Genomic DNA, 144,179 nt, shown 5'->3' with positions numbered 1-144,179 from the left:
GATATCACTAAGTTGTAAAGGGCCTCACTAAATAGCTGAGGCTGACCAAGAACCTGTGATCCTCTGTCTCAGCCTCCCAGGAACAAGAAATACAAGTGTTTGCCACTATGCTCAGCTTGAAGTGAGAATATTAAAACTCCTTTCTACTATTTGAGATATATATTATTTTTAACTATGGGTCATAGGTTACACTTTCCCTCTCTTACTCCCCAGTAAACTTCTAGCAATTGTCTTTTTTTCTCTATTTTCATGAGCTTCATTTTTTTATATTCTCCATGTAAATGAGATAATATATTGTTTCTCTGTGCTTCAATTATTTCATTTGGTATAATGTCTTCCAAATTAGTCTATGTTGTCACAAATTACATTCTTAACAGTTAAATAATATTCCACTGTTTATAAAAGCCACATTTTTAAATTCATGAGTCCTTTGCTAGGCATGTTGGTTGTTTCTATGTTGTGACGTGCTGCCATGAACATTAAAGTGCTGACCTCTCTAGCATACAGCTTTTATCTTCTTCAGACTTATGATCTAGCAATCTCATGTCAGGTGTATGGTAAATTTATTTCCAGGTTGTGAGACACTTCTATACCAATTTTAAAAGTTATCTACTAAGTTACAATATCACCAATTCAGTAAAATAGTTTATTTTACTTAATACATTTTCTTAATACTTGTTGTCTCTTGTATTATTATAAAAGTTAGTCTAACAGTCTTGAGGTGCTTTTTATAATTTTGATATGTATTTCTCTAATGCTTAGAAATAATAAACATTTTCCACATGATTCTTCGTCATTTGTATGTTTTCCTTTAAGAAATATCTATTCAATTTATTTACTCATTTTTTCTAAAAAATTGATTATTGTAATGGAGCAGTTTCAGTTACTTATATACTTTGTATAAGGACTATTCTATATATAAAATGCAAATATTTTTCTCAATCTGTTGGCTGCCTAATTTCTTTTTTTGTTTTCTTTGCAGTCCAAATACGTTTTTGTTTTTATAAAATATTATTTGTCTGTTTTTTTCTTTCATTACTTGTGCTTTTATTTTTTTTCCAAAAAAATAATTGCCAAGAAAAGGACATGACATTTTTCTCAATGTTTTATCCTAATAGTTTCACAGTTTCAGTCCTTACATTGAAGTCTTGAATCCATTTTCAGTTTATTCTCATATAATGTGTGAAATTGGGTCTAGTTTATTTCCTCTGTATGTATTATACAGTTTCTTCCCTAGACCTCATGTAGACAAGGCAGCCATGTGGAAAGCAGGGCTTTGATACTGAGAGTTATAATCACATCAGTGGATAAATACATTGTAATATATTCATTAGGTGGTAGCCTAAGCATGTAAAGTATGGCTGAAAGAAGTGTGTAACTGGTGGTGTGGCCTTGGGGACAATGGCTGTGTCCTTGAACAATCATCATTAGTCATTAGTTCTTTTGGTTTCTTTGTCTGCCTCTCCCTCTCCCTCTCCCTCTCCCTCTCCCTCTCCCTCTCCCTCTCCCTCTCCCTCTCCCTCTCCCTCTCTTTCTCTTTCTCCTTCTCTTTCTCTTTCTCTTTCTCTTTCTCTTTCTCTTTCTCTTTCTCTTTCTCTTTCTCTTTCTCTTTCTCTCCCTCTCTCCCCCTCTCCCCCCTCTCTGTGTCTCCCTCTCTTTCTCTCTCTTTTCTTCCAGTCTCTGTGATGTGAGAACATAAAATTTGTTCTTTCTTTGTTTCCCTCTGCTTCCTGCCGTCATACACTGAACTCCACAGATTTAACCTGGCCTAACATAGACTGAACCTATGAAGTCTCCAGAACTCTGAACAAATAGAACTCACTTCCTCCAAATTATAATGGTTAAGTGTTTTGGATCACAAAGATGAGAATATTGGTTGAAACAATGTCTTACATAGTTCCACTGCCCTTAAAATACTCTGTGTTCCTTTGGTTTATAGCCGTCTCCACCCTAGCATATGCAAACACTCATTTTTACTGTCCTTTCTACAATATCATATAGTTGGGTTTGCAAAACCTTTGAAGATCAGCTTCTATTACTTAATGATAATCATTTAAATTTATTTATTTTATTTTCATGGCCTGCTAACTCATACATTTTTAGTGCTGAATGATAGTATTGCATTGTTTGGATGTATAAGAGTTTACTTACATATTCATTAATCTACAAAAACATTTTGAAGTAACAGATTTTGAAAAATAAAAAAAATTGTTATAGATATATGTGTGTGGATTTTTGTGTAGGCATAAGTTTTTTGTGTAGGCATAAGTTTTCAATTTTTTAGTTTAAATACAAATTAATACAATATTACAATTCTAGAATATATATATATATATATATATATATATATATATATGCTTTATTGTGTAAGAAACTGTCAATTGTATTCTAAAGCATCTTTTTTCTTTTGCATTATCAGCAGCAATTAATAAGAGTTTCTTTTGCTTTATAGTCTTGTCAGCATTTGCTGTGGTCCATGCTCTGTATTTTGTCCATTCTCAATGATTTGTACTGGTATCTCATTGTTTTGATTATAACACATTATGTGTAGCATCTTGGCACATTTATTTCTATAATTTAGATATTTTAGTGAGATTTTTGACCCATTTATAATAGTGTTTTTTTGTATTCTTGAGTTTTAAGAGATGTTTATATAGTTTGCTAATTAGTATGTCAGATATTTTTTTTCAAATACTTCTCTCATTGTGTTGCTTAACTTTTCATTCTCCTGAAGATATCACTTGTTTTTTGTTTGATTTTATAAAGAATGTTTTAGTTTTAATCAAGCCAATGTTATCAATTATTTGTTTCATGGATTATACCTCTGTCAGTGCATTGAAATACATTATCAGCAAGCCCCCAAAACCTAGATTTTTCTCCTGCTATCTTCTACAATTTTTATAGTTATATATTTTTATTTAGGTTTGTGATTATCTTGGTTAATCTTAGATTTTTTTTAATTTATTTTGTGTGACCAAATGTTTATCCTGGGCATAAGGCCTTATGACATCACTCATAATATATTTGACTTTAGATAATGTATTTTCTATATTTATTTATTAAACTAAACACACTAGTTTAGGCATTTTTCTGTGTTAATATGATAGCTATACACTGACATAAAGTTGGAAAATTATTTATCAAAATAGCAGCAGGAAGCCAGGCATACTGGCACACACTTTTAATCCCAGCATTTGGGAGGTTGAGACAGAAGGATTATGGTTCTTGGACAGCCATAGGTACTTTGTGAGGTCCTTTGCAATTCAGTGAGGGCCTGTTTCAAAAAAAAAAATAAAAAAAAATAGATCTGGGGTGTAGCTCAGATGTAGAATGCCCCTGGATTCTACTCCCAATACTGCAAAAAGGAAAAAAAAATAGTACCAGAAAAGTTTTGGAGTAATCTATTTGAAATAATATTCTCATAATGTAAATCTAGTTATATGCTACATTTCACAACAAAATATTATATTCCACATGGATAAATTTATTTTAGTTTTTCTTCACCTTTTAAGATAAAGCAGTAAAATGCTACTCACACAAAGAAATGTAAGAAAGTTAAGAAAAAAGTTTCTACGTGGCTCTCTGAAAGATACTAATCAACCCACTTTCTGTTTCCTCAAATATTAGTTCAGTGATTTTTCTAAAAATCTGTTGATTACTCAACATATTACTATTAATTTATTACTACTGGAATTTATATGCAAAACACAATGACCACATTATAAAATCTATTTTCTTTTTGTTTTGGTGGTACTGGGGTTCCTGGAAACCCTTCTATCTCCAGGCTACACTCCCAGACCTATTTTTATATATTTTTTATTATTTGGAAACAGAGTCTCTTAAAACATCGAGGCTGGCTTCAAACCTGCATGATCCTCCTGTCTCTGCCTCCCAAGAGCGGGAATTACAAGCGTACGCCACCACGCCCAGCATAAAGTCTATTTTTATGTCATTTAAAATTTTGCTTTATGAATTTGTCTTAAAATATTCAAAAATTAAAGTACATTTTATTTAAGTAGGTTAAAATACTGATAATTTAGAAGGTTCTAACATATATGCTTAAATAATAGTTTATAAATAACAATTATTTTCTTGTGAAACTAAATTATCAATCAAGAATAAATAAGTAAAAAATTATTATCTTTGAATTTATAAGTGGAACAACTGTGGTTGTATCTAAATTAGTATAGATGGGGTCTCAAGCAGACTTTATCTATGGAAACACTGTAGACAGACTTCTAATTAAATGCATGAGATTTTGTCAGGAAGTCACTTTCATGTAAAATTCTATACATTTTTTGAAGTTAGTTGCGTGTACATAGTATCTGTCAATAGGAATAGAAAGAAAAGACTAATAAGAGCAAATTATTTATTTCAGGAAATTTTGATGAAATTGTGGGGTTTTTATCTCAAAGAAAACATCATTGAAGACAATGTACTGTGTTTTAAAACACTCTAAGCTTGAAAACTATAAACAAGTTCATTTTGCCATTTTCAGCTGAAGATTTTTTTATGAGGGAACTTTATAACCATAGAAAATAATACACTGTCTTTTTTTATTGACTCAGGAGTCCAAAGTGTGGCCCCATCTCACATCTGTGTGTCATGCTATTCTTTGAACTCCTGGTAATCCAGAAGGCATTGCAGGACTAGAAATAATCACCTAGTCCATGTCAGTAGTGTCCCTAGAGTAATTAATGTCCACAGTAGTAATAATGTTTAAATTATAGTGTATGCAAGTGCTATGTGTTATCAAGAACAATTTTTAAAAGAAAAAATGAGCCGGGCGTGGTGGCGCACGCTTGTAATCCCCGCGCTTGGGAGGCAGAGACAGGAGGATCGCGCAGGTTCGAAGCCAGCCGTGCACGCTAGCTTAGGAGACCCTGTTTCCAAATAAAAATGTAAAAATAGGTCTGGGAGTGTAGCCCGGAGGTAGAAGTGCTTCCAGGAACCCCAGTACCACCACCAAAAAAAAAAAAAAAAAGAAAAGAAAAAATGACAAAGTTAAAAACCAAAAATGTTGATTTAAATATACTTTCATATTATGCAGATCTGCAAAGATAAATTTTATAGTCTGAATTTCTAACTCTGTGTTTAAATGTACTACAGCCATATAAAAAGTAGGTCATGTTTTTATACTAACAAAGTCATTCATTATTTTATACTAAGATGCATTCCCTGTAATAAACAAAATTGCCTGGGCTCACATCTCAGTTCTTCTGCTTGCTAATAATATGGTATCTAATGATTCACTTAACTCCTCTATACTTCAATCTCTTTCTCTAGTAAAGAGAGAACAAAGATAACAACGCACTTTATAAATCTGCAATGTACAGAACAAACCCGGATACTTTTAAAGCACTTAGAATATTAATTGATGCTCGGGATTCACTATATGTGTTTAATAATTAAAATTAACATGATGAAACTTGTACTTTATCATTGAGGATGTTACTTATCCATTTCAGCACACAAAAATCTACTTGATTTTTTAAAATGACTCTTTAGTATTCTAGGGCATTTATAAATTTATTTAATGGCACTTCTGATAAACAGTGAGGTTATTTTTAATACTTTCATTATAATTGAAAATGCTGTTATCAGGGTCCCTGTATAAACATCTTGCTGTAGATTGAGAGTATTTCTGTAAATTAGATTATCATGGAGTGTTTGTTTTTAATTTTGATAGAAATTGCCAAATTATTCTGGCAATAAGCTGAAGAATCACAAATTGCCAAAGAGTGAATAAGTCTTCCTATTTTCTCAATTGTTTCCAGTGCTAAAAAGTATTTCCTACACTACAAATTGTATTTTGGTAGCTTCTCTCAATGTTAATACCTTCAGTGTACAAAAACTGATATTTTTTGAAATAAGAATTCAGGGAAGTATGTTTTAACAAAAATATTGTAATCACATTATATACTATATTTGTTTTCCTGTTTAATACATAAGAATGTGTATTACTGATACATGTTTTTGCTACATGCGAGATTTTATATTGAAAGCAGAATATAAGAAGTGATGAATTCAGATATAGTAAAGTATGAATGAAAAAGAGAGAGGGGACAATTTTATTTCATAAACTCTAAAATTCTGATATTTTAATTTCAAAAACTGTATCACTCATGAAGAAGAATCTTGAACTATAAGGAAAAAGAGACTTTGCAAGATATTTTGAAAATTATGTTACCTTATTATTATTATTAGTAGTAGTATTATTATTTGTGTGTGTGTGTGTGTGTGTGTGTGTGTGTGTGTGTGTGTGTGTGTGGTGGTGGTGGTGGTGGTGGTGGTGGTACTGGGAGTGGAACCCAGAGGCTTTCTACCTCTGGGCTATACTCCCAGACCTATTTTATATTTTATTTGGAAACAGGGTCTCACTAAATTGCTGAGAGCCTCACTAAGTAGCTGAGGCTGGCTTTGAACCTGTGTGATCCTCCTGTCTCAGCCTCCCAAGTGCAGGGATTACAAGTGTGTGCTACCACGCCCAGCAATGTTATGTTATTTTATCTAACCAAAGAAAACTTTGTAAGACTTCATATCATATCCATCATTCTCATATAAAAGTGATTTCATGTTAATTATAACTGAGAAAATAATGGTAGAAAAATATCTTTGAAACATTTTAGAAAAACGTATTAGACATTAATCAGCATGATTCAGAGAAATCCTTACAGGCCGACCCATTTGCCTAATGACAGTGTGATAATTCACTAGGCTGAGAGGTCAATAACAGAATTGGTGTTCTGAGAGACTTGAAGGAAAAACATTTATACAATAAACTTCCCAAAACTGAGGATCTGATTATAAAAGTCAGTATGAAAATCTTGTACTTTAACCATTTGCCTAAAATATGCTAATAATTTTATAAAAGATTTATTAGCCTACATATAAGAATTTAAAAGAAACATTTAAGATATTAAGAATCATAGTCCTTTTTATTTATAAGTCTAAAATGTCCATAAAAGTAAAATTATTGTACTTACATAGTGGGAGGAGAAGAGGAAGGCACCAGGGCAATGCTGTTAGTAATGATTCTTTAATTTAGATCAAATCAGAAAATTAAGATCAAATTGCCTACATTGAGTAGGAGATTAATTTCAATACTGAGTAGTTTATGAAGACAGAATTGTCACAAATGAAAATATGTTTTAGTGAAAATTTCTATTATTTGTAATGTAATCTGTACATTTTATAAAGATTAGTTTTTAAATTATTTTATTTTTATTGGTATATTGTAGTCATACATCTTAATGGAGTGCAAGATGGTAAGACATACATGCACACATCAGCCAATGAGCCCTTACCAATTCTCACTGCATTCCCTCCTCCCACCCTCCTTCTCATGTTTGGGTGAGTGATTGACTTTGATAATTTGGGAATGTACATCGTGTACATTAGAAAAATTTCCTCTTTCCCCTTGTCATCCCTCTCAGGTTGCATTAATTACTCATCTCCAGCATTTTCTTCTTTGTTTGAGATTTTACTATGAGCCATTTTCTCCCTAGATTCCCCATATTAGAAAGATCATCTGATTTCTTATTTTTTGCAGCTGACTAATCTCACTTTGCATGTTTTTCAGTTCTATTCATTTCCCTGTAAATGATATAATTGTGTTTTTCTTTATGGCTAAGTAAAATGCCATTGTGTACATATCCCATAGCATGAAAAACTGAAAGAGAATAAGTATAATATTCTTGTTAGAATAATATCATTTGGCCAGGTGTGGTGGTGTACGCTTGTAATCCCTGTGCTTGGGAGGCTGAGACAGGACGATCACATAGGTTCAAAACCAGCCTCAGCTACGTAGAGTCTCTCAGCAACTTAGTGAGACCCTCTTTCCAAATAAAATATAAAATAGATCTGAACAGGTAGCCCGGAGGTAGAAGGCCACTGGGTTCCATCCCCAGTACCAAAAAAAAAAAAAAAAAAAACCCAGAATATCATCTTTTTTACTTTTTTTATTGGTGCATTTTGATCATACATCTTAATGGAATACAAAGTGATAGAGGCATACATGCACACATTAATCATTTAGTTCTTTTCCAATTCCCATAGTATTATGATCCCCCTCCCTCCTTCTCATGTATGGCTTAGTTATTGAATTTGATATGTTTGTGAATGTACATCATGTACATTAAGAAATTTTTCTTCTCCCATCACCCTCATTTAGATTGCCTTCTTTGCTCATCTATGGTTTCTCCTTCTTTATTTAGAGTTTCTCCTATGAGATTTTTTTTCCTAACATCCACATAATAGGGAGAACATACAATTTTTTACTTTTTGTGATGGACTAATCTCACTTAGCATAATGTTCTCCTGTTCCATCCATTTTCCAAAAAATGACATAACCTTGTTTTTCTTTATGGCTGAGTAAAATTTTATTGTGTAAATATTCCATAGTTTTGTAATCTATTCATCCATTGACAGGCATATTGGCTGGCTGTATAGTTTGGCAATTGTGAATTGTTCAGCTATGAACATAAATATGCATGCATTATTTTGGTAGCATGGCTTTCATTCTTTTGGGTAGATATCCAGAAATGATATTGCTGGATTAAATTGTAGGTTTGTTCTTATCCTTCTGAGGATCTTCCATACTGTTTTCTAAAGTGGCTACACTAATTTGCAATCCCACCAACAATGTATTAGAGTTTCCATTTCTTCACATTCTTGCCAACATTTGTTGTTGTTTGTGTTTTTAATGATTGTCATTCTAGTTGACGTTAGTTACCTGCAATCTCAGGGTAGTTTTGATTTGCATCTCTCTGATTGCTAATATGTTTAGCATTTTTTTCATACATTTATTGGCCATTTGAATTTCTTTTTTTGTGAAGTGTCTATGCAGTTCACTTGCACATTTTTAATTGGGTTATTTGTTTTCTCAAGTTGAGTTTTTTAAATTCTTTGTATATTCTAGATATTAGTCTGCTATTGAAGGAGTAGGGGGCAAAAATGTTCCACTTTGTCAGATCTCTGTTGAGGTTTTTGATAATTTACTTTGCTGTAGAGAAGCTCTTCAGTATAATTAAATCCCACATATTGATCCTCCTTTTAATTTCTTGTGTCTTTGGGTTGTTGTTGAGAAAGATTTTACTTGTTCTTATGTGTTGAACTGTTGGGCCTATGATCTATTAAGGAACTTCAAGATCTCTGGTCTGATTTCCAAGTCTTTGATCTCTCTTGAACTGACTCTTGTGCAGGATGAGAAAGTGATGTTTATGTTCACTTGTTGGCATATGTTTAACATGTTTTGCCGACATAGGTTTTTGATGAGACTATCTTTTTTTCAGTGCATATTTTTGGCCTCTTCATTAAAAATACATTGGCTGTAAGTCTGCAGATTTGTTTCTGAGTCTTCTACTCTTCTCCATTGGTCTATGTGTCTGTTTTTGTGTCAATACCATGCTCTTTTTATTACTATGGCTTTTTAGTATAGTTTGAAGTCAAATACTGTGATGCTTCTTGCATGGTTCTTGTTGCTGATAACTACTTTGGTTATTCTGTTTTTTGTTTTGTTTTGTTTTGTCTTGTTTTGTTTCAAATGAATTTAAAGACTGATCTGTTTGTGAGGAATGACCTTGGTAATGTAGTGAGTATTGTGTTGAATCTGTAGATTACTTTTGGAAGAATGGGCATTATTAATGGATTAATATTTGAATATGGATTTTTTTTAGCAAAATAGAATAATACCTTTCAACCACGTGCAAGAAAAACAGGAATTATCCCTGATATCATTTTCGCTTTATCACACTATTTTTCTAAATATGAGTATTTTACATTATGACCCCATAAAGAAGAGCACTATATTTCAAATCTCATTTGAAATTAAGTTGCTTCTCACATGTGTAACACTATGGAGAATGCTCTGAGTTGATTAGTAGACAGGACTCCTTAATTTTATTATTCTTTCATCTATTCTTGAATTAATTTATTCAGCAGGTATTTATTAAATGATATCATTGCAAATACATTTTTAGTTTTTAATTATATAATATTAAACTAAATAATTGTTTATCTCATCATCTGTTCTCTGTAACCTGAAGAAAATGGAAAGCCAGTGTAATGTAATCCCAATGAATAGGCCTGTGAATAGAAGAAAAAAGGGTTGAGGGACCAAACCCCTGAATCTGAAAGCCAGAGCATCAGGACAAGATGAATATCTCAGTTCAAAGAGAAAGAAAGAACTTGCCCTTCTTCCACATATTTGTTGTTTCTGGCCTTCAGTGAATTGAATCATACTTACTTGTATTGGTGTAGGTTGATTTTTATTTAGTGTATCAATTCAAATGTTAAGCACTAACATCTAGAAATACCCTAATAGACACTTAAAAAATAATATTTTACCAGCTATTTGGATATCCCTTAACTTAGTCAAATTGGGACATATTAGTCACTAGAATAGTGATTTATCTCAATGAGTGATGATATTTTAAAATATTCATAATATTTTCATTTGGTATAATAGAAAAAAATTAAAGAAATAAAGTCATCAATTGATGCAATACTAAAGGCTCATTATTGAATTAATTTCTTTAAAAAAACGTTTAATTGAATTATTAGTTTATTTACCTAGGTAATTTAGACCAAAGTATAAAATTGAATATGCCTATATACCCATTCAAAAGCAAGGTTAAAAATAAATATTTGCCCTTTAATATAGTTATAAAGATGCTAAATAGAAAAATGTACAACTAATACTATAGTTACATGAACCAAGAATATGGCACTCATTGTTGGAGTAATTTCACAAAGTGACCAAGCAAAAAATCTTAGGAAGATATGTGTGCGTTTTTAAAAACTACTACACAATAATACTTCTGACAATTTTAGTCACTGATAAAATATACTATCTTACATACAGCCATTGGAATATGACTGGTGCCTCCTTTTAAATGTGTTGAAAAATTTATGTGTTTCTTGAACAGTGCTCAATCAAAAATACTTTATATAAAACAAAACAAAAGAAAGAAAACCAAAGTCAGAAACTAGACTTATATTCTCTTTAGTAACTATAAGTGCATGGCCATTTAACTTCCCTATACCTCAATTTGTGTCCCTTTAAATAATTATATCATAGCCGGGCGTGGTGGCGCACGCTTGTAATCCCCGCGCTTGGGAGGCAGAGACAGGAGGATCGCGCAGGTTTGAAGCCAGTCGCGTGCTCTGGCTTAAGAGACCCTGTTTCCAAATAAAAATGTAAAAATAGGTCTGGGAGTGTAGCCCGGAGGTAGAAGGGCTTCCAGGAACCCCAGTACCATCAATCAATCAATCAATCAATCAATCAATCATATTTCTATTCTAACCTGTAGTAATAATATACATATTCAGCACTTTCTTCTTTTGTTTTAGGAATTTCATATGCTGAAATATTTATCTTTTCTTCAACTGTTCTTGATAATTTTGGGTATCCACTAAATGCATGATACCACACAGCAATATCCCCTGGGAAATCAATCACTTGGAGTGACTATATAACTGCCTTTGTGAGGTAGGGCCCTTCTCTGGCTTGAGGTATGCTTATCTCTAGATGTACTGCTTCTTCTAAATCCTTGTCAGCTTGACTGACTTCGAACTATTACTCTATCTTGATGTGTGGGTTTAGTTCATTCTGACTTTGAATTAATACTCTATAGACCTCTGACTTCTGAGGACTGTCTGGATTCAGAATGCCTCCTCAATTTGCTGCACTGTTTCATTCATTTTCAGCCTCGTTTTATTTCATTATCCTGTGATAGGGCATGTCATGGAGCAGAAGTAAATCTATTATGTTTGGTTTATGTGACTATTAACCCTGTATGAAGCAAGGGCAATATAAATTTTCTATTTGACAATCTTATTGCAGTTATCAACATCAAATTCATAAAATGAGTTAAATCGCTTAAGCATAAGTAAGGTTCACAAAACTGTAATATAATATGAAAAGACAAATTTTTTTTTCTAATTGGTTAACATTGTTTATGGCACAAAAATTTATAGAATGCCCAAATTCAATGATTTTATCATTAGTAAAACTGGTCTCACCATTAAATTTTATTTTATGTTCTAATGCAAGTGTTAGAATCTAGTCCATCTTTTGGTTCTCAACTGGGGTAATTTTACACTCTAGGAACCAGTTTCGGTGGCCATAACCAAGGGAATGTAGTGGGCAGAGGCCAGTGATGCTACTAATATCTATTAGTGCATGAACAGTCCCTATAACAAAGAATTACCAACTGCTTGTGCCAGCACAGTGCCACAGCAGAATAGCATCTTAGGCTAGATTAATCAAGGACTAATATTTTAGTTTCAAAAGTGGAAAAGAAAACTGGAGTTTTTATTCTTCTCAGAATAAGCAGGTCTTTACACAGAGAACAAAATCTTACTGAGGTACACCTGAAAATAAAAGCCTTATTTAATACTGGATTTTGTCCTTGGAAGACCCAGAGGGGAAGGAAGGGAAAGAGAAACAAGGAAAAAAAAGTTAGCATTTTTACTATCTTTTGTCAATGTTTATAATAAGCTGGCAATGGACAAGAGGATTAGAGTTTTCTAGAAGCCTCTGTGTATCCATTTTCTTGTATGGGAGAAACACTACCTCTATCTCAACAGTAACAAAAACTGCTGCTGGAAATCAATTTATTTTCTACTGCTGCACATTGACTTAAAAAGACAGTCATTGGGTTCTTTCTATTTATGAGACAACTGGGTGCTTTCAATGCATCTCTTTCTCAAAAGCTTCCTGAAATAAGTGCATTGAAACATACAAAGTTCACAAAGCAGTGCCTGGCACATAGAAATATAGCATGTGAACTTCACCTGGTTTTTAATCAAAATCATTATTATCATTATCATCGTTAATGCTGAAAACTGTTCTGAATGCTGAAAAAAGCTGTTTTTTTATCAAAATCAAAAGTTCAAGAAAAGAAAAATATACAGGTTATATTTCTCACAAGAAAGAACTAAAAGTAAATTACATTCTTAAGCTTTGATCATGATATTAGCATATAAATTCAAATTACTCTTGCTGTCAATCAGTGTCAGTCAACTTCTTATATAATTCCTATAGGCTTTAATTAATTTCAGAAAGATTGGATAATTAAACAAAGTCCAAGATTGAAATACCTGTTGAAGAAAAGCATTGAAAACCCTAAAGCTGGATTAGGAGAATTTTGGCATATTGATCCTAAAAGTTCAGATCTTACATGATATTTAACCATTCTTATATTCAACAATACTTAATGAAGTTAAGATTAATGGAATAGAGCATTTTACAAATGAATGTTATAATTGTCTTATTATGATAGATTAATAATAAGGACATCAGAAATCTAGACCACTTTCAAAAGATTTACCCAGCTATTGAGCTAGTATTTGAAATAAGATACTTATAAAAATTCAGTTTAACTAAACATTTTTAAAAGTCTTCATAAGGGCTGTTGCACATTGTCTTGATAAACATTCTCACTGATATAATCCTAAAAAAACTGATAACATAACTTAAAAAGGAATATTTCTTTGCATACAGTTTTTGGAGAGTTCAGGGTTCACTTCATGTGAGGCCTGGGTCTGTGGAACTCAGGGCATGGAGGCAGAAGCAAAGAGAGGGAGAGCTAGGGCTCTATTCTCACATCATGGAGGCCAGAGTCAGGAAAGCAAGCAAGCAAGTGGATTCAAAGACAAAGCACAGTGTCTAAGGACAAACCCCCAGAAATTCATTTTCTCCAACCATACTCTTACCTGCATAGGTTAAATTCAATACAGTGGATTAAACCTTGATTAGATTATAACCTTCATGACTTCATGACATAAACTTTGAACATAATACATGAGCTCTTTGGTGGAAAGTTTATACCTAACCATAAACTTATTTTTGTAAAAGTCACATTTCATAGTACTCAAGATACAAAAGCCAATTAGTTATTCTGAAATATGAAAAACACCTGGATTATTGTAGCCCATTTTCTTTCCTTGTGCTTCGTTATGTTTCTTTCCCTCTCTCTCTTTCTCTCACTCTCTCTTTCTCTCTCTCTCTCTCTCTCTCTCTCTCTCTCTCTCTCTCTCTCTATCTATCTCATATGATGGGAATAAATTTGCAACAAACTGGGTTACTGTCAACCCAAATGAATTATCTGAGGGACAAATAAACAGACTAATTGTACATGTATTAGGAACATACATTTAATGATTGAAGCACACTTGAGAAAAGCTTTCAAATCTATCTTCATGACTTCACTAATCTGTAAAGAACTTGGTTATTTTGGAACACATAAAATACTTTCTGAGTTTCTTTCCATGCTTTAATTGAGGCCATCATAAACAGATAACATTAATATTCACCTCTGAGGGGAAGCTAATTGGATGCTTTATTCACACTCATTAGTTGAATAAAGAAGATATGCCACTGATATTCTTATAATTACTCCACAGTGTTTCTGTGATAATCTTTGGACACCATTGATATCCTTGATCTTATTTATATCAAACATAAAATGATGTGGTTTGGAGAGTGTAGGCTGAGGTATATATCCATGTGTTCTATTTATTATGCATTTAGCTGTTCATTGTTCAGTGCCTTGTTTAGATTTCTGAGAGATGGGAAGAATTCAGATTAGATAGAGGCTAGATTGTCATAGATAGTTTACCAAGATCATGTGACCTTATGGGACACTTAAATTTATATAATTCTACTTAACTATTTTGAGTCAGCAGAGAGTAAAAAAAAAGTTGCAAAATCAAATTCTAGAATGTTAAATGAGGTCACAACAGTCATCGGACCTATGTCACAGAGATAAACACCTGCTGTAGAATCCAGGACAAGCAAAATCCCAAGACTGACATTCTCATGGGAGGACTTTGATAAATCTTATGTAATTGTTTTTATTCCATAAAAATATTTTTGACATTTTTTTGATTTGGTAAGTAAATATATTGTTAGGTTTAATTGGCATTGTTCACAACAAAGAGCCCTAGCATTTTTTTTTATCAGAATAGTTTAAACCAATGAAATGTCAAGGAAATAAATAAATTTAGAATTGGCTATATTGCTTACTTGGAGCTGAAAGAGGTATCAAGGAAGCCTTGCAAACCATGGGAAATCAGGAAAAAAATTAAGTCACTGTATCTGAACTCCTGAAAAGAAAAGCCCTAAAACTTAATATGTTAAAGGACAAACAGTTTATGTTTTGCATTCTACATGACCAACATGTAGAATTCCAAAACAGTGGGAGGGAAGAAATTGCTTCAAATATATCTAGGCAGATTAAAGGAAGAGAATAAAAAGATCAAGTGCCTGCTTTTGACTTCAGGCACAGACTAGAAACATTTTAGGATATGATCAAACAACTTCTACTTTTATAGCCTGATCACTTGAATCCAAATTTCAAATACATCATTTGAGTCTGCAATTTGCCAAATCATGTTTTCATCAAGAAGTTTCTGATGTGAAAGTGTGGTTAGTGTTCTGGAATCAGTGGCAAGTAGAGAATTTAAATGGGAGCATACAAAGGCAGTCTTAGGATTTTGATAACATTGAATCTTGAGCTCTCATAAAGATTAACTTGTCAGAAAACAAACTCTCTTCAATTGCTTAAAATGGTTTTAGTTGTTGAAATGGTTATTTGCTTTTCTTGAAGACCCTATGATTCGCTCATCTGAGTATCACTTTGGGGGAGAAATAAATTATTTTTTTGCCTTACCCCCTACCATCATATTGTCTCCAGACCTATAATTCAAGTAGAATCCATTGTGCTCCACATTAAAAACACACAAATAAAATAGAAATAGAAATGTTTGCATACTGAAAATCGAAAAAAATGTATTTTGAAGGCATAAATGACTTTAGAACTTATTGTATAAATAAATTTTATATTAGTAGTCAAAGAAGAAAAAATGATTATTTTAGATTTATTTTTTATTTTCTTTTTCATTACAGGAGATTGAACACAGTGGCATTCTACCTCTTGTCTACGTGCAGTCATTTTCATTATTTATTTTTAAAACAGAGTGTTGCTACGTTGTTAATGCTACCTGAAAACCGTGATCATCCTATCTCAGCCTCTCAACTACTGGGGTTCCAGATGTGTGCCATCACACCTGGCCAATTTTAAAATGTTAATCTAAAATAAAGTCAAATATTTGTAAGCTTGAAATATTCATTAATATCAGTTCTGAGGAAATAAAATGCCAGAATGGTTCATTGGAGTTTCTGTCAGGATTAGGTGATATATTACTTGAGTCATTTTTGGATAGATTCAGTAATAATCTCACCTTGTGGTAATTTGCTGTGTATATAACCAGAAAATAAAACTTGTAAACTAGAAGAATTATTATTGTAGCTTGTGATAATATTATCTGATAAAATATTAACCAGAGGTGGAGAATGAAGCAAAGTAACAGTGAAGATTGGAATTGTGTCAGTTTTTTTTCTTTAAACAAAACTTCCCTACGGAATTCATAGGCCTCTAAGTGCTCCAAGTGCGTATCTGACCCTGACGTCTATAGGGCCCTCGGGAGTACCCCCTTCCCCAAAGAGTACAGACAATATAAGCAATATGCTGCCCCAGGCTGCCAATATTCATTCTGGCTCTGCTTCTAGCTCATATTAGTAAAACAGAATATCTTCAAGAAGTAAAGATTTTTCTTTACTAGCTTATATAGAAATATCATTTATGTTAACATCTAGTGTTATCATACAGTGATATACTGCTGAGAGAAGACCTTGAAAAAGACTATGGAAATTAATTTGTTACTATTTATACAAGAAAATAATTTGAGTGCATTTGAATATCCATAAAAAGTCATATTTTGTGAAGAGGATAATGTTAGTAATGTCTGCAGGATGACATACTTTCTATTATTGGTACATTGTAGTCATACATCTTAGTGGAGTACAAGATGGTAGAGGCATACATGGACACATCACTCATTTATTCCTAAATACAACTCACTTTCTTTTGTAATTCACCTTTCTTCTGCAGCCACCCAATGGACTTATAGGTACAATCTCAAAATTTGAAACTATACTTCTGTCAGTAACAAAAGCTTTCCATCTGCAAGGTTGAACTGGCTGCAACCATGGCTTGTGCTCAGCTACTATTAAAAGCAACCAAAAAGGAAACTAAACTGAAGTCAAGCAGAAGGAAAGGGATAATAAAGTTTGGAATGGGAATTAATGAACTAGAAAACAGGAAAACTACACAGAAAATCAGTGAAATGAAAAGTTTGTCCTTTGTGGCAAGCTACAAAATTGAAAAACTCTTAGCAAGATAAAAAAAATAAGTAAAATACAAAGTCCTAAAGATATGTGTAGAAAAGAGACAAAATCACTGACACCCAGAAACTAAAAGGATTATACAGGAACACTATAAACAAGTTAATGCCAATAGGTAGTTCAACTTAGAAAAAATGGACAAGTTTCTATAATAAGAAAACTGACTAAAAGATAAATTGAAAAACCTGAATAAATTTATAAAAATTGAAGAAATCAAAATTAATCTTTTAAAATCTTACAACTAAAATCCAAGACTCAGATGTTTTAACTTTCAAATATTATAAAACTTCTCAAACTCTTCCAGAAAATAGAGGTTAAAACTTTTCCAAACTCAATCTATAAGGACAGTATTACCAAAATGCCAAAGCCATGTAGATAACTACTAAAACCCAAAAAACTACAGAACAACATATTCTTCATCCTCAAAAGTATTAGCAAGTCAAATGATTATCAAATAAAATACTATCATATAAAAAAGATTATACATGATGCCCAAATAAAATTTATCTGCTGGTTAGGCTTGGTGGCGCACGCTTGGGAGGCGGAGACAGGAGGATCGCACAGGTTTGAAGTCAGTGGCACTGGCTTAAGAGACCCTGTTTCCAAATAAAAAGTATAAAATAGGTCTGGGAGTGTAGCCCAGAGGTAGAAAGGGCTTCCAGGAACCCCAGTACCACCAAACAAACAAACGAACGAACGAAATTTATCTGCTGAATACAAAACTAATTTGCCATTGGAATATTAATATAATATCTATTATAATCTTACCATTTTAATATCCTAGCAGATGAAATAGTAAAATAATAGCATTTGACAAAACCACATAATCATTTATTACTCTTAACAAAAGATGGGACATTTTTAATCTGATCAGAGTTGCCTATATAAAACCTATAGAAAATATTATTTAATGATGAAAGACATAGCAAAGATTTCTTAGATGAAATCCCTGAAGTATATCCCATGAAATGAAAAAGATGGTAAGTTAGAGATCATCATACCTTAAACACTTGTACTTCAAAAGAATATTTAAGGGAAAAAGGCTGAGGGAGATGGAAGAAGAGGGAAACATCCTAATGCATATGATGTACAGACACAAACTTATCAAAATCTATCACTAAGTTGAACAGAAGAAAGGAAGGAGGAGGAAATGGGGTGGGAATTGAGGAAGTGCTAAGTGAGTGATGTGTGCCTGTATACTTCTACCATCCTGAACTTCATCAAGATGAATGATGATAGTGCACCAATAAATTAAAATAAATAAATCCATATCAATATATTTTCAAAATAAAACAAAATGATAATTATTTAGGGGAGAAAAGCAACAGATAAAATATTGACAAAATCAAATGTTTTATGTTTAGAATTTTAAATGATTCCCAGAATTTATGAATAAGAAAAATAGAGCCCAATTAAAAACTAGGCAATATATTTTCCCAAAGCAGATTTGTAAATGAATAACCAGCCCATCAAAATGGTTGGTCATTAAAAATTACAAATTAAGTAATCAATATAATTCGCCCTAGTTTGGATGTTGACTGTCACCTAAAGGTCCATGTGCTAAAGGCTTGGTCCTGGCATGGTGCTCTTTGGAGGCAGTGACACATGTGGGTGCTCCTGAGGTCACTGAGGTTTGCTGTACAAGGGGATTATGAGGCTCTGCCCTCCTCTTCCTCTCTTGCTTCCTGGCCACAAAGTGAGCAGTTTATTCTGCTACTGGCATCTGGCACACCTCCACCATACACACCACTCACCTTTTAACTGGTGTCTTTAGAACTAAGGGATACATAAGCCCTTTTCTTATAATTATATAGGGTATTCTATTATAGTAGTAAAGTGTAGCTACTATGTCATTTCACACCCACTAGAGATAGTTTTAATAAGACAAAAAATAACAAATGTTGTCAAGGATGTGGAGAAGGAGACTCCTCATTCAGAGTTGGTGTGACCACTTTGGAAGACCTTTTAGAATTTTTACTCTATGCAGTTTTCAGCAATAATAATTAGAAAATACATACACATGCTTAGGCCATGAATGCAACTTCAGAACATTGTATTAGATTTCCTTTACTGCATTAACAAATTCCCACAAAGGTGGGAGCTTAAAAAATACAAGATTATTATATAATTATGCAAGTAAAAAACTGACTCAGTTGTTCCTTGGTTAAAATCAAAATTTTGGCAGGCCTTTTCAATTCTAGAGACTTCAGTAACTAATCTGTTTTCACCTATTGCACCGGCTACTTGGGTTAACTGGTTCATGACCCCATTCTTTATCTTCAGAGCCAGACATTGCACTTATCTCACCATTTTTGAGTAGCGATATCTTCAAATCTTATCAAGCAACGGAAGGCTTTTTCATTTAGAAATCAGATGCTTACAGAAAAGTGGGGCATGGCAATAAAATGAAAGCCAAAATGTTTTCTTGATCTGCAAGTAATATTCTCTAGAAGGTATGTTGGCAGTTGTTAGGTTGCTGAGTTCACTTTTAACACTCTGTATACTTAATCATGCTTAAATTCAGACTAAGTTCAAAAACATATCTTGGTTTTTAAAATAATTTATACATGGAAAATTTTATAATACTTGATTCCGGAAGACTGAATATAGTATTAAATTTTCCTGATATATTTATATTTATAACTCAGAATCTGATAAGTGGTATAGTTTAGGAAATATTTTTTTCAACATAAAAACCTCCAGAAAACAAAAAAAGAGAATATTTTAGGAATAGAATCAGCACTAATGATAATTCTGTATAATTTCTAAAATGATAATATAATAGAAAAATAAGCACCATTATTTTATGAACAAATATAACATGTATGTACATGTAACTTCAGGCCAAAATTATCATTGGGAATAATAGCTTATTTAAAAATTCTAATATTTTGTTTTAAAATATGAAAAAATTGAAAATCACATAGAATAGCACTCACACTTTTTTTTGGTGGTACTGGGGTTCCTGGAAGCCCTTCTACCTCCACGATACACTCCCACGGGCTACACTCCCAGACCTATTTTTAACCTTTTCATTTGGAAACAGGGTCTCTTAAGCCAGCTAGGCTGGCTCCGAACCAGCGCGATCCTCCTGTCTCCGCCTCCCAAGCGCGGGGATTACAAGCGTGCGCCACCACTCCCGGCGCACTCACACTTTTAATAATAAATACTTTTCATTCTCTTTCCCTATAAGTAATATAATGAATGAGATGTTTGTTTGTATTTCATTAATATGCTCATTCTCATGTGGTTACATTATTCTTAAAAATTAATAACATGTGTAACTAAAACAGGAAGCATTAACATAAATAACAGGAAAAGACTATGGTAAAATTTTAATTTATAATATTTATGAATAAGTAGAAGAGAATAATTAAGCAAAAGAACCAGAAAAAAATGATCTGAGAGGTGTGAAGGAATTTAAGAACGAAATATATTTGCTAGTAAGGCAAGGGTATAGAGAACTTCTATGTTTGCTCAGACATATGACAATAATTGGAACTGACATTGTTTTTATTCTTTCTATTTTGCTCTTTTTGGATTCTAGTTTAAAAAGAAAAACACAGGGCTCTTGGTTTATTTTCTTTCATATTGATAGAATAGAGATTAACTGAATTTTTTGTCTCTTGTTTCTTTCCTAGAGATTTTCTCATTACCCCAGTTTCTTCTTTAAATTGAAAATTGTGCTATGTGGCTTCTAGGGAGTTCACACCGTCTTTCTCTGTAGAAACAATGCAATTTTGATGTATTCAGGTTATAGTTGTCTTATATATCATGGGAACAGTTCACTGTAGAGCTTTTCAAAGCTGGTATTTGCATTCAAGAGTTCAATATGCCTGTTATTTTTAAACTTCACTGACCAAAAGAAAGACATAGAAACAGGGTTTGCAAGAAAATTCAGACCCTATTTTATGGCATTATTTTGTTTTTCATTCCTCTGGAATAACCATGACCAGTTGCCAAATAAGAGTAAGATAAGGGCATCATGCTTTTTTGGAATGGCAAAAGAAAAATTCTATCTGGCTTTTTTAAAATGCCAAATTTACACATTGTTCCTCACAACTGACTAGAGGAATGAAATCTTGTGTTTCTTAATCTGTTTGGTCTATAGTTTACTACTTGCCATAGCAAGTAGTAAAAAAAAAAAAAAAAAAAAAAAAAAACTCATCAGGACTCAAGAACCAGTGTCCTAGAAGTTGTGAGTACCAAGCAGAATAATTACTGTCAAATAACCATGTATAGATCCTCAGGATGTGCATTTCACAACATCTGAAGCCAGTATTCCCACAGAAATCAAGGCCACATACTTTACTGTTGATGACTTGATGGTAAATAGTCTAGTGTTTGCAGGCTATGTGTTGTTTCTGTAACAAATTCTATTTTACATTTTAAAATGAAAATAAAATACTTCTTAGTTCATAGGACATAAATAGTCCATATATTAGATTTAGACTGTGGGATGCTATTCAATGACCAGTAACATAGGCTGTATATTGAAACATGTGTAAAATATTCTGTTTTTTATGCTTAAATGGCTGTGTAGTGGAGGGTAGACTAAAAATTATCTAACAAACAATTGTAAATTTATTTGAGTATGTTGAAGTCTATCATCCACATTTAGATATAGTGTCTTGTGCTAGTTAGAGTGTCTTAGATTCAAACACTAAACAAAAGAGTTATAGCTTTAATATTTATGAAACTTACAGCAAAGTATAACCAGAAAGAATGTAAAGGGTGCTATGGCTTTAAAATGAAATATGATTCAACATATTTTTTGAGATAATGATGTTTACCTTGAATTTTTTTTTTGTGTGTGTGTGTGTGTGTGTGTGGTACTGGGGTTCCTGGAAGCCCTTCTACCCCCGGGCTACACTCCCAGACCTGTTTTTACATTTTTATTTGGAAACAGAGTCTCCTAAGCCAGCACGCACGGCTGGCTTCGATCCTCCTGTCTCTGCCTCCCAAGCGCGGGGATTGCAAGTGTGCGCCACCACACCCGGCTGTTTAACTTGAAATTTGATAGATTGGTTATACCAATTGCATGAATGGTAAATTTTAAAAAGAGTCAATATTATCTGAGACTATTATGGTAATGTTCAGAGGGTAGTGTATGTATGTATGTATGGAGTTAAAGAGAGTATTATGAATTGGAGATATATATATATATATACATATATATATATATAAAATCATTGCTATCAACATATTTTTCTATTTGAAGTAATTGGATTTGGTGAATCATTTAGAGTATAAAATAGGCTCTAAGAAATAAAAATTTTCCTATTTATTTTCATTACTTACGTGATTTGAGGGTGGCTAACAGGCTAGGTACTGAAAAAGAGTGTCTAGAGAGGACAGAGGGAAAAAAGTAAACTTTGGAACACAGAAAGAAGGAAAATCAATTATTTGACAAAGAAAGTGTTATCAGAAGAATTTATTATAGCAATACAGGAAACACAACCATGCTAGATGGAAAACCAGGATACTAAGGAGTAATATGGACATAGTATTGGTGAGGGATTGTATATCTTCAAGACACTGATAGAGGAGTAGCAAAGTGAGGCAGTCCACTTCAAGAAATATTCCCTGGGCTTGCAATTAATAGTTGCAATAATGCTTCCTTTTGGAAGAGGGAGTGTGGAATTGCAACGGTTCTACAGATGTGCCCTGTCCTCTATTTGGCACTGGCTTTTTGTTGTTGATGTTTTTTTCTGCCCTTTCTTACCATTTCTCTGATGCTTGACTTTATTTTATATGTAACTATAAATTATGAACTGTTAGTGAAATGTTTTTCTGATTAATTAAGTTGTGAACAATTCTTCTCCATAGTTTACCAAATCAAGCTGTCCAGTGTAGCTTGTACTATTTATTTAAAGGTACAATTTTCATTATAACTTCAGTCTCTTTTGTATTCTACTTCACTTGTGCTCAATAGAAATAAATGTATTTATTTTTAGCTGCATGGTAACTGTGTCTAACTATAGTTATCAATCAGTATTTACTTGTCCTCATTCTGATAATTATGATACTTTCTCACAAATACATCACCATTACAAGAATCTCAGCAAAACTATTTAGGTATGATACTATATATTAGCTTCCTATTTCAACTAAATTAGCATTCCACCAACTAAAAATCATGTCACCATCATGAAATATATTAATTAAGAAAATTGTGCTACTTAAATAGCCTAGTAGGGAACTTCAATGTTTGAGTTTTAAAATATTCCCCCAAAGTGCATGTCTCATTCAGGAAGGTTCAGAGTTTGGGCATGGCTAGAGGCAATGGGTCAACAAGACATAGGCTTGGGGACTGTTTATGTCTCTAGTTCTCTACTCTCACTCTCTCTTCCTACAGCTGCCATGAATGACAATTACTTTTCTCTAACACATCCCCTGCCGCCATGGTTTCTTCCTGGTTATTGGCCGACCATGGACTGAATTTCTAAAACTGTGAGCAAAATAAATCTTTCTTTCTCTAAATTGTGCTTGTCAAGTATTTTGTTCAGTGATGGAAAAGCTCAGTTCTAAAGCAGAAACCCACATATAAACCTGGAACATCTTCAGAATAAAAGTGAGATAAAAATCTACCATTCAGGAAAAGGCAAAAAACATTTTTACTTGTCCTGAAGTTGGAATTGGTTGTTGGAGGTAAAGGAAATCTTCAGTAGAGGTTATGACTTCAAATTATTTCAGGTTGTCAGCATCTGTAGTTAACTCAAAGAAAGAAAATCTATTTCAGAATAGGCCAAAGGCAAGTATTGGCTTCATCAGTTATATTGTGCAATATAGTTTCTGAGATACTAACACATAAAAGACATGCCTATAAAAATTAATGAAATATGATGCACTGTCTGTGGATAAGACAGTGATATAGCACTGAAGTTGTAAGAAACACGTCTAAGAATCTGGCTGTCATATACATACAGTGTGACTCCCTTAGAGCAATTTTAAAGTCATATGAAATAAATATGTTATAGTTTCTTTATGGCAAGGATGGAAGATGGCATTAAAGGTAGAAAAACTCTCTTCAAGTTTCTCTTTAGCCTTGGAGAATTCCCTTATAGTCTACTAACATAAGCTGGGAAAGAGCCATTGAGACATGAATAGAAGCTATAGTTATCAAAAAATTTCTACAAAATAACATCAAGATACTTTGCTAAAACTTGTCTTTTTAAGATCAATGCATAACAGTATGATTTGCATACCATCTGCATATTAGTGATCATTGTTACAGATCCTCAAAACCATTGTCAGTGTAATTGGCACTGATTCTGAAAACTATGCTGAAATGACATCTACTTGGAGAAAGTTACTTAATACGGTTAAAGACATTCTAACTAATATGGTAATCATGAAACTTAACAATGACCTATAAAATATTGTAAATGGTAGTACTTAATATATGGCACTTGTTAGAGAATATTGGGATTATCTGAGACATTTGGGTTGCTTATTTATTCTGCAGATATAGTAGCAATGTAATATGCAGTGAGAAATACTTTACCTCGACACTTCTACCTGCTAATACCTCTGAGAAATAAATTGCTCAAATATGCTATAAAAGAGATACAAATTAATAGAATATTTCTGATATTTCCGACATTTTGTATAAGTACTATTAAGTGTAATTAATACTGTAGCCTTCATATAAATATTTTTATGTTATTGCATCTACAAAATAATTAACTATTCTCTATATACATTTGTCTAATATTAGTCTCAAATATTATTTGGCACAGTAGATAATTATCCATATATTTATTTTGGAATAACATTAATACTTATTATACATTCTGGATATCGGTTGACAAAACAAGTTATAGCTTATAGCTCTATCTTCCACTTCATAATTAGTCTTTGTTCAATAATGTCATTAACAACTTTTTCTTGTGCATAATGATCTTAATACTATTTTATTACTTTCAGTTACTCCTGAAAACTTTCTTGCTGCCTTTTCTGTGGAAGGGGTATTTTACTGACTTAGTATCAAGAATATATGAATTCTAAAGAAAATTTTCATCATTTGTATTTCTTTAAAGTATTTGATTTTCCTTTAGTTTTTTTTTTCTTTTTTTTTTTGGTCTTGTTCATAGTAGTGTTGATGTTAGTGGTGTTTAACATTTACTTAGTGATTTCTTTCATCAAGGAAGACAGTATTATTCCAGGCAATGTAGTACTTGCTGATAATCCCATTAATTATAAGGCTGTGATAGGAGGATCACAGATTTAGGATAGCCTCAGCAACTTGATGAGACCCTCAGCAAGGTAGTGAGACCCTGTTTCAAAGCAAAAAAAAAAAAAAAAAAAAAAAGAGCTTGGAGACATATTTCAGATGTAAGAAATTCCCCTGGGTTCAGTACCAAGTTGATAAATCTTTTGGGCATTTATTTCTTGACTAATAATTGTAAGTGATAAAAATTTATGCTTAAACTTAATTTATTGTTCTATTTTTTTTCTGGTGGTACTGGGGTTCCTGGAAACCCTTCTACCTCTGGGCTACACTCCTAGACCTTTTTTTTAATATATATTTTTATTTGGAAATAAGGTCTCTTAAGCCAGCAAGGCTGGCTTTGAACCTACACAATCCTCCTGTTTCCACCTCCCAAGCGCGGGGATTACAAGCATGCGCCACCACGCCCTGCCTTGTTCTAAAAATTTTAAAGGTTTTAACAGTTAAAGAAAAATAATTCATATATGTAGGGTACCATATTACTAATTTTTTTGTGTGTGGTACTAGAGATGGACTCCAGGGGCTTTCTACCTCTGGGATATACTCCCAGACCTATTTTATATTTTATTTGGAAACAGGATCTCACCAAATTCCTGAAAGCTTCACTAAATAGCTGAGACTGGTTTCAAACCTGCACAATCCTCCTGTCTCAGTCTTTCAAGTACTGAGATTACAAGCATGTCCCACCACGTCCAGCTCCATGTTGTATTTCCATATATATATATATATATATATATATATATATATATATATATATATTCCATAATGGTTCATTCAAATTAAACATATCTGTCTCATTAAAAACATTTTTATTTATAATTAAAACATAAAGAATTATTCTAGTTTTAAAAATATACAGTATATTGTCATTATCTACTGAAACCCTATAGTGCAATAGCCATAATATATTTCTTATTTTTAACCATAAGTTAACCCCACTCTTTTCATTCCCTTTGTCTCTCCATCCTCTGGTAATTGCCATTCTATATTCACTCTTGATAAAATCAATTTTCAAAGATTCCACATATGATTATATTCAATCCCCAAAGAATCTACATGCCCATTGGCTAATGAATAATTTATGAAATGTGGAATATATATATAGTGGAATAGTATTCAACAAAAAATAACAATATCTTGTTTTTTTTATTAACGTGGATGGAATCAGGTATCAAATTACTTCTAGCATCAATTTAGTTATGTTTTTAGGAGGTGGCAATTTTATTTTATGTAGTCAAGATATAGACTCATGAACAGAAAAAATTATTTTATTTTGAGGTACTGGGGATGGAACCCAGGGGCTTAATACCTTCCAGCTACACTTCGAGCCCTATTTTTTTTTTTTTTCTTAGTCTTTTTGGTTTTGAAACAGACTCTCACTGAGTTGCGAAAGGCCTCGCTAAGTAGCTTGAGCCTGTCCAAGAACGATGATCCTCCGTTCTCAACCTCCAGAATACTGGGATTACAAGCGTGCACCACCACACCTGGAAAAAATACACTGTTTTTACTGACATATAGCAATTGTACAATTTAATGTGTTTAAAGGTCATCAAAATTGAAAAGTCTGACATTTTATTCCAACAGAGAAATGTTTTATGTCGCAAATATTTATAAACATGTATAATATGTAATTTTAGATAATAAAAATCAAATAATCTTCACATGCAGAAATTTCTTATTAGTCTATGTATGCTATTTATTTATATTTGACTCTGATTTAAATAATCTGTAGTTTAGATAATATATCTGCATATATATTTTGATTTTACAATAATAATTCTTAAATTTATGTTTTTCTTTGAGTAGTCGGCTTTTTTTCTTAGTGTGTTGGTGTGTTGTCCCTATCTGACATATCTGTCTTCCTATTCTGTCAATAACAAGACCATCGAACTAATTTAAGGATATCAAATAGCTTTCTAAAAGTTTGTTCTATATCCTGTAAACATTTTCAAACCTTTAACAATAATTTTTAAATTAATACTATCGCCTTTTTTTTTTTTTTTTGGTGGCACTGGGGTTCCTGGAAACCCTTCTACCTCTGGGCTACACTCCAAGACCTATTTTATATTTTTATTTCAAAACAGGGTCTCTTATGGCTTCGAACCTGTGCTATCCTCCTGTCTCCGCCTCCCAAGCACGGGGATTACAAGAGTGCACCACGCCCGGCTACTATAGCCTTTTCTTTAAGTGACTTTTAAAAATTTTTATTTTTAAAATCATTGAGTTCTACTTAAAATTAGGATTTTAAACAGGTAAACTTAATTACTAAACTTTGATTCTGTCTACCAAGGGCATTTTGATTTACCTTTTCCAGGACTGTAAGTGTAGAACAAAATAATTAACATGATTTCCCTCACAAATTCTCTTCTAGTCATATCTCTTTAGAACGTGTTTATTATTCCAAGAATGGGAAATATTTCTTTTATTCTTTACTTCTCCACACTCTGAAATGAGGGAAGGGAGAGCTGAACAATATAAGAGCCTGTTGAATACAGCTAACATTTTTCATCTATTGCATCTTTCTTTCTAACTCTAGAGCTTTCATATTCACAGATGGTCAGATTTTAGGGCATACTTCTCTCATTAACTCAAACAATTATCACTTACAGAAGAATTGTAAATGCTGAGGATGTAGAAAAATAAAACTTTTTCATCGTTTGTGGGGGAATTTACATTAATGAATACACTATAGAAAAGAATATAGAAGTGTCTTAACAAAACTAACAATAAAAACTATAATCCAGCTATCTCACTACTGGGTATGTATATATCCAAAGAAAAAAAGAAAACAGCATGCAGAAGAGGTACTCACCCACCCATGTTTATTGCAGTTCTATCAACCATATTTAAGATCAACCTCATTTGTTTATTCAATCATCAACATAGTATGTCCCATATATACACAATTGAACATTAAAACAGCGTGACATCATGTTCAACAAAATAAGCAAGGCAGCGAAGACAAGTACTGCATGCCCTCCTGCCTTATGCAGGGAAACTAAAAACAGTTGACCTGGAAATAGAATGAGTACTAAGGACTATCAAGCAGGTGCAAATGTGAAAAAAACATTATTGGGTATGATTTATTTACAGTGTATGCTTTGATGGAAATATCAGACACAATCCAATTAATATGCCTCTTTAACATGTATAAATAGCAAAATTAAATGTATGTGCTGTTTTAAATCTAATACTGAAATCAAAGTACAGTAATTTGAATAGCAGACATTATGCATGATGGTTCTATTCTAAGTAAAAAATATGCACTCCTTTACATATTAAAATTCCAAACTATATTTTCATCATTCTGTTTTTCAGTTTTGATCTTTTTACAAAGAGTGGAACATATAATCAAAGAATGTGTTTTACCAAGGATGGACTTTATCTGAAATTACACACAATCATTTCCTTTTTATATCCATAATTCTATTAAATTGATATGACCCATTTTTCATATTAATTATAACGAACTTTTATATTGTTTTCATATGTTTTATGAAATACCAATGACAAATTTATCAGATATTTAAATAGTCATAAAAATAGCTTGAAATACATCCTTTAGATTTGAATTTAGATTCATGTTGTTAGTGGATATGAAGAATCCAGTTTTAAATGCAAAAGGTGTTTTGTGGTTGCCAAGAAATAGTGAACTATCTTTAAGTCTGTATTTGTGTTCTGTTTAATTTTGTTGACAGGCAATCACTGAAATGTAGGAAAATTGGAACTTGAATGTACAGTTAAATTAGAACTAACATGGGCATAAAACAATAACCACAGGAAACCAGTAAATCAGCTATATAAAACTGGGTTTTTTTAGATGGTTGATCTCATTTCACACAAATTTTTGGCAACATTTCAGTCCCCAGAGTTACTTCAACTTGTGTCTCATTTTTACTCTTTGTTGTTTTTTTCTGATATGTCCCAATACATCACCATGACTCTCTCCTGCTGAATTGGCGGCACTCTCATCTTGTTCTTTTATGTTTTGCAGTGGCTTATAGACACCCTTTGCAAATGTCTAGGTGTCAAACTGTTAGCAGCAGGACATGGCCAGCTCCAGGGTTTCCTTATTATATACTAACACTGATCATTTCCTTTTTCTTTCAGCCTGTCTTGCTTTCTGCATTGAGACTTTTTTCCCCATTTAGAAATCTCCTTCTTTTCTTCCACCTTTTTCAAATTTCAACTTGCTCTTCTTCAACTCTGCACATTACAATATCCCATCTTTCCTTTTTGTGCTTTCTTGGTTTTGACAAATTTTAAATTGTACTTTTATTCTCATAATTTTGGAAAAAATTATCACTAGGAAATCTTAGCATTTTGATGAGAGATGGAGATGATTCCAAGCTAAAAACATCACTCACTGAAAAAAATTATACTTCTCTGCTATTTCCCAAGACATTCTGACAAAGTAACAAAAAGCAGTGAATGTCAAAGTATTTTTTAAAACTTTTAAATGATAAAAACTTAAAGAAAACACATATCCTGCTTAGTAACTTCTAATATTTTATTTTATACAGTATATGTTATAGTAAGGTAGCTGTAATAGATTTAAAAGACGAAATTCTGTAAAATTATTTTTGTTTTGATTTTATATTGAAACCTAAGTCTTATATTTGAACTTACACTAGAATTAATTTAATTATCCATCTCTCTGAACAGCCTGGAGATGTTTGATTCTCTTATAACCTAGATATCATAACATTATATATTTTGCCCAACTTTGCTTGTTCATCTTTAGTAAACTAAGGCAGTTTATATTACTTAATTTCCCTGCTTAAAACAGATTAGTATAATACATTTTAATAAGTGGTTAATATCAAATATCAGTTTTCAGAGCAAGTCACCTTCTGTTTTTATATTCACCATTAAAAAGACATAGTGGACATCTGACTTTTTTTTTTTCATGCCTGGAGGTATCATATGCTTTTCCCCTAATCCTTAAAATGGTATTCACAACACACCTTTGCTGTGAAAATGCCTCATTAAAAATTGAATAAAACTGTGTTCTACCAGAGTACCCTGTTCTCCTCTGGACAGGTATCAATATTTAATTGAATCTGGGAAACTTGCATTCTCTCTGGCAGATAAAATTCTGAGGTATATAACATGAACATCAGAAGTGATTTTCTCCTTGATTGAACTGTTCATTAGCTTTTGTTTTCTTGTTCCCTGTGGTGACACAGATGCCTGTTCTTCAGCTTCATCTACCATTCTTGCTTACAAGCCTGTGAACTGTTCCAGGAACAGGATGATAGACCACATAGAACTAGGGTCTGTTTCATACAATCATTAAACCTAAATGATAAAAGAAACATAGTATTAACTAAAGTATATATCCTTAGTCATACATGTGTAGAGCATCAATGGAACACCAGTTTCCTTTGTTTGACCTCGGATCACTTTTTTGTTAGAATATTTGTAATCAATTTCTGTTTCTATAACCAATATATTAAAATAGCTTAATAATTTTATTCTATTAGGAAGAAAGTTTTCTCCTTGATCACCCTCTAGGTTTTTAAATTAGTAGAAGCCGCATGCTCTTTGCATGTATGTCACTATCAATATGATTACATTATGATGTGAGATTATAATGTACCAATAAAAATATATTAAAAAAGAAACTAGGCTTTCACACAAAGTAAATGAGTGAGAGTTGTTCTCTATGTGTCTTTATTTAAATATTGAATGTAAAAACAAAATAAAAATGTATCTTATACCCATTATTGCTTAGTGCATAATCATAAAATATATAAAATTCTAAACAAATACGAGTAATGGAAATCATCATTTGGATTGAAAATATATTTAATCCCCATAAGCCTAACAAGATTTTTATTAATTTTAAGAGGTAGTTTATAATTACATATACATATTTTAAAAATCAACAAAAAATCAAGTAATCCAATAGGTATATGGAAAATTAAATGAATAGGTCTTTTATATAACAGAATATCTAAATGGCCAATAAATATATAAAATTTGGTAACTGTAGTGGTCTTCAAGAAAATGCAAATTAAAATACAATTCATTACAATATTCTTAGAGATAAAATATACCATGTTCAATATGTTGCATAGTTAATTATGTTATGTTGTAGCTTGAAATTTGTTAAGTGACAGATCTTAAAAGTTTTCATCCACTTTAAAAAGATAATTTTGTGAAGGGATTAAATGTTAATTATCTTCACTGTGATATCAGCTCACTGTGCAAACATATATCAAAATATATAGTATACTTCAATGTGTATAATACTTATTTGACAATCACATTTTAATAAAGCTAGAAGATACCTGCAATGTTCTACTACCCTATTATCATTTAATTAGTTAAAATGAAAATGGGGACAGTAATAAATATTGACAGAAATTCGTGACAAATTAAACCTTCATATGTGGCTAATGAGAATGTAGAACTGGTAGGCAGAATCTGATACTTATATATGGATATAATTCAGCAATTTAATTTTCAGGTATATTACCAAGTAAATATGTATACATATTCAAAAAATAACATGTACAAAGATGTTCAAAGTAACACTATTTGTATTAGTCCAGATGGGAACAAATATAAATGTGGTTAAAAGTAGAATGTAATAAATTGCATTACATTAATCAACAAAATAATAGAATTTGATAACAAACTATAACCACATTCATTCATATAGCTGAATCATATCTACATAAGGGTCGATGAAATAAACTAGTTTGAAAATCAAATATAATAAATTATTTACATTTTGTTTGTTTACTTATTTTTATTTTTATTTATTTTTTGGATTTTTTCTCTTTTTAATTGGTGAATTAGTTATAGAGCCTAATGGGGTATAAGATGGTAAAGACATACATGTACATATCACTATTTATTTTTTAAGATTAAGGTCAATTAATCTCTCATAATATTAATTGGAATATTAGTAATGCTTAGAGAAACAACTATCTAGAATGAGACAGGAGGGACTGCATATTTTCAGAAAATTTTAGGTCTTGATTCAGGTACTAGTAACACCAGTGTAATCATTTTGTGAATAATCAATATACTGTATACTCTTAGCTGATAATCTTTTCTACATGTATGAAATAATAAAATAAAATACTTATTATAAAAATAAATGACTAGAATAAGAATGGGTGTTAGAGAACTTGAACATTTTCATGGCTTACATAACACTAATGAACAAAGATTATTTTTAATATTACACCAGTCATTAAAATCACTTCAGAGATTCTCATCTACTTTCTCTCTATCTCACTTTATTGTAATTAAATAAAGCCCTAGTAATCAATGATAACACTTGTTTGTTGATGCAGAAAGAACAGAATTAGTTCTATTAAGAGTAATGGAGTGAGACAACATATGAAAAATGTACAGAACATTAGGCACTAACAAATATTACTCTTGTGATTAGTTTCAAACTTCAGAACTATTTTTGGTGTAAAGGTACTCTTAAATATTCATGAGATTGGAACTTTTATTTTTTCATTTTATCAATAGTCTGGGATATTCGTGTCCAATAAAAATGTACCTATACTTTAATAGGAGAGTCTACGTCGGGGGTTATAAAAAGTTTCAATGGAAAAGCAGTAATGTAAATAAGTAGTCTAAATAAAATTAATGAAAAATAATAAAATTTTTGCATAGTAAAAAATTTAATTATGAAAAAGTTTGATGACCTGATGAGGAACAAATACCTGTATTTCCTACAGGTGCTTTATATATGTAGTATTAAAAATAGCCAAGGACAGTAGATTTTAAAAGATTATTATCCTATCTCTTTTAAGTTTACAAAGAGCATAGAAATAAAATTATTACTACATTACTGTGGACATTAGCACCATAGTGTCACAAGGCTTAAAAATTAGTAGTGTTTGAAGGATAATAATACAATAAGAGTATAGGGATGTGTTGTCTAAAAAGAAATCACCTTTCCAGCTCATTTTCTATAACAATGTTAATATGATCCCTTACTTGAACACACTCAGCAGCCAGCTGTTTTATCCTTGCATAGGTCTTAAAATCTGTTCTTAAATATTACTAACTTATTAATTTCAATAAAAGCATCTTGGAAACGAAGACCAGAGTTTTTTTTATTTGTGTACTCATACATATGGTTGTTCAATTAACTTACCATTGACCTGCTGAATGCTTATACGTTTCAGTAGATGAAATGATGTACTATAATTTGTACAGAATACAATTATATTTATACGTTCAAAGCTATGCATAATTACACTCAAAGTTATGTGTAGTTTCTTAAAGGTACATTTTTTTGCTTATGCAGTGGAAGAAAACTAAAGAGACAGCTACTGATTTTAGAATATCACATCAAATTTTTTTCCATTATGTAAGATATTTATATGAATGTGTGTGTGTATGTGTGTGTGTGTGTGTGTGTGTGTGTGAGAGAGAGAGAGAGAAAGGGTGGGGGGAGGCTTAAACTTGATTAGACTTTTCTCAATAAAGTATTTTTCTTTGAGTTGTTTGTGCATATTTGTTCATGGAGAAAAAGTAAGAGATCTTAGCAAAGAACTTTACACATTGGAAGAAGTCAGCAGCTAGATGGGATGAATTTTTTTTTTTTTTTTTTTTTTTTTTGCAGCTCTGGGGATGAAACCCAGGGGCATTCAACCTCCGAGTTACACGCCCTGCCCTATTTTATTCTTTATTTTGAAATCAGGTCTCACTTACAAGCGTGTGCCACCACGCCCAGCTGAAGTCATTGGTTTTTATCATTACAGCTATTAAGTTCTTTAAGTAATTATTGTAATTTGCTAAAATTTGCCACTTGTTATCAGTGAAGCAGCAAATATATCAACATAGCACATAAATATTCTAATATTCTCTATTTTTACTCATGAAAATATCAAATTTATAATTGACCAAATACTTCATTAATGCTGCCAATTTCTTAACAAAGATAAAATATTATCAAAATTATTTCTATTTAAGAATAAAAGTGATTGATATTAATATTTCTAGAAATTATTTATAATAGAACTAATTCTGTCCTTTTTGTAGTAAATTATTCATAATAATATTATGTATTGTGAATATTATAAAGAAAGGAAAGGATTTTTTGTGATAGATGAAGGAAATGCTTACCTAAACAAGAAATAAATACATAAACAATGCTTACAGAAAGTGTCAAGAAAAATAAAATTCAGCCCGGAGTGGTGGCACACGCTTGTGATCCCAGCATTCGGGAGGCTGAGACTGGAGGATCTTGGTTTGTGGACAGCCTCAGCTACTTAGTGAGGCCCTTCCCAACTCAGTGAGACCCTGTTTCAAAATAAAGAATAAAAAGTTGGGCAGGAGGTGTAGCTCAGAGGTCAAATGCCTCTGGGTTCCATCCCCAGACCTGCAAAAACAAAAACAAAACAAAACAAAACAAAAACCAACGACTTCCATAACACTTTCACGAAGTAAACTTTGTGAAACTTTGCAAAGTAGACAAGACTATTAGCATTTTTAAAAATTTTATGGATAAGAAAAATGCTAATTACAAATTTATATAACATTGCTATGATTACATATTCAGCCAGAATACCATGCTCTGTGATACAAAAAACATCAGAAAACACTCAAAATGAAAATATCATTTATTCATTAAAATGAAAATAACTAGCAAAACATTTTCATGTTCTGTAAAGTCACGTATGAAAGTATTAAGAATATAAATTAAAATTGAATCATCAAGCACTATGCCTGTGTACACATTAAATAAATTTCAAATTGCACACATTGAATATGGTCTTATCTCAGTTTCCCATGAAAATATAGAATGATACAAAATGTGTAGTAAGATTTTACTGAGAAATACAATCCTACTACTGGAAGAGTAAAGAAAAAAAGGCTATCTAACCTACTTGTATATGTATTCCCACATTCACTTTCATTTTTCTGCTTAATAATTCTGATTTTTCTCAAAAAATGTCCCTGCTTTACCTTTAGCATTACAGGCATGTTTGTATAAAGTAAAATCTTTGAAGATTATTTTTCTGGAATTAAAAAGAAAACAAAAGAATATGAATATATATATATATATATATATATATATATATATATATATATATACACACACACCAGTAAGGCCTTAATTGCATGTAACCTTAAGCCAGCATTCCAACTTTTTCACAATATGTCAAAGCCCTTTTTTCACCCTATCTAAAGAATCTAACAAGTTGCAAATGCTTGTTCGATGTGGCAATCGGTCAAAATGTGGTATCATGCATTTTATATCATTGCAAAGTGCTGGGTATTTAAGATGAATGCTTCAAAAATTGATAAAAATAATTGTTCATGACATATCTTATCCATCAGTGTAGTTTACCAAGTGCTTAAATTGCTGAATTTACTTCAGTGACAAATTAACAGTTACTCAAAAGCACACCATGCTTAGATATGAGCACATATACTGTTGTCAGTCAGGGATACATTCAGTGGAAGTGTTGCACAATTGGAAAATCAAATTAAAAACCAACTTCTTTTTTTAACATATTTATGGTCATAGAACTATAATAGGTAAGACTAAGAGTTGAAAGCTTGCGGTTGGTGCCATGGCATACGCCAGTAATCCCAGACTTAGGAGGAAAACAGGATGATCACAAGTTGGAGGCCAGTGCATGTTGTTTCAAAATAAAAACTAAAAAATAAATAAAAGTAAAGAGATCTCAGAATGTAGCTCAGCGTAGTGAATAAGGATAGAAAAGTCCATGTTTATTGGATCCTACATTGTTTAAAAGTATGAATTTTTGTCTAGAAAGGAGATAGCAGTTTGTTTTCTCAATGTTCTCCACCAGTTTTATGAACTGATAAATATTGTATGAGAAAATTTTATAATGAAATTGTCATGTAATGTGGAGTAGTTTGTGTGTGTGTGTGTGTGTGTGTGTGTGTGTGTGTGTGTGTGTGTGTGAGACTGGGGATAGAACACAGGGACATTTTACCTCCAAGCTATACCTCTAGCCCTATTTTTCATTCTTTATTTTGAAACAGGATCTCACTAAGTTGCAGAGGGCCTCACTAAGTAAGTAGCTGAGGCTGGCTGAGAACCCAAATCCTCCTGTCTCAGCCTCCCAAGTACTGGAATTACAAGTTTGCACCACTATACCTGGCTTAGACTAGTTTCTGAACCTGAATATACTGTTGACTTTTTGTAATATATCAAAAATAAAAGTGCAACATTTGCTTCTGTTTTTGATAATTTCTCAATTTATGAAGCAAAATAGAAAGACAAAATATGCAATATCCCTCTAGAAGTTTTACAAATATGTATAAATATCATTGAAAGTAAAACTTAAATGAAAAAATCTTAGAAAACTGTCTTTAAAATACATATTTAAAGTAAATATGAAAATGCCTTTTTATACTCAGTTGTAATGTTTTTCTTTATGATCTAACAATATTCCAAAAGTGAAGAGGCAAATTGGTTCAGCTTCTGATATATCCATCCAATTTAAGCAAAAATTTAGGGTGGCAGAAATTGTCAAATAATTGCTTCAAATCTTCACTTTATTTTATATGTGTGTAAACAGAACCAAAGATGAACCCCATCAACAAAGATGAAACAAGATGATTTTTATGGCATTGAATTTTTTCCAGATGGAGGAATATTTAGTACAGTGCTTAACATTCATATTTTTATTCTTTCATTTGCTGATGCCTGAATCTGAAGCATAAGTTGTTCCAAGTGCAGATGTTCTTATTACTAGATTCATCTGTACCAATAAAGTAAAATGTATGTATATAAATATACATTTTAGTTTTCTTTTTTTGCGGGTCTGGTAATGGAACCCAGAAGCATTTGACCTCTGACCTACACCCCCTGCCCTATTTATTTTTTTATTCTTTATTTTGAAACTGGGTCTCACTGAGTTGCAGAGGGCCTCACTAAGAAGTGATCTTCTGGCCTCAGCATCCCGGATGCTGGGATTACAAGCATGCACCATCACGCTCGGCACACTAAGGTCTTTGAATCAACCTGTTCACTAGTACTGTCCATATACTCAAAGCTTTGCTTTATGCTGGCAATTCAAACAACTGATATTTGTGTATTGATGTGTATTAACCTAATTATCTGTTAGGGACGACTGGGGCTGGAATCAGATAGCACTCTACCTCTAAACTATACCCTGAGCCTTTTATTTATTTTAAAGCTGGCCCTTGAACCTATGATTCTTTTGTCTCAGCCTCTCAAGTACTGAGATTGCCAGGCTGTGCCACTATGCCTGGCTATTTATCTGATTTTAATTGTACAATATCCTTCAGGGAGGTGATATAATAATAAGCATATTTTCATCTTTAAAACTTGAAAGAATGCAACCACTGCACTGTTTTAAGTAATATAATTCCTGAAGACCGGTGAGAATATCTTTCTGCTTTAGTTCACATGATCCGTCTACCGTTGTTTCTACTTGTTGACTCAACTCACACTCAGCGAATGGCAGGGTCAGGTCTTGCCTTACCTTGACTTCTACAGCCCATTTCTACACTCCTTATCTGGTGAACAGCTCTTTGATATCACAGATTAAATTTATTTAATGGTGATGGTTCTGCAACATCTGGCTCTATACCTCACCATTAAGGACACAGAGTCACAATACTGACCTGCTTCATGGCTTCAAGCAGCTTCTAACATATAGAGGTTATCTATTAATATGATGAATGAACCATGTGTCATTTACATATATATCTGAATAAGAATAATATATACATATATTATATCTGAAAAAGAATAATTTATTTGATTACGTTTAATCTTTTAATGTTTAAAGAGTTTTTTATAAGTCATTTCACAAATCAAGTAGTTAACATTTCAGATATGAAAAATATAATGATAATGATTTTATGAGTGACTAACATGGATTTATTAACTTATAGGCATATCATGTGTATCTCAAAATGTTTTAAAGTGCTCTCAGGCTTGTATAATTTAAAAATCACCTAAAAACTAATTGCAATAGTACTTCTAGGTCCTAATGTAAGCCAAATTTATGTAAAGCAGATTTATTCAAGAAATTTTCTTAAAATACTCCCCAATAAAAAGGATTGATTTGCTATGCATTATTGAGGTTATAGAAATTTTGTAATGAACTTAAGGTTTTATAGCATCTACAAATATTCCGATCCTTTAAAAGCACCGGCCTGCTACAGGATTAAAGAAGATAACTTTCAAAACATCATTTTTATGAAGATCATAATAATTCATAAATTCATAAAATTAGTTTCTGTTGATTTTAAGAGTAATTTTAATTAATATTTTTTGCTGTACTGGGGAAGGAATTCAGAGATGTTTTACTTCTGAGCCACACCTCCAGTCCTATTGTTTATTCTTTATTTTGAAACAGAATCTCACTGAATTGCAAAGGGCCTCACTAAGTAGCTGAAGCTGTGTTCAAACTGCCATCCTTCTGTCCCAGCCTACTGAATGCTGGAATTACAAGCGTGCACCAACACGCTCAGCTATAATTCTTAAAATTATATCATAAATAGTGGTAATTCTAATTTATTGTAATGAATAAGAAAATTCCTAGAAAGGTTATCTACATAATACTGTTATTTTAATGTTTGTAACTTGAATTTTATGATTTTATAGTTTTGTTACAAGTGAATTAGCCAGGCGTGGTGGCGCACACTTGTAATCCCAGAATTCGGGAAGCTGAGACAGGAGGATCGCGGTTCGCGGACAGCTTCAGCTACTTAGTGAGGCCCTCTGCAACTCAGTGAGACCTGGTTTCAAAATAAAGAATAAAACATAGGGCAGGGGGTGTAGCTCGGAGGTCAAATGCCCCTGGGTTTCATCCCCAGACATGCAAAAAAAAAAAAAAAAGTGAATTGAAGCATTAGGTTTAACTTTACAGTTGAATAAAATACATAGTTTATTTTGTGTTGTACAATACCTTCGAGCTATACCCCCAGCCCTATTTTATTTTTATGTGAAACATATTGAAAATGGCATATATTCAGACTGTCCCCCACTGCTTGCCCTCTCCCCTCCCAACAATGAGTTTCCAGGTTAACCATGCTGTATTCATATTTTTACAGAATTCAGATGTATCTCCACCATTAATCAACCTCTCAGCCTTCTTCCTCTCCTACCCCACCCCACCCCCCCTTTTTTTTTGGTGGTACTGAGGGTTGAACCCAGAGGCTTTCTACCTTCAGGCTATACTCCCAGACCTATTTAATATTTTATTTGGAAGTAAGGTCTCACTAAGTTGCTGAGAGCTTCACTAAGTAGCTGAGGCTGGCTTTGAACCTTTGCAATCCTCCTGTCTCAGCTTCCTAAGCACGGGGATTACAAACATGCGCCTCCACACCAAGCTTGATTTGAACTTTTGAAAATAGTAAAGTTTTACAGTAAATCAACACCACTTCTAAAGGGAATGAATGATTACATTTCTCCTACCCTTTTATTCTTGCTTTGCAGAGGTTTCCCCTCCATTATCTAGAGTCCCTCTGGTATTCCTAATACTAAGAAAAAGCCTACAGAATGAGAGAAGATCTTTACCAGCTACCACTATGATAGAGGGCTAATATCCAGAATATACAAAAAGCTCAAAAGATTCTACATTAGCAAAACAAATAACCCAATCAAGAAACGGTCAACTGAATCGAATAGATCCTTCACAAAAGAAGAGATAAAAATGGCCAATAGATACATGAAAAAATGTTCAACATCATTAACCATCAGGGAGATGTAAATCAAAATTACACTGAGATTCCATCTAACCCCAATCAGAGTGGCAAACATAAAGAAATCAAATAACAAATGCTGGTGAGGATGTGGGGTAAAAAGAACTCTTTTACACTGTTGGTAGGAATGCAAACTAGTTCAGCTGCTATGGAGATCAGTGTGGAGATTTAGAAAACTGGGATGGATCCACCATATGATCTGGCTATACCTCTCTCCTGGGTATCTTTCCAAAGGGGTTGAAATCAGAGAACTACAGTAACATATGCATACCATGTTCATAGCAGCACAGTTCATAATAGCCAAACCAACCTAGGTCTCCACCAACAGATGAATGGATTGCAAAATTATGGAAAATACACATAATGTTATTCCACTCAGCTATAAAGAAGAACAAAATCATTTTATTTGCAAGAAGATAGAAAGTTCTGGAGAGCATTATGTTAAATGAGATCAGCGAAACTAGGGAGTATTAGAAATGCATAATACTGTTTCTAAATTTTGTAATGAATAAATAAAATAAATGCTTATGTTCCAACCACTAAAAATTGAAGAAACATAGCGATTAACACAGTCATTTTTATTTTTTATTCAAGACATATGGGCAGATGGAAATTAAATTTCCTACTATATTCACCCTCTCTCTCTCTTCCACCCTCACTCTTAAGAATATGTTGTGTTTGATTTTATATCTAATTACTAGCATATGCTGTATAGAAACAGTATTACTTTTTACATTTTTAACTCTGTAAATGATTTCATTCTGTAAGTGAGATTATCAAGTGTGCTATATTTATTCAACAGCATTATTTCAGGACTAGAAGTGTTGATAAACAAAGACAAGTATTTATTTTTTTCTTCCAAAATTATATTCCAGACTTCTCCTGTTTTGTGCTATTATAACAAATTGTGTTGAATAAATGTAGATGTGTTGTCATGTGCTCATGTGCAAGAATTTTATTTTAATGTAGAAGTAGTATTTCACAGTTTGTTCATATTTTTATCCAGTGATCTCTATTATTTGACAATTCTAAGACCTTTCTTTAATCTCAGAGCTATAACTTTATCACTCCTATGAGGTTTAGATAAAACAAAATGGTAGCAACATTTGAAAATAAGTTGATTTACAGAACTGATATAAACAAGAACAACAAATAGTCAAGATGCCAGTCATGAAATTCAAAATGTACTATTAGAAAATGTTTTTTTTTTTCTACTTTGAAATGAATTTTTATCCAGGCATGGTGGCACACACTTAAAATTCTGGTACTGGGAAGCTGAGACCAGAAGATCACAAGTTCATGACCAGACTTCATAATGCCCTTTTCAAAATAAAGTGAGATTCTGTTTCAAAATAGAGAATAATAAATAGCGCTGGAGGTATATCTTAGAGGTAGAATGTTCCTGGGTGAAAAAAAATAAAATTAATGATTAATTAGCTGGGCATGGTGTAATCCCAGCACTTGTGAGGCTGAGACAGGAGGATCGCACAGGTTCAAAGCCAGCCTCAGCTACTTAGTGAGGCTCTCAGCAACTTAGTGAGAGCCTGTTTCCAAAGAAAGTATAAAAATATAAGTCTGGGAGTATAGCCTGGAGGTAGTTAAGCCCCTGGGTTCCACCCTCAGTAGTACAAAAAATAATAATTAATTTAAGGTGCTATTTATTTCCCTTGGAAACCACAATAGGATTTAAATGTTATGACTCCTTACATTTTAGTCATAATGCTACATATCCAAATTAAATAATCAGTGTGGAAATGGAGGAGATGTTTTTCCATTCATTCTTGGCCTACTATGGGGAACATGGCTTCTCAAACCTAAAAATGGTAGTTCTAGGAGAAAGAAAGTACTACTATGGATATACAAAGCTATTGTCTTATAACTGATCCAAAATCTCGTTGAACAATCATTTAACCTCTATAGCCATCTTTTCTTTCTTCCTTCTTTTCTTTCTTTCTTTCTTTCTTTCTTTCTTTCTTTCTTTCTTTCTTTCGTGGGTCTGGGGATGGGACTTAGGGACATTCGACCTCCGAGCTACACCCTCTGCCCTATTTTTTATTCTTTAATTTGAAATAGGGTCTCACTAAGTTGTGGAGGGCCTCACTAAGTAGTTGAAGCTATCCACAAACCACGATCCTCCAGTCTCAGCCTCTCAGATGTTGGGATCACAAGGGTGCGCCACCATGCCCAGCTCATTTTCTATTTTTAATACTGTTAGAATACTATCTGTTTTTGTAACTGTGTTGATTAGGATTATGAATGGACTAGACTCAGTGGTGCATGTCTTTAATCCAAATACTTGGGAGTATTAGGTAGGAGGAACACAAATTTGAGGCCACCACATGGTAAATTTGCAACACCCTCTTTCAAAACAAAGTCCTGAGGGTGTAGTTCAGAGGCAGAATGTCCCCAAGTTTATTTCCCAGTACCATACATAAAACACAAAAAATAGGAGAAGATTTTTAAAACTGACAAATTATGTAAAACATTGAGTATTTACTCAGTATTGTAAAATAACCATAGAATAAGAAGAACCAGGAGCATGGGGTTTTGTTGAGTGGGTATAATGTTGGAGACTGAATACTAAATGTATCACAACATACTTCTAAAAAAACAAACACACACACAGGCGTGATGATGGATGTCTCTAAGCCCAGAGTCCAGTACTTGGGAACTGAGACAGGAGGATCTCAGGTTTTAGGATGGCCTCAGCAATTTAGGGAGACCCTGAGAACTTAGACTTTGTTTTAGAAAAACAGGGGGCCAGCTTAGGGTGTAGCTCAGAAATAGAAAGCCAAGAAAAAAAAAAAAAAGGAAAAGAAAGAAACCAAATCCAGGTAAACACAGTCTTATACGTAGCTACCTTTAAGTAGTGTATGGTGTTGTACAACGTACTTTGAAACACATACTTCAGAAGAGCATCCTTAATAATGTTAATGTCTAGGTGGCAGTTCTGTTGATTATAGCATTGAATCAGTGGCATTGAATCTATGTTAATCACCAGCTGAGTAAATCAACCAAAAAAAGTATCTTATGACTGCTGTTACCTCAGTAAAGACAGGTGATGGCAACCGTATTAACAGCTTCCTGAATGCTAAGGGAATTGGGACTCTGCCATTCCTTGCATAAGCTGACAGCTGTTAAGTCATCTCTGCTGTAATTGCTATTTGTTTTACTCAGTAATCCTGGGCATTTGATTTTGGCTGCTATATTTCAAAGATAAAGTAAAAATTGTGTGAGTATACATTAAATGTTGGAAATAATTGCTTAAATAAATTTATTGTTGCTTATTTCAAACAGTTTATCAAATGAGGAGTTTTTGATGCTATTTTGTCATACATATATGACGCCCAATATAAATTTTATCGAATTTGAATTTAACGTTCAAGCTGGGTATCTGTCAAATTAAAAATAGATTTCTGTGATACTTAAGGACTCTTTCTGTACTACTCTAAAGGACTACCAATAATTGATTCATGACAAATTGCAAAATTTGAACTCCTTTTAAGTATTAAAATTTCAATAATTTTATAAATTTGTGTTCTGATTAACAGATTTTTCATACTGTTTATGCATTACATTTCTAAAAATTTTAAGGATATGCTACATTTAATATAAATATAAATATAATTATGAAATATTTTATAGAACAATACTTAAACTTTAACATAAATGCTCTATTTTAGCTAAGTTGAGTATGTTTGTTACCAAAATAGAATTATATCTCTTATATTTTCACTTACCAAAAGGAGCTAAACTTATTTATTTATTTATTTATTTGCAGGTCTGGGGATGGAACCCAGGGGCATTCGACCTCCAAGTTACACCCCTTACCCTATTTTTATTGTTTATTTTTTGAAACAGGGTCTCACTAAGTTGCAGAGGGCCTCACTAAGTAGCTGAGGCTGTCTGCGAACCACGATCCTCTGGTCTCAGTCTCCCTAAATGCTTGGATTACATACATGCTCCACCACGCCTGGCAGCTAAACATATTTAAACTGTTTATTCAGTGAAGCAACTATGAGTGAAACATGGATTAGAGTTGAGGAATATAAAAAATGGAAATTCATTGTCTAAATATTAAAATGAAAATATTTCAGGTAAACTAATAAATAGAGATGATAAGTTAGAAAATATTAGGCTATATATATATAGATAGATATAGACAAAAATAAAACATTTTGACGATATCAGAAGTATTGCAAGATTTGAAATGATACTAGGTTTCTAAGATCTTCAGAAGATAAGAAATATTCTCTCATATTGTAGAGCACAGGTGGTCAGGGATCATTGCAGATTAAGACAAATTTATGTGAGACATGTGTGTTTTAATATGAAATATCTATGTGTTTTGATTAAAAAATACGAGAAATTTATTTTTAAATAACCACAAGGGATCCATATAACCAAGCCTAGGGAAGAACCACAATTTCATATATTATAATTTCTGGGTTTTTTTTTTTTTTTTGTGTGTGTGTGTGTGTGTGTGTGTGTGTGTGTGTGTGTGTGTGATACTGGAGGTGGAACCCAGGGCTTTTCTACCTCTGAGCCATACTCCCAGACCTATTTTTCTACTTTATTTGGAAACAGGGTCTCACTAAGTTTCTGAGAGCCTCACTAAGTAGCTGAGGCTGGCTTCATACCTGCACGATCCTCCTGTCTCAGCCTCCCAAGTGCAGGGATTATAAGCGTGCGACACCACACCCAGCTATAAATTCTTAAAAAATAAATTAAAACAAGTAAACACTACAAAATGTTTTATGTGAAAATAAACAGTACAGAATAATACTATTTTGATGTATAAGTAGCTAGCTATTTAGATACCAATATTTATTTCTGTATCTTTTTTGTGTACAACCATCTATATTTGCAGCTATTAAATATTTTTTAAAATTTCTCTGTGCATATCTTAATATATACATATATCTATATATGTGTGTTCAGTATTCAAATATATAATATAAAATTATTTACAGAAATAAAAGGGGTTGATTCTAGAGTGTAAATGGGATTTCCATTGTAAAAGTAAGATTTTTTAAATCTGTGCAGGTATTAGTTGCTGGTGAGGATATGGAAAACAGAAATATTCATTCATTTCTGGCCAGGAAACTAAATGATAAAGCTACTTTAGAAAATAATTTGACAGTTTTTGACAAAGCTCAACATAATCGTACCATATGATCCACCAACATGATCTTAGATCCTTACCAAAATGATTTGAAAATATGTCCACAAAAAAACCCTGAACATAAATATTCATTAATCCATAATAATCAAAAAGTAGAAGGAAACAAATATTTTCCAGTAGATGAAAGAAAAGCTATGGTACATTCATACATTGGATTACTACTTAGCAATAAGAAGAAATGCGTTACGAAACAGTGTGAAAAAATTGGAATATATACATACTGCTAAATAAAAACAGATTAAAAGAATCATATAGGATTCATTCAGCTTAGATAAAATTCAGAATAAAAAAGTATAAAATTAGTATAAGCATCAAAGACTGGAAATGGTTTGAGTGGTGCATTGACTAGGTAAATGAAAAATGATTTGTGTAGTATATAACTTATTCTATATGATACAATAAAAGTTTATACATTTATATAACATCATGAAAATTTCAAAATCCATATAAATTTATAGTGAAAGTGAATTTTAATGACTGAGATCAAAAGAGGAAGCAGAGGAATCCCATGATAAAATGCAGATGATTCTGCCAGAATAATTGTATTAAAAATGTATTAAATAAAATCAAGGCAGTGTTTTGTACAGTGGGCAGAGAAATGGAGCTGCTGGTTCAGCTAACTTTGGGGCAGAGTAAGTTCTGTACCTAATGGAAATATTTTTTACAAGAAAGAATAGATTCAAAATTCATAAATCATTAATACATATTATTGAAAAGAAACAAAGTAAGTGGGTGTAGAGGGCAGAGAAAGAAGCAGGGCTCCTCGCTCTTGGCCTGGGGCATTACACACAGTGAATGGGAAAAGGCTGGGTACTTACAGGAAGTAAGGGCATCAGAATGAATTTGTATTTTATTTAATATAGATGCAAATGGATATGAATAGAAATACTTATAGATATTTAAATATAAGTATTTACAAGCAGGTTAATACACACACACACACACACACACACACACACACACACACACATTCACTTGTTATTTCAGCTGAGAGGGCCCAGAAAGAAATAAAATCACTGTAGTATGAGCAGAGCTGGCACCCATATCTATTTCTGATAACATTCTGCAGTAAAAGGAAAAAGAGAAGTTGAGCAGAGAATACCTCCAGTTATTTGAAGCATTCTATAATTTTAGGAAGTAAGAAAATAACAAAATGATGAGATTTGTCACTGAAATACATCAGTTTGAACATAAAATATAAATTATCTATTTTATACATACATAAGGAAATGATTAGATGCATAAACAAATGGGACAAATAGATAAATCTCTTTTATTCAGAAGAATTACAAATAATTTACATAGATGCACTTTCTTTGTGGATGTAAAATGTGCCTTGAATATAGTGTCTTTCTTTCAAAAAATAACTAGAATAGGTGAAAAATATTAGACTGGGTTTGTCCACATGACATTTACAGCAATGATCACATTTTATATCACCTGTTATGATTAATAATAGTAATTCTAAATTATTTTCCTTACTTGGCTTATTTAGTAATATTTTATTATCAGCAGAAAATGATTGCTCTGTTAGAGCAGGAAGCATAACATTTAATCAAGAAATAATGTATATTCAGAAGCAGAAGGTAATATTTAAAATTATCTTCATTGTGGTATTGAGCTCTCAACAAAATTTTCTTCTGTTGACATTTAATTTCAACTTATCAAAATTGTAAATTTTTCCCCCACTGCAATCAAAATCCATATAGCATACTTTCTCACCACAAATAGAAAAAGAAGTATACAACTTCCATTCAAAACTTTCTAAAAATTATATTATAATAAAAATGATCAGGGTGGTAAAACAATATTTGAAGAATCCTACAGACTGATTGACTTGTTGATCATGGGCTACAACCAAGTAATGCCATTATTAATACATAAGTGTATTAAAGTTGTTGAAGATGTTTGAAGAATCAGTTATAATTGGTAGATATGTTATTATATTCATGTACTGTACATTGCTGTTCTAAGGAAAAGCATTGTTTCAATATTAGAAACACAAAATATAGTCTTTATTTTTATGGCAGACAGTTCAGAACAAACTAATTTTTTTAAGATTCTGGGAATGTTTACTAACAAATTTGTGAGCACGTATTTCAATGAAAGGTGAAAAACACTGTATTTTTATAATTTAAAAAATAGTATTTAATTATCTGTACCCCATATAATAGCTAGCTAGTTAGAATGAAAAACATATAGATAGATGATGTATAATGGTAATATGTACTTTCTTAAAATGTTTTGGTATGAGATATTTTTAACATATATGTTGTGTTAGACTAGTATGGAACATTATGGAGACAATCATGGTTTATGTATTTAAACCATTTTATAGGAATAAAAATATAAACATTAAATTATATTGAAATAATACATGTTATTAATTAACTTAATCACTTTGTTAAGCATTAATTATCAATAGGTACTAGAATAGATATTTTTAAGAAAATATGTGTAAACTATTGTCAAAAATAAGCACAGGAATAAGGACCCTTATAAGAAAGGTATAATAGGAGAGCCCCAGAATAATCCTGACATTTTAAAGTCAGTGAAATCAGAGTGTAAGAACAATAGTGATTTTGCTAAACTGAGGAAGTAAATAAAATTAATTGGAGCTGATATTTATGAAAATAACCTGGCAGGGTACAAGAAAACTCTGCAGAGAAGAATCTCTAGAAATTTGTTAGGATTTCCATTAAGCTTTTGGCTGAATACAAAAAAGCAAGTGTTTAGCCAATAATCTAGACAGAAAATAGTTATTGGGAAATTATGAGTCTAAAAATTAATCTATAATTATAAAGAATGGTATGTATTAAATAATTATGGAAAAAGTCCAGTCAATTCAAATGGAAACTTTAGAAATATTAGGACTAGCTAAATACATCAAATTAGATATCATAATATGTTTAGAGGTTTAAAGTAAATGAACATAATGGGTGAAAAAATAATGAATAGTGTTTACAAAAAATACTATATAAAATGATATAAAAGCTGGCATGGTGGCTCATGCTTGCAGTCTCAGCATTTGGGAGACCGAGACAGGAGAATCAGAACTCATGGAGGCCCTTTGCAACTCAGTGAGACCCTCTTTCAAAATAAACAATTAAAAAAGGGCTGGTTGTATAGCTTGGAGGTGGAATGCCTCTGCTTTCTATCTCCAGTACTGTAAAAAATAAGATATAAAAATTCTAGACCTAAAGTCATCAATATTGAAGATGAAAGACAAATTTGTTGGCATTAACAGAAAATTAGGTACTATCAAAAACACTTATCTCTTATTTCAATTTAATAGAATTTAAAAATGCAAAAGAAGCTAAACAAATAATATGTATTTAGGTAAATAATTTAATAGGCTGAAAAGAATAAGTACATCCTTGGAGAACAGAGTGTTTGGGGGGAGAAGTGTCACAGAATAAAGAAAAACACACCTTGGTTACTATCAGGATAATGCAAATTGGATTAATATATGTTTAAAAAACTGTATATATACCTGTGTGTATATAATTCTTCTCAGATTCCAAATATATATATAAACGTGTGTGTGTGTGTGTGTGTGTGTGTGTGTGTGTGTGTTCTGAAGTGTTAGGAAGAGAAAGAAAGCAAGAAAAATAATATTCAACATACATAAGAAGCTAAACAAATATAATGCAGGAAAAATAAAAGTAAATGCCAGATCACACCTTAGAGGCATATTGCTAAGTACTACGAAGAATCTTAAAAATGAATAAAATGGAGAGGAAGGAGGGAAAAGGGCGGGACCTGGGGGGGGCACTAAGTATTATGTGGATGCATAACGCTATCACCTTGAACTTAACCAGGATGTACGCTTATAGCACACCAATAAAATTTTAAAAAATAACAAAATATAAGTCAGGCATGGTTGCGTACACTTGTAATCGAATATTCAGGAACCTGAGACAGGAGGATCACAGGTTCATGGACAGCCTCAGCTACTTAGTGAGGCCCTTTGCAACTCAGTGAGACTCTGTTTCAAACTAAAGAATAAAAAATAGTGCTGGAGGTGTAGCTCAGAAGTAGAATGCCCCTAGATTCCATCCCCAGTATAACTATAACTATATAACTATATAAGTATATAACTATATAACTATATAACCATATATATATATATATATATATACAAACATACACATATATATACATATATATATACATACATATATATGTATATATGTAGTTTTTCAGAAGTAATAAAAGAAATAAGAAAAAATATAGTTAAGTAATGCAACCTTGTTTGATAAAAATTTAAACAAATTACCACCATTAAATTTGCATCATAAACTATAAAACATTCAATTAAAAAGTTACTCAGACAAAGGAATAAAATACAGATTAAAACAGTTCTATGCAAATGATTGTTCATAAATATATAATAATTTTGTAATTTAATAAGCATTCCTGGGATATATTTGTTTAAGAAAGAAAATACTAATAATGGATTTTAAAATTCATACATATACAAAGGTCAAAACTATCTCATAGGGTAAGAGGGAGTTAACTGCTAAATATTCTTCTAGGTTTTAATTTATGTGAAGTGGCAATATAACAAATAGGTAAGATAAGGGTGTGGTCTAACCATAAAATAAAAGACTAAAAAGTTACAAAGAGTTACATATTAAAACAAAGAATGCCCGGCATGGTGGCACAGGCTTATAATTCCAGCATTTGGGAGGCTGAGACAGGAGGTTTGCGGTTCGAGGACAGCCTCAGCTACTTAGTGAAGCCCTTTGCAACTCAGTGAGACCCTGTTTCAAAGTAAAGAATATAAAATAGGGCTGGGTATATCTCAGAGGTAGAATGCCCCTGGGCTCCATTCCAATACCACAAAAATAAAAACCAAACAAATAAAAATTAAACAGAGTCCTGTGTGTTCTGTAATATGTGGAATTTAGAGAAAAAAAAGAAACAAAACTGACCAGATAAATGAGGACGTACACTAATAAAATACTGAGAAGGGATTAAGGAAGGAGATTTGAAGATTTGATGAAGGAAACACTTCAAAAAGTGCTACGGACATTTATTAAGTTTTTTTTTTTTTTTTTTTTTTTCTGCCTCCCAAGCGCGGGGATTACAAGCGTGCGCCACCACGCCCGGCCATTTATTAAGTTTTAAGTCTCCAATCCTAAAAGCATGTATGGGAAGGGGAGGGGGCAGGTGGGACCCTGAGAGAGGGTTGGGGAGGGAACACACCCAGTGTTGTGTGCTTGTGTTTTTCTACTACTCTGAACCTCATTATGCTTTATAATCGCACAAGTAAAGGCATATTTTAAAAGTAAGTGTATTATCTAGCTAAAGTAGATTTAATTTAATAAATTCTGTTGGAATCCCAGTACTTAGAGGCTGAGACAGGAGGATTTCAGGTTTTCAGACAGCCTCAGTTACTTAGTGAGGCATTCTGCAGCTCAGTGAGCCCTGTTTCAAAATAAAGAAGAAAAATAGGGCTGGGGGTGTAGCATGGCAGTAGAATGCCTCTGGGTTCTTTCCCCAGTACTGCAAAAAATAAAATAAACAATAAAAAATGAGCCGGGCGTGGTGGCGCATGCTTGTAATCCCCGCGCTTGGGAGGCAGAGACAGGAGGATCGCGCAGGTTCGAAGCCAGCCGCGCTGGCGTAAGAGACCCTGTTTCAAAAATATAAAATAGGTCTGGGAGCGTAGCCCGGAGGTAGAAGGGCTTCCAGGAACCCCAGTACCACCAAAAAAATAAAATAAAATAAATAAATAAATAAATAAATAAATAATGATAAAATCAAGTTAAAATACATGAATAGTAAAAAATAAGAAAAAATGGGAGATATAAAAAATAACTGATAGAAAAAAGAGTAATAGGGTACATTTATACAAAAATCACATTAACACAGATATAAATGTACTAAATTATCCCAAAAGATTAAAATATTGTCCAAATAAACTTTTAAAAGTTCTGATTAGATGCTCTTCCAAGATATGAACTTAAGAAATAGGCTAAATAAAAAATACTAAAAAATATAATAAAAATCTTGTCTTATAACATGAATTTAAAGTATAAAAGTAGGCTAAGTGTAAAATACCGAAAATCTAATGCTGTAAAAATTAGAGTATCTGTATATATCACAAAACACAGGACTGTTACTAGAAAGAGACATCACATAAAAATAGTATCAATTCATTAGAAAGATGATAATTTACATAAACAGATGTGAAATATATTTAAAAAGTAAAGTTGAAAGAGCAAGCTTACCAGTACTAGATAGGAAATATATTCACAACTAAAAAAATCCAGATTTTGTTATTTATTTCTTAGAAACTCTCAAACAAAAAGACAAACTTTAATGAGGTGTAGAAAACATAATAAATGTCCATAGCACTTTTTGATAATACTATCGAGCAGCCTAACTTAACTTTTGCTATAGTACACTGGACACAGCAATAGATGGATGCACATTTCTTTTAAAGCAACATCAAAAAATGTATCAACACAAATTGTATGTATATGTTGGACTACACAGAAAGGTTTTTTTTTTTTCTTTTTTTTGTGTTACTGTAGATATAACCCAAGGGCAGTCTACCTTTGAATTATACCACAAGCCTTATTTTATTTTGAAACAGAATCTTGCTAAGTATTGCGCTGGCCTCAGACCTGTGATCCTTCTGTCTCAGCCACCCAAGTAATGAAATTACAGGCATGTGCAACTGCTCCTGGGTTAGGGCAAATTTTGGTATATTTTAATAATTAAAGCAATGTAAATAAGTTCATCCTAACATACAGTTTTATTTGGGAAAAGAATAAAAGTGAATTTGTATTTATTCTAGGACAAAACTCTAGAATCTAGTTTTAACCCCAAATTGAAAAATTCTTGTCTCCAGTTATGTCATTTTGTATATTCGTGTGGTGTCTTCACAGTGATATTTCTGTTTTTGTTTTAATCTATATGGTATTATATATAATGTATCTGCCCTGAATTTTGCTGAAACTATAAAATTTATAAAAATAATGTTTTTACACTTGTAAAAACATAAGGAGTCATGAAGTAGTATGGGCCTTCAAAGGTTAAGTATAAATATATTGCTATTTATAAATAATAAATAAATACATTACAACAAGACTCTAAATGAGTCTAGATTTCATAATAGAATCTCACAAATAAATAATGTAAAAAGGACATTTTTACATATTCTGATATACACCTTCAATTTATTCCATAGCACTGCCTTTGAAATAGGTAACATAAAATCTAAGAGATAAACCATTTTTGTTTCCTAATATCAAATAATATATAACAGGTGGTGTTGTGATTAACTGGTTAAGTGCATGGGAAGAACAGCAGGTGGGTAATGAGATGTGTTCTGAACCAGAAACTTCTTTTATTCTTTAATAATAAATCTGCTGTTGCAGACAGTCTAGAACAGTTAAGGAAAGTCACTTGCAATTTTTAAAATGTGACAGCATCAGCTAGATTTGAATTAGTACACACATTACTGCTTTATTCACTACTAAGTTTGTGTTTAAGTGAAGTATTAAAATTCGTGTGTTAAATCTTATTTATTCTCCTTTATTCTGGTTATGTCTTACTGAATTTTGTGAATTACATTATTTTCAATTGCTTAATAGGTATACTTCTAAATGTTAAATTTCTCCAATATTCCATAATTTATTTTGCCCTTTTTTGCATTTCCTTACTGTCAGTATCTGTTTGGAAAGATAAATCTGAAGTAAGACATTAATTACATTAGTTATTATTAGCACTTTAAGGAACCCAAATAAGCTTAATCCTGTATTACTACTAATAGACATAATGTTGAAATTGGTCCACTTTTAATTTTTCACTTCAGGGTATTAAAGGAGAGCAAACTCTTGAGTACATGGTCGTTCATTTAGTATTTAAAGAAGCAATGCAGAATGAATTTTAAAGCTGTAGGTATACTTTTAATTTTCTTCTCAATTATTCAAGTAAAAAATAAAAAGCCCACTTGAATTTCTGTTTATAAGGAAAACTACTATCCAAAAGTTTTAGATCACCTGAACCTCCCATCCGTTTCTTGAATGTGTATTTCCTTGCCACCTAGTACCAAAGTATTTCCAAAAGTAAGTAGATGGACTTATTTGGAAGCTAGGAAGAAATCAGGATCCATTCCCTGTTTTCTAAGGAATCTCCACACTGATCTCCATAGCAGCTGAACTAATTTGCACTCCCACCAACAGTGTAAAGTGTTCCTATTTCCCCACATCCTCACCAGCATTTGTTACTGTTTGATTTCTTTATGCTTGCCACATTGATTGGGGTTAGATGAAATCTCAGTGTAATTTTGATTTGCATCTCCCTAATGGCTAATGGTGTTGAACATATTTCATGTATCTATTGGACATTTGTATCTCTTCTTTTGTGAAGTGTCTATTAAATTCAATTGCCCATTGCTTGATTGGGTTATTTGTTTCACTAATGTAGAGTTTTTGAGCTCTTTGTATATTCTGGATATTAGCCCTCTATCAGAGTGGTAGCTGGTAAAGATTTTCTCACATTCTGCAGGCTTACTCTTTAGATTCTTGATGGTCTCCTTTAATGAGCAGAAACTTTTTAGTTTGATGCCATCCCACTTGTTAATTCTTGTTTTAATTTCCTGCGCTTTGGAGGTTATGTTGATGAAGATACTACCTGTGCCTATATGTTGGAGTGTTGATCCTATCCCCTCTGCTAATAACTTCGCAGTTTCTGGTCTAATTTCTAAGTCTTTGATTCATCTCGAGTTGATCGTTGTGAATGGTGAGAGGTAAAGATTTAGTTCCATTTTTCTACAAATGGATAGCCATCTGTTGAAAAGGCTCTCTGACATATGGATACCCATGATCATAGCAATTTGAAATAGCCAAAATATGAAACCATCCTAGTTCTCCATCAATAGATAAATATTACAAAACTATGGGAAATACATACAATGGAATTCTACTCAACAATAAAGAAGAACAAAATCATGTCATTCCCAAGAAGATGGAAAAATTTGGAGAATATTATGTTAAGTGAGATTAGCCAAGCACAAAAAGAGAAGGAACATATGTTTTCTCTAATATGCCCAAGCTAGGGATTATTAGGGATAGCAGTTGGACTCCAGGTAATGGAGGGAAAACCTCAGCAAAACCAGAAAGAAGGGGTGGGAGAGGAAGAAGGCTGAGGTTAATTAATGGAAAAGCTACACTGGAATATGTATATACATGTGAACATATCATAGTTAACATGGACACTTAGTATTGGGAGGGAAGGAAAAAGGGAAGTGGATATGGGGGAAAGGGCACCAAGTACTGTGTGAATATATGCCACTGTCAACATGATCCGCATTATGATGCGAGACTATAGTGCACCAATAAAGAGAAGAGGGACTCAAGAAATGGAAAGAGACATCCCTGGGGGGCAATGAAGAGATTTAGAAAAGACAGGAGGGAAGGGAGGAAAAATTAATGTAGGAAAAACTTTAATTGATGTTATGCACACATATGAAATTATCAATATCAATTTAAATATCATGTAAGGGAAGAGGAAAGAGTGGGATGGGAGCTGGAAAAGCTTGTCAAATGTTGTGTACATATACGTCTCTATCACTCTGAACTTTAGTTATGATGTAAGATTACGATGCACCAACAGAAGTATATTAAAAATATAAGTAGATGAATTTAGGGGTATCCTCTTTATCTGATGCAGATCTCTCTTCTATATGCTTATTCTAAAAACAGAATTCCCCACTAGTCGTTCTCCTTGTGATAAAGGCACACCTAAAATTCTAAACTATGTGTTAACACAACATAACCTATAAACATTATAAAAGAAAAGTAGAACTTACCAGGTAGCAGAGATAGATTTTGAAGCAATTTTCATACTTCAAAGGCAGTTTTGTAAGTCAAGGTGATCTTATTAACTGAAACAGAGAAATAATACATGATCTGATTAGTGATTAGTGCTACTAAATTATCTGATTAGTGTCTTCACATTGGTGGTGAGAGAAAGAATGGAGGAGAGTTTGGCCTGATGACATATCTGTAACCCCAGTACTAGGAAGGCTGAGACAGAAAAATCATTGGTTTGAGGACAGCCAGGCAACATAGCAAGACTCTCATTAACCTACCAAGTCCAAGTTCTTGTTTCTAAGCAAAAAAATATAAAAAGGGATGCAGGTGTAGTTTAGAAGTAGACTGCTCCTGGGTTCAATCTCTAGCACTACACACACATACACACACACGTACATGTTCACATACATACAAACATATACACAAATTTTCTTGATACAAATTTTATAACATTTATAATTATATCACACACTTACATAGCTACTAACATTTGGTGTAGCTTTCCAAAGCATTGCTACCAGGTGGAAACTACATATGAATACAAAAGGTAAGAAAAATCAATCACCATAACTTAACATTGAAAATAGAAAAATATAATGCACAAGTATATTAAAGAAACTGTTGTTAGTTAATCACTTCACACCATTTCTTTGTGCTCACTGATCACATCTAATTAATAAAATTAATTAGCCTAAAAAGAATGTACCTGGAAGGATTTTTTTCTAATCCTATTTCTACTCTTTTTATCGTAGTAGGTTGACTTCTGTGTGTGTTGAAGATAGAAATGAAAAAAAGCTATAACATTCTATGCAGATGTGCACCTTTTTAAAAGCTCATATAAGACTCTTAACAATGCATCAATAGCAAGAACAACAAATGTAAGGTCATTACCATAACATAAATTGGACTCAAGGTATTGTGGACTATAATCAAATGTATTTATCCACTAGAACATCTTGAACATATTAGTTGTAATTTACAAGTCATTGACTTCTTCATTATAGTCATCCCCTGGGAAAAGTAGTTTCTAATACAAAGGCATTTCTAGCCAATCCACAGTATATGAGAATTCAGTAGCTCACCATTGACCACAGAGTTTGAATACACATTTAATAAATGTTATAATTCCACGTTGAGCTTTCTCAACAGAATTACTCACAACAAGTAAATGAGCACAAAAATAGAACAAAATAAAACATTTATCTTTCACTAAAATGTTTTGCCAAAATAAACTATTCTATTAGCCATAATATCTTGCAAAACAACAACAAAATCATTATGAATTTATGCCAAATGCCTTTATTCCCAGTACTTGGGAGGCTGAGATAGGATCACAGATTTGAGGACAGCCTTAGCAATATAGTGAGAATCTAAGGCCTAGGGCAAAGCTTAGAGGTAGAATGCTTCTGGGTTCAATGCCCAAATGCCCAGAACCAAAAACTATGTATTTTATATCTAACTAAAAGTTCAGAGGAAAAAATTTAGCTTTATACTGATAAATTACTGGAATTTATTAGTTTCTTTCTGCAAAACAGTAATAAATTAAATATACATAAATATATAATATATTTTACATAATAAAATTTAATGTATTTAGTATATTAAAATATTAAATATATGAGTTCAATAGATTAGTACGGTAAAATAGATAGTTTAGATAATCTAACCAAATGAGTTAAGAATTTTGGTGCTTAGTAAATCATCATTACTAATTTACTAAAATAAAATTATAAATACTATATATATACTAGGGTGTCTATATATATAAATAATGGTACTAGGAATGGAACTGAGGAGCATTCTACCTTCAAGATACACACCCCAGCCCTATTTTTTATTCTTTATTTTGAAACAGGGCCTCACTGAGTTGCAAAGGGCCTCACTAAGTAGCTGAGGCTGTCTGCAAACTGCGATCCTCCTCTCTCAGCCTCCCAAATGCTGGGATTACAAGCGTGCGCCACCACTCCTGGCTATTTTTAGTCTATAAAGTAGTTTCTTAAGTTCAGTTTATCAATGAAGGAGCTAAACTGAAAACTGGTAATTTTTTCCCCTAGCCAACCAGTTTGTCAGAGATGAGGACAATGCAGTTACTACTATGTCACAGGGGGAAAAATCAATAGCTATTTCTCACTTCTTACAATTTACATAAAGTTATATAAAGGAATAACATTTTTATAACTCTTAAATATAACTTACATTAAATCATTTAAACTTGTGAGGGCACAGAGAAAGTATATGCTGGCAATGAGTACATGAATTCCTCCCTTCAGCTCATATGGCCACAGATTGCATTCAGCCTCCATCCATCCTGAGCAGATGCAGATACACACACAGATAAGTATGATTAGGAAAAATGCAACACACTTGTGCACACCACACTAGCATGGACCATTTTACCCAAAATTTGATCTAAGGGACTGGTCTATGTGTAAAGCTTTCATTTGTTTTACTCCATTTGGGTACTCTGTGTGTTCTTTCTCCTGGGGATCTCACCCTGACAAATCATTAAATTTTTTGTACTGCTTTCAAGCTCTTCCCTTCTTTCTGTTTGTCTCTTTTTCTGACCACCTGAGCATTTTAGAATTCATTAACCTCTCAGGGAGTTGTTAGAAAAAATAACTAAGCCGCCAAGGGTGGTGGCACACGCTTGTAATCCCCGTGCTTGGGAGGCAGAGACAGGAGGATACTGCTGGTTTGAAGCCAGCCTTGCTGTTTTAAGAGACCCTGTTTTCAAATAAAAATATTTTAAAAAATAGGTCTGGGAGTGTAGCCGGAGGCAGAAGGGTTTCCAGGAACCCCAGTGCCAACAAAGAAAAAAAGAAAAAAGAAAAAGAAAAAGAAAAAAAAAAGAACTAAGCAAATCAAAGAAAGTGTCACTTTTCCACTTACTAGAAATCAAAGAATCAAAGGCCATCATGAGTTACTTATGGATTTGTTTATTGAAAAGTTTCCTTCTTTGATAAATATTTTAGGAGAACATTATTTTTATAATATGCATGAAACTGAATAGATAATTTACCACATCAGATTGGTCTTGCTATGAACTGAATTGTGTCTTCCTAAAATCCATGTATTGAAACCCTTTTCTCCAATGAGGTAGTATTTGTAGATGGGATTTTTGATAGGTTAGATATAAATGAAGTTATGAGAGCACACCCATCATGTTGGGGTTGTTACTTTCTTAATAAAGGCCATCACAGAGCTTGTTCCCCTACCACCACTCATCCAGAGTTAAAAGGGAGGCCTGAGTCTATGGCATAGAAAGAAAGTACTCACTAGACAGGCATGGTGATCTTGGATTCCCGCCTTCAAAACTATAAGAAAATAAACACATTTGTTTAATTCAGAATGCTAACATGTTCTTTTTATTCTAATATCATTCAGTATATTTCAGTAAGGAATTCCTTGACTAAAGGATTCTAGTGGTCCAAGATTGCTTAGGATACTTCCAATCACATAAATACATTCAATCATACACACTTTCAGATTCCAAAAACCGAATTCACTTTTGTAAATGTGTGTAAGTTAGTGAACAAACTACAAAGAAAAAAATCAGAAAGATTCAGAGAAATGAGGGAAAATTATTGCCCAGAGTTCTAACCAAAACCAGATTGTCTTTCTTGTCTGAGGGAATTAATTCCTATATTGTGGGGAGCCATTAAGGTTTTCCCCTAAAAGAATATTTCTGATTCAGCTGACTCTCCTTCACCCAGAGTCAACAAGGTTTGGGTCATAGAAGATTCAAAGTAAAAGGTCTGAGAGAAGAACAGGTGGTTAAAATGTTTTAATTCTAACATGGGGGGGGGGGGCGCTAGCCTTCTCCTGAGTCGATATCTCTACTGGCTGACCCCTGCTCCTGGGTTAATATTTCCTACTGGCTGACAATGGGTTTATTTCTCTTGAGGTATTTATACAGTTACAGGTCAATCAATATCCTCGTGCTATTGCCACCAGAATAAAAGACCAATCCAAAGCACATACATTACTCTCAAACTTTCTTTGCTCAATGGCAGGGTTACTGGTTCAATTAATAAGACATAGAGAATCCTAAGAGAAAATTATCAACATATGTTGAAAGAAGAAAAGACAGAGCCTGAGAGCATCAAGTTTGAGTATCTTTGCTTCTAGCAATAAACACATTTTGTTTTCATAGAATAATAAAATTATCTTTTACTAAATTTACTTAAAACTGGTGTATGTCTTTACAAATTTTTTCCAAGATATTGCTACAAATAAAAATATATACAGAGTTTTTATTTTACTTAATTTACATCATAAATAAATTCCAATAATGATTAATTAAACACCTTTATTGTACCTATTTTTTCTTAAAAATTTAACCAGCAAAGCTTGAATGGAAAGATAGGGGAGGAGGAAGACTGAAGTTGATTAATGAGGGTCTACATCCGAATATGTGTAAAATTATGAATATGGCATGGTTACCCTGGACAATCATTGGTGGGAGGGGGGAAGGGAAAACAGGGGCGGGGGTGGGAGAGGGAATTAAGTATAATTTAAATGTATACTACTTATGTTCAATAAAGAAAACAATAAAAATAAATAACTAAAATATGATGGTAAAAAATAAAAAAAGAATTATTATAACCTTAGTTATGTAACTTTGGAAACAAATTAATACTCTCATAATTATTGAAGATGCCACCCATCAAACATGATTTTGTGAGAGTAAACTTAGTTTCTGTGTAGGTACACATGAATGTGTTTAGCCTAGAACAATGACCTTGTGATACAAAAGTAAATGTTCGATAATATTAAAAGAATTTCAAATAAATTTATACCAAAGTCCCATATCTGAAATAAATGAATGTGAATAACATCTTTCTAAGCCTTCTAATCTGTGACTTCAAATACGTTTTTATTGCAAACTATAATTGGCAATATATTTTGCATGATGAATCAGAAAGCCAACAAAGACATACAAAATAACAATTTTTAGACATATCTGATTATGTGGGATGCATTTTAATGTTTGTGCTTTGTTTTATTTGTAAATATTTTAATTTCTTTCTAAATTGGTGTTTTGTCCCCTTAATGGTTCAAAGACCTCAATTTGAAAAACACTATTCTAAATTTCTATTCATTTTTCCATTCTTTGTGCATATTTCCATAGTGCTTCACAATTGACTGATTCCTGTTTCACAAAATCAGAATTTTTTTTTAATCTAATTCTCTTAACAGCTTCATTTAGCTATTGCATTCAAAAGACAGGCATAACAAAGTTTCTAGCTTTTAAGAACAAGCCCATTTTAGTTTTCTTCAGGTTAGGTTATATTTATACTACTGAAAATAGGCATGGGTTTTGCATCATCTCTTGTTTTCAATAGTATATATTTTTGACCTTTGACTGTAGATTACAATTTAATTAATGGAAAGAAAATATTTCTTATAAATATGTTTTAACCTTATTACTATAATATTTTTCCATGAGGTGTCTTAATTTTACTGTCAGTGTTTTTGTAATTTCTGTCTTCATAATGAAATTCAATAGTAGTGGTGAAAAATATTGAGGGCAAACATGGAATATTTCAAAGGTCAGCTAGTTTAAACCTTTTATCTCTTGTTGTAAATGGATATACTTTATAAAAGTTTAAAGAAATTAAATTGCAACTATACCTATCTGGCAGGTTCATGAGGATTTTTGTCAATTCTACATTGGGTTATGGCACTGTGAATAAGAGTATGTGACAAAGACATTCTGTTGTAGGTTTTATAATGTTAATAATATCAATAAAAATAACACACTTTTTGAATTTACATCTGAACATAGAGTAATAAAAATCTCATATGAATAATTTATACCCGCAATAGGAGCATTCGATGATTAGTAAATACCGACATGTTCATTTTGGATACATGCCTGAAATTGATTAATCTGTCATTAATTTAATTATAAACATTTAAAGAAAATGGGTTTCACTTCTACATAAACCATTTTAGAAGACCACTTTGGCTTTCTTAAATAAAATTATTCTTGAGCGAGTGTGGTGGTGCACGCTTGTAATCCCGGCGCTTGGGAGGTGGAGACAGGAGGATGGCGCTGGTTTGAAGCCAGCCACGCTGGTTTAAGAAACCCTGTTTCCTAATAAAAATATAAAAATAGGTCTGGTAGTGTAGTGTGGAGGTAGAATGGCTTCCAGGAACCCCAGTATCACCAAAAAAACCCCAAAACAAACAAACAAACAAAGATTACATTAAAATTATTCTTGAGTCTTACTGAAAAAGTGATGTTCTTGAATTAAGAAGGAAAGAATCAAAGGATTTTATCAGAAAATGTTGACAGACTACTCATGGATACCTATACATATATTTATAAATATTTTAATAAATAGCCATTTGTTAAGTTAAATATGAGTTCAAACTGTTCTTTTATCTCTAATCTATTGTCCATTGGATCTTTCTAGATATTTCTCATTGCTTATCTGTAACTTCCCATTATCACATGAAAAACTTAGGTCCTACACACTTAATTGAATTGTTGAGTTCCAGTATGAATACATCGCTTTATCAGAATTATGCATTTATACTACCTTGGAAACAATATTATATCAATGAAACCTCAATGGATATATATATATATATATATATATATATATATATATATATATATATAATTTTTTTGCCTATATTTTTACTGATTTTACTCTTATCCCAAACCAGCTAAGTCAAAAATTGTTTATCACTTTCATCCTGAATATTTTCTCTTTTCGAATGTTATTAATAACTGACTAAATGTATTGGGCATTTTAGTGCACACATGTACTTGGAAGGTTGAGATAGTAGGATCACAGATTTGAGGCCATGCTAGGAAACTTATCAAGACCCTTAATGCAAAAATACTTTTTCTAAAAAAAGTGTGGGAGTATTGCTCAGCAAAAGAACATTCCTGGGTTTAATCTCCAGCACAAAATAAAAGAAAACAGAAACAAATTTTGTTTTTGATAAAACATTTTTTACTAGAGGAAAAACTCTTTAAGCTATTTTTCTTGTGTGCTTCGCCCCTTATTGCCCTTAGAGAAATAAATATATTTCTGTAATAATTTGAATATGTGAGCATATAATTTTTTATTTTATTTTTATGATTCTTTATTGTCAAAAATATCAGTAGTTACAATCCATATATTATTTTAGATAATGATGTTCTCTATATTTTATTTTTATTTGTAATCCTGGCTAAAAACTTTTCAGTTTTATTGATCTTTTAAAGAAATAGCTTTGGGTTTTGCTGATGTTTTTATTGGTTTCAATTTCATTGACTTCTGCTCTAATTTTATATCTTATTTCACTTACTTTAGGATTTACATTTTTTTAAAAGTTTCCTATGGTAGAATCTTGAATTGTTATTTAAGATTTCATCTTTTCTTATAATTTTATTTATGGTAGAAATTTTTCTCTGACCACTACTTTTTTACTATATTCTTCAATATTTGAGTGTTAAAGTTTATTTTAAATTTTTTATAAAATAACGTGTGAGACTGCTTCCAATTATTTTACCTAGAAGTCTACTACATAGTCTTTAAATATTTGAAAATTTACAATTTGTTTTTTTATTACTTATTTTAAATTTGGTTTCATTATTATTTGAAAAGATATATTATTTTAAATTAGTTAAAATACATTTAATTGTTTGAAATGCCTCCCATTTGGGTAAATGTTCTGTTCTTGAGATCAATGTGAATTCTGCAGTTTTTGAGTGAAGTAGACTATAAATGTCAATTAAATCAAGTTGATAGATAGTGCTACTTTGATCAACTTTATCCTTACTGATTTTCTGCCTTCTTAATCTACTAATTACAGAAAGAAGGATGCTGTAACTTCCAACTACAATAATTGTTTGTTAATTTAACCTTGATGTTAGGTCATGAGTATTTTTGTTTATACATCAATCTTTTATTGTGTTTGTTTTTGTTTTTTAAAAAATATTTGGATAATCTATTATTAGTGCTAAATAATAGTTATTTGAGAATTGATCTCTTTATCATTATCTAATGCTTCATTTCTATTACTTTTTCTTTTATGTAGCCTAAGTTTTATTTTTATTTTTTAAATTTCTTTTTTTTATTTTTATGTGAAACATATAGAAAATGGCATACATTCAGACTATGCTCGGTACCCTCCCCCTTATATTCCCCTTCCCCCTCCTAACAATGAGGGTCCAGGTTAACTATGCTGTATTTATATTTTTAAACAAATTTGGATGTAGCTCCTTCATTAATCAACCTCAGCCTTTTTCCTCTCCTCTCCCTCCATTCTACCTTTGTTGTGGTTTCTACTCCATTGTCTGGAGTCCCTCTGATATTTCCAATACTCCCTAGTTGAGTATATTAGAGAAAACATAAGTCCCTTCTCTCTCTGTGATTGGCTGATCTCACTTAACAAAATGTTTCTCATGTCTTTACATTTTCTTGCGAATGATATAATTTTGTTCTTCTTTATAGTGGAGTAGAATTCCATTGTATGTACTTCCCAAAATTTTGCAATCAATTCATCTGTTGATAAAGACTTAGGTTGGTTCCATATTTTGGCTATTACGAATTATGCTGCTGCAAACATGGGTATGCACATCGAGAAATGGGCAACTGAACTGAATAGACACTTCACAAAAGAAGAAATACAAATGGCCATAATAGATACATGAAATATGTTCAACATCATTAGCCATCAGGGAAATGCAAATCAAAACTACATGAAGATTCCATCTAACCCCAATCAGAGTAGCAAACATAAAAAAATCAACTAAAAATAAATGCTAGCAAGGGTGTGGGAAAATAGGAACTCTTTACACTGTTGGTGAGAGTGAAAACTAGTTCAACCACTATGGAATAAGTGTAGAGATTCCTTAAAAAACTGGAAATAGATCTGGCTATACCTCTCCTGAGTATTTGTCCACAGGGATTGAAATCAGACAACTACAATAACATATGTAGCCTAATTTTTATAGTTTCTCAAGATTTTTTAAATTAATATAGCATAACATATTCTTCTCTATCCTTATGTTTGAAATATATATATATATATATATATATATATATATATATATATATGGGCTAAAACATACACTGTAAAAAAGATAGTTTGTTCAACAAATGGTATTGGTAAAACTGGTTAACCATATGCAGAAAAATGTAAATAAACCTCATTTCTCACCCTGTACAAGAGTCAATTCAAGATGGATCAAAGACTTGAAAATTAGAAGAGGGCATAGGCCCAACACTGCAACACATAGGCACAGATAAAAACTTTCTCAACAAGACCCAAAGGCACAAGAAACTAAAAGGGGAATCAATTCATGGGATTGCATGAAACTGAAGAGCTTCTGTACAGCAAAGGAAACTATGAAGACCCTCAGCCTAGAGCCAACAGAATGAGAGAAGATTTTTGACACCTACTTCTCCAATAGAAGACTAATATCTACACTATACAGATAACTCAAGAAACTCAGTACTAAGAAAACAAATAACCCAATCAAAAAATGAAGGGAACAAAATAGACAATTCATGGAAAAAAAAAGTAAAATGGTGAATAAATGCATGAAAAGATGCTCACCCGCATTAGCAATCAGAGAAATGTAAGTCAAATCTACCCTGAGATTTCACCTAACTCCAACTGGAATGGCAATCATTCAAAACACAAATAACAAATGCTGGTGAGAATCTGGACATGTGGAACTCTACTACATTGTTGGTTGGAATGCAAATTAGTCCAACCACTTTGGAAAACTGTATAGAGATCCTCAGAAGAATGGGAACAAACTTACCGTATGATCCACCAATACCACTTCTGGGCATTTACCCAAAAATGTGGAAACCAAACTACTAAACTAATGGTTGTGTATCTATGTTCATAGCTGCATATTTCATAATTGCCAAACTATGGAACCAACCAAGATGTCCATCAACAAATAAATGGATTATAATCCTATGGAATATGTACACAATTGAATTTTACTCAACCATAAAGACAAACACAATTATGTCATTTAGAGGGAAATGGATGGAACTGTAAAACATTATGCTGAGATTAGTCAGTCGCAAAAAATAAGAAATCAGATACTCTTCCTAATACGCAAAAGCTAGGTCATAGGAGGAACTCTATATGAAGATGGGAATACTATAGAAGAGCACATAAGGTGACATGAGGAAATAAGGGGGGAAGAAGGAAATTCTCTAATGTTTATGATATACGTTTACACACATATCAAGGTCAATCACTAAGCCAAACATAAAAAGGAGGAAGGGGGAAGGAATGTGGTGGAATTGGTTAAGGGCTAAATGAATAATGTGTGCATGTATGCCTCTATAATCTTGTACTCCATTAAGATGTATGACAACAATGAACCAATAAAAAGTTAAAAGATAAATAAAAAATCTTCCTTATACATTTGCATGTATTTTATACTTTTTCCTGTATTAGTTATAGATTGTAGAGAGCAAGCTCTACAAACTAAATAAAATATAAGCAATATTAAAATCTAACAAAAAATTGAGCTTTCAGAAGTAAGTCTATATCCCATTTATCACCAATAAGTCAAGCTGCTTATTGGCCCTTTTGAACTTCATATGAGGGTATGGGATGCAAAGGTATCTCATAAATTAACATTGGTTCACTGGGGCATTTGCTTTTGTATTCAAATGATATCAGTAATGTTGCTATATTATTGAATCTTTTGTCTTTTATTATAATCATTAGTCAGTTCACATTTTAATTGCATTATATGAAATGTTAATAAGAAGTGATTCAGAAGAAATTGTGACCTAGCTAGACCTTTCTGGCTATTCTAAAGCTTAGCCATGATTCTTGAAGTTATTTGTACAAAGGATTATTCATCAGCCATGATAGGCAAAGGAAGAATATGATGAATTAAAATTTTAAATGATATTATAAGATTACTAAATGTGTGTTTACCAGAAGTAGAGAGAATCAATTTTTCAATATTGAAATTTATAATTTCTAATTTAGTTTATATTTTACTTATTTCATTGACTTCATCATATAAATGTTATCAATAGTTCTTATCTTTTTGTCCAGCCATTAATTTTTAAATAATTAATTTACTCTGATAAACACCAGAGTAAATTACATTAACTAGAGATATACACTAACTAGTAGAAATAGGTAATACTTTACTATAAATGATCTGTCAATTTAAAGGGAAATGGTAGATCATTATGTCTATTTGCAGTGCTCACTGGCAGTTTTATTTTAATTAAGCAGAGGAAGAATTATTTGAATTACTCTGATTATCTCATAATCTGTCCACATCATATGTGAATACACCAATCCAGCAATGGATGTTTTTCTCAATTCTTATACAATTTTACTACTAAGAATGTTTACATCTAAATGCAAGCATGAACACACACACAGGAGAGAGAGAGAGAGAGAGAGAGAGAGAGAGAGAGAGAGAGAGAGAGAGAGAGAGGGAGAGAGATTCTAAGGAATATTCTCTAAATCTGGTGGAATATTAGTTAATTACTCTCCTCCATAATTTATCCTGTTAATAGCCTTAATGATAGTGCCACTCTAGATTGCTGCAAAAAAAAAAATTACTGTAGATGAATGACCATTATTCAACAAAGATTTTAGTTCGTGGCCCTTTTGTGACATGTAGTCACTCGTGGTCATCCTGACATTTTCCCAAAGGCTAAAGCTCTCACTTGCTGATTTTCACACCTGAGGACCATTTGTCTTCTGCTGTCATATTCTACCTCCTGATGTCAATGTTAACATTGCTACAAATAGACATTGCCTCAAGAAAACACACATCATTTCTGGCTAAAAGGAGACTATGTCTTTGCTAAAACTGCCTGTGCATCACTTGTCTATGAGAATTGCTGAGAAGATTATTTTTCATTGTTACCCCTGGGAAAATAATTCTTCTACATCCTGAATGTCCTTTGAAGTCAGTAGTAAACATAAATAGAATGTCAAAAGAAATTACATTGTAATCTTTTATAATGTACTTAATAGTATATTCTGAATATAGCTCTTCATAAAGATTTATAGGGAGGTGAATGGCACACACATACATATGAAACATTGAGTGAGAAACAGTTTAACCATCTCTCTGAGTACTTAAAAAAGGTAAGTTACACTTTTATAGCAGTACTACAATGAGTTTTTTTTTTTTTTCTGGTACTGGGGATAGACCACAAGGGCATTCTACCTCAAGCTATACACCCAGTCCTATTTTTAATTTTAAAACAGGGTTTCAATGAATTGCAAAGAGCCTCACTAAGTAGCTGAGGATGTCCTCAAATCTCTATCCTAATTCATTATTGTCTGGCTTATTAAACAGAGAAGAAAAAAAGAAGAACAAAGAAAAGTAAAGACATAAAAATTGGAAAAAAAAGATTTCACTAAAACTGATTTAACTTCCCATGTAGAAGATCCCCAGAAATTTTTCATATTCATTATTAAACTCAAATTTTCTGGATAGAAGCTCAATAGACAAAAATTTATTTCAAGTTTATACAGCACGAGAAACAGAAAATATTTTTTTCAAAAAAATTGTATAGCCCAAATGGCCAATAGCCACCAGACAGAAATGTAAAGATATATTCAAGATGGCTATAGCAGGGCGTGGTGGCACACACTTGTAATCCCCGCGCTTGGGAGGCCGAGACAGAAGGATTGCGCAGGTTTGAAGTCAGCTGCGCTAGTTTAAGACACCCTATTTCCAAATAAAAAAATTATAAAAATAGGTCTGGGAGTGTAGCCCGGAGGTAGAAGGGTTTCCAGGAACCCCAGTACCACCAAAAAAAGAAAGAAAGAAAGAAAAAAAGAGCGAGCAATGGCTATAAAAATATGAATTTTCTTAAAAATTACCTACAATATTTACTTTTATTTGCATAGGAATTCAATATTGCAAAATGTAAATTATGGCAAATAATTTAATGAAATGCATTAAATATAATTTAAGTCCAAACCAAATATTATTTTGCCAAGTATCTGAAAACAGACATTAAAAATTGCACTGAAAAGTAAAGCACCAAAAAATAGGAGAATTACAGTTGTATCTTGTCCTACTATGTATTAATCATAAAATGTGCTAAGGACAAGGCAGGTAATACCACTTTTTTGATACTTGCCTTGCCTTAGTAGGCAATAAAGGGTGCATTATCTATACTAACTTTAAAAGCAAATATTAAAGTACTTTTGTTCCTGTATTACTAACATCATTGGTTGGCAGTTTAAAACCTTGCCAGTGATAAAATTTTCCTCTTTTTGGAGCAATCTTTCCCAAAATATTCTTTTACTATTTTTTTTACTAGTTAATGATAAGGTTTAAAATTTAAGTCTACATTGCACTAGTACAGACAACAGTAAAATTGGCTGATACAACTGAGCTTCTAAACATAGAGCCAAGATACATGGCACTGATACATGACAAGCTCATGCTTGACTGGTAGCATGATGATCTGTTTTGGGGCCAGAAGAAAATGAATGGCACCATCTATATTTCAACTGAGAGCATTTGAATGATGGAAATATGTACATAATTGTGGGCAGAGCTAAGGGAACCAAAAATTCTTTATTAAGTTTTTATAAAACTAGTAATTGGCCTGAAAGTTAAGAGAAAGCAAAAGCAACAGGCCTAAAGAAGTGGAAGAACATTACCTGACTCTCTCCCAGTTCTGAAAAATAGGACATCTTTTAGCAGCTATGCCCATTGAAATAAAAGTGAAAAAAAAAAAAATGTCAGCGAGTAAGGAAGAGAGAGAAGTGGATACATCCATGTCATTCTCCTCTCCTCCCACTGTAGCCCTCTCTGCCTGTGGTTCACACTGTTCAAATCCAAACAGAAGCAAAAGATCAACAGTTCTTGGGATGCAGCCTGCAAAGTCAATGCAGCAGAGCATTGAACAGAACACAGCTGCGGATAATCTGATAAATGGAGAATAACCAGTAGGGGGCCCAGAGAAAAGAAAGACTAGCAGTGAGGATATGACCTTGCTCACCCCTCACAACTGCATCTGTGGACTCATCTCATGCAGCTGCAGATGTGTAATCATTCTGTGCAGCCACAAATGTGTATATAGTTATGTAAGCATGGCTAGGTAATATACTACATTCTTTTTATGTCATGCCAGCATGGAAGTAGGCCATTTTATCCAGAAAGTATGTAAGAGATGGGTCTATAAAATAAACCTATTGTTTTGTTTTGTTTTCTTTCTTTCTTTCTTTCTCTCTCTTTCTTTCTTTCTTTCTTTCTTTCTTTCTTTCTTTCTTTCTTTCTTTCTTTTTTTTTTTGGTGGTACTGGGGTTCCTAGAAACCCTTCTATCTCCGGGCTACACTCCCAGACCTATTTTTATTTGGAAACAGGGTCTTTTAAGCCAGCAAAGCTGGCTTTGAACCTGCACGATCCTCCTGTCTCGGCCTCCCAAGCTTGGGGATTACAAGCATGCGCCACCACATCCTCCGCCCTATTGTTTTCTTCTGGATGGGCAGTCTATGTGTATTCTTCTTGCTAGGGAATCTCACTTCTGAAACTTTCCTAGTAATTGTAGCTGGCCCATGACAGGAGCCCTGACATTTGGAATAGTTGGTAGGATGAGGTGAGTACACCCAGGTACCCCTCTGAAGAAACAGCCCTGGGAAAAACAACCCAAGGTGAAGGTAATGTGGCCCTTGGCCTCCCTGCGATTCCTGGTAGTGAAATATCTGGCAGCATGGACCCAGCCATAGGATTGAGTTGAGGTCTATTTCCAGCCAGAAGTCCCAGAGGCTTTAAAATAAAAATGGTGCCACAGATCCCAGCACACAACAGAAACTCTGCTGGCAGGGTAGAGCATCCCAGCTTCAGCAGCAGAAGTATAGACTTTGGGGATGTGGAGCCTGGCTCACTCAAGGTGGTAGGTGAGGGAAACTATCTGAATATCTTCTGGCTACACAAGTCTGATTGTGGCAGGCTTGGCTGAGCTGTGCGGGCCCCCGTGATGACATGGAATGTCAGGATGCCACTGGACTGCATTCCCTCACACCACCATGGTGATGGTAGCTGGTAGGTGGCTCAACTAGAGAATCAGGGTGGGGTACCTGATTAGGGCAGGGACTGGCTGCCATATATGATACTATTTATTGGCTCTTCTCACAATATGCAATGTATTCTGGCACTAGTTGATGTTTTGATGTGCCTTGGTAACTTGGGAAGTCTGTTTTCCTGGGCACATACCTTAGCAAGACTACACAATTCATCCCATTGCTGGATCTGCAATGAGCTATCAGAGGAGCTGAAGGTTTTCCATGGCAAATCACCCCTGTTACTGGAGACAACTAGAATACCTATGAACCTAACCTCACAGCAGCCTAGAATAGGATTAACTACGCCATGTAATAGAAGACTTGTTGGACCAAGACTGTAGTAACATTGCTCTCTTGGTGAGATATGTTATAGAAAATGAAAGGGCTGGTTAACAGTAGAACATGTAGAGCTTTCAACGTAGTATTTTTGTATAGAACAGGTAAACTGATCTGCAGCTGATTAAAATACGGGATGGCTGTCCCCAAGAACTATGTTAGAATGTAGGGGGTGGTTCTATAGAATAGACACACAGGTAGAAGTCCTAGCCCAACATGTTGCCAAAGCTTTAAATAAATTTCATTGAGCTCTTTACTTTTTAATGGAATAAACTACACAGATGCAGAAAATGTTTCTTTAGAATAGAATGACATTGGATATATTCACTGCTGCCCAGGGTGTGGTGTGTGCTTTTATCAATGTAGAATGTTGTGTATACATTCCAGACCACCACCAGCAGGTATAGAAAACCTAGTAAAGATGGATGTGGAGGTACAGGTGATTCATGTCTTACAGAAGGAACCATTTACAATCTGTTGGAACTCACTGGAATCCTCCTTGATACGGATATTGACTATCCTGGCCCATGAGGTTGGATGACTAATAGGTACCTGTTGCACCCTCTATTGCTGTGTGGTCTTTGGACCCAATAATATTCTCTCAGAGTCAAGTCACACACCACCAACCTAAAGGTTCTCTGACAACACTTAGAACCCAAAAGCTATGGACTATGTGCTCATCCAGACTTTAGTCAGGACATCTAGCAGACACTTAACATCATCCCTAACAAGACCACATCTCTAAAATCTAAGGTAAAGCATCTATATTATTAGCTTTGACCAGATCAAATTTTAAACTTTATACTCAGTGTTTGAATTCTTTTAGGATATCTTTCAGGATATCTTTCTTTTTATTCTGAGAATCTTTGAAGTAAGTAGGCAATGTTTTACATTTATAATTTACCTTATCGTAGAAAACACTCACAATTTGTCTTCTAATTTACACTGACATCTAAATATCAATGATGAGTTGATGAGAATAGTCTCCTAGTCTCATTTGAGGCTGTTACAACAGAGGATGTCACTGAAGGAAGTTTGTTTTTGTTTGGTTTTTTTTTTGCCTGATACTGGAAATTGAACCTAGGGACATTATACCTCTGGACTATACCCACATTCTTTTTTATTTTTGTTTTGCAACAGATCTTGCTAGGTTTTCCAGAGTCATGTTCTGTTGCTGAAGTTGTCCTCAAACCCACAATCCTCCTTTCTCAGCCTCCCAAGTACTGGGGTTACAGGCATATGGCACCATGTTCAATTTACTTTTTATTTTGAAACATGGTCTCAATTAGTTAACAAGTACTAAGATTATAGGCATGTGTCACTGAATCTGCCAAAAAGTTATTTTCTTGGATATAATCCAATATAATTGCTTTTAGGGATGCAGGCCATAAAATTAAGCTAATGCTGATAATGTCCCTTCTTTTGTAGACTAACATATTAAGCTATCTCAGAGTGGTTATTGGGATGGAACTGAGAAAACCATGAAAAGGATACATATCATGTGTGCAGACAGCTACCACTATATAAGAAACCATTAAGAAGAGGAAGCACTGGTTGGGAAGGTACCTTGAGAAATGAAGATGTTATCTATTCAGACTGTCTTTGAGTTCTGCTAGAAGTCACTGATCTCTCACGAGCTTTCTCAAATAAATCATGTCTCACATGCTGTCCATGCTGGCTCCAGGGGCTTTGTTTGGCCTTTCCACATCGACACCATTGCTCAGGCACAACTTGGCTGTGGATGTAACAACACTAATATTTAAGTAAATTTTTTGAGCCTCCACAACTTTTTTCTGATATTTACTTGAGTCTTGATTTAGAAATTCAAGCTTTTAAGTTTATTTTTTATTCGGATATTCCAGTAAGCGAAGTCAGAAATAGGCAGCAAATGTATTCCAAAAGGCTTGTTAGTGATCAGTTGTCACCCTTTGTCTTTACAGTGACTGAGTGCCAGAATCATATAATCTCTCAAAGCTTTACTTTCTACCTTGATGCTATCTTCTGCTACAATCTATATTAAAGAGAGTGATTTTTCTACCTTGATGCTATCTTCTGCTACAATCTATATTAAAGAGAGTGATTTTCATCATTGCATGCTATAGATTACCAAAATCACATTTCCTAACAAAAGCATGTTTAAACAAGATTTTATCAATATCAGAACAAAATCTCAGAATTCCATATTCTTTCTGCAACAATTTTCCCAAAATACTGCACTTTAATGGCTACCTCGAAGTCATTTTTGGTGTGACATACAGCTAGCTCAAAGTGATCTTTGGTGTTATCTCATTATACATGTATTGCAACAATCCATATAAATTCAATATTAATCCTAGGACTGATAAATTTATGGTACTAGTTATTTGCTATGTATTCAAAACTTGATTTTTTTGTATCCTTTAATAATTACATTACAGTTTGGGCAATCTCTTCTTAATAGAGACATCATTTATAGTACAGAAAAAGTCATAAAATGTTTGATTAAGGATAATTTATAATAATATTTAGCTTAAATTATTTTAATTGAATTTTTCCATGATTCTAGAATCAGACATCCTTTCAGAGACAGTTTCCAAGAACTCAGAAGCTGCACAGTGGTTAGACAACATTTATGGATAGAAAGAAGATAGGTAGGCAGATAGAGACAACAAATAATAAATCATATAAGTGATTCTTAAAATCTTTGTAATAGATTTACTTAAACAACTGGATAAGAAACTAACATGATTACATATTAACTATAAAAAGAAATAATATACATAAGTTGACCTTGAATTATAGAAATCCAATTTTCTTTTTTTCCTGTTGTTATTAGATATGAGAGAATAAATTACAAGTTGCATTGAGTTCTATGGTTAAATTTAATTGGTTCTCCTTTCAGACTGCTCTATTTTTTTCTTTTCTCAAAATTTCTAAGGTTAGGGAATTGCTACCCTGTCTTTCTAAATTTTTCAAAAGTGTTAAATATTGAATTACTGTTTCCTAAATCCAAACAAGTTTTAATTTATCTTAATAATCCATGGAGCTGCAAATGAAGCAGATAATTATGTTTCTCTCAAGATAAGAAAGCCCATAGGTCATTCTGTTTAGGTGAAAATTGAAACTGTATTACAATATTGAGAGCCAAAACAATTAGTGAAATAATTCTGCAATGTCTGCATTATTCTGTGTCTTTCAACTTATGTTTGTCTTGTTTTCAAATAATTAATGTTAAAATAAATGCATTTTTATTACTTTTGTTTCTTGTAATGGATTTTTTATGATGGTGGGCTGAGCAGGACATTTCAGAGAAAGCTAAGAATTGTTACACTTGCATTTATTTGCCTTGATGGAATCAAATAATGCAAAAGCTTGGTGAATAGTTAATACAATTATCTTGTCACTCAAGCTGACTCCTCCAAATAACAGTAGATAAAGTCACCTGAGGTTAGATGCATTTTGTAACTGTTTTTCCAAGGACAAATATCACTGCTGACAAAGAGGGCATAACAAATGTTTTAATTCCCTGTAAATACAGAAACAATAAAAGCTGGACCTGTAAGAAGTAAGAAATTAGTGAAAGAAATAATTCATATCTTTTGTTGAATGGTAATTTATTTTTGCTACGGTTCATCCTTAGCACACTGTGCTTAAAAATAAAAATTAATTTAGCCAGGTGTGGTCGTGCATGTTTATAATCTCTGTGCTTGGGGTCTGAGACAGGAGGATCGCACAGATTCGAAGCCAGCCTCAGCTACTTAGTGAGGCTCTCAGTAGTTAGTGAGACCCTGTTTCCAAGTAAAGTATAAAATAGGTCTGGGAGTATAGCCCAGAGGTAGAAATCCCCTGGGTTCCACCCTCAGTACTGCAAAAAATAGATACATAAATAAATAATAAAAATAAAAATTATTTTAATGAATATATGTTAATATCTTTTAACAAGAAAGTCAGAATTCGCCGGGTGTGGTGGCGCACGCTTGTAATCCCCGCGCTTGGGAGGCAGAGACAGGAGGATCGCGCAGGTTCGAAGCCAGCCGCGCGCGTTGGCTTAGGAGACCCTGTTTCCAAATAAAAATGTAAAAATAGGTCTGGGAGCGTAGCCCGGAGGTAGAAGGGCTTCCAGGAACCCCAGTACCACCAAAAAAAAAAAAAAAAAAAAAAAAAAAAAGAAAGTCAGAATTAAGTATTGATTAATGAATACTTTTGGCATTTTATTATAATATTTTTCTCTGTGTCTATATTAGTGTGAAAAATATTTAATAGGGGTAAAATTAAAGTCTGTCAATTCTTAATAAATCAGATACTTAATGTTGCCTTAAAGCAGGTAGTATATCTCATGGTTTGGATTTAGAATGTCCCCCTACACTCAAACAGCCATGTTGGGCATAGGGGTTGATTGCTGAGGAGGGATCCTGAGGTGTGGTCCTGCAAATTACATATGGTTCTTCCTCTCTTTGCTCGTCTTAGTTTCTAGTCTCCATGATGTGAGAGCAGAGCCCTTGTGTGTACTCTTTCTCTATCCTCCCTATGCCCGCCTGACTTCTGCAGATTTCATCTGGCTTAACATTGACTAAGGTCCTGAAATCTCCAGAACTGGAAGCAAATAAATCCACTACATTGTGTTAATCAGTTGTTTTGGATTACAGTGGTAAGAATGCTAACTGAAACAGTATGGTTCAAACCTCTGAGTTTTTTCCTCTCCACTTTTTTCTCTCAACTTAATGAGGCCAACAGCTTTACCTTCTGAGAGTGAAGTTGTCCCTTTCTCAAAGCTTTTACTAGATTTAAGCCAGCACTCATTCATAGTTAACCTTACCAGTAGTAAATAATAACTATGCCATTACTTTGTGTTTTCATATAACCTGTAGTTATCAGGAAGCAGCCATAGCTTGTAAGTAAATAAAATAATTGCTGCTAACACTGTCAAAAGTTTGCCCTTATGGGAATTTGGAGAATCTAATATTATAAAGCCTTTTCTTTGTAGGAAGGAGGAGCATTAAGTATTCAAGTATATCTTTAAAGAGTAAATGGAGACACACCTGCTCCTTTGGATCTTGGAATGATACTACTTTCTGTTTAGGGAAGTGTCAACTAATACCTCTAGTGTATTTTGTATACTGAACCTGGAGAAAATGACTCCATATTTGAAGAATACTACTTCAGAGTTTTGTGTCTAGTGGTATCTTAAAAAGGGTATCTCAGTGCTCTATCAAATCGTATATTTCTGTATGGTGAGATCTATGATATGACTAAAGGATCCTAAAATTGTGGGGCTACTCCCTTCTCTACCTCATTGTCAAGTAGATGTCTGTTTGGATAGTATGTTATATGGGACTCAATGCATGTAATCAAGCATTCAATAAAATTCCAGATAATGTTTTTGGTTGAGGCTCTGTGAGTAGGATAAACAAATGCAAAGTTGTTCAATTTTTGAAAAACTGTTGAGATGTTTTTACTCTGTGGGTAAGAAATAAAATATCATGCCTAGAATGAATGTAAATTTTAATTTTTTGAGGAACTACCAAACAATTTTTCATAGTAGCTGTAATAATTACATTCCCACCAACATTGTATAATAGTTCCTATTGTTTTATAGCATTGCAAGATTTTGTAATGCTTTTTCTTCTTGATAATAGCCATTCTAAGTGGGACTTTGTCATACTGATTGGCTTATTCCTGTGATCAAAACCCTATGAATTGACATTGAATCTAGCAGAAAAGTTGAGATAAATACTGAGAAAACCCATTTTGCTTCATCAGAAAAAAAAAATTATGCCTCTGTTACCTTCCCATGAGTAGAAAGTGAGAGTACACTTAATATAAGATGTACATTTAATTTAAATGTACATTTAAGTAAAATTTACCACCTTTTGAAATAAATTCTATACTAGCTATAGCAAAATTGTCTCACTGTACTTCAATTTAGATGAATGTTTTACTGCAAATAATTATACAATAATTATTATAATTGTGCATCATGACAAATAACACTTTTTTCTCTGTTGTTTTCAATATAAATCTATGCAATACTATTTTAATGTCTCATATAATCAATGTTTTGTATTATATTGCTCATTTAATATTCAAATTAATGCCATAGTTACTTAATAATTATAAATAAATCATGTAATTGACAAAAATAATTTGATTTTATCACTTCAAGGTGGGTGCCTTTTATTTATTTCTCTTATTTAATTGCTTTGGCCAAGGTTTCTTTGTGTGTGTGTGTGTGTGTGTGTGTGTGTGTGTGTGTGTGTGTGTGTGGTGCTTGGGGTTAAACCCAAGGGAATTCTACCTCTGAGCTATACCTCCAGCCCTATATCTTATTCTTTGCTTTGAAACAGAGTCTCACTTTTTTTTTTTTTTTTTTTTTTTTTTTTTTTTTTTGCAGGGACCTCATTAAGTACCTGAGACTGACCGCAAACCTAGATCCTCTTGTCTTATCCTCCCACATACTGGGAATACAAACATTACCCACCACGGCCAGCTTGGCTTGGCCAAGGTTTCTAATAATATACCTCTTGATTAGCATGGTTGATCATTATGATGTTATTGATGCTATATGTAATTTAGTAGTATTTTCGAAGTCTGGATGGCTATAACATCTTTAAATTATATCAAGAAAGAGTGTAAAAGTTTTAACATAAATAGACCCAAGGCAAAACTACAAATGTATATTTTTGTCCATTTCATAAAATTAAAAAAAATCGAATCTGTTTTTCTGATTGTGATAGAAAAGCATGATTGTGAGCCATGTTCTAGAAGCTGCACTAATCTTTTATCCATAATATACATGCCATAAAATATACTTCAGAGCTACAGTTTGCTTCAGATCGTGATAGTCTATGACAATCCTCTTTATCTTCATTCTCCATAAGTAGACTTACATATTAAACAGAAATCACTGTCACTGCATCCTTCATAACTTTAAATATGCCACTAATATTTCCCATCTCCTTAGGAAGTAGTGTTGATTTTTATTTTTTACCCATGTTCCATAGAGGAATATCAACAGAAAAATTTCCTTGATCTTCTCTACTATTATAGCTCTGATGTCATAGGCTATGATCAAACATGGGAGTTAGTTCAACCGCTTAGTCCAGATTATGCATTCAGAAGCTGAGGAAAGGAAATGAGCTGTGACTGTAGACCTAGCATTGTTATGGTTATGTAGACTTTGGTTAGAACTCCACTTTGTTTTTTTGCCTCAAGTTTAGCAGAAAAGCCATCATGGCATTTTTAATCAAATGTTAATATCAAATCAGACCCAATATGGACAGTTCTTAAAATATTGGAGTAATTCCCTTTTACCAATATTTATTGAAGTAAAATTCTACTGTTTATATTTGCTGTGCTCTTTAATATTCTCCTTCCTGGATAGTCAGTTATCTCATTAGTTAATGTACAGGCTAGTGATTCAAGTGTGGGTAATATTCAAAGAATTGTACCTTTTTTGAAACAATTATTTTAGCTTTATGACTCCAATTTTTATTTTTTATGTTTGTTTGCTGCCCATTTATTTCACCCATAAGAATGGCTGTGGTGTTTAGTCTTCTCCACAACTCTCTGTAGGTCAAACATCCTTTTCTTTCACTCTAACATGTCTAGTTCTTACAGTTGTAATTTTCATAGCTTCTGCAATTTATGTACTGCCACCTGAAGTCAGTTGGTTTGGAGCACATCATCTCCATTATTACCTAGAGGTGACAATCTATAGCAATGTCTTTCAGTGGTCCTGATTTGCAGCAGAAAACAATTACTGAAAATCTTAGTACTGCTATTGACTCATTTTCACATCTATAACAGCTTTGTGACTGCAGAGTAATCCAGGCTTCCATAGAATGTAACTATTCCAATGGGACACTCATAATATATCCACTCTAATACCCTTACTCTAAGACTAATTTATTTTCTACCTTCATCTGAAATCTATATGCCTGCCTAGAACCAAGTTTATGTCATTTCTTAGAGTTTTCCAGGGCATCAAATTGTATATTTTGAGGAAATGACCCACATTTAATAAACTCTTTTTTAGTTTGGTATCTGTAATCCTCAATCTAGCACTCTTAAAGTCCAGGAGAATGGTGCTCTTTTTAAGCCTGAGCCTATCTCCATACTTGAATGCTTGCATACTAACAGCAACCTAACCTGTAACACAGACTAACTAAAAAGCCCAATTTAAAGGCACACTATTATAAAAAGTTCCTGAGTCTGGGTCAATCACAGCAGCTGAGCTAGTTAATCACATATGATGAATTAACTTAAATCAGGTAAGACATTGAGGTTTTATCAATTAAGCTGTCTCTGTATGTCACTTCTGATTTCTGTCTATACTTTTATTCAGGCTATGTTGCAGCCCCTAAATTCTTGGAAACTGTTCTGATTTGGAGAGCTGTACAATTGGTTCTATAATCACGAATAAAATCCAATTAAAATTTTAAACTAATTTTGTCTTTTGACATTTTTGGCTTTTGATGGTACGTGCTGGTTAATTTCTATATCTTTGTTGTCCAATTCTTTTCTTCCATTTTGAAGCTCAGCCTTTGCCATCCTGGGTTATTCCTGTGACCAAACCTTATGAATTAACATTGATTCAAAGGGAAACATTGAAATAAATACTGAGAAAACCCCTTTTGCCTTACCAGAAAAAGATGATGCTTCTGTTATCTTCTCATGAAGAGGGAATTTGAGTATATTTAATAGTAAGGTGTGTATTTATGTAAATTTTATATACTACCATCTGAAATAACTTCTATACTAGAAGTAGCAAAACTTTCTCACTGTTCTTAAACTCAAATAAACACTTTACTGAAAATAATTTATAATAATCATTATATGTACATACTTAAGTATTTTTATTGGTATGTTGTAATGATTATCGCCAGTGAGGTAGAAGTTGGTAAAGACATACACATACTCATCACTCCTGTAGCCTTTCCCATTTCCCACCACATTACCTCCCCCTCCTCTTTCTTTTTTTTTTTTTGAAGACTTAAAGAACTTTATTAGAAAGATAAAAATACAGAAAAAAGAAATACAGCTCCATACCAGACTGGCATGGAGGGGTGACTCGAATGAATACACCCTCCCCCTCCTCTTTCTCATGTTCTGCTTAGTGATTGACTGATATGTTTATGAATATACATCATGTGCATTTGGAAATTTTCCTCTTCCCCCTTTCCATCTCCCTCAGTTAAGTCATCTTTTTTACTCATCAAAGCTTTCTCCTTTGTTTAGTATTCTCCCTAGATTTTGTATATTAGAAAGAACATCTGATTTTTTACTTTTTGCGACTGACTAATCTCACATAGCATAATGTTCTACAGTTCCATCCATTTCCCTGCAAATGACATAATTTTGTTCTCTAAGGCTGAGTAAAATTCCAATGTATTTATTTACCATAGTTTTGTAATCCATTCATTTGTTGATGGACATCTTGACTGGTTCCATAGTTTGGCAATTGTTAATTGTGTAGCTATAAACATAGATACACATGCATTAATCTGGTAGTTTGGTTTCCATTGTTTTGGGTAGATACTCAGAAATGGTATTGATGGATCATATGGTAGGTTCATTCCCATTTTTCTGAGAATTATGTATACTGGTTTCCAAATTGTACTAATTTGCAATCCTACCAAAAATGTATTAGATTTCCCACTTCTCCACATCCTCACCAACATGTGTTATTGTTTCTGTTTTTAATAATTGGTATTCTCATTGAATTTAGGTGAAATCTCATGGTAGTTTTAATTTGCATCTCTCTGATTGCTAATGATGCTAAACAATTTTCATATATTTAATGACCACTTATATTTCTTCTTTAGGTTACTTGTTTCTTAGTGCTCAGTGTGTTTTTTGTTTTTTGGTTTTTTTTTTTTTTTTCAGTCCTGGAGATGGGACCCAGGGACTTTCTACTTCTAAACTGCACCCTCAGCCTTATTTTTTTATTCTTTATTTTAAAACAGGGTCTTAATGAGATACAAAGGAACTCACTAAGTAGCTGAGGTTGGCCGCAAACCATGATTCTTCTGTCTCAGCCTCCTAAATGCTGGGATTACAAGTGTGTACCACCACACGTGGTTTAGTGCTGAGCTATTTTAGTTCTCTGTATATTCTAAATATTTATCCTCTATTGGAAGAGTGCTCGCCATTTTTTTTTCTCCGGTTCTGTAGGCTCTCTGTTAGGCTCTTGATAGTTATCTTTGTTGCACATTAACTCTTTAATGCAATCCCACATATTGATTCTCATTTTAATTTCTAATACATTTTTATTTATCTCATATAGTCAATATTGTGGTTTCGTTGCTTGGTTAACATTCAAATTAATACCGTAATTACTTAGTTACTTAGTTACTTAGTAATTATAAATAAGTTTCTAGTAGAATGAATACTGCAATTAGAAAAATTTTGTTTAGTAACACAGATTTAATTATCTTGCTGATAGTCGTCCATACTTAGCAATCTATTTTTGCAATGCTTATTCCTTTTCAACTTATTTTTCAGATTTTTTAGGGTATAATTGACCAAAATTAAATATATCATCATGTACAATGTGATATTTTGAAATATGTATGCATTGTGAATTGATTACTACATGTCAATTAGTTTATCATCATCTCACATAATTTATGAGTGTACATATTGTGAGAAAATTAAGATATGTTCTCAATACCTTCAATTCTAAATTAGAGTACTATTGCAGTATTAACTGTAGTTAACAATGTACACTTATATATAGGTGACCACAATATCTACAACTGTAGCTCTACATTAGATCCACTGAAATTTTTAATCTTGTAACTGAAAGTGTAAATCCTTTAACCAACATTTCCCTATTTACCCTCCTCTCTGCCCCTGGTAACCACCATTTTAAACCTAGTCTCTACTTCCATTAACTAAACTTCTATAGATTCTACATATAAATGTTAACATATGGTTTTTGTTTTTCACTCTCTTACTTACCACTTAGCATAATACCCTGAATGTTCATATGTTCATTCACATTTTTGCAAATGGTAGGATTTGTTTCTTTTTATGGCTAAAAGATACTTCATTTATGTGTGTGTGTGTGTGTGTGTGTGTGTGTGTGTGTGTGTACACCAAAATTTCAGTGATCTATGTATTATTAACCACTGAATTGAATAATCCTATAATACAAATCAAGGAGTTAATACCTGTCCAAGTAAGAGTAACTAATAGAATATTGGGAAAAATGAATTTTGTTCTACATATAAGCTAAGCTTTGCTTTTAGCTTCAATCACCACTACCCATCTTGATTATTTAAAAAATAACTCTATAGAAACCCAGTTTGATCCCCAATACACCCATATAAATGAAATTCAACAAACAGAAATAAGACTTTTTAAAAACAAAAAAAACATAGAAAGTTAAATATTACAGAAAAGGCTTTTTCCACCATGATTCAGTCTTAAGTATTTTTATTCACTAGAGTGAGATTTGGATGCTTATATATTGCCTATAGATATTTTTTCTGAAGTAAGAATTCCATGTAGAGGTCATTTATGTCCATGTTCAGGGCACTGAATTATAGTCTCCTTGCTGTTTGGTTGCCTCAGAGAGAGCAAAGTGATTTAGCCCAGTTCAATTTCAGCAAGTTGATAACTTTGCCCTTGCACATCAGTTATCTTGAATCACAGCTGACTCTGTTAGGTGCTCTGTCATTCCACATTTCACTCTGTTTGTGCAAAACCCTGGTTTAGTTTAATGCTTTCTGACCTTCTGTGCAAGCTGGGTAGTTCAGCAGAAATAATGAGCCTTTAGCAGGATCTAGGTCTAATTTGTAGTGAAATGTTGGATCACATGGTCCCTGACAGCTCCTTATGAAATAAGTAACTTTGCTAATAAGAATAAACCAAATGAGCCATGTGACATGAATGGAGACTAAAAGAAAGTAGAAAGGATATTAATGCTATACCCTTTCATTTTCTATGCCTATTTCTTATAAGACAAGATTTTCATTATTGATCTGAGTATGAAACAGTGAGAACTGGCAACTCGTTCTTTTGTGTTCGAAGTGATATACAGAATAAGATGTAAGCATTCAAATAGAAAAAATACAATCTGGGATTTTATTCAGCTTACTCTGTTTTCAGAGGTAGATTGCTGTAAAATTTATCTTATGCTCTATACAAAACATTCTTAAAAGTAATGATATACTTTGATTTTTTCAGTACTTTAAATAGTGATTTTACTGGTAAATATTCTAATGGATTGAAAAACTAAAGTAGAAAAAATATCCTTTGATAAGAAAAATATTTCAATAAATTTAAAATATATTATAAATTTTCATAATTTTATTGCTTAATATTTCTTAATTTTGGAATATTTGCCAATTCTTGCTACTAAAGATACCCAGACTTGTTCTTACCATAGTCTATTTTAATTATAAATAAAGATACATTCTTTCCCCAATTAACTAATTCTATGTTGTTTTGTTACTCATTATGAAGCCCAATAAAGATCCAAAGAATGTATTATTCATGTTATCTTGAGTAATATATTAGTTTGGGCTGATATAACAAATTAATCATAGACTGACTTAAATAACATGTTTATTTCTCAGAGGTTTGGAACCTGGAAAGTTCAAAGATAAAGGCACTCAAGGATCCATCTCTGGTGAGAACCTGCCTCCTGGATTGCAGATGGCTATCTCTTCCTTGAATTTTTACATGGTAGAAAGCAGAGAAAGCAAGGTCTCATGCCTTGCCTTCAGTGTCATTGATCCTATTCACAAGGGTTCCACCCTTATGATTCATTTATGTCTCCAAAGTCCTACCTCTTGTAGCATCACAGTAGATTCCAGTAATGAACTAGTGAGGGATAGACATTTCATTTATACTTAGCAGTTTTTAATGTTCCACACAATAGTGAATCTACCTCTTTTTTCCTTAACCAAGTCTTTGCATATATAACCTGATATCGTATCTATAAATAATATTTACTATACTTTACTTTTAATATTCTTAAATTATGTACCTCTCTTATTTGATCTTTCAAAAGTTTCTTTTGTATCTGGCTTAATACATGCATCTGCAAGATAATCTGGGCTAACGGTTGTGCACAGATCTCATCAGTTTTCTAAACAATACCATTTTTCCTTTTACTAATCCTAAATGTGTCAATCTTTTGTGGCACTATGGTTTTAAACCACTGCCTTGAAGCTTTTCTTCTGTACATACAGCTCTTCTGCTGAAAAAACAGACTATTAATTGTGGCTGAACAGACAAAACAAAAAGTGCCCACTACACAGATAGTCCTATTTTTCTTCCTTTGCCTAGACAAAAGGGTGATGGGTAACCTACCAAGTAGCGATAAAGAGGATTGTCAGGAAATACTTTTGGGAGACAAGGAGGGAAGAAGACAGAGAAAAGAAAGACGGAGAAGATTATACTGACAGAATGAGAAACAGAGAAAAATATTGAAATAAATAGGGATGGAAATAATTTTTAAAGAAAAGAGAAAGGAGATGTGCTTCCTTATAATTATCATCAAATAAAAGTGAATGTACTTCTGTATAATTAACAAACAGAGAAGTCCTGGCCAAGGAAAAAACTTATAGTCAAAACAATTCCCAGCTTTCACATAGGCTGAAAAATGCTTTGCTTTCTAATCGAGGTGAAGTCACTTCACAATACATATGGCATTGTGTAGAGTCCTCAGAAAAATTATGTCTTAATTTTTTCATCAGAAACCATGCAGGACAAAAGAAAATGACAACTAAATAAATTAAATGCTGATTAAAAATAAAATAAAACCATAATTTTATATTTAGTGAAACTTTTTCAAAAGTGGAATACGGGCTGAGCATAGTGGTGCACACTTGTAATCCCAGTACTTGGGAAACTGAGACAGGAGGATCCACAGGTCCAAGGCTAGCCTCCGCTACTTAGCGAGGCCCTCCACAACTGAATCAGACCCTGTTTCAAGTTGAGGAATAAAAAATAGGGATGGGGGGGGTAGCTGGGAGATAGAATGCTCCTGGGTTCAATCCTCAGTACTTCAAAGAAAAAAAAGACTTCAGAGATTAAGTCTTTACACCAGAAAAATTGCCTAAAATTCTATTTTTTAAGAAAGAGAGAAAATTATACTACATAAGAATAAAATAGAGACAACTTATGTTTTAGATATAGTAACTTGTTCTGTGTGGTACTTGGGAATGAATCCAGTGATGTTCTACCTCTGATTTACACTCTCGGTCCTATTTAATGTTTTAATTTTGGTTTTTGGTATTGGGAATGGAACCTAGGGATATTCTACCTCTAAGATACACCCCAATCCTTTTTAATTTTTTTACTTTGAAATATGGCCTCACTAAGTTGCTGTGACCAGCCAGAAACCTGTGATACTCCTATCTTAGTCTCCCAAATACTGTGATTACAAGCATGTGCCACCATATCTGACTTTTTTTATTTTATTTTAAAACAAAGTCTTGCTAGGTTGAAAGTCTTGTTAAGTTACTGAAGCTGGTTTCAAACTTGTGAGCCTCCTTGCCTCAGACTCCCAATGACTGGGGTTACAAGTGTGTGACTCCATTATAGGCTTAGACATAGTTCCTGTGAAAGCACCAATATACTTAGGACACATCATATTCCTGGAATGGGCACCTGTACACATTGCCCACTTGGCAGATTTTGACTGTCTATGGACCAGTGTCTGATGGGTATTAAAAAGTCTAAATATTCAGCCTCCCTGTTGTTGTTTCTCCTGGAAATAAAAGACATTCTTACAGCTATTGTAGTCACAACTGATTCTCATTTCTCTGGGCTTTTATCTTTTCTTTGATAATGGACCAATAATTTTAAACCATCTTATATTAGCTCTTTGGTATTCACAACCAGATATGCTAAATGTATATATTTAGCAAAGTGGAAAAGATTTTTAGATCAGTGAAAGAATTCTGAATGTTATTTCAATGTTGTAAACATGCCATTATACATTTGTTAATCCCTATAGAATATATAGCACCAAGAGTGAACTCTAATGTAAATTATGAAACTTATGTGATAGTGATGTCAATGTTGTAGTAAATATTAGCCAGATGTAGCAATATTCCCCAGTTGTTTGGGATCTTATAATAAGGTTGGCTGTGCATGCATACAGGCTTTTTGGGAGAACTCTATTTTCTACTTAATTTTGTTCTGTTAATCTAAAACTACTCCAAAATAGTCTATTTTTAAAGGTTTTCTAAAATTTCACTTGTACACAAGTGATTCAAACCCAGTAAAATTAAGGCTTAAAATTTAAACAAAAAAGAAAAAAAGAACCACATGGATAGCTTTCTGTCCCTCTTGTGTTTTTGATCCTAACTTCTATGTCACCAGTTTATTACCTTTTAGTGCACAATTGTAGCATTTTCATAATGAATGTAAAAATATTTTTCAATGGAGAATCCTGTGTAATTTTACTTCCTTTAATTTTTTAACTTTTTGTTTTTTTTATAATGAATAATTGTTATCACTCCCATTATTCTTTTCTCCTACCCTTGAGTTCTTTCTATTGGGAGTTTTTGTCCTTAATTTTCAATTTGATTCCCAACATGACCTTCATTTCTTCTCCTCACTCATAGGATTGCCATCCATGGAGTTTTCTTCATCATTCTTCTTATTAAATTCACTATTTTTACATTACATTTCTTGTTTATTCTTCATTTTTTATTTTTAGAAAAGACTTCCACTGGTGTTAAGGGAAAAATTAAAAGTAAGTTAGGTTTCAGAGATGTAGAGAATCTTAGAATGCCTTCTAGAAACAAAAAGAAGTAAACCAAAGCATGCTATATTGAAGTGAGATATTGGCTTAGAAAAGTTGGATCTCATTTTACCATAGGCTTCAGAAAACAAGATATTTATTGTTCTCTCTCCTCTGTTTTTGCTGCTGAGAAAGCCATTCCAATTTGTGTCCACTGCCTTTTTGTCTATTTCTTCTTTATGGAAATATTTTTGTTCTTGAGAAATTTTATCGTAATGCAACTTGATTTTTTAATCATTCTTTGGCAGAATGCTCAGTGGTCTATTTCAACTTGTATGACTTCATTTGTTCTTCAGAAAAATTTTTCTAATACTATTTTTATAGTATTTTTATAGTACTATATCCCCTTTTCCAGTTTTTTTTTATTCTTAGTTCCTAAAATTTTTATTAGTTGAGATTAGAAAAACCGGAGGATCTGCAGTCTGTAATTTTAACTGCTTATCTCTTTATTTTTATAATTTATATTTTCATATCCTATAACTTTCTTAGAGTATGGCTGCCAACATTTTTATATTTATATATACTAAGTATATGAAGAATAATATTTTTCTCATTTTCTTCATTACTAATCCTGTTCAGGTTTCATGATTAATTTATATGATTACATCATTTAGAATGTAAATATTTTCTTATACTTCCTGTTTCATTTCTCCCACCATTTATCTTTTATATTAAGTTCTTTGCTCAAATGGCTGTTGATTATTACCAGCTGAATTACACTGAAGTGTATCCGGAGGTAGAAGGGTTTCCAGGAACCCTAGTACCACACACACACACACACACACACACTATATAATTGATTAGAATCTTAGTGTATCTTAGTGGAACTTGGTAATTGAGTTTTTTATGAAGTGCTGATGGGAGTCTAGGTATTTATTTCACTAATGGGAACAAATATTTAAATATATACATGGTATCTTGCCTGCTTAGATTCTCTAGAGAAAAAACCACTATGGTAAGTGTGTATGTGTGTGTGTGTGTGTGTGTGTGTGTGTATTGGCAAGGAGTGGGGGAAGAGGAAGGAGAGGATGATGTGGGATTCTGGATATTTAAGAGAAGAGGGAGAGAGAGAGAGAGAGAGAGAGAGAGAGAGAGAGAGAGAGAGAGAGAGAGAGAGAGATCCTTGTCATCTGTGTTCATGATTTTGGATATGGATAGTTTATAGTCTAGTCAATTCCCTCTCATTAGAAATAGGAGTAATTAAGCCAGGTATGGTGGCACATGCTTGTAATCTCAGTATTTGGGAGGCTGAGAGAGGAGGATCAAATTTTGAGGGTACCTTTAACTACTTAATAAGGCCCTCTGCAACTTAATGAGACCCTATTTCAAAAATAAATTAAACATTATTCTAAGGGTGTAGCTAAGAGGTACAATACCCCTGGGTTCAATCCCCAGTACTGCAAAAAAAAAAAAAGTATACACACACATACAAACACACACGTATGTATGAGTAGTAGGTAGTTGATTTACAGCAATGAAGCTAGGAGAAATTTGGGAGTTCTAATTGCCCTTATACTGTAAACCAATTTCTTGTACGTCTTTCCTCCTTGTCTTTCAAAGGTTTTTGCTACCTTTAATTCCTGAGCGTTATCAGCATGTTTTCTGATTCAAGAGCTTGCTTTTTCCTCTTGCAAGCTTTTGATGTTACATTTTCTTCTGTAGTTGCTTCTGTAGACAATTCTGTCTCTAAATTTGTTAATATAGTCTATAGAACTTTTGTACTCTCTGCTTCTATTGAATGTTAATTTATCACTAGTTGATTGCTTTAGTCTCATTTATTGGTTATGTAGGAACAAGGAGACAAAACGTTTCGATTGCACTGTATTTCACCAGAAGTCATATGTCATGTAATGCATAATTTTCCAGCTTGAATTCTTAAAAAAATATTTTTTTCTCTGGTATTCTACATTGAACTTAACTTACAGTTTTGGTACATATTGCACTGTTATTTATCTGTGAATACATTATCAAAACACTGTATAGGTGTATGACTTTAGTTGGTATTTACTTTTTAAATAAGAATATTACATTCTGAGTATTTTTTTTGTGGTACTGGAGATTGAACCCAGTGATGTTCTACCTCTGAACTACACATCCAATCCTCTTTTATTCTTTATTTAGAAACAGGGTCTCACTAAGTTGCAGAGGCCCTCACAAGTTACTGAGGCTGACCATGAACCTGAGGTCCTCCTTATGTTAGCCTCCCAAGTTATTATGCCTGGCGAATAATATTTATGAAAATAATTTTCAAGTTAAAAAATAATTCAGCTGTTGAAGAACTGACTTGAAATGGTTATATGAATTATGCTCAGTCCATAAATTAATAGGTTTGTGGTTATGTTAATATAAAAAATCAAAGATAGGAAATGTGTTTATTAATAAAATGCATTGCTTAAAAATGAATAAAAGGGGATTAATTTAAAAACAGAATAAAAACCTCTTATCAATACTTTATATTAAACTATGAAATAATTTTTTCTGGAACTAAACTAATAATTCCATAGCCTTCATCATACAGTAGGTCCTGAATTGTTGGGCCAAGTGCATTCTAAATTTATGATGTTATAATATAGAGTTTTCTTAGATCTTGTTCGTGTTTAATATTTCATAATAAGCAGAGTGAAATGGTATTGTTTCATACAAATATGAACTGATGTTATTTATAATATGATGGATAGTTTGCTTTTTCTAATCAGGAAATAAAGTTTCTTTATAATTAAACTTGTATTCAGGAGAAGTTCAATTTCAATTCATTTCAATACTTTACTCTTTCTAAAGCAAACTTCATTTATTATATGTCAAAAAACACTATAACTGTGTGATATTAGGAATGAGGTACCTTTGTGAATGATTCATTGTTTAGCTTATTAACTTGTGAAAAAGAAAATGAGGCCCATAATTCTTCCATATCTAACTCAAAACTTATTTTTGTGTAAAAATAAGATAAATGATAAATGATTTGTTTTTATATATTGTATATCAAGTAAAAGAATGTTTAACAGTAAAAACAAAACCTGACATGGTAAAAAATAAGCTTCAGATGTAATTTCTACTGTTTTTTCTTTCCAAAATTATTGAAGACATGCTCTCAGTTAATTATACTTTTTCTAAAAGTATGAAGCAAGAAAAAAATAAGGTTACTTGACACATTAAAATATTTTAATATTAATAAATCATTTAAAGTATATATATATACAGTGTTTAACTGTTCAATTAATTATTTTTTTACTTATAATTATGGAAGGACAGTATGTTGTGATATAATTATTTTTTTAAAAAGTTAAATTTCTAGAAGTTTTTTGTTGTTGTTTTTGTAGTAGTAGGAATTGAATTCAGGAACATTCTACCTCTGAGCTATAACCATAGTCCTATTTATTTTTTATTTTTTATTTTTGAAACAGGATCTCACTAAGTTGCAGAGGGCCTTACAAAGTAGCTGAGGCTGGCTGCAAACCTATAATCCTCCTGTCTCAGTCTACAAAGTGCTGGAACTACAAGCATGCGCCACCATGCTCGGTTCAGAGTATGCTTTTAATAAATAACTTGTGCACTTTTACTGATCATTTTTTAATTTTTTTCTGTTATAATTATTCTGTTATTATTCATTAAAAATAATTAAGGGGTGATGTTGAATTTAGTGATAAGACATGGACTTTTGTTTTTAAATATTTTAATTGCATTCTTTTAATAATTGTGTGTGTGTGTATGTGGTACTGGAAGTAGAACTCAGGACATTTTACCTCTGAGCTAAACTCTCAGCCCTAATTTTTAGTCTTTTTTATTTTTTGAAACAGGTCTTATTGGGTAGCAAAGGGCCTCACAAAGTAGCTGAGATTATCCACAAACCTTGATCCTTAGGTCTCCTCCTCCTGAATGCTGGGATTGCAAGCAAGAGCTACCACGTTCAGCTTCTTCTAATAATTTGTTTTGCTACATAAAGAAATTATTCATATTTGACAGATGAGGATTTTTTTTCTTAACAATAGTTAATATGAGAAGCTCTATGCTGCAACACTTTAAACAGTAAGAGTGAGACCTAAACACAAATCTTACAGTTGCTAAGCCACTCTTGAATTTTCATTTTTACTAAGAATTCATTATTATTCATTTTAGAAACAATGGTTCATAAAGGAGAATAAAATGATGGACACCTAGTTTCATGCATCTTATTAATTAATTCTATGACTGTCATACTCAATTGAGAAATGCATTGATCCATACACTACTTAATGAATATGTAGAAAGCTAGATTTGATTTAAAAGGAATTTCTTCGTGAAGAAATGGACCTTAAAATAATTTATTTTTCAAATGTTTTTTCCTCATCAACCTAATATTTTAAACTGAGTTTTAAATCATTATTTTTTAATTTTTATATTGGGAATATATTGTTTTAAATTTCATGCAATCCTACTTTTGTTGACTTTAATATCTTTATATGTGTTCTCAGAGCCAACAGATTCCAGGAAAGTTAGACAGCAATTGAATTACTTGACAGTTCTTAAAGCCCAAGATTTTACGTGTGATAAAACCTTAGATAACAGAACTATTTACTAGCAGATTAAAGATCTGGAAGAGACTGGGAGTTTCTGCCATTAATCTGAAGAAATCTTTACCTGCAAACTACCCTATAATGCCAATAACAATTCAGGATCTAACATTGCTCAGCTGTCTAGGAGGAAGTAAATCACAGAATTGTGTTTTTTATTATATATTTTCTCTATTATTCTGATAAATATTTAGCTAAATTTTGTTTCTGTTTTTTATCAGTCAATGAAATTTATGCATATTTATGATATAGGCTGTTATCTTATAACTTTCTTTGGATTTCATTAATCTTATGATAAATATAGGAATTATAATAAAATGTTAGCCTGGTGTGGTAGCACACATTTGTAATACTAGCATTTGAGAGGCTGAGACAGGTTTCAGTTCACAGCCAATCTCAGCTACTTAGTGAGGCCCTTTGAAACTCAGTGAGACCCTGTTTCAAAATAAAGAATAAAAAATAGGGGGCTTAGGGGGTAGTTTTGAGGTAGAATGCCCTTAGGTTCTATACTAGTACTGTAAAAACAAAAAAGCAAAAAAAAAATGTTTAAGTTAGTAGGCTAAAATGCAAGTTTGAAGTCAAATGCTGACTTTCTGTCAGCATTTAGAAGCTGGTATGTTAAAAAAAATTATCAGCATAATGAAAATGATATGAAAACATAAACTTCTATATTATAGACATTAATAAAATATGTATGTTTTTATATAACTTCACTTTTCAGGACATAATTATTGTTTTTAAATAATTATAAAAATATTTTATTATTTATAGTATAATTACAATTTAAATTAGTAATTATAAGTTTTTTATTTTTTTTCTTCCTTTTGACACTGGGATTAAACTAAGGATGTTGAACCTCTGAGCTAAAACCATAACTATTTTTATTTTAAAATAGGTCTTTCTAAGTTGCTGAGGCTGGCCTCAAACTTCTAATTCTCCTTCTTAGCCTTCCAAGTAATGGGATTCTAGGTGTATTCCACCACATTCAGATAAGACTTTTTTATCTTATTATAATCATCAACAGATGATATAAGTATTTTTCCTGAATATAAAATAATTTAATTTTTATTTTTGTATTGATATTTTATTTAACAATAACATATTAGATCAGAATATTTACTTATTTACTAAGACAACTTAAAATCTGAAAACAATTCACTGGAGGATATCAAATATCATATATTTGCCATAAATGTGCTTTTTTATTTAAATAATGATTATTTCCAAAGAAAGATTCATGTTAAAATTAAAATTTAGTTTATCTTCATTTGACAAAAAGTAAGACACACAAATGGATACCGGAGAATATTGATAAATGCACAGACACTTACATGAGAAACAGAATATATATGCTGGTTTGAGTGAAAGTAATCATCCTACATATATGAAATTTTCTATAGAACACAAAATAAAGTGTTAAAGATTAAAGCTTATAATTGAGGGCTGACATGGAATAAGTATTATAAAAGCATAAAAGCAATTTGCTAAAAACATACCCAAGGCATTGCACAAGGTACCACCCATCACCCTGGCTCTTGGCCAGAGATTACTAGCCTGGGAAGGGGAAGGTAGGACTAGAAAGTCATGTAATGTTGGAGTAGGACAATTTATTTTGTTGATTTTAGAATACTGGTTCTATTGTAGGTATAACTGTATAAAGGAAAAACTCCAGAAAGAAATTCCCAGAGAACGAATTAAAAATAAGATTTTATATGAAAGCACTCACCTTGATCCTGAAAGAAAACAAACCAAAAGCAATAGAAGTAACTGAGCAATCAGGAGCATAAACATTCAAAATTTCTTCAGTGTATACAACATTGGAATCAATCAACAAAATATTTTATATATTTTTAAAAATATTAACATATATATATATATATATATGTATGTATATGTGTGTGTGTGTGTGTGTGTGTGTGTGTGTGTGTGTATGTTCTGTAAAGGTATCAGGAAAATAAAATTTTAAAAACATGTATATAGGGGAGTGCAGTATACATACAACATTTGAAGCAGAGAAAAAAACAATGCAGAAAATCAACAAAACCAAAATCTGGTTTCTCAAAAAAAAAATTAACAAGATAAATAAACCACTAACCAACTTAACCAAAAAATAGAGAATCAATCCAAATTACAAAAAAGAAAAATGAGATATTACCACTAACAGTGTAGAAATCTAAAGGATTATCAGAAACGATTTTGGAAAACTGTAACAAAATGGGAAATCAGGAAAAAATTAATAACTTTCTAGATAAATGATAGCTTCCTAAACTAAGTCAAGAATATATAAAAAATTTAAACCAACCAATAAGAATCAAAGAGATTGAAGGAGCAATAAAGAGCCTACCATCAAAGAAAAGCCCAGGACCACCAGGATTTCCGAGTGAATTTTATAAAAAACCTTTATGGAAGAGCTAATCCCAATACTCCTCAATTATTTTATGAAATAAAAAGAAATGGACTCTCCCAAATACATTTTATGAAGCCAAAAATCACATTGATATAAAAACCAAATAAAGACAGCTCAAGGAAAGAATATCAATGGCCTATATCATAGATTAACTTAGATGCAAAACTGCTAAACAAAATCTTACAACATGCATTCAAACCCACATCAAGAAAATCATGACCCTGAGAAAGTAGGGTTCATCCAAGGATGCAAGGCTGGTTCAATATTCAAAAATAAATCCATGTAACCCATCATATAAACAGAACCAAAGACAAAAATCTAATGATAATTTCCATAGAGTGAGAAAGCATTTGAAAACATCCAACAACCATTTCTGCTAAACGCACTGAATAAAATCAGAATAGAAGGAATATACTTCAACATCATAAAGCTAGTATAATATATACACACAGCCAACATCATATTAAATGGGGAAAAGCTGCGAGTATCCCCCTAAAAAGAGAAACAAGACAAGGATGTTGAATAGCACCACTTCTTTTCAAAATAGTACTTGAGAATCTAGACAGAGCAATAAGGCAAGGCAAGAAAATCAAAGGACTACAAATAAGAAAAGAACAACTAAAACTTTTTGCTATTTGCAGATGACATCATACTATAATTAGAAGATCCAATAAACAACCAAAAGCCTCATAGAACTGATCAAAAAATTCAAAAAAGTGTTTAGATACAAAATCAATCTTAAAAAATCAAAAGCTTTCCTGTGTGCCAACCATAAATTCACTGAAAAAGAAATACAAATAATATTTTCACTCAGGACATCTCATAAAAAATAAAATGCTTAGAAATAAACTTAAATAAGGAGGTAAAAGACCTCTAAAAATTATAAAACATTGACAAAAGAAACCAAAGAAGACCTTAGAAGCTTGAAAGATCTTCCATGTTTTTGGAGAGACAGAATAAATATCATTAAAATGACCTTACTTCCAAAAGTAATCTACAGATTTAACACAATACCAATTAAATTATCAAGATCATTTCTCACAGACAGAAAAATGGCAGAATAGCCAATGTAATTCTCTGCAACTAAAACCATGTAGGAGGAATCACAATAACTGACTTTAAATTATGCTACAAAGCCATAGTAATAAAAACAGCATGGTATTAACACAAACACAGATACATAGAGCAATGAAGCTGAATAGAAGTCTCAAAAACAAATTCACACAGTTATAGCCAATTAATTTTGGTCAAAGTGGCCAAAAACATACACCTTTTCTGCCATATGCAGAAAAATGTAAATAAACCCTGCTTTCTCACCCTCCACGAGAGTCAATTCAATATAGATCAAAGATTTGAAAATCAGACCAGAGAGTTTGAGGCTCCTTGAAGAGGGCATAGGTCCAACAGTACAACACATTGGCACAGACAAAAACTTTCTCAAGAAGATCCCAAAGGCACAAAAAACTAAAAGGTGGATCAATATGTGGGATTGCATTGAACAGAAGAACTTCTGTACAGCAAAGGAAACTTCAAGAACCTCAACAGAATGCCAACGGAATAGAAGAAAAAAATTTGGCAACTATTCCTTCTACAGAGGACTAATATCTAGAATATACAGAGAACTCAAGAAACTCACCACAAGAAAACAAATAACCTAATCAAAATGTGTAAATGAACTAGACACTTCACAAAAGAAGAAATTTAAATGGCCAAAAATGCATAAAAAATTCTCAACATAATTAGCAATTAGAGATATGCAAATCAAAACTAGCCTGAGATTTCACCTAACTACAACTAGAATGGTAATCATTCAAAATACAAACAACAACAAATGCTGGCAAGAATGTGGAGAAATGGGAACTCTAATATATTATTGGTGAGTTTGCAAGTTAGTGCAAATACTTTAGTAAATTGTGTGGAGAATCCTCAGAAGAATGGAAACAAACCTACCATATGATCCAGCTACACCACTTCTGGGTATCTACCCAAAAGAATGAAAACCAAACTACCAAACTAATGCATGAATATCTATGTTCTTAGCAGCACAATTTACAATTGCCAAACTATGGAATCAGCCAAGATGCCCATTAACAGATGAATAAATGACAAAACTATGGGATACCTACACAATGGAATTTTACTCAGCCAGAACGAATATTATGTCATTTACAAGGAAATGGGTGAAACTGGAGAACATGATGTTAAGTGAGATTAGTCAGTCACAAAAAGTAAGAAATTGAATGCTCTCCCTAATATGCGGAAACTAGGGAGAAAATGGGTCCTAGGAGAAATTCTAGACAAGGAAAGAGAAACTATAGATGAACAAATAAAGCAACCCAACTGAAGGAGGTGAAAAGGGGGAAGAGGGATATTCTCTAATGTAAATGATTTACATTCACAAGCATATCAAAGTCAGTAAGAAACATGAGAAGGAGGGAGAAGGGAAGAAATAAGGTAGGAATTGGGTAAGAGCAAAATAAGTTACGTGTGCATGTGTGCCTCTATCATCTTGTACTCCATTAAGATGTATGTCTACAATTTACCAATAAAAAAAATTTTACAAAGTCCAGGCGTGGTCATGCACAGACCAGCATTTGGGAGTTGGAGACCAGAGGATCTTGGTTCGGGGAAATAAAAAGACTAAAAAATGGGGTTTTAAAAATAAAAAGACTAAAATAAAGGGTTGGGGTTGTAGCTCGGAAGTGCAATGCCCCTGGGTTCCATCCCCAATAATGAAAAATAAAATTATTATATAAAAATTCTAAGCCGGGCGTGGTGGCGCACGCTTGTAATCCTAGCATTCAGGAGGCTGAGACTGTAGGATCGCAGTTCGCGGACAGCCTCAGCTACTTAGTGAGGCCCTCTGCAACTCAGTGAGACCCGGTTTCAAAATAAAGAATAAAAAATAGGGCAGGGGGTGTAGCTCATAGGTCAAATGCCCCTGGGTTCCATCCCCAGACCCGAAAAAAAAAAAAAAAATCTCTAAGAAGTGAGACTTTCAAAAAGCACAAACTTAAGAATCTATATTTTAGTTGGCCCTAAATTATACAAGTTAAGTAGGTGAAATGAACAACCTAACAAATAATATATCAAAGATATATTATTATTAATATAAATTTTTTCATTTCAAGGTAGCAAATTATTGCTGACTGTTGGAACATTCAAGGGATTCCAAATAGTGCCCATTCTCATACTTGATGCATGATTCAACTCAGAAACATAAAAATAAAGCTAGTTAAGATTGTAAAAATTATCTTTTTATCTATTAAAGCAGATATTTGAAAATGAGGCTCCGTTGGGTTGGCAAATTGATCCAAACCCAGACTCCTTGAATTAGATGCACATAGAAGGCGAAAAGCATTTCTCTAGCATCTCATCCAATTTTTGCTTTCAACCCAAAGGAAACAAGGCTTTTAAGCTAACAGCTTAGACAAACTATTGGAAAGGAAGCAGAGCTGTCTAGGCTTGCTTCTTTATTTTAAACACAATATTCTGATCAGTCATAAATAGGTAGACTGTCATCCTAACAAAGGTATCTTCATGTAGAAGAAAAACATTCAAGGAATAAAAAATAAGTTACACTTTGGCATCTACCTTTCAAAAAATTAGTTAAGCTCTTTGATTTGTATACCAGTTTTGTTTTATAATTGTGCTCATCTATTGACATAAAGAACATCACTCCATTAAAACTTAACAAACTAAATGTCATCTTTTTCTCTAATAGACTATGAAATGATGCTTTTCAGCATATTACAAGTAATATGCTAAAATTACAATCTAATTTCTGCCTACTACTAGAGAGGGAGAATGAGAAAAAGATGTTTAATTTCTCTAAAGCAAATATAGTCCTGTTGCATAAAATGCATTATTATTTCTAAATGAACACCTCAATTTTAATATGGATAAGTAGTTCAAATTTTTAATTTTAGAAGTGATTATGTGCACCAACACTAGTCATAGATTGGTATTTTATTTATTTATGTTTTTAGTACCAGGGATGGAACCCAGGGGCATTCTATCTTGGAGCTACACCCCTAGACCTATTTTTTATTTGTTATTTTTTGCAAAAGGGTCTCAGTGAGTTGCAAAGGGCCTTGCTAAGTAGCTGAGGCTGTCCGGAAACCACGCTTCTCTGGTCTCAGCCTTCCAAATCCTGGGATTACTAGTGTGTGCCACTACGGCCAGCTTGATAATGCATTCTTGAAGAGAAAAATGCTTTTGCTTTAGAATATAGAAGTCATTTTTTTATCTTAAGTAATACCAGAGTGCATCCAACAGAGAATGTGAAGCCAAGCCACTCCTAGTGTCATGAGCCCCAGCCATATTCCCTAAGTGATTTCTTGTTTGTTACCCACCAAAAATGGTTTGTAGCATATTAATAGTATCACTTAATCATCATAAGACAGTCCCTTATATTTTTCGTACAGTTAGCTAATTCTCACTTTGAAGTTATAAGTATTCTCCATTCTCTAAAAATTTTCCGCTTATTTGGCCCACTTATGAACAAAATGATAGGAAAAACATAACTCTGGATACATGGTTTTATCTTGTAATCAGGAGTGCATTGGACTGAGAAGAACAAGCCACTGGAAATTGTAGGTGCTTTGTAACTTCCATAATGTCAAGTTTAGTTATTATGGTTAAATAATGTTACTCAATGTACGTATTATTCAGAGAAGACCTCTCTCTACACTTAAGAATTTATGAAAAGGGAAACGTTATGAACAGACTATAAGAATATCATTGATATTTTTAACTTTTTTTCTCCTGACAACATAACCAGAACATATTAAGAACTCAACCATCCTGACACCAGATCTCAGCCTTCTAGATTTCAAGAACCACTAGAAATGTTTGAAGAAAAATTATATTGTTCTTTAGTCCATCTACTCTTATAGCAGACTAAACTAACAAAACAATAATGAAAGTAGTCATAATTTTAGAAATCTATTGTCAAAGTTTCATCTGTCTTTGGATATCAAAATATATCATTTCTTAACTTTCTTAATGTCTACAGATATTTTCATCATTTTATTATTTAATGAAACTATTATTCAAATAAACTGAAAAGCAGTGTATTTTACATGATGAAGAGTAAAATAATTTTAAGAGGTAAATGATTATGAAGGGAGAAAAATATTTAAGAAGGCTTCTCAGGAGAACCCAAATATGTTTGCTGAAACAAAGAATTCCTTTGTGTAGATGAGCTTTCTACAATCATATTCTTTACTTAGAAATGTAATAATTTAACTATCTGGGATATTGACATTACTGTCTCCTTTACTCTTACTTAAAGGTGTTAAGTTTAGGTGTATTAGAAATGATATCTACAGAGGTCATTCCCTTTATACTCTTTTCCAATAATGTATGTGTCAAATAACTGACATAATAATTGATACTTGTCTGTAAAAAATAGCACTCACATGTACAGAAGACTGGGGTGCATCAATATACCTGGGCTTACCCTTGGGATTTTTCTGGAACTCATTATTCTATGAGAAATAGATCTTGTTCCACCCTCTTTTCATCACCTGTTGGATATTAAAGTAAAATGCAAGAAATAATGGATAAAAGAAATAATGGATATCTCTGCTACTATACAGTTAAATATAAGAGTCGATGAAAATTTACTTTTAACTACATTTTCATACTATGTTTTATGAAAGATTTGAGGATTTGGGGGAAATATAATACACTTATAATAACTTCAAACAAATTTGGAATTACAAAATCAGTCCAAAATAAACATGCCACATTCATTTTCAACAGAAAGTCTATACGTTCACTGAAAGGCTAACTGAAGGTGAGTTAAACATCAGTTTCTCAGTATGTGCTTGTAAATAAAATCATGCAACAATCAGTTTTGCAAAAATTTGTAACTCATGCCATGAATATGTATATTCCAATTTCATAAATTATATTTCAACTTAATTATTGCTTAATTATTATTGCTACTGACTTTATTGTATATTTTCACACACACAGACACACAGACACACACACACACACACACACACACACACACACACCTTTTATTTGAAAACAGCATCACTGACAATATTGAATATTTTTTTGAAATAACACTTTTTTAGCTTATCTAGCACCAGACCCAAGTCCTCTCACTCTCTTGGCAAACACCTCTTATATTCTCTGAATATTGATCATATTTTTGTTTCCTTTTCTTATATTGTTTGTCATATTGTCTTTATGGTGAATTGGCTTGTCCCTTTGTGAGAAGCACTTGACTGTATTTATTTTTTAATATATTTTTATTGGTGTACTGTAATATCATATAATGTACAGTTGATATAATATATTTGAGTTTACATGTGGCCTCTGTTGATATATTTATCTTTTTTTTCCTACCATTCTATTTAGATGGCTATGACTTTATAGTATGTCTTGAAACTGTGTAGTGGCAATCCTCCAACTTTTGCCTTTTTAAATATGATATAGGTTATTCTGGACCCTTTGCCTTTCTCCAGTATGCACAAAACAACTGGCTGAGATTTTGACTGGGATTACACTGAACCTCTGTACATCAAATTGAGAAGAACAAACATCATGATCATATTTCTATCAATGAAAATGTATTAATTTGATTTATATAGATTTATATAGATTTTTAAATTATCTACATATGTTTTGTAACAATTTATATAGTGAAGAGGGGTCGGCGCAGGAAAGACCCAAGGCCAGCCATCGGAGATAAGCAAGCAAGCAAGCAAGCAAGCAAGCAAAAGCTTTATTAAGACAGAGCAGCTCCTTTTTATATCAGGCAGCTGGGAGGAGGGGGCTTCCGCTCACAGCGGAAGATCTCACAAAGTATGGGGCGTTTACTGATGGGATGGTTCATACCCCAGTGAGTGTGTTATCAGGGGACTGGTTGTTGGGCATCCCGTGGCCCTTTTGGCAAGCTATGAGGTAGTCAGCACAATATGGAAGAGAAGCCGGAGAGGCGCCATCTTTGGCATGACTGGGCGGCTTATTCTAACATGTAGTATTTTGTTAGATCCTGCATATACTTTGCTAGAATTTAATCTAAGTATTTCATCTTTTGATTATTTTTAATTTTTAAATTCTGATTATTTGTGATATATAATAACATATATCATTAAAGCTTACTATATTGTGCATTAATTCTAATATTTAAAAAAGTTTGGATTTTCTACATACAATCTAAAAACAAATATAGTTTTATTATTTTACTTACCAATTTGCCAACCTTCATTATTTTTATTTTTCTATTTATTAATTTATTTACTTATTTAATTTTTATGGTACTGGGGATAGAACCCAGGAACATTCTACCTCTGAGCTACATCCCAGACCTATTTTGTATTTTTTATTTTTATCTTTAAACAGTGTCTCACTGTGTTGCAAAGGACCTCACTAAGTAGCCAAGACTGTCCACAAACCATGACCCTCTGTCTCAGCCTCCCAAATGCTAGGATTACAAGCATGCAACCACCACGCTGGAATTTTTATGATGTTATTTGACTAGTTTTGTTTTTCAAGGTAATAGCACTTATGTTAATAAGTGTTAATAAGTATTTCCTCTGCCTCTATTTTCTAGAAAAGGTAAATAATGAATACCATTTCTTCCATAATACCATTTCTTCCATAAATGATCATAGGATTCATCAATGAAACCATCTAGACCTGATGCTTTCTCCTTTGGAAGATTATTATTTATTTATTTGTTTGTTTGTTTATTTATTTATTTTGTGGTACTGAGGGTGGAACCCAGGGGCTTTTCTACCTCCGAGGTATACCCTCAGACCTATTTTATATTTTATTTGGAAACAGGTCTCACTAAGTTGCTGAGAGCCTCTCTAAGTAGCTGAGGCTGGCTTTGAACTTATGATATCCTCCTGTCTCAGCCTCCCAAGCACTGGGATTACAAAAACACCACAGCGGGTGTTATAAAATAGGTCTGGGAGTGTAGCCCAGAAGTAGAAGAGTTGCCAGGAATCCCAGTACCAGTATCACCCAAACCAAAAAAACCAAAAAAACAAAAAACAAAAAACAAAAAACAAAACAAAAAAACAATAGGAATATATTTATTAAAATAAATCAATATTTTTATTTGAAAACAGGGTCTCTTAAACCAGCGAGGCTGGCTTCGAACCTGCGCGATCTTCCTGTCTCCGCCTCCCAAGCGCAGGGATTACAAGCATGTGCTGGCTCCTATTCATATTATCTACTTCTTTTTGTTTAAGATTTTTGTGGCTCTGTCTTTGAAAAATAATGGTTCATTTTATCATATCTTTACAAAAATTTGTGGATATAGAGTTGATTGAAATATGTCTTGAGTTTGTTTTATTTTATTTTATTTTATTGGCTGTATCAGGGAACAAACACAGGGCCTTGTGTATGCTATGTGAACATTTTAACTTTGAGTTACACCTTCAATCCTTTTTATTAATTGATGGGGTGTGTCCATACAGCGCCTAAGGAGATGCAGCCTCCCTTGGCCTGAGCGGCCTGCAGCCTAAGGCAAAACTTTAAGTAAAGTGATTCAGCAGAAAAGGGGCAACGATGGCGCCTGGAGGAAGCTACGAAGGCGTGGTTTCCCCATTCATTATGGGTGGGGAGACTGAGCAGTTTTCCCTTTAAAGGAGGTTCCGCACACATGAATGGCTCATGTACTGGCCTGGGATTGGCTGTAAACTATGTGCTAGTGATCTTTATCCCCGATAGGCTAGGCTATTTCCCATGGGAATTCCCCTCATGGTTTGGTGCTATATATATGATTGCTTGAAGAGAAATAAATGAGATCTTGCTTGACATATCTCCTGGCTCCGTGTGGTTATCGGGCCGTCAGTACTCATCATCTTATCAAGCCCCACTGCTGTTGGGCTGGATTCCCGACAATTAATTGTCCATAATATCACTAATCTTAGCCTCTTTTTGATTCCTGATACTAGTAAGTTGTCTTCTCTCTCTCTCTCTTTTTTCTCTCTCCTTACCTCTTTAGCATAGCCAAACTTTATTGATTTTTTTTAAAGAACCAGCTTTAATACTTTTTTCTGTATTGATATATTATTAATTTCACTGATTTCTTCTCTAGTGAATCTGGTTCTGTTGTTTGCTTTGTACTTTCAAACTATTCTTTTTCCCTTTTAGAATATGTTGTGTCATTTCTGTTGAATGCTTTGTATTATTATCTAGTAAACAAAACTGAGATAAGCAAGCCTTCCATCTGAAGGTTTGTGCTTATCTGCCTAAAAGTTAGGCTGCATTTTCTGTAGTGATATATGTTAGGGGCTACATTTTTTACTGTCTTTTTTTAAGTATTTCTTTGTTTTTCTCTAGAGACTGTTTTAGAATAAAGGCTTATCCTTGAAGTTTTTAAGACACAATTTTCTGTTATTATCCAGAAGCTTGATGGACTAAGTGGTAAGATATTAAGAGAGAAGTATTCTCTAATCCCATGATTAGATTCAAGTTTTTCGTGAGCCTGGGATCCTGAAATGTGACCTTCAAAAGTGCTTCTCAGCTTCTCCTGGAATTTTATGAGAGATAGTTTAGAAGAAACTACAGTGGGTACTCCTTTTTCCCAGGACAGTAAGAGACTTTTTCTTTCCAGATATTTAAATTGAAATCCTGATTGGGTTTTTAGAGGTAAAACACAACAATTTGGAGACACTTTTATAAATGGACCTTTATCGTTTGCAGCCCTAAGACTAATCCATACTGAATCATCCAAAAATTTAGTAATGATCCTTTAGTGTCTCTGACAGTATTAGCTGTCTAGTACAGTTTTGCTGCTGGCATAGTGTCCTTGGTAAGCTCTGATTCTTGACATTCCTGGTTCACTCTGACTTTGGGGGCAGGAGTTTTTCCTGTTTCTTCAATTTTTCAATTAAAAAAAATTTCTGGGGTTTTTCAAATTGTCTCTTATAGTGATAACATAAATGATGCCTGAGGCTTTTTTATCGTGGGCCAATGACCTGAAATACCTTTTTTTTTTAGCATTTTATTGGCACAACTATACATTGTAGTGTGATTTGTTTTCTACTGCAAATCTCCTGTATTTTAAATATTTATTTCTCCAATTTCTGATCTCTCTTTTTAAAAAATACTTTGTTAAACTGGGTGTGGTGGCCCACTCCTGTAATCCCAGCATTTGGGAGGCTGAGACAGGAGAACTGCAGTTTGAAGCCAGTCTCAGCTCTGTAGTGAGGTTCTTTGCAACTCAGTGAGACCCTGTTTCAAAATAAAGAATAAAAATAGGCCTGGAGGTGTAGATTAGAAGTAAAATGCCTGTTCCATTCCCAGTACCACACACAAAAAATCTTTAACAAAAGTTCTGAATTTTGAAAACACTACCTAAATAAATTTTTAAATGTTAAACATAAGCATTCCTTACATCTTTTATATCTTTCTGATCTTTAAAATTTTAAATAAAAAACATGCATTAGTGATTCTAATTTGCAATTCTTAGCCTAATGTGTTCATAGCTTCTGGCTTATTTATTTGCATGGCTAAATATTACTTTACTAATGAAAATATATTCAAAATTTTAAAAATACAATTTAGCTTGTAAAATATATGCATTTAAAGATTTTATCAGTAAAAATAATTAGGGTAAAGACTTATTCATACTACCAACATGTATGCTATAGCTAGTCTTACATTTTGGTGGAAATCCCAGTAATCAAGAAAATGGTTAAAAATAATTACACAGAAATCACATTGCCTGAATAAACTATAACATAACTAATTGTGATAAATTATACTAAGAATTAAATGTTTATATTTAACAAGACTGACAAATACATTGTAAGAAATCACGTTTTGTGACTTCTGATGGATAGTGTGCTATACGATATTGTTGACCTATTCATACAATTTATACTACCATAAATTTAGAGCAGTTCTAAATGACCCTATGGGTAACTACATCTCTCTGAATTGCTTCTGACATTTTTTGAGTTTCTAAAATATTTATTTTTCAAGAGTCAAGTTCTTTTTTAAAAGTTCTCTGCTATGCATTATTTCTTTTTTTTAAATTAATGCATTATAATTTTATATCATAGTGAGGTTCAGAGTGATAAAAACAGGCACACACACACCATTCACTGTGCGTTTCTCTCTAGGTTCCATCTTTCTTTATCCTTCCCCACATATAATACTAACATTGATATAGATAACTTCACATATAAAAAGGGATTATTTGAAATTTTATCACTAGATATATATATTTTTTTCACTCCCATACCTCCCTCCTTGAATCCTCTCCTACTCTTCTAGTGTCTCTTCTCATGTATTTGGAGTTTCCTTTGTTTCTCAGGTTTCTCTCTAGCTTCCACATATGAGTGAAAACATTCGACCCTTCACATTTCTATAACTGACTAATCTCAGCATAATAGTCTTGAGTTTCATCCATTTTTCTATAAAGCACATAATTATGTTACTTTTATGCCTGAGTAAAACTCTGTTGGGTGTATCTACAAGTAATTTCGTAACACATCTTTTGAAACACAACCTGGGCTGGTCCCACAGTTTGGCTATTGTGAATTGTGCTGCTATCAACATAAAAATGCATGTAACCATATGGTTTCTGACTTCAAATCCTTTGAGAAAATTCCCAGAAGTGGTATGGCTGGATCATATAGTGGCTCCACTACCAGTTTATTTATTTAGTTATTTTAAAGCAGCAAGGCGTCTGCTTCTGCATAGAAGGGTGCAGAGCAGTACAACAGACATACTAGGTGGGCAGTCCACTCAGTCTTTTATTACCTAACAGAAAGCCCATTACACTATTCCGCATTTGGATAGAATATGACTTTACAATCCAGTTCAGTTGGCTAGTTTTCCTTGGAAATATTTCACAAAAGGGCGAACACAAACCCAGTACATCTGGGAGTGGAACATTCAAACGTGTACAGAAGTTGCAAAATGGAAGCTTGCCAATTCTATGTGATTTTGTCACTTCAATAGAAAAGATCCTGTCCTTTCTTATAATTTTCTCTTCTATTGTATGTTCTCATCCCTTTTTTTTTTTAACTCTATCAATATCAGCTGACTTTTGTAATCTAGGTTTACAATTTTAAAAAGTTTATCATGGTACAAGGGTAGAAGCTATTTAATAATGGCTGTTTTTATAAGTTTCTGGACTAATCCTCATCTGCAGGGGATTATACTGCATTCTATAAAAATTATCATTGATAATAATGATAAGGGATGTCAGGACAGATGTCATTATTTCCTTCTATTTATAAAATCCTTATTTCATTAGATTAGTGATCTCCATAGAGGATGTAGTGATTTGCAATCCTATCAACAATGTATCAGGATTTCTATTGCCTCACATCCTTGCCAATATTTATTATTGTTTGTATTCTTGATGATTGTTGTTCTAACTGGAGTTAGATGAAATCTCATTGTCATTGTGATTTGCATTTCCCTGATTGCTAATGAGGTTTAACATTTTTTCACATGTTTATTGGCCATTTGTTTTGTTTTTTTTTTTGAGAAGTGTCTATTCAGATTCAGAGACTCTTGGGGGGGGGTTCTTTTTCCATTTTATTTTAGTTTGTAGGTGTGTGTATAATCTTTTTAAGTTCCTTATGCCCCTAAAATTTTAAAGGCTCCTTTTGTCCATGATTGTTCCAGGTTAGTCAGTGCTACCTAATATGTCCTGTTTGTATGTTACCTAAATAGTATTTCTTATAATGTGATGTTCAGTTTTCTTTATGGCTCAAGACTTATTCTGATATTTTGTGTCTTGTTAATGGATAAAAATTTTTAGATGCTTCCAAATTTACTTTTGTTAAGACTGCTCTAAATGTTCATAAGATAATCACTGTCCCTATGATTTTTATTTCATCGTCCCATGATTTTTATGTTAAATCTTATTTTCTTGGATTATTCAATTAGTATTATGACTTTAAATAGTAGCTTTTCTAGGAAAAGGCAGTATTTAAAATTTTATTATTTTTCTGTCTAGATAAAATATTAATAACATAATCTAGAACAAGTTTTCTCTCTATACTGTTGATAGGATTGAAAATTAGTGCAGCTGCTATGGAGAACACTGAGGAAACTCTTCAGAAAATTGGAAATGGATCCACCATAATACAGCTATACTACTCCTGAGTATCATTCTAAAGTGATTGAAAGCAGAATATGATTAGCAGTAGAATTCATAATAGCCAAATTAGGGAACCAACCCAGGTATCCATCAACAAATGGATTATAAATTTATGGAATATATGCAAAATGATATTCTATTCAGCAATAAAGAAAAAAATAAGTTATTTTTTAGAAAGCATACTATGGAGAATGTTATGTTAAGTGAGATTAGCCAGTCAAAGAAAGTGAAGGATCATACATTTTCTCTAATATGTAGACCTAGGGAGTAATAAGGATACAAGAAGGATTTCTGAGATCTCAGTAGAGTGATAGAGGTATTCTAAAGAAGAGGTAGATAGAGGCAGAATCAATGAAGGAAACACATCCACTGAAGTGTTATACATATGTGAAATTACCAATGCCAAAGTATCATGTTTGGAGAAGGAGTGGAAATGGGGAAGGAGCCAGGGGAAGTTTACCAAGTACGATGTGCATGTGTGCCCCTATCACTATTAACTATGAGACTATAATGCACCAATAAAATTATAAAGAGACAAACAATAAATAAATAAATACAAATGAAAATATTTGATATTCATGATTCTATCACCTGATATGTGTTTATTTAAACAGCTTCCCAAAATTTCTATATTAATTTTAATTATATTGAAACACAACTGCTCAGCAACTGACAAAAAAAATAATCACGTTCAAATTTTCATTCGGGATGCCAGCTCATCAACAATTAACTTCACCATGCATACTACTTTCTGGAGCTCAAAAGAGGTCAACATGTGGGGTCCCTGCATTAAACCATTTAGCTAAAAGTTATTCTTTATAGAATAATGTGAACTTGCAGTTTTGAAATAGTGTGTGTGTGTGTGTGTGTGTGTGTGTGTGTGTGTGTGCTACCTGGGATTGAACCTAGAAATATCTTTCCTCTGAGCTACAGAACCAGCCTTTTTTATTTTTTTGTTTTGAAGCAAAGTCTCACTAGGTTGCTGTTTTGCTATGTTACTGAAGCTGTCATTGAATCTGTAATCCTCCTGTCTCAGCTTCTTAAGTACTGAGATTACAGGAATGCATCACCATACTTGGCCGGAACATTTTTGCCAGCTTTATAAACTAATAATATCAAGCAAATAAAAATATATTTTCAAAGTTGTCACACAAAAGTATGACTTCTATTTCATAATCTTTTTTTGTTACAAATACATATGCACACACATTTTCTTAGTTTTCTATGTTAATATATTTTATCCAGAAAATATATATTTTATGTAAATTAAGAACAAGTAGAGACATGATTTATTGTACCATCTCTTTCCCAGCTACTTAGTGGTTATGTCTTTGCATATGTCCTGTATAGGAAAATACTCTTTTTACCTCAGAGTATTTAAGATAATAGAAATGAACAGGAGATTTTAGAATTGTTTAAACAAGATTAAGTAATCAAAACATAATTTTGACATTTATCTATATAAATGTAATATATTAAATAATATGTCTTAGTACTGATATACTTTTGACCAGAAATTTTCTTAGAATTTTGTCATTAATTAACCTTTATATTCAAATGAAAAGAGCTAAATGTCAGTTGAATTTGGTTGTCCTATTATACAATATAATAATCATTTCCTCATTGTATACAGACAGAAAAATCATTCTGTGTTTACGCTTGCATTTTGATATGAAATCTATTTAGCTCAGAAGGACAAAGGTCTATTTTGATTTATTGAGTTTTCCTTCTCAAGACAAAGCAATTGACTTGGTATTTATTATTTTATTATTTCTCTTACTTAAACTCAAAAGAAAAGCCAGCACTTTGGGAAAAGTTCATCTTGTGATGCATTAGCGTTGAAGAAGAAAGTGACTAAGAATAATTGGAAGAGAGCAACTACTATCGTGGCTGTGTGTCCTGGCCACGGACTGGTGCCACTGAGGAGGGTGCACTACATTTATCCTCTTAATAAAACACTGCAATGCATCTCTGTTCTTCTTTATTTCTTTGCTTATTTCTAGAAGCTAAGCTATAGTCTATCAGAAGTCATTGGTTTTAAATTTTTTCTACCATGTCTACTATAAGAACAAGATGCTTAGATATGTGGATATGCTTCCTTGGCATCAATGTGGAAAAATAGGAGGACCAGGAAGCAGTTTTCACTTCAAAAAATCATAAATCTCTTTTTATTTATTATATTCCATATAATATACAGATGTATTACATACACATATGTATTTTAGAGTAAACATGTAAGAAGAATATTGAAGAATATAAAATAAACTACTTGGATCAGCTTGTAAACCTTCTACAACAATATTTTAATTCTTCTGTGTTCATCATCAAGACTCAACTTCATTTGTTTGCTATAGCAGCCATTTGATCAAAAAACAAAATATTGAGTCAAATTACCTTTGCTTTCATTTTTCATTAAGAATTGTGCTGATGGGCGTGGTGGCACACGCTTGTAATCCCCGCACTTGGGAGGCAGAGACAGGAGGCTGGAGTTCGAAGCCAACCTCGCTGGTTTAAGAGACCCTGTTTCCGAATAAAAAGGTATAAAAATAGGTCTGGGAGTGTAGCCCGGAGGTAGAAGGGTTTCCAGAAACCCCAGTACCACAAAAAAAAAAAAAAAAAAAAAAAAAAAATTGTGCTGAACTGTTGTAAAAATGAAATGTATTGATACAAGTTATAAACTTAGATCACACGTACTGATTTATGTTAATTATGTAAAATACATAGTTGTTTTTACTCTTTCTTAATATAATGGGTTGGCTGAAAAGCTCAGATGTAGAAATTTCAGGATACATAGTAAATATCATATGCAGAGCATAACTTCAACACTAAGGTAAGTTTAAAATATGTAAATATCTAAAGACTGGAACCAGATCCAAGTGTGTGGGAAATGGAGCAAAAGGGATTTTATGATTTGCTTTTAGGACTATTTTGAGTGTTTTTGCAGAAAGATAATTATGATTGTGCTCTGCCACATTTTTGCAATAAATTGTTAAGAATTTGACCAGTCTATTTAAAAGAGACTGGTTTCCATGGTAAAAGAGATTTGGGGTATTGATTAAGTGAATACATATTTTGTTTTAGGCTGCGCTCAATGGTTCTCCCATTCCCACTCTCTTGCAGCCTGTGGTTGGCTAAAAAGCCGATTTTCATTACCTTGCGATTCTCTCCTTTTCCTTTAATATTTTCTTACCAAATCCACATCACTCAAATTCATTTTCTGCCTGTAAAGTCCACACCCATTTCACTTCCTATCCAACCTGTTGAAATGTTAATACTCTTTCTGGTATTTGTCTTTTCCACTCTCAGTTATTTCATTTAACCCATGTCATATGTCTGCTGTTCTCTTAGTGTTTCAAATAGCTAACTTAAGAAGATACAGGTTAAAAAGTCCCTTTTATTATTGCTGTTCTTATTATTACAAATGATATATACCTTATACTAATACAAGTCTTATTTTCTATGCTTCTCCTTTAGTTCAAAATATAATTATAGGCTACAAATCTTATTTTTACTTAGTATTACAACAGAGAGATGAAGACTTTATATTGGAGTCACACAGCTTTATATTATAATTAGCAATTCATTTCAGTTAGTTTATCCTTTAGGAGAATTGATAGAGAAGTAGTTTTTTTTTATTGGTAAGTTTGGAGAACTTCATTTAACAAATGTATTTAGAATATTTCTAGCAATTAGTTTTAGTATTAAGCATTAAAATTAATTAAATGAAAACTGATTAAATTTTTATTATCTTGACATAGTTTATGGAGGCTGTCCTTGGATTCCCTAGAGTAGAGTAATGGACAACTGTCAAGGAACAAAACGAAGGAAAAGCATAACTGGATTCAAAGAAAAAATGAGTTTCATATGATATAAATTGAATTAAGGAAAATCAGAATTTGTGCCTGGTTACTGACACAGCCATGCCTCAAAGAAAATGAGAAAAACTTTTATGCCTATTTAAAATTTAGCCTTTGATACAAAGCTATAAGTACAACCATTCTGTAGAGATTTTTTTCCCCAAAAGTTCAATTCAGCCTTCTAAATGAAATTAACTTGCAGTCATGGAAAGCAGGTAGAGAAAAACATAAAAAAAATAAAATATCTTTTATTCCTCGTTTTATTTAAAGGCAGAAGATATCTCAAAAAAAACATAAGGTTGTGAATCATACACACAAAGACACTGTAGTTAGAAAATTAATTGTGTATAAACTCTAGAAATCCTGCAAATGGAGTAAAGATACATGGTGGGAGCATTATGTCTTCCAATAATTTGCATAGTTTCCTGGAAAAATTTAATTAGAATCAATTTGCAGCTAAAAATAAAAGCTATCATGCCAAGAAATATTAAGAAAAATATTCACAATCTATCTTCAGAGAGGGTTATCGAACTATTAAACTAAAAAGGTTTAGAAAATACAAACAAGTTAAAAAACGCATGTTTGTGTGTATGTGTGAGTCTATGTGTGTGTGTGTGTGTGTTTGTGTGTGTGTTTAATTTTGAGAATAATTCTTGTAGCTAGGCACAGTGGCACAAGCCAGGAATCCCAGTACTTAGAAGGCTAAAACAAGATGACTACAAGTTCGAGGCCAACCTCAGCAACTCAGTGTGATCCAGCCTCAAACAATGAAAGGGGGAGAGGTAGTTCAAAGGTAGAGAACTCCTGGGTGTAAGAGAGAGAGAGAGAGAGAGAGAGAGAGAGAGAGAGAGAGCGAGAGCGAGAGAGAGAGAGAGAAATAACTCCTATGATATTACTAAAATGCAAATAAGTATGGATTAAGTAATGCGGCTTTATGGTTCTTTTTGTGGAAAATTTGGAGCCAAGATAGGTACAAGTAAATTAAGATAAATGTGAGGTTCTGCTCTTAGCGGGCAAACCAGTGTGATGAATATTGTACTGAGATGTCGGATTATAGAGTTCAATAAAGTCATGTTTCTCCTAGCTATGCAGACAAAGTTAAGATTTGACTAAGCCATAAGTTTTTAGTCAGCCCTGAGGTGAGTTTTAACTTCATGTTGAACTATAGAAAGAAGGTCAAATGTGTAATTATTAGATGTTTAGAAATGTTGCCAATAGCTTCAAGGGCCAGATTATGTTGTTAGGTAGATCCTTATCTATTGCTAAGTTATTTAAAAGTTCTATTTTAGTTCTATGTTGCTTTTATAATTTTTTCAACTGTAAAGTTTAGGGAAAGAAAATAATAATAAAAATAATTAATGGTAATAAAAAGTACTGGTTTGTGGTTTGTGTATGTCTGTCTCTATATGTATGTGTGCGTGTATGTGTGCAAAGTGTGTGTGTCTGTGTTCACACCATATATGTGTTTTTAGTGTTGGTTCTGAGCACATTTTCTAAATCTGGATGTTGATTGATTTTTAAGTCACCAAAGATTGTTGAGAATCATCAAGGATTTTAGTAATAAAATAAGTTGAATCCTTGACTAAACCCAAAGTGTACAATTCAGGTTGCATACATTTCCACTCTTTCACTTGTTGTGAGCTGTGGTTTGAATATCTCTCCCAACAGCTTAAATCTTGAGAGCCTGGTCCCCAGTGTAGCAGTGATGATAGATATTACAGAACTTTTAAAATTGGGGGCCTTGTGGACAGCACTTAGGTCATTGAGAACACTATCCTAGGCAGGGGTTGATTAGTTGATTAAGTTTCCTGTGACCCTGAGTTAGTTCTCTCAGGAGTGAACTACTTACCATGTGTGGTGGCACACACTTGCAATCCCAGCTTTTGGGAGGCTGAGACAAGAGAATCGTGGTTCATGGACAGCCTCAGCTACTTAGGCTTTTTGCAACTCAATGACACAGACCCTGTTTCAAAATAAGGAATAAAAAATAGGGTATGGGTGTAGCTCAGAGGAAGAATGTCCCTGGATTCCATCCCTAGTAACACACACACACACACACACACACACACACACACACACACACAATAAAAGAGTGAGTTATTACCTTGAGGAAGCCTAACACTCTGGTTCATGTGCTAGCCTTCTGTTATGACATGTGATCTCTCCTTCTCACAAGTGTTCCTGACATTGTACCATCTGCAATGACATGAAACATCCCTCTGGGGAGAAGGGGCAGAGCTAATGCAGTAGATTTTCAACTGTAAATACACCTGTTTTCTTTCTTTCCTTCTTTCCTTCTTTTCTTCTTTCCTCCTTTCTTCCTTTCTCTCTTTCTCTTCCTTTCTTCCTTCCTTCCTTCCTTCCATCCTTCCTTCCTTCCTCTTTCTCTCTCTTTTCTCCTTTCTTTCTTTCTTTCTTTCTTTCTTTCTTTCTTTCTTTCTTTCTTTCTTTCTTTCTTTCTTTCTTTTTTTTGTAGTACTGGGAATGGAACCCAGGGACATTGTACCTCTGAGCTACACCCCCAGCCCTATTTTTTGGTCTCTTTTATTTTTGAAACAAGGTCTCACTGAGTTGCAAAGGGCCTCCCTAAGTGGCTGAGGCTGTCTGCAAACCACAATCCTCTTGTCTCAGCCTCCTGAATGCAGGGAGTACAAGTGTGCACCACCATGCCCTACTGTTTTCTTTATAAAGTCATCCAGCAGCAGGTTTTTTGTTACAATAATAGAAAGTAGACTTCCATGGTTTTGAACCAGTCCCAAAGTAATTATACTTGCATTTTCCCCTATAGAGCTGTAAAACTAAAATACATAGAATGAAACATCTGGCTCATATAACCCTATTGTTTTTATTTTTCTACAATGGTAGATCTCTCAATATAAACAACTTAGAGTCAGTTATGTTTTATAATTTGCGAATGCTAATTTTGAATTAAAATACATAATATCACTCAACAGATTGTCAAATTGCTTGAAATTTTTGTAATTGCTGTTACTTTCTGGGATTGAAGGGTGTTAAATATATTTTTATTATTATTTTAGTCCTTTAGTCCTTTGAAAGATAGTCCTATAAGTCTTAAATATATGGTGTATGTGTGCTAGATGAATGAAAGGGTCTCCTATCCCAACTCTAAATGAAGTATGCTGTGCCTTCATCAAAATTGTAGGTCTAATTTTATCTGATGTATCAATAAAAACAAGTACAAGTTTTAATCATCATGTTTAAATAGATTCCTTGCCAAAATTAAGTCAATGTGGAAAGATGAAAGATCAATGTGTTGTCTTACTTTGAATGAAGAAGGAACATAGAAAAGTCCAGAACTTGTACATTATTGTGAAAACTGGACCAACCACAGGACACAATTGTCAAGAGTGGGAAACAGAAGGGACATTGAGAATGTTTTCTTTTTTCTGTTTGTGCTTATTGTCAGTGATGCGCCTTTTTGTCTCATGTAATCCCTCAAACACCTGATTTAGTAGACACCATGACCTAAGTTTCCTCCTCAACATAGTTACCATCACTTATAGCATCTCAGTAGATGAGTGAACCCACTTGACAAATAATTCCAAGTACTAAAGATAATCAATTACTTTTGAATGACAGGCTGCTATTTTCCTTAAGAACTGTGAACATAAAAGAAGAAATTTCCACAAGAAATCTATTCAGAACATGGTTTTATTGTCATTTCTCTTACTGTTTATTTTCTTCTTGAAATGCATTACTCTTGATAATTTTAATATCACTTCATAAAATGACACTTTCCTGAAGGCTTTCAAAGATGTGTTGAATTTATATCTATTATTAGTGGAAGACAATGTGTAATTATTCAGCTTCATTTCAAATTCATTTAAAAAGCTTTTGGAAAGATTGGAACATAATCACATTAGAGATTTTATCAATACAAATCAACTATCTGTGCCTTTTCATTTTAGTTTAAAGCAAGCTGCCATGGCATCCCTAGCAATAACTTTACTCAGGTCACCAGGAACTTAATTATACATGCTAAAAAAAAAATTCTATACCATTAGGGAACATTTGCACAATGATTTCTCATGGTTGATTGAACTCAAAAGGGGGAGTATACACAAAGGTTTAAAGATTAAATTCAACTGAATTTTTTGTGCCAATTGAATCTAATCATTATGTGAAAATTGAGACACAATACAGTTCTTCCATGTTAAACCGACCATATCACAGTGTTAACATAGGCCAATATTACTCTAAACACTAGCCGAGGTTTACATTCTCATTCCTTCTAAGGATTGTCAGTATTACCTAATATATTATTCTCCATAAAATGATGAAATGCTTAGTAAAAATTTTTTTTCTAGTAAAGATTTGACCAGTATTGAATTTGATTACTTAAAATAACTAAAATGTTGTGACAGAGAGAATAATGTAACCAATATTTACAAAATTAATAATATTCAAAATCACTAAGGAATAAAAATATTATGATAGAGTTTGGGTTCAGCTTAGAATTAGTTTTATGATAGTTAGGAATCAAGAAGTTAACACATTCCTCCCCCTGTCCCCTGGGGAAAGAGAATGGGTGAGAGAGAGAGAGAGAGAGAGAGAGAGAGAGAGAGAGAGAGAGAGAGAGAGAGAGAGAGCGCCAGCCAGAGAGGGAGAGAGAGGGGGAGAGGCTTATTATAAGATGAATATCATCATCACCTGGGAGTTTGGTAGAAAGGCAATCTTATAACCTCCACTCTCAGCTTCCTGACTGAATCAGATTTACATCTAAAGAAGTTAAATGCCCTTTGACATTTGGGAGAACTTTGGCCCCAAAGATTGATCAAATCTTTCTATGTCACTACTGTTCTTCTACCTCTTATACTTATTGAAGCTTTGATCTGAAAAACAAAAGATTATCAAAGCTGAGATTACTTTTAATAAAACACTGGCTAAATATAAGCCTTATTCTTTGCTTTTTTATGAAGTTGACACTAGAAAACAGTTAAAACAACAACATAAGCAAGTTATTTCTATAATACGAGAATGACTTTGAAATTTGAAAATGTGCCTATTTGACTTACATTCAACTAGCTGTAATTTGATATTTACTATATAAAAATCTAATAACCCTTTTTAGGAATAGAGGCATTTTGCTTATACCATCCTAATTTTGCCACATGGAATAACTAACACATAGAAGGAGGGATATACTTATTAATTATTCTGTAATAACTTAGTTTGCTCAAAAATGCATGAAAAACATAACTATGAATGTTAGTTAAATGCAAAAATGTAATTATTAAAGTAAAATTTACTAGTGATATTATAATGATTTTTCTTTATTTTTATAACTACTTGCACGTGGACATTTTGTAACTACTGACACTTAAGAATTCTTGTGTCTGATAATTTACTCTTTCTTCTAAAAGTGAAATTCAAATTAATTTATATCTGCTTCCCAATCTCATATAAAATCATCTCTCTATATTTACAACGGATTATAGAAATACCTCCCCCTTTATCTGTGAATATCAAAATCAGAAAATGCTCCAGTACTTTAAATAATGGCATAGGACTTGTATACTACATATGCACATTCTCCATAAACTTTGTCTCCTCTACATTACTTATCATGATTAATATAATGTAAGTGATAGGTAAATAAGTGCTACACTCCATTGGATAGGAAATAATAACCAAAAGTCTATTTATGATCAGTGCAGATGTGATTCTTTTTCTTTTTTTTTTTTTTTTTTTTTTCTTTTGTGGTACTGGAGATGGAACCCAGGGGCATTCTCCCTCCAAGCCACACCCCCACCCCTATATTTTATTCTTTATTTTGAAACAGGGTCTCACTCAGTTGCAAAGGGTCTCACTAAGTCGCTGAGGCTGGAGAACCTGGATCCTCCTGTCTCAGCCTCCCAAATGCTGGAATTACAAGCGTGCACCACCTTGTCCGGCTTTTTAAAATATTTGTGATCCAAGTTTAGTTGAATCCAAGAATGTGAAACCGGCAGATATGGAAGGATCATTGCATTTGGTTATGAGATTAACAGTATGTATTCTCAGGTACATTTTGAAAATCTACTATTAGTGGCAGGGTATAATGGATCCGGGATGCCTCTCCCCAAAATACCTTATGAATGCTAGGCAATGCAGCAATGCTTAGAGGTAAAATTATCAGAACATGAGGGCTCTGATCTTATCAGTGAATTAATCCATTTGATGGACTAACAATTTCGATAGATTAACTTGGAGATGATAGCAATTTGAGGTAAGCACATCGTTATTGGAGGAATAAGGTTACTAGGGGCATGGAATTGTAGACTACCTGTCCCTGACCCTTTCCTGTCTCTGTCTCTTTGCTCTTTGCCATGCCGTTGCACCATGGTGTTTCTGCCATGGAGGCAACTTGTCATGCAGTGCGGCCTTTAAAACTGTGAGCCAAGTAAGTCTTTCCTCTGCTATGTTGTTCTTTTGTATATTTTGGTCACAATTATAAAAAACTAACATAAAAGGCTTTGTATGTAATTTCATACTTGATATATGCTGGTAAGATATATATATATCTGTTGCCTAAATCCATACTTAGTTATCAACAAGAAATTTTCTCTCATTTAACTTCCCAGATTATCAGGCACTTCTTAAAATAATTAGGATAACTGAGTTTTAAAATAATTTTATTTTCTAAAAATATATTAACACCCTTAATGGGTACAATGCTGTTTTATAAATGCAATTTTCTACAAAATAAATAGTTATGCCCATGTGGAGAATTACCTAGCAGTAGGTAATGTGATGCATACTTAGTTTTTAAATGGAAGTTGTTGACATTTATAACAGAAAATATTGAATGAAATAACTCTATCTTGAGTTATTCTGAATTACCAATCATCCTTGCCTGTTAGGTAATGGCTTCCTATTAAGGTTAATGGAATTTGAATGTAAATCTCCAGGAATAAAATTAAGGCTACACTGATATCTCAATTACTTAGGGCATAACAGTCTGTGATACTCACCCTTTCAAAAAGGAAAAGTACTTACTAGAAGCCCTTGGCTAATAACAAAACAAATTTTACCGTAGTGCTTAATGGGTATGGTCAGAAAAAATGCCCAAACTCAGTAAAAACAATTTACTTGTTAGACTTTAAAGATTCTGGAAGCAATGATGCATGCTGCTATCCCCAAAAGGACACATGTTTAACTGAGCATGATTTGGTGAAGTCATCCCATAGGTCAAACACTTGGCAGCATTTGTTATGAGAAAATTTATTGATTCTCAAACTAATTTTTGACAACTGCGATGTATTAATTATGATTTTATATTATTTATTTCTCTATTTCTCTATCCCCTTTCAATTTCTACCCTAAATTCTGGATTTCCTTTGAATATTCTAGCCTGCATTCATAAATCCCATTCCTCTTCTACACTCTTTATAAACTCTATTTCCCCCTCTTCTTTTATTATTCCTAATGCTGTGTGCAAAATGCAACCATTTCATTATTGAATAAATATTGCTACTGACCTGCACCAGTTTTAATTTTTCTATTATCTGAGCTTGAGTTCTTATTAACTAGCCTTTCTGCTTTAATTTCCACATACTCTGTTCTATGATCACAAGCCAGTTTCGTTTTCAAAACTAATGCTTGCTCCTATTACTCCTCTTGCCAAACCTTAAGACTTTGTCAAGTCCAAATTCCTTTCAATTACCTTTAAAACCTTACAAAATCTTCCAGCAAACTGCACTTCCAAATTTCAATTATAGATTCTTCTACATGTTCTAATTGGCACAAGAATGCATGTTTTCCTCAAATAAAAAAAATGCATTAGCATGCCTCAGTTTCTATTATGTTTGTTTTGCTTATATTGGCATTTGAAATTACCACTCACTTTATTTGAAAACATTTATATTAACTATACATTTTTTGCAAATTTTGCACATACCTATCTCTTCAGATAGTAAAAAAGCTCATTTATTTTTACTTGCTTGCATATTTACTCAATGTTTAAGTACCTACCATAAAATAGCCACTCTAATTGTGCTTTCAGATATTCAAAGAAAGAAGATTAATTTTGTAAAAAAGTTTCTAAGTTGTTTTAGAAAATATATAATTAGCTGGTTTTGTTTGTTTTTGATCCATATATTTGACTTTTATTGAATTTCTTATTGTTACAGAGTTCATAAACTATCACACTTTGCCTGAGATTACAAAGGAGAAAATAATACAATATAAAACTTCACCCAACCATAATACAGTATATTAAAACTTGATTCATGAGCACTTTGACAAGTTTACAATCTTTTTAAAAATTATAACAAGAGATGAAATTTGAACCTGCTTGCACATCCTCAGATTTCTAGTACAGTATGCCATCAAGTAAAATCTCCTCTTATCTCTTTTTACTCTCTAACATAACGCCCAACAAAATTTCAGGGGAAAAACACATACTTTTCAAGGGAAATATCTGGCTCAAGTTCCAAGAGATTATTTGTTAAGGTTTTGGGCTTCCAAATGAAGACTTCAGCCTAACCAAGATTCTCACATTTAAATCGTCCAACCTTCCCTTGGCTGGCTCAGCAACTCATCCCAGTCTATCGGAAGGCAGGACTCCTTCCTGCCACCTCAAATAATGACAACATAAATTCCAAGAAGTGTCCTGCAGGAACTGTCAGAAGCTATCATAGCCTCCCTAGAAGTCATATTCCTTCACTGACAAGTTCAAGACTCAACTCCTACAGGAAAGTGCTCTCACACCAGGATAGTTTTCCTCACCCATTTGCTTCAGTCTCACTGGTAGCAAGTCTGCAACTCCAGACCATGAGTTTTATCATAAGAAATTCAGACTTCATCAGTGGCCATGTACTACTACGAAATATTACTACTAAACCAAAGATACAAAACTAGAAAATTTCCAGTCTGTCTTGCTAGATGAAAATAAACTTTTCAGTAATCTTGGGGAGCTTGCTCAAATTCCTTTAACAACTAATACTACTAGTTTGAACATTAATTGCTAAAATCAGAACTGCTGCATTGCTATCTGTGCCCTCTCTTTAAAAAAAAAAAAAACACTCTAAGGAAACAGAAAATCTGAAAACACAGCTGTCTTGTACAATCACTGCACCTCCAGAATGTCCATTAAGTTAAATATTTGGGCACAAGTATGCAAGGAGTTCTCATCAAAGATCACTAGAAATCCTTGAATCCAAAAATGAGTTTGGGGTGAGGTTTTGCTTGTGTTGTTTTTTTTTAATTTTTATTTTTTTGTTGTTGTTGTTCTACCTCCAGGCTATAGTCACAGACCTGTTTTTATATTTTTATTTGGAAACAGGGTCTCTTAAGCCAGAGAGGCTGAATTCAAACCAGTGAGATCCTCCTGTCTCCACCTCCAAAGCGTGGGGATTACAAGTGTGCGCCACCATGCCGGGCATGTTGTTGAAATTTTAAGGGAAGTTCAGTGAATCCCTTAGTCTGAGTAGAAACCATTTTCCATGACAGTTTACTGCACAATTTAGACCTGGTTAGGCCTTAAGGAGATTCTAGGCATTTACTGTCTCTACTTCAAAAGGGTTGTCATAGGGATTGGCATATTCACGAGATATTTCACAACTCTAACATGTATTTCAGGTTACTTATTTAATCAAACAATACACTGTCAAAAAACTTATTCCAAGTCAATGCAAAAAAAAAAAAAGGTCTTAATATGGAAGACAGAAAAAAATACTATCCAAATAAAAATTTTTTAAGGAAAACAAGACTATTCTATTTCTACCCACTTTCCCACCCAGTAGATGGAATTTTGGTTGAATTAAACTTGTAGTTATCTCAGGCTACAACTAAAATCTAAATGATAAACCAAAACTCTACAGAGATTATCTGAATACTACAGTTCTTTTGAGAGCATCTTATTTCAGGTAGTCTAATATAGTCATAGCCTACTATAGAATATTTCTTAGGGTAGGGCACAGGACAGGTTAATTAAGGTTATTTAAATATTCTTCCTTTACAGCAAATCAGAACTCACATGGCTCATTTTTTGTAGGATATCTGATAGGAATCCAGTACAGCTGGTAAAACTGTAAAACAAAATCACTATGAAAATTCTAGAGCAAGGATTAAACAATTGATGACATTTTTGCTCTGAGTATACTTTAAGTCTACTATCAGTGTTCCTGTATAACCTGGCCAAATATTCATATTCATGCTTATACTTTCTGTAATTGAAGATAAAACAATCAATACCCACTTTCTAAAGCAACCTCATTAACACTCTGCTGTATCTTAGAAAAAATAAAGCAAGCTTAAAGAAATTAATGTAGCTTACTCAAAAAGAGGGTCCAGGAAAATGCTGACTTTACTTTTCCAGATGGGAGGGAGGAGGAGCTCTAGAGACCTGCTGCTAATGGAGGGTGCCCTGCCTTTTCAGATGCTGCTTCCAATAAACTAAACTACATTTCAGAGCTTTTATATAACAAAATTTCAAGCAATTGCAATATTGTTTTTAGAACAGCCCAGTTCTACTCCAAATAAGTTTCAAAATCAGTACATCTAAGGCCATCATATATCCCTTAAAGAGGGTTCATAGTCTATGAAGATAAGCCAAAGAAGTGGAAGTAGCCAGAAGATGTATCCATTTAACATTTTGTTTTTTATATTTTTAGTTGATAGAAATTTCTTTTAGTTGTCTTAAGTTTCTGGGGTTTAACATACTATTGAGAACAAGAAATAAAAACTGACACAAAGAGGATGGTAGGAAAGGAGGATGGTATGTAAAGAGGATGGGAGGGAAGAACGCCAGAGAAGAATGTAGGGAGGGAGAGACACGAAGGCAGCAAGCAAGTTGAGAAAAATCATTCTGCACTAATATTTAGCCATTCAATGTGCATTAACTTTAAGTTCTTTCTGAAATTACCACCTTTATATTAGGTAGATAGGTTTCTAAAGCAGAAGATGAAATACAGAGTGAAATACAGATATGTAAAACAATGCAAAGTTGTCACTGGATCTTTCTGTTTATTTTCTTAAAGAAGGTAGATTTTTCAGGAGGGCCCTGAGTAATTTCTTTCTAAAATCAAAACATTTATAGAAAGCTATTCAACTGTACTCTACTCTTTTCTATTTTAAATCAAATTTTTTAAAATATTTTAATGGTAAGCTAAAGATTATAGGAAAATAGTTTTATTATGTTAATAAAAATAAGTATGTTCAACCATTTTACATATAGGAAATTGTTGGCAACTGAGATATATAACACTTGTTTGGATGTTATGTACATTTCTACACTGCTAGATTAATTCATTAATATATTTTAAGAAATATTGGACATGAAGAAAAATTGGTTAGTAATGTCTTGTAATGTCTTTATAGGTGTGTTAACACTTTATAGGTGTGTTAAATCATAAAATGAGTTCAGAAGTGTTCTATTCTCACCAATTCTTTCAAAGAGTTTGTGAATAATAGTTATATCTTTTTGCTTACAAGTTTGACAAAATACATCAGTTAAAACTTTACAAATTATTGGATTTTAATTTCAAATCTATGTAGGTAAATTGATAAAATTATTTTTAAAGCATATAGTGTGATGTTTTGATACATGTACACACTTTGAAATGAGCGCCACAAGTAAGGTAGGTAACATATTCATCCCTTCACAGAAAACCATTTATTTTAAGTATGCTGAGAGCAATTAAGATCTACTCTCTAAGCAAATTACAAATACTTTTCAAAGTCACATAGTATTCTATGTAGAGCATAAAAGAATGCTCTACGTAGAATAATATATGAATCCAATTAAATTTTATATTTAAATTACATATGTGCATCCATCAATGAATATTTAGTTTGTTTACATAACATTGCTATTGTCATAATGTAATAGACACAAGTTGGAGATATGTCTTTGAGATAACAACTTTTTCCTTAAGTATATACCTAGGACTATCATTACTGAAACATGTGGTAGTTATCCTTTTAACTTTGTGTGTGTGTGTGTGTGTGTGTGTGTGTGTGTGTGTGTTTGTGTATGTGTATGTGGTACTGAGGATTGAACCCAGTGGCATTCTACCTCCAAGCTATACCTCCAGTTTGATTTTATTTCTTATTTCAAAACAGGATCTTGCTAGGCTGATTAAAGTCTCACTACTTGCTAAGGTTGTTCTCTAACCTGCAGTCCTCCTATCTCAGCTTCCCGAATACTAGGATTACAAGCATGCGTGACCACACCAGATTTTTTTAAAATTTTGATGAATCTTTACTGTCTTGTGACAGCACTAATGTACATTTCTACCAATGGAATGTAGAGGTTCTCTTTTTCCTTATTTTCACCAATGGTTATTTTTATTCCAGCAGGTATAAGGTGATATTGTATTATGCTTTTTGTTTGCTTTTTCCTGATGATAAGTGATAGTAGGTACCTTTTTGTAAAGACATTGATATTTTGTCTGTTTCTTTTTGAGAAATGTGTTTTTATTTTTTTGTCCATGCTACATTTATTTTTTATTTTCAAAATTTTACTATAATATCATTTGTGTTCTTCATGTATTTTGCAATTACTTCCTCATCAGATATATTGTTTGAAAATATTTCTTATTCTGTAATTTGTATTTTCAATATGTTGACTCATTTCATTATTATGTAGATTTTTAGCTTAATGCAAGAAGACTAAAAGTAAATAAGTACAAATTAATAGTTTTGAATATTTTGTGTGTGAGTGGCTCAGCAGTTTGAACCCACAACTTTCTGTCTCCAAGCTACACCACTAGTCCTACTTTATTTTTATTTTGAAACAAGATCTTGCTAGATTGATGAGAATCTTACTACTTGCTGAGGCTGTTCTCAAAGATGTAATCCTCTAGTCTAAACCTCCCAAGTACTGGAATCACAGGTGTACAACACCATTCTCAATTAAATTTGTATTTTCTGAGTGGAAAATTGTTAGTAATTCAATTTCTTCCAAATATATAGGGCTATTTGATATTGTGTTTTTATAGTTGTTTAGTGTAATTCAAGTCTCTTATTTGTTTTATCTAAATATCAAGTCAATTTTCATAAATGTGTTCATATAGTTTCTGCATTAAACTTTCAGTATCATTAGTTCTCCACTGATAATTTCATGCCTCATATCAACAAATCATATTTCTGTTATTTTGATAGTTATTGGTATATCTTAACCACTTTTGTTATCTATATTTGAAATATATTTCCCCTGTTAACTTTCCCTTTTTCATCTGAACATTGATATGTCCTTTATGTATTTTTTCTTAATAGTCTACTAATTTTATATATGATAAGAGGGTATGCTTATGAAGTTCAGGATTTAGAACTAATGTTGGGAAGGGATAAGTCTTTGGGGCATATTTAAATGAGATTTGCATATGACAAGGACATGAATATTTGAGGGCAAAAAGAAGGAATTACTGAAGTAAATAATATCTACCTAAATTTATATCCACCTGTAATCTGTAAATGTGACCTTATTTGTAAATAAAATCTTTGCAGATGTAATAATGTTAGGACAAAGTGATGCAGAATTGTTATGGATCCTAATTGCTATTTGACAGTGTCACAAGAAGGGAAATGCTGAGACAGAAAGCTACACGGGGTAAATCCTAGGTGACAACCTAGGAAGATATTGTATTGGGCTTTTAAACTAAGGAGCACTAAGAATTTCCAGCAACTGTTGGAAACTTGAAAGAAGTGAAGAACTGTCCTCTGCTACAGTCTTTAAAGGGAGCAGGACCCTGCTGAAATTTGGCTTTTAGACATCTAACCTCAGAACTGTCAGAGAGTAATTTCCGCTGTGTTAAGTCAAGTGTGAAGTGCATTGTTACAGCAGTGTAGGAAACTAATCTTTTTTATGGAATTAACTTTTGAGAATATCCTTATATACAGTACCTAGTAGGGATCTCATCTTTTTATCCTTTGAAATCTAGGCCTTTAAAACACAGCTTTTATTGGTTCGTATTGAACATTATTGACACATTTTATATTTTTAAATTTTTCTTAAAAACTTGTTTTTGTTTTTAAAATGTTCCCTTTTTTAAAAAAAAGAGTAAAAGATATGACAGCTGTTTGCTTTATAATCCTAAATGTATAAATTCTGTTTTAATTTATTACACATGCAGTAAATTTACCCTGCTACAGTCACTATCAAACAAGGATTTGTAATCTAAACAGACCAAATTCAGACTATTTCCTTCTTTTTCTTTTGTTTATAGGATAAGAATGGTCTTCACTTTTTTAAACAACTGAAATTTATTTATTTATTTATTTATTTATTTATTTTTATACATATTTTTAATTGAAAATAAATGGTATAAATTTAAACTGTACTTGGTGCCCTCTCCCCCCCCCCCCCTGTTTTCCCCACCACCACCAATGATTGTCCAGGGTAACCATGCCATATTCATACTTTTACACATATTCAGATGTAGACCCTCATTAATCAAGTTCAGCCTTCCTCCTCTCCTATCTTTCCATTCAAAGTTTGCTGAGATTTCCCTTCCATTATCTGGAGTCCCTCTGGTATCCCCTATGTTCCCTAGTTTGGGCATATTAGAGGAAAAATATGTCCCTTCTCTTTCTGTGCTTGGCTGATCTCACTTAACATAATGCTCTCCAGGACTTTCCATCTTCTTGCAAATGACATGATTTGTTCTTCTTCACAGCTGAATAGAATTCCATTGTGTGTATTTCCCATAATCTTGCAATCCATTTATCTGTTGATGAGGACCTGGGTTAGTTTAAACAACTGAAATTAAAAAAAAATTTAATTATATGTAAAAATTAAAACTCAGGTATCAGCATTCATGAGTAAAATTTTATTAGAACACAATATGCTAACTCATTTCCATGTCCTCTGTAGCTGGCTTTGAGTAGATGCAACACAAGCTATATAATCTGCAAAACATATTTACTATCATCCCCTTACAGAAAATGTTTGAAATTTCTGTAAATTCAAGAAAATCCATTACTTTATCTTCTCATTATTATCCATTGCTCTATATATTTTATGTTTATATAAAATTTTGAAAATATTTGCATGCATTTTAATATATAAGTGAAAAATTTCTTTAAATTACTGATGTGTGCATGTATGCCTCTACCATCTTGTACTCCATTGAGATGTGTGTCTACAATGCTCCAGTAAAAAATATAAATTACAAACTAGAGAAGGAGGATTTATTATTCTACTGTGATGCGGCATCTGCTTTTATTCTGTCCAGATATTTCCAGTTTTATTCTAGATGTAGTGATAAGGCCCAACATGACATTTGTATTATATTGGCAGTTTATAACCACAAAAAATTTACAACACGTTCATTCAGAAGTTAATTACACATATCATAATTAAATAACTTTTGCAAATGTTTTATGAATTTTTATAATAGGAAATAAGTTGCTTAGTTATAAAACAGATTACAGTTGAGAAAATACACAAATACACGTTTGCATAAAATATAAGTATTATATTATTTTGATGACTAACACATTTTAAATGAATTTAGTTATATTTTGAATAAGAATTTAATCATTATAACAATTTTAATGGTACAATGTAAATAATTATCAAACCTCTTCCAATAAAAAAAATTCTTAGAGGTCTGTTGCACAGCAATGAACATACTTAACACTTCTGAACTACGTACTTAAAAATAGTTAAGAGAGTAACTAATATTATGCATTTTTACAGCAATAAAATAGTCCAAACATATCTTTTTATGGGCTGGATGAAATATCTCTTTTTTAGCTACACAAATAGACATAAGAAGAGTTAATAACATAAATGATTTAAATTTAATAAGTAAATTTAGATTGCTAAGCAGTTGAAAAGTGTAAATGTATCCAGGGAGCTGGTACAGGGTTCACAATATAATACCTCAACTAGCTATTTCTGAAGAATATCTTGCAGATGTACGATCATTTCCATTAACTAATTCAATTTGCTCAATTGGCATTTCCTAAGAAAGACTGTTTTTGTGCCCATCATAAAGTATCCTGCACACACTACTCTATTGTACGATTTTTTTATTCCTAATATTTACTCTTAAACTTCTGAGAATAAACACAGATCCTTGTATATGCTACGAAAATACTCTTAACACTAAAGTAAAGGACAAGCCCATCTTCTGATATTTATGGTGAAATAATCATTATTTTGTTTCAGTTTTCTTATTTTTGTGGTACTAGAAATTGAAACCAGGGTCACTCTATTTCTATACTACATTCCAAGACTATTTTTTTTTAAGCAGGGTCTCACTAAGTTACTGCATGTTAGCCTCTAGTTTATCATCCTCGTGTTTCAGCCTCCCAAGTACTGGGTTTATAAGTGTTCACCACCATGCCTAGATTTATGTTTTATTTTTTAATTTTTAGTTTATAGTCTCTCAAAAAAAAAATATATATATATATATATATATATATATAATTTCTGGCATATTTATTGCTGTATTTTCAAAATGAGATTAGTATTTGTCATATGGTGGAGTTCCATAAATAATTGTGCACTGAATGAGTTCATTTCTAGCAAGACAAATAGAGTCTGATCTTCTGACCTTTCTTCACATGCTATTAGGTTACAGATTGGCATTTATTCTCCTCCAATAATGTTGTCAGCTTCAATTTGAATATCAGTTATGTTTAGGAGGATGTAAATACATGTGTAAAGTTTCACTTAGTGAAACACTGCTAGGGACACCCTAGATTTGATCTCTGTATTTACCTGTGTGGTAGAGCGTCAATCAATAATTATTCTCCTCATTTATAAGCAATTTCAATTGTTTTTAGGGTAGAAATGCATCTAGATCAAGGAATTTTTTCCCACCACCCCAACTTCTTCACAGCCAGTTATAGCTATATGAATATTTTCTGCTTAATGAGAGATAAAGATAAATGTTCTACTTTTTGGCAAAGTTCGTAATGGAATTCGGGTAGCTTCTTATGTTAAAACTTGGTGAAACTGTGATATTAACCTTTTACTTATTTTTAATCTATATATTCAAAGATACAATTTTCCTCTCAACATTGCCTCTGTAACATCTCACAAAGTCCAATCTGTTTCCTTTTTCACTGTCCATCTGCATTTGACATCTCTTTTCTGAATAGTCATTTTTATTCAATTTAACTCTCCTTCATCAAAGTCAGTGCCTGCTCATGATAAAATACATTAAAATACTGAATCAAATATTTAAATAATGCCTTAGCAAAGAGCATCTTGACTTAAGTTATATTCAAATTGAGTGCCATTCAAACCTCAGGGCTTTCTTCATGTCAGGAGCATGCTTTATAAAAATATGATGAGTGGTATTTTTGTCAGTAATAATAATGCAAATTTAAATTAAAATTTCTAGAATTTACAAAGATAGATTTAAATTACAATTTAAGAACACACAAAGGAAGATTAAGGGATTACAAAATTCTCTTTGCATTTATAATGCATCTGTGAGAAGGCTGTAATTCCATCTATGAGTTGGTGTCTTGTCAGTGTTTTATGTCAGTGAAATTATTTTGCCTGAAGCTTTCCTTTGGCAAAAAAAGTTTTTAAATAAGATTTATGTGGACACTTGCTTTTTTAAAAGAAAGCTAAATGATTAGTTTAAAAAAATCCCTAAAAATCTTATGATTTGAAAATCTTATGAAATACAATTTTCTATTGCACCCAAAGTTCTTATGTTATTTAAAATAAATGTAGCTTTGAAAAATATTTCAAACACTGATAAACATGATAAAAAGTAACCTCTTTTTGCAGCACACAGGTTAAATTGAATTTTTTAATATTTTTAGATGCTTTAATGGTAATAAAATATTGAAGATATAAGACAGCTAAATTCTCATCTAGTTAAGAAAAAGTAAACCAATAAATTCTAAAATCAATCTATTTAGAATCAGGAGACTACTGTAAAATTAGTTCAGATAACAGAAGAAATGTTTAAAAGTACTAAAAAAATTTCTTTTCTGGTACAGAATTTAAGAAATGTCAGAGGATTTTTTATTATATTTTTTTAGAATATGCTCTCAAAAATATTTTTAAATGTGTGCATGCATTATCCTAATAAAATTGAAGGACAATTGTAAGATATGTTTAAATATACATACTGTACAATAGCAGGGTTTAAACAATAAATATGGAGCTACATATACAATTAACAATTTATCAGAATCAAACTTAACAATTATTCGTGTGACCAAGTATGTAAGTAGTGAATATTTAATTATTTGAAGAAAAGGACAAAGGAAAAAAAAACATAATTAGAAAGGCAAAGTAATTTGTAGACTAGGCATGTCTTTGGTGATATTTAGTTTCGCCATCCCATCATTCACACTCTGTCAGACCACATGAGCAATAGTACAAGTCTGTGAATTTTACAGTATCATATATTACTAAAAGCATTCATCCTTCTCCCAAGGTTCCCTGGGGAAGAATTCATCAATGCAAAGAGAATTACATCAGCCCAGAACAGAAGCAGGGGACCAGAGCAGAGAAAGAACAACTACAACAAGAACAAACTGTCAAAGAATTCAGCTTTCAAAAACCAAAAGTATCATTAGGAAATGGATTAAAATAAAAATTACCCTCTTTTCATATGGGAACACACACACACAAACACAAACACACACACTCTGTATCACCTCATATAGTATGATTATATATCAATTTAAATGTCCTCATGCACAAATGCAAAACACACATAAATTCAAAATTGGCCAGCTGTAGTGACACATGTCTATAATCCCAGTACTTGGGAGGCTGAGACAGAGGTTCATAAGGTTAAGGACAACTTCAGCAACCTAGTGAGGCTCTCAGCAACACAGTGAGACCTTGTTTCAAAACAAGTAATAAAAAAGGGCTGGGGGTATATCTCAGTGGTAGAATAACCCTGGGTTCAATTCCCAATACCCAGGAGAAAAAAATCAAAATTTCATATTGAAAATGCAATTTAAATATTTCTATATGTTTAAATTAGTAAAACTACATTCTCATGAATATATGTGCCAATAGGAAATTATGTAATTTTCATTTATAAAGCAGATTTTATACAGCTTAACTCTTCTAGTCATTTCCTGTATCATTTAGATTAATCTAGTCCTTAAAAACTAAGTTACTTAATTTTTATATCTCAATAAAAATTTAAAGTATGATTCATATCTTAGGTTATTAAATCTATAAATGTAGATATATACACTTATGTATATATAAAAAGCCATCAATAATGTAGTTGTACATTCAGATTAATATTCAATTATGTATGGCATATGCTTGCAAATATTGCAATTTAAAAATTTTTATATTCTGAATTGTATAAATATTCACCTTCATTTAAGTTTGTCTTAAAATAGTAATACCTACACTAATCAAAAAGACTAAAAAATCAAGTTTAAGATTTCTTTGTAATATTTTTCTGTGAAATATTTTCTAAATACTGATGTGTATACATATAAGCTACACTTTTTAAAGCCACTTGAAATTAATGAGGGATATGGTTCCAATGAAACAAATTTTTTTTTGGTTTTTCTTCAATTTAGGAATTGTATTTTTATTTAAATTTACTTTCTACAAATATATTTTGAAAGCATGTTTTCAAAGTTAAATGTATGCCATAGTCCAACAAAATTTCACCTCATCTTTGTAATTTCCACTTGTTTTAATTACTCTGTTTTTGTTTGGAAGTGTTTCAAAAATATCAGAAAATACACGGTATTGGTCTGTACATTTTATATATGTATTGCTCTGGCTAGAGTCTCAAGTACTATATTAAAAGGGGTGGTGACAGTGGATGTCCTAGTCTTGTTTCTATTTTTAAGGGGAGCTTTCATAGTTTTTCCCCATTCAATGTGATATTTGTGGTGGGCCTATTGTATATTCCCTCTATGATCTTGAAGTATTCCCTTCAATAAATAGCATTGGCAAAATTGCTTATCCATATTCACAAAAAATAAAAATAAACCCTACTTTCTCACCCTGCACAAGAGTCTATTTAAGATGAATCAGAGACCTGGAAAGTAGAGCAGAACCTTGTCAGTTACTTGAAGAGAGTAGAGAACTTGTTCACTCCAACACATAGGAACACATTGTAACAGGTAAAAACTCCAAAGGCACAAAAAAAATCAGAGGATCAATATGTGATATTGCGTTAAATTGAAGAACTTCTGTACAACAAAGGACACTATTTAGAACCTCAATGGAGAGCTAACAAAATGGGAGAAGATTTTTGGCAGCTACTCTTCTGATAGAGAACTAATATCTAGAATATACAAAGAATTAAAATACTCAATGCTAAGAAATCAAAAAACACACAAGTAAACTAAATAGACACTTCACAAAAGAAGAAAAACAAATGCCCAGGAAAATATGGTTTCCCAAGCAAATTTCATAAAAACTTTATAGAAGAGCTAGTTCTAAATATCTTCAATCTATTGTCTAAAATAGAAGATATGGGACTCTACCAAATTCATTTTATGATGCTAATATCACATTATATTCAAATTCAAATAAAGATAGCTCGAGAAATGAAAACTATAGACCTATATTATTGATAAACTTAGATGCAAAATGCTAAACAAAAAAACTACAAACTCATTAAAAAAAAACAGTGAGAAAGTAATACACCATAACCAAGTAAGGTTCATCTCAGGGCTGCAAGGTTGATTCAGCATATGAAAAAAATTGATGTAATTTATTATATAAACCAAAGGCAAAAATCACATGATAATTTTAATATAAGCTAAAAAATCAGTGCAGGGAACATACCTTAGCATCATAAAGGCAATCTACAATAGGCCCACAGCCAACATCATATTAAACAGAGCAAAACTGCAAGAATTCCCCCTAAAATAACAGACAAGACAAGGATGTTCATTATCACCACTTCTGTTCAACATAGTACTTGAGACTCTGGCCAAAGCAATATGGCAAGAAAAAGAAATAAAGTAGTACAAATAGGAAAAGAAGCACTAAAGGAGAAATGGAAAGGGAATAGGATGGGAATCAGAGAAGGGCTAAGCGAGTGATGTATGCATGTATGCCTCTACTATCTTGTATGACTACAATGCACCAATAAAAAATTTTAAATATTCTAAGGCTATGCACATAGGGAAATCAAAGGATTAGTAGGCAAGAATATTAAAAATAATAATATTTGGTCCAATTTTTCAAGTAGAATAAAATTTTAATACTTTTCTTTTAATTAATTGGAAAGTTTTCAATTTATACTTAATAAATTTAACAATAGTTATATACACAAGTGTTTATGTGCATGTATGTGTTTCTGTATTTATGATGTGGTACACAACCCCAAATATCTGAAAGTGAGATGTGCAAACCCTGGGTTGAGGTTATAGTTCCAAGGACCATAAGAATACTCCCCAAACTCAGTCCTTATTATAATCTCCTGTGATCTTCATAGCTACATAGCCTCTCTCTCTCTCTCTCTCTCTCTCTCTCTCTCTCTCTCTCTCTCTCTCATATTTTCATATTTTCATTATAATTACCATGGCAGATGTATATAGTAATCAAACTGTTTTTCTAAGTTATTTACAATTTCTTAAATTATATTAAATAATTAATTTACTAGTTTTTTAACAACACATTTTTGAAAAAATAATTTAAGCATAGTCTTAACATAATGAATCTTTTTTGTATTGGAAATTGAATATGGCCTGGCATATGCTAAGCAAGTACACTACCATTTAACTGTATTTCCAGTCCTATTTATTTTTTGAGAGATAGTCTACGATGCCTAGGCTGGCCTTGAACCTGAGATCCTACTGCCTTTGTCTCTCATTAGTTGAAATTACTGGTGTTCAACACTGTGCCCAACTAAAATGATAAGACACTGAAGTAAAAGAAACTTTGATTGAAACCCCTCCTTTAATATTGACTAGAGTTATACCAAACAAGTTGTTCTCATTTTCTAAGTTTTAATTTTCAAAAAATATAGTATTTTTCTTTTAGTTTCATTCTTAATACAAAGTTCTTAGTAAATATTACTGAGTTGTAATTACATAGGACCAAATATTTTATAACACACATCTGATTTTATTGTACAAAATACATGCAGAGTAAATAAGTGCACACACATGCAAAGATTTCAATTTAAAATATAAAATTTACAAATAGGAATTAACTTTATTCTATTCAAACACATTTTTCTTGACATATCACTTTGAAATCCCTATTTATTTTATTTAATATATTTTCATTGGTGCATTGGAGTAAAACATCTCAATGGCATATAAGATTTGTGAGGATATACAAGCACACATCATCCAATTATCATTTATCCGATCCCCATCCCATTCCCTCCCCGTTCCTCGATCCCATGCTTGATTTAGTGATATATTTGTTTAAGTATATCATGTGCCAGGCATGGTGGCACACGTCTGTAATCCCCGTGCGTGGGAGGCTGAGACAGGAGGATCGCGCAGGTTCGAAGCCAGCCTCAGCTACCTAGAGAGGCTCTCAGCAACTTAGTGAGACCCTGTTTCCAAATAAAATATAAAATGAGTCTGGGAGTATAGCCTGGAAGTAGAAAGCATCTGGGTTCCACCCCCAGTGCCACCAAAAAAAAAAAAAAAAAAAGTACATCTTGTGCTTTAAAGAGATTCCATCTTCCCCTATCCCATTTCCTCTGATAAGTCACCTTAATTGCTCCTACATAGGGCCCTTTCATCAACTAGATTTCCTCCTATTACCCATTTCTTCCTAGTTTTGGCATATTAGTGAAAGCATCTGAATTTTTATTTTCTGTGATATTTCTCTGTGTATGCCACATTGCAGGTTCCGATCCCACTATTGAAGGCCCCATGGCCTGGCCACCCGGCAGACTCTGATCCCAGCCTCACTGGCTCCAGCACCTCACTTGCCACACAGCAGGCTCCAATCCTAGCCTCAGAGACCCCAGGACTGGCCTTGCCTCACGGCAGGTTCTGGTCCCGGCCTTGCTGGCCCTGGCACCGGCCTCACCCATCAGCAGGCTCCAGTCCCAGCCTTGAAGGCCTCAACAGCAGGCTGAGATCCCAGGCTCGCTGGACCTGGCACCAGCCTCACCCCTTGGCAGGCACTGGTCCTGGCCTCGGAGGCCCCAGCCCCAGCTTTGCATCAGCCAGGATCTAATCCTGGCCTCACTGGCCCCAGCACCAGCCTCACGCCTTGGCAGGCTCCTATCCCAGGCTTGGATGCCCCAGCACTGGTCTTGCCTTATGGCAGGCTCCGATCCCAGCCTCACTGGCCCTGGTAACAGCCTTGTCTTAAGGCAGGCCCCTATCCTGGCCTCGCTGGCCCCAGCACAGGCGTCACCACATGGCAGGCTCCAATCCCAGCCTCACTGGCCCTAGCACCGGCCTCACCACCCAGCAGGCTCATATCCTCACCTCAGAGGCCCCGACACCGACCTTGCTGTGCGTTGGGCTCGGGTCTCTATCACTATGAGCAGGTTGTGTACAGATGTTCCCTTTTTCTTACTTATTTTATTTTTATTTTTTGGTGGTACTGGGGTTACTGGAAACCCTTCTTTCTACCTCCAGGCTACTCTCCCAGACCTATTTCTTTTTATATATTTTTATTTGGAAACAGGAACTCTTAAGCCAGCGAGGCTGGCTTCGAACCTACATGATCTGCCTGTCTTTGCCTCCCAAGCAAGGGGATTACAAGTATGCACCACCATGCCTGGTGTTCTTCCATGATTTTTTTTTTAATATGAGAAAGCAGTACATGTCTTTTGCAAAAGCTGGGACCCCAAATACCTAGTGGCAATGAATTTTCTCTTCCCTCCAAATTCAGAAGTCCACAGCTTCACTTTAGAGAGCAGGCTCTGCTGCTCCATGTGGACCCTGGCCTCTCAGTCTGCGCAGAGGAGTGTGGTGGCCATGAGGGCTGATGTCTCCCAGAACATGCAGCATGGCGGCCCATCCCGGCTATGTGGGACTCCTTCTCATACCCCCCAAAACCTTTTACCACTTAGCATGCTGTCTAGAATTCCCAAGCATGTGTGGCAGGAGCAGTCTACTTTTGGGGAGATTTCCTCAAAAGTTCAAGGTGAATTGGACTGGATCTGTCTGCCTCTCCAAATACTGGTCAACAACACCACTGCTACAGCCACTGCCACCTCGGTTTTCTCCTGAACACCTTTCCCACACAGTATGTTTTGCAGAATTCCCGAGCATGTGTGGCAGTAGCAGTGTACCTTTGATGACATTTCTCAAAAATTTTAAGGTGGATTGAATTGGATCTCTGTCTCTACCAAATACTGACCACCACTGCCGCTGCCACAGCAATCTTGGTTTTCTTCCGAGCACCTTATTCACATAGCATGTTGCCCCAAATTCCCAAGCATTTGTGGCAGTAGCATTTTACCTTTGGGGAGATTTCTTCAAAAAATCAAGGTGGATTGAATCAGATCTCTGCCTCTCCCAAAAACTGGCCGCTGCCATTGCTGCTGCCTCCACCATCTCAATTCTCTCCCAAACACTTTTCCCACACAGCATATTGTCCAGAATTCCTGAGCATGTGTGGCAGTAGCTTTCTACCTTTGGGGCAATTTCTTCAAAAGATCAAGGTGGATTGGATCAGATCTCTGCCTCTCCCAAATACTAACCTGTGCCGCCACCACTGCCAAAGATACCACCATCTCAGTTCTCTCCCAAACACTTTTCCCAAACAGCAAGTTATCCAGAATTCCTAAGCATGCATGGCTGTAGCAGCCTACCTGTGGGGTGATTTCTTCGAAAGTTCCAGGTGGATTGGATCAGATCTCTGCTTTTCCCAAGTACTGGACTCTGCTGCCCCTGCTGCCGCAGCTTTCCTCCTGGTTCTCTGCTGAGCTTACTTACATGGTATGATGTCCAGAATTCTTAAGCATGTGTGGCAGGAGTAGTCCCCCTTCACAGAGATTTTTTTCCAAAAAGTTCAAGGTGGAATGGATAGGATGTGTCTGCATTTCCTGAATTCTGGATGCCACCGCCACCATCATAGTCCCTCTCAATATTTTTTAGTAAGAGGAGTCAGTTTGTGTGTTTTGAAGAGGTTGTGAGATAGAACACTCAGCAGCAATAAATTTTATCTCCCCGAATATAGTAGGATCTGCTGTTCCTAGTATATCCCGGTCCCCAGAGCAGCAGAGAGGAGCGCAGCGGCCAGGCACACTGAGCTACCTGGAACATGCAGCTGGGCTTTTTGCCTGGCATGCTGGGCTCCCTCCACCATGTCCTGACCATTTTTCTTACAAGGTATGTTGTTAAGAGTTCCCCAGCATGCACGGCTGAAGTGGTCTTTTCTCTAATCTCTTCTAGGATGTTCTTCCAAAAATCACTTTTATTGAGTGGCAGATGCCTCCTTGTCATCTTCTAATTCACCATTATCCACTCTCTTTCTCTCTCCTGTATTCTAGGTAGGAAGTCATGGTTGGAAATGTCTCCTTAAGTTGTCACAATCAGATATTAAACCAAAATCTGGTGTCCAGGGCTTCTCCAAGGAATGCATATCATTTTCGGTGTCTGCTATCTTCCCTCCGTCCATCGAAATCTCTCTTTAAAGTGGATTCAGCCGGGCGTGGTGGCGCACGCTTGTAATCCCCGCGCTTGGGAGGCAGAAACAGGAGGATCGCGCAGGTTCGAAGCCAGCCGCACTGGCTTAGGAGACCCTGTTTCCAAAAAAATAAAAATAGGTCTGGGAGTGTAGCCCGGAGATAGACGGGCTTCCAGGAACCCCAGTACCACCAAAAAAAAAAAAAAAAGTGGATTCAAGTCAATGTAAAGATAATCTTGTTCCAATAATTTAAATAATCTGATTATGCATGTAATATTATTCTTATAGATATGCATGTAAAGTGTTCTTTAAAGAAATTTATAACTTTGAAGGACTGTCATTGGTAATACTTCTTCTATAAGTAGTTATTTTAAATTATAATATATATTAAATATGCTTGGATAAAAAATTAAATTGTATTGTGGCATATTCCTATTAATGCTAATGAGTCTTCTCAAAGTCATAATTAGGATATTTGGTTCCTAGATAATAATAATCACTAGATATAGCCACAAAGTATAGGAAAGAGAGAAAGAAAGAGAGAGAGAGAGAGAGAGAGAGAGAGAGAGAGAGAGAGAGAGAGAGAGAGAGAGATTAAACCAACAGAAAAAGAATGGAGAGCACTCTAACCACTCCGAGGAGTTTCTGCCACCTGTGTGTGTAATTATCTGTTCTATTATTTTCATGTAACCAAAACGTACTTTCCTGCTTCATTCAAAAAAAGGAATACGAGTGAAAGTCATTGAAAACCTCAGGTAAGGCTTGTTCTGCTTCCCAAGCCAGACATGGTGGCACATCCTTGTAATCCCAGTACTTGGGAGGCTGAGACAGGAGGATCCCAGTTTGGCCAGCCTCAGCTACTTAGTGAGGCCCTCTGCAACTTAGTGAAACTCTGTTTCAAAATAAAGAATAAAAAATAGTGCTGGAGGTTTAGTTCTGAGGTAGAATGCCCCTTGGTTCCATCTTCAGTACCCTCCCCCAAAAAGCTTGTGCTGTTTCCCAATCCAGTTTTGTCTATGTATATACTGCATCTCTGTGCTCTTAATGTTCTATAACTCTTCTAATAATAGCAGTAAAGGGATAAATAACTGTTTCTGTACCTAGCAATAACTGAAAATTGATCCTTTGGTCTTTAATTAAAATGTTTTATATGACAATTTGGTTAAAATAATTTGGCTCATACTAATCAATTCATTTACAAAGAAGAGTATAATAATTTTCGAAGTCCTAAAGTGTCAGTGATTCTCTAACCAACAATATTCTTTAAAATTTAGCCTTTAGAGTGTTAAATGAAAACCTATGACCTTATAGTACATAATATATTTATAATAGTATTAACATCAGCATATTTCATACAAATATTGAATCACCATTAGTTTCAATTAGACTGAATATTTTTATATCTCTAAGAAGAAAAAAACAATGTTTTTAACAATAAAAGTTTATTATAGAGTCAGGCATGTTGTTGCAAGCTTGTAATAATAATACTTGGTAGGCTGAGACAGGAAGATTTCAGGTTCGTGGCCAGCCTCTGCTATGTAGTGAGGCCCTCCACAACCAAGTGAGACTCTGTTTCAAAATAAAGAGTAAAAAATCTGGTTCCAGGCATAACACAGGGATGAAGTGCCACTGGGTTCAATTCCCAGTATTAAAAGATAATCTTTATAATAAACAAAACAAATGCTTTCAGTTCTAGAGAATTAGATTTGCATGTGAAATGATATTAAGGGGAAAACTCGATTCTAATCATGCTGAGTTAAATCTATGAAGTCTTGAAAATAAACACTCATTTTCATACACCACTCATGTACAAATGCATATACTTGTATACATATGTATGTGTTAAAGTGATTTGTAAAAATTAATTTCTCATTGTGTAACTACAAAGCATTTGGATAAAAGAAGTTTTGGTGGTTGGGAAAGAAGATGGACTTTAAAATCAGATACTTATTTTAATTTTAATTTTTCATCTTGTACCCCTTAAGAGGAAAGTTGGATATTTATATTATAATGGACAATAAAATGACATGCAATAAGTTTTATTTTCTAATAACATAAAAAGAAAAAATTATGAAGAAAGCATTCATAGCAAAGACATTTTTGATATATATATATCAAATAAAAAATTATATATATATATATATATATATATATATATATATATATATATATATACACATATATATATTTTTTTTTTTCAGGTCTGGGGATGGAACCCAGAGGCATTCGACTTCTGAGCTTCAGCCCCTGCCCTATTTTTTATTCTTTATTTTGACACCCGGTCTCACTGAGTTGCAGAGGGCCTCACTTAGTAGCTGAGGCTGTCAGAGAACCGGGATCCTCTGGTCTCAGCCTCCCAAATGCTGGCATTACAAGCATGCGCCACCATGCCCGGCTTAATATATTTATTTATAAGGCCTGTTGTTATATCATTGAGAAAATAAATGCTTTATTTATTTATTTACTTCTTTTATAATACTAATTTATACCGGGCATGGTGGCGCACGCTTGTAATTTCCGTGTTTGGGAGGCGGAGACAGGAGGATCGCGCTGGTTCAAAGCCAGCCTCACTGGCTTAAGAGACCCTGTTTCCAAATAGAAAGTATAAAATAGGTCTGGGAGTGTAGTCCAGAGGTAGAAGGGCTTCCAGGAACCCCAGTACCACCAAATAAAAAAAAAAAAATAATAATAATAATAATTTATTTTAAACATTGTAAAATTAATTGTATCTATCTTCATTTTTATTTAGTCTAAAATCATAACAACTGTACAATAAAAAATAAGTTCTCTTTGTACCCCATATTACAATTTTTTCCAAAAGCAACCACTATTAATATTTACCTAAACTTATGTGTATATTGAATATTTATTTTTCATAATAGATAAACACATTAAATATATTATTATAATTTTCCCTTTATATTAATTATGTATTTCTTTTAGATGTTTTCTTTCTGGCATATGATCAAATGTCTTAAAAGTTATATATCATTTGTTTATATAAATTCAATAAAATTTATTAATTATTAATGTAAATATAAATTTAATATATTCTGGTACTTAGAAAATAATTCAATGAATATCTCAATGCATAAAACTTGGGACAAATTTATCAGTGCATTCACATAGTATATTTCTAATAATTTAAATTTCTGATTCACTATATATTATAATATTTATTATTATATTAATATATTATATATTATTATATATTATATATATTTAAAATTTTTATTGGTGCATTGTAGTCATACATCTGAATGGAGTACAAGATGTTAGAGGCATAAATGCACACATCATCCAAATTACCCTTACCCAATTCCTGCCTCATTCCCTCCCCTCCTTTCTTCTCATGTGTGGCTTAGTGAATGATATGTTTGTTAACATACATTCTGTATGATGACAGAGAGCCTATGATGACAGAGACTTTCCCTATAGTGCTTTGTAAAAGTCAAAAATAGTTTCAGAGAAGTTTGTGTTTTTATGTATGATAGTAAGCATCAGTGATAGAATTTCTAGTGATTTATAAAAAGCTCAAAACATTTGTCTTAAAAGGATTTCTATAGTGCTAAATAATACTATTGTGAATATTAATTTTGTCACTTGTTTTTTATATAATAACTAACTACTTTATGATAACTTCTTCTCAGATTTATACTCAAATATACTCAGTGCTGTGAGATACAGATTCATTTTCTTTAGACAAGTTTGTTTCCAGGTAACAAATTTATGTGAAACTGAATTGTATATAAATTCAGAATATGCCAGAAGTAGGATAATTTAAATATTTTGTAACAGTTACTCATGCAGATGGCAGGTTGTTAGTTTATTTGTGACAATAAAATGTGGGCCTGTTTTGACTCAAAGATGTTTGTTGCATATCTGAATATTCTGTCATCACAGAAGCATGGCTTTTAAAGTATGGGTTTTAAAATATTTGTTTTGCTGTCTTTCTTCAGGAACATGATCAAAACAATAGATTGCTGAGATTTGGAAAAAAACACTGGGCACCCAGATTTTGTATTAGACACTCTAAATATGAGTTACTTTGAGTTATGCATTAGTGATTTTTTCCTTTTTCATTTCAAGAATCAAATATAAATGAGAAGGAGTTTTCTGGAAACGCTCATTTTAATCAATTACTTATATGGCAAAAGAACTATGGTATTGGTTTTCTTAGGAACGCATTGATGAATACATTTGTTATAAGTATATTTCAGTTTTACTATCATCAAGCAATTAAAGTGTGTATTATGTACACAGTACTGAACTGCATTGGAAGTACAGCCAAGGACATAGTTGTCTCTAGATCCCACCTCTTCTCCTAGGCTGCACTCCTGTCAGTGAACTCTTAAACTTCTTATTTAGTTGTGGGAAACTACCACACACTTAAGACTGAGAATAGTGTTCACTTCCTTAGAGCATTAATTCTGAAGGAGAAAGAGAAATGAGTGATTCAAACAAAGAATTACTTCAATCTATTTTTCTAATATAATGTTTTTTGAGCTTGGTGTGGGGCTCACATTTGTAATCCCAGCATTTAGGAGGCAGAAGCAGGAGGATCATGGTTTGAGGACAACCTCACCTATTTAGCAAAACCCTTTGCAATTGAGTGAAACCCAATTTCAAAAAATATAAGGACTAAAAAATAGGACTGAGAGTGTAGCTTGGAGGTAAAGTGCCTGGGTTCCATCCCCAGTACCAAAGGGGGGGGGGGTCTTTCTAATTTAAGATAGCCTGGTGAACTGCTGAATAAATAAATTAAAAAAAACACAAAGCCAGTCATGGTGGCACATGCTTGTAATTCCAGCATTTGGGAGGCTGAGACAGGAGCTTCACAGTTTGGTGACAGCTTCAGTTACTCAGAGAGGCCCTGTGCAACTCAGTGAGACCCTGTTTTAAAATAAAGAATTAAAAAAAAATAGAGTTGGGGGTGTACCTCAGAGGTAAAATGTCCATGGGTTCCATCTTCAGTACCACACAAGAAAAGCACATACTTGAGGAATTGTTATCATCCTGGTATGAAATTGAGAATCACATTATACACACTCTTATATTAGAGTATGAGACTTTATAAACACCATTATTTGGTTATATAGAAGATATTGCATTACTTATTTTATTGAAGTTAGACGCATTGAAGCTCATTATTTGGCATTGCTTAACAAAGTTTTAGACATCAGGAAAAATCGTCATCAAGTAATGACTGAATAATTGTTTTTCAGCAGTGCAAGGACACACTTATAGGAGATTTGGCAGGGGGAACAGTTTAGGACTATATCTAATAATGTTATATGGCTCCCTTTAAGCGTCAGGTTAACTATCCCAGCAGAAATCCCTGGTCCAGTCACCTGCTACCATAAGTAGATGCAAATTGGCCTGTAAATTTTTTTTATGGATCAAAAATTAAAAGATTGGTGTTGTAGGCCTAGCACTGCTCACCATTATTTCTATTTCTTTTGAAATGTGGTATAGAAAGTCCAGATAATATATAAGCAATCAACCAAATTTTAACTTTAGATAAATGACATTCAATAATTTAAGATAAATATGTCCCAAGTAGTCCATGAGGCATGCTTATATTAAAATTATTCATATTATATCTGAAATCAGAATTCAAGCAAGAATTCTATATTTTTACTAGCAAAACATGGCACTAATACTTTGTTGTGATTTTCCTTCTTCCTTGAAGTTAGATGTCATTATTTGACTAAATTTGGCCATTTGAATGTAATTCACTGTTCTAGGTGATTCATTGTAAGCTGCAGTTGATTGACTGATACAGTTCTCCCAGAGAACTCTTCCTCTGACCCTGCAGTTACAGACTCCTCAGATGCAGAGGGTGAATGCTGAGATATCACTTGAATGGCAGTTGTTCTGGAAAGCTTCCCAGACTGGCGGAAGATTGTGACTGAGAAGTGAGTCATTGTTTTTCTCTTTGCTTCATTTTTTTGGTATTGTTGTTTTTGGCGTTATTTTGCTTTGTTGTTTTTATTTTATTTTCATACAGAAGTTTCTGTTGTACTTATTAGTAGAGCATGACCTAGATTAATTTGACTGATAAAGTTGGGAAGCACTTAGGATACTAAGTTAATGTAGAAGAATTCCTAGCAAGACTAAAATTTTACCCAATTTTAGTGACTGAATGAATGACAATTCTAACAGCATACTGGCATATTCTGAATTCATATACAATTCAGTTTCACATAAATTTGTTACCTGGAAAAAAAACTTGTATAAAAAATGAATTGGTATCTCACAGCACTGAGTATATTTGAGTACATGTGTGTATATATGTGTATAAGTAATGAATTCAATGAAAAAATTCAGTCATCACTGGTTATGAAGGAAAGAAGAGTAGCCTTGGTGAAAAAAATGTAGATGAACTGATATTCTGACTGGTAACAAAATGTAGAAGAAGTTTATGATATAATCTTTAATCCAGTGCAGCTTCTGATATGTTGGTACAAAAAATGGGTCTTTAAAAAACTCCTCACCTGAAGAGCTATTTGAATTAATTGGAATAATAATGTGACCTGTTTATTTTATAATAAAAGAGTTATTTAAAAATAGGTCTTGAAAATATAGATAGAATTTGATTAAAGAGTGAGATACTTTTTAAAGAATGTGTTGAGTTACAATCTCAGATGAGCCATTATTATTTTGCAAATCTATTTCATTTCTTTTGTTTTAATCAGTAGACATCCCAAAGCTTTACCCACCTCCATTTTTAAACATGTTCTGTCTCACAGATAGCATATCTTGTAACTAGAGAATGAAAAATATAAACTCTATTAACAATTCTTTCCTTTTGTAAACATATCTACATTAACATAGTACAAATAAATTTGAACTTACTCCAAAACTCATCAACCTTTTTATTGTTGAAAAATTATTTAATATCTTGAGATAAAATTTAATGAAGTACTCAGGTTTTTACCAAATGTGTCTAAGCCATCACCACAAGGCTCCAAAAGACAGCCTGAATCCAGTTTTGTATATGTACCCAAGGACTCAAAAGACAAATTAGGCCAAATTTCTTCTTAAATAGAAACTACAACAAAGAATATCTTAGGGTGATTACATGTTCTTGTGGAACTGATGTACACTTTCCTTACAATTCTGAGAATCCTAAATTTTATAAGTGAGAGTAAATATGATATTCAAACAGTGGAGTGAAAAACTAAATGGTGATAGAAAAAAGAGGAAAATAGCAGGGATTAATAGCAACAAAGTTGAGAAATTTGAAATAGTTGTAAAATAGATTACTAAAATGAGTTTAAGTTTTGGAATGCCACATATACTTAACAGCATGGGGCCACACAGGGGTTTTACTCTGGAGCACAGCAAACAAGGAGAAGCTGCAGGATCCAGACATTACTGTAATATGAGACTGCGGTAACCTCTGAGTAGTGTGATTTTTTAATATAGGCTAGTGTGTCTGTGCGTGTGTGTGTGTATTTGTATGTATATTTGAGTATTCTTGTATTTTTTTTTTACCTTCTAGAGTGATAATAAGATTATTTTGTATATTTTTCTTCTGGTCTTAGAAACAAACATTTCTCCTTTATTGAAGAATATTGTAATCCAGATGCACATAAATCAAATATTTTATATAAAGTTGAACTTTATTTTGTGATTAATATTTTACATGAAAATATTTATCTTATGTTTGCAACTGGAATGTTTTGTGTCATAATGCATTATTAGTTGGATACATGAACAAAAAGTTATTCTAGGTTGAGGCAGCTATACATGTTAACTAAGTCTAAATATGATTTGAGAATCAGTATTTAAAGAACATTAGTTGGGGATTAGAAAGTATACATTTTAGGTTTGTAATTTTATCTCTTTTTTAACTACCATTATTTTAATCATAGCTAAGTATCAAGATTCTACAGACTCAATATCTTCAGGGTTTTTTTTTTTGTGTGTGTGTGTGTATGTGTGTGTGTGTGTGTGTGTGGTACTGAGGATGGAACCCAGGGGCACTCTACCTCCTAGCTATACCCCAGAACTCTTTTTATTCTTTATTTTGAAATAGGGTCTCACTGAGTTGCAAAGGGCCTAAGTAACTGAGGCTGTTTGTGAACCAGGATCCTCTCATCTCAGCCTCCCAAATGCTGGGGTTATAAGTGCCAGCAAACCCAGCTTCAGTATTACTTTTGAATATTAATTCATTTTGATAAAGTTATTTTTTCATCTGAGACTGACTGTAATAATTCTTAGATTATTTGGGTGATATTTTAAACAGAAATTAAAAGGCTGTAATTATTTGCCTCCAAATGAGTCTTAGTTTGACAGAAGGAGTCATTTACGTTATTATTTTAATGGCATTCAAAGTACATACTTCTAATTGTTATATTATATATTATAATATTAGTGGTTTAGGAGATAACATTGTAGTTTCTTAGTTTAACTCTTTATAATCAACATTATTTGGCAATATTTTAATAAATGTTTACTTAT

Source organism: Muscardinus avellanarius, assembly GCF_963383645.1.
Source record: "Muscardinus avellanarius genome assembly, chromosome: 1".
NCBI classification, from domain to species: domain Eukaryota; kingdom Metazoa; phylum Chordata; class Mammalia; order Rodentia; family Gliridae; genus Muscardinus; species Muscardinus avellanarius.
The sequence above is the reverse complement of the archived record's forward strand: the minus strand, read 5'-3'. Positions refer to the sequence as shown.